The sequence below is a fragment of the Salvelinus namaycush genome, chromosome 18 (genome assembly GCF_016432855.1).
Source record: "Salvelinus namaycush isolate Seneca chromosome 18, SaNama_1.0, whole genome shotgun sequence".
Lineage (NCBI taxonomy): Eukaryota > Metazoa > Chordata > Actinopteri > Salmoniformes > Salmonidae > Salvelinus > Salvelinus namaycush.
The window spans coordinates 17481132-17625310 of record NC_052324.1 but is presented as its reverse complement, the minus strand read 5'-3'; the positions used below and the strand labels follow the sequence as shown (position 1 = coordinate 17625310).

Here is a 144179-nt window from a genome sequence, read left to right as displayed (position 1 = left end):
CTGTGTAGCCTGCTGCTACAGGTAACTGCCAAATTAAAGGAAACACCAACATAAAGTGTCTTAAAGGGGCGCTGTTTTCACTTTGGGAAAAAATCGTGCCCAAATTAAACGGCCTCGTACTCTGTTCTAGATCATACAATATGCATATTATTATTACTATTGGATAGAAAACACTCTGAAGTTTCTAAAACTGTTTGAATTATATCTGTGAGTAAAACAGAACTCATTTGGCAGCAAACTTCCAAACAGGAAGTGAAAATTCTGAAAATGGGGCTCTGTGTCAGGGCCTGTCTATTCAACTGGCTTATATTTATGGATCTGTATGCACTTCATACGCCTTCCACTAGATGTCAACAGGCAGTAGAATGTTGAATGGGGTGTCTAGCTTGATGTGAGACCGAATGAGAGCTTTTGGAGTGACAGGTCCGCTCTTTTGTCAGTATTCAACTACGCACCAGGGAACCTCACATTGTCTTCTGAAAAGCGTTAGGTATACACGACGAAATGCTCCGGCTTTGATTTTATTGGATACATATGAGAAAAACATCATAAAGTAGGATTTTCAACCGAGTTTGACCAGTTTATTCGACGTTTATTGGGAATTTTGGAATTTTTCGTTCCAGGCGCAAAGATTTCTTGGACATGTAGGGCACATGTCCAAGAAATCTTTGCACCTGGAACGAAAAATTGGCTAGCCAAAGTTGCTAATTCAACAGAAGAAATGGACATTCTAAAACAAAACAACGATTTATTCTGGAACTAGGACTCCTTGCACAATATTCTGATGGAAGATCATCAAAAGTAAGAGAATATTTATGATGTTATTTCGTATTTTTGTGGTTGGTGTTGGCTCCAACAAGGCGGAGAATTGGTGAGCGCTGTCTCACAATATTGCATGCTGTATGTTGTACTAAAGTAATTTTTTTAAATCTAACACAGCGGTTGCATTAAGAACCAGTGTATCTTTCATTTGCTTAACAACATGTATTTTTTAGTAAAGTTTATGATGAGTTCTTTGGTTAGATTACGTGACTGTCCAAAATATCTCCTGACAATTTGGTGCATCATGGCTACATATTCACAATGTAAAACCAGGATTTGTACCTCTAAATATGCACATTTTCGAACAATACATAAATGTATTGTATAACATGATGTTATAAGACTGTCATCTGATGAAGTTGTTCAAGGTTAGTGATTAATTTTATCTCTATTTGTGGGTTTTGTGAAAGCTACCTTTGCGGTGAATAAATGGCGTTGTGTGTTTGGCTATTGTGGTGAGCTAATATAAATATATATTGTGTTTTGGCTGTAAAACACTTAAAAAATCGGAAATATTGGCTGGATTCATAAGATGTTTATCTTTCATTTGCTGTACACCATGTATTTTTCATAAATGTTTTATGATGAGTATTTATGTATTTCACGTTGCTCTCTGTAATTATTCTGGCTGTTTTGGTGCTATTTGTGATGGTGGCTGCAATGTAAAACTACGATTTATACCTCAAATATGCACATTTTCGAACAAAACATAAATGTATTGTATAACATGATGTTATAAGACTGTCATCTGATGAAGTTGTTCAAAGGTTAGTGATTAATTTTATCTCTATTTGTGGGTTTTAGTGAAAGCTACCTTTGCGGTGGAAACATGGTGAAAACATGGCTTTGTGTGTTTGGCTATTGTGGTGAGCTAATATAAATATATATTGTCTTCGCTGTAAAACATTTTAAAAATCGGAAATGATGGCTGGATTCACAAGATGTTTATCTTTCATTTGCTGTATTGGACTTGTGATTTCATGAAATTATATTATATGATATCCCTGTCGCGTTAGGCTAGACTATGCTAGTCAGCTTTTTTGATGAGGAGGATCCCGGATCCGGGAGAGAGAAGCGGTAGAGGTTTTAATAGGGTGTTGGTTGGGCCACCACAAATCGCCAGAAAAGCTTAAATGTGCCTTGACATAGATTCTACAAGTGTCTGGAACTTCCTGTGTGGAAGCACCCCAGGCTTTCAATATACTTTGCAGCCCTCATTTACTCAAGTGTTTCCTTTATTTTGTCAGTTACCTGTACAGTAGAATGGACGGAGAGGCATCACTTGAGTCGCAACAAAATGGAATATCACACTGCTGATAAAGTTAGTAATGGCACAATTTCATGTGTACAACATCTAAAGACCTGCATCACGGATGTATTTTGGTGTTTTTGGAGCCTTTGTTCATGTTTTCTGTGGGCCCCTATACTACACAATGAGGAAATGATTTGCTGTTTGGGGTAAGTTTCTTTAAAACATGTGAAATCACCACAAAAGGTGTCCGGACCCTTCTATAACATGCTGTTTATATAAAAAATAGAGGTTTGGTTGTAAAGAAATAAAACATCTCCTTTAATGAGTTAGGCAATGACTTTTAATAGTGTATAGGCCTAGCCCCTATATCAGTGTGCATGTCATAGTCTACGTTTAACAATGCATTTCCATACTGAAGCAATGCAATTAGAACAATATTTTGCAAATGGGGCAGTGTAACGATCGTCTGTGGTCGTAGAAGGATCGGACCAAAGCGCAGCGTGGTAAGTGTTCATGTCTTTAATATAAATCCAAAAACTGAACACAGGAACAAAAACAATAAACGATGACCAAATGAAACAGTACCGTGTGGCAACAAACACTGACACGGAAACAAACACCCACAAACCAAAAGTGAAACCCAGGCTACCTAAGTATGATTCTCAATCAGGGACAACGATTGACAGCTGCCTCTGATTGAGAATCATACCAGGCCGAACACAAAACCCCAACATAGAAAAACACACATAGACTGCCCACCCCATCTCACGCCCTGACCATACTAAATAAAGACAAAACAAAGGAAATAAAGGTCAGAACGTGACAGTACCCCCCCCCCCCCCCCCAAAGGTGCGGACTCCGGCCGCAAAACCTGAACCTATAGGGGAGGGTCTGGGTGGGCGTCTGTCTGCGATGGCGGCTCTGGCGCGGGACGTGGACCCCACTTCACCATAGTTTTTGTCCGCCTCAACCGCCCCCGTGGCCTCTTACGAGCAGCGATCCTTGCCGCCCACCTCCGACTGGGGACCCTAGCCATGGGTCCCGAACGGACGGGAGATTCCGGCAGCACCGGAGTGAAGGACGACTCCGGCAGCGCCGGACAGGCGGGAGACTCCAGCAGCTCCGGAATGAAGGGCGATTCCGGCATCGCCGGCGTGACAGGCAGCTCTGGCAGCCCCTGGCTGACTGACGGCTCTGGCAGCTCCTGGCCGACTGACGGCTCTGGCAGCTCCTGGCCGACTGACGGCTCTGGCGGCTCCTGGCCGACTGAAGGCTCTGGCGGCTCCTGGCCGACTGACGGCTCTGGCGGCTCCTGGCCGACTGACGGCTCTGGCGGCTCCTGACCGGCGGGCGGCTCTGGCGGCTCCTGACCGGCGGGCGGCTCTGGCGGCTCCTGACCGGCGGGCGGCTCTGGCGGCTCCTGACCGGCGGGCGGCTCTGGCGGCTCCTGACTGGCGGGCGGCTCTGGCGGCTCCTGACTGGCGGGCGGCTCTGGCGGCTCCTGACTGGCGGGCGGCTCTGGCGGCTCCTGACTGGCGGGCGGCTCTGGCGGCTCCTGACTGACGGACGGCTCTAGCGGCTCAGGACAGACGGGCGGCTCTGATGGCTCAGGACAGACGGGCGGCTCAGACGGCGCTGGACAGACGGGCGGCTCAGGCGGCGCTGGACAGACGGGCGGCGCTGGACAGACGGGCGGCTCAGGTGGCGCTGGACAGACGGGCAGCTCAGGCGGCGCTGGACAGACGGGCAGCTCAGGCGGCGCTGGACAGACGGGAAGCTCAGGCGGCGCTGGACAGACGGGCAGCTCAGGCGGCGCTGGACAGACGGGCAGCGCTGGACAGACGGGCAGCTCAGGACAGACGGGAGACTCTGGCAGCGCTGGAGAGGAGGAAGGCTCTGGCAGCGCTGGACAGGCGGGAGCACCTGTAGGGAGGAGACGGAGAGACAGCCTGGTGCGGGGGGCTGCCACCGGATGGCTGGTACTTGGAGGTGGCACCGGATAGACCGGACCGTGAAGGCGCACTGGAGCTCTTGAGCACCGAGCCTGCCCAACCTTACCTGGTTGAATGCTCCCCGTAGCCCGGCCAGTGCGGCGAGGTGGAATAGCCCGCACTGGGCTGTGCTGGCGAACCGGGGACACCATGCGTAAGGCTGGTGCCATGTACGCCGGCCCGAGGAGACGCACTGGAGACCAGATGCGTTGAGCCGGCTTCATGGCACCTGGCTCGATGCACACTCTAGCCCGGCCGATACGAGGAGCTGGGATGTATCGCACCGGGCTAAGCACTCGTACTGGGGACACCGTGCGCTCCACCGCATAACACGGTGCCTGACCAGTACAACGCCCTCTCTCTCCACGGTAAGCACGGGGAGTTGGCGCAGGTCTCCTACCTGGACTTGCCACACTCCCCGTGTGCCCCGTGTGCCACCCCCCAAGAAATTTTTGGGGCTGCCTCTCGGGCTTCCAGCCACGCTGCCGAGCTAGCTCCTCATAATGCCTCCTCTCGGCTTTCGCTGCCTCCAGCTCTGCTTTGGGGCGGCAATATTCCCCCGGCTGTTCCCATGGTCCCTTGCCGTCTAATACTTCCTCCCAAGTCCAGTTCTCCAGGTATCGCTGCCTCTCCTGCTGCTGCTGCCTGTTACCATGCTGCTTGGTCCTTTCTTGGTGGGTGTTTCTGTAACGATCGTCTGTGGTGGTAGAAGGATCGGACCAAAGCGCAGCATGGTAAGTGTTCATGTCTTTAATATAAATCCAAAAACTGAACACAGGAACAAAAACAATAAACGATGACCAAACGAAACAGTACCGTGTGGCAACAAACACTGACACGGAAACAAACACCCACAAACCAAAAGTGAAACCCAGGCTACCTAAGTATGATTCTCAATCAGGGACAACGATTGACAGCTGCCTCTCATTGAGAATCAAACCAGGCCGAACACAAAACCCCAGCATAGAAAAACACACATAGACTGCCCACCCCAACTCACGCCCTGACCATACTAAATAAAGACAAAACAAAGGAAATAAAGGTCAGAACGTGACAGGCAGGCTATTTAACAAACTAGGCTATAACGGACTAGCATTTGAATTGGAGTTGATGACGACGCAACACATAAAATACTGTAAATACGCAACTTGAAGCAACCACATATTTAACCATGGAGCACGTTCTGATTGGCCAGCGAGGGGCCAAGCCTTGACACACCCACAACTTGTTTATTAATCAAAACCCAGCCCTTCTGCGCCAGCAACTGCAGCCATAACTGTGGTTGTGAAAATAGTGAAGATATTTCTGACACACCCCCGAACCTATAGCGCTACTGCCGGCGCTTAACTTTACCATCTGTTAGGTTTGTTAAAATAGAGCCGCTGAACCCGCTTGATTATGTTAATTACTATTTTAGCCGAGATGCTTGGATTCAACAAAGAGGTATTCAGGCCAGCTGAAGCACAGTTTTCTCCTCCAGAAAGAGAGGTTAATCCTAAAAGCTGTATTTGTTATAGTCACTTTGTAGAATCAATCAAATCATGAGATTAGATGATGTTAACTATAAACACCATATTAGAAGAGTACTGAATTCGGCATATGACAAAATAAGAAAGGCAGTGAGTTAAGTAGTTATTTAACTGTAGAAATAATTCAACAGAGAAAAACAATGAAGAGACATTGTTCAGTAATTTCACTCTCTGCAACTCATAATTAGATACATATTTGATTTGCAAGACAGTGCTTTTCCACATGCGAGTGTCTCTGTCAGTGAAATGAGTAGGGAAAGGAAGGCAAGGATGGGATGAGGAGGGAAGGAGGACAGAGGTATGTGTGACCAGAGCCCCTCCGCAGAGTCCTCCTCAGTATCAGGTGAAAGAATAACAGCAGTGCTGCTCACTGGATACAGCCGCTCCGCTACTTCAACAACATTACAACATTCTTCAGTGGCATTCAAAAATATTTAGAGAGGGAGGGATGGAGAGAAACCCAAGACAAACACATAGACCTGGGAGGGCTAACTGGGTCTGAAGGAAGAGCTGCCAACAGGAGCTACTGCTTCTGTGGTGCACAGGAATGTGTACAAGCACACCACTATATCCCATCCAAACCTGGACTGGGGTAGACGTACAGTAACATAGTAAATATAAATCCGGGACACTCCAATTAGTATGATATGTTACGTTTCGTATGGTTTGTATTCATTTCTGGATGTCCATCCTCCATTTCATATGATATGTTACAAATTGCATTTAGTACAATATGCTGCGAATTTGAAAAACGTATTATATGTTACGAATTCCAATTTATTATGGCTAACGTTACCTAGGTGGCTAACGTTAGCTAGGCTAGGGGTTAAGGTTAAAGGTTAAAGGGTTAGGGTTAACATGCTAACCTTTGGGTGTGATGTGGTAAGGTTGGACCCAGGTGCAGAGAAGAGACCAGATGAGGAATCAGTGGTTAAGGATAAACATAACACTTTACTGAGAAACGGTAGCTGCAGAATCACAGTACACTTGAAAAAACAACACACACTTAGTCTCTAAAACTCACTCAGGAACCGACCGCACACGGTAAACAATTCAAACTTTGCATACGACAACAGAAAACTCTTTAAACAGGGAAATCCCAATGAGTAAATTGGACACACCTGAGTGTCGTTAATGTCTGCAGGATGGTCTCTGCCGCCCTCTGGTGACAGGTGGAACCATGACATTGGGATGCTAGGCATTCGCGTTATACACCCACCCTTCCACCCCGACTAACCACCCTACGTTCGTAAAATGTACTATGTTACGTCTAGTCTATGAGACCAGGCTGCCCATCTCTCTCTCTCTCTCTCTCTCTCTCTCTCTCTCTCTCTCTCTCTCTCTCTCTCTCTCTCTCTCTCTCTCTCTCTCTCTCTCTCTCTCTCTCTCTCTCTCTCTCTCTCTCTCTCTCTCTCTCTCTCTCTCTCTCTCTCTCTCTCTCTCTCTCTCTCTCTCTCTCTCTCTCTCTCTCTCTCTCTCTCTCTCTCTCTCTCTCTCTCTCTCTCTCTCTCTCTCTCTCTCTCTCTCTCTCTCTCTCTCTCTCTCTCTCTGTAAGCATTGGACATTTGGAGCAGCAACACTAATGATGCTGTGTGTAGCTGTTACTTTCGTGCTCTCTTCCCCCTGACGTCTCACCACCTGTCTCTCTCCACTGCTTTCTCAGCACTACTCAAAGTCAGCTAGGACAACACTGACAGGCACATAGCCACTGTGCTTATCTGACCTCTGATTCTGCTGTTTCACACTGGCAAGTTCATTTAAGATCAATGCTGTCAGATAATGATACCCTGCCTGCCAATGTGATATAAACATGCATTAGGTCTGTACAGACCTGTGTGGTGTGGAGCCCAGCCTAGTAGCAGATTGCTGCCTGCCTATGACTGCAGGCTATTAAAGGTGCAAGTCAGAACACTGTATAAATGTAATCTGGTGTTACATTTACAGCATTATCAAAGTCAGGAGGGTGTGCTTGCTGCCAACCACTTGTATCAGTGGGAAACCTTGTGCCAAAGAAATAAAATCGAAACAGACAAAGGAGTGATTTATGCAAAGGTGAATTGGAAGAGTTTTTAAATTGGTCCTGTGTTACAAAATTGTATTATATATTTTATAGTATGATATTCGATAATGTTCTCTATTCCCCCCAAAAATAACAGTTTCTTATCACAAAGGTGTAATTGTTAGGTTCACAAAAAAAGCCTGTGAATAAAAAAAAACACTGAAAGTTTATGGACTTAACTTTGGTTTGTGTATCCTGGGCAGCGCATGCATTTTGTCAACTAGAGGTTACACATTTCAACTGCAGATCATTAAAGGGGTCTTTTTGATAAATGTAAAATGTAAGTGTTTCTGGCGAGGTGTTGTTCATGGTAATGAGAGTGACTGAGTGGCAGATAAAGCCTCTTTTCATTGAGTGCTCTGGTGCAACAGAGTGGACCTGCGAGGCAATGAAAATACAGCATGGAAAGTATTTCCTGAAATGAAACTCAATATGATTTGCTTCTTAACAGCAGAATGTAGACCCGCTTAGGGATCATCGGTAAAGTTCTGGTTTTGAGTTGTTTCTAGAGTGGTTGGCAAAATAAGAAAATAGTTTACATCCAAATCATTTTGTTGTATTATGGTGACACATTCATCAGAATCTGACAGCCTGATGGTTCAGTTACATGGTTGAGAAGGAGAGTTCTTTAGAATTAACAATAACAGCATTGTGGGAAAAATTATAATAAAAACACCCACAATATTGGTTTAAAGAAATGTACACTGTACAATTCAATGATTTCCATCTGAAGCGTTCAGACTGTGGCAGGGCCACTCTATTGCCGAGCGGCCTTCCTTCAGAGGAGATGAGTGGAGTGCCAGCCAAGGACGACATGGGCGTTACTAAAGATACATGGTGTCGCGGTGGAAGTCATAATCCATAGCTTTCCTGTGATGGCTAGTATCAAAGAGCCCAGCTGGTTTTGGGTTTCCACCCAGGCAGCTGGGCTCAGAGGGCCTGTGGTCCCCTTCAGTTCCCTTTGAAAGAAGATAGTCAAGCTGAGTCCTACATGGGGCCCCTTGGACCCTGCCACTGAAGATGTGCACAGCAGACATACAGTGAGGCTATTCCCTAGGTCATGCTGCTGAAGAGGCATCAACAACAGACATAAAGCCTGCAGAGAGCAGTTGGACGACTCAGGGAAACAGGTGAGCACTTAAATCACCCCTTCCAGGGGAAAGAATTGGGAGTGGACTGTCTGGGACCAGGATGGGAAGCCAGCCATACCAGGTGCCATACTAGTATGGATGGATAGTAGAATGGCATAGAGGGTTAGCTGAATGGTCCAAGGGAGGGAATGTAGCACAGAGATAGGGCAGGGTGTGTGTGGAGCCTGACTTTAATTCTAGGAGAGAGGTACCGGGCTAGTTGACTGAGTCCATTTACTTTCCCCGCAGAGGAAGCTGACAACTTTAGGAAAAGCCTTGACAGTGCGTTGATTGGGTCTTTTCACCAATCTCTCTGATCTACACTTTTTCAATCGGGGAAGGTTTCAGGGTTGAAATGGTTTCCTTTTATTTTTCCTGGCCACACAGACGGTGGAAAATAGGTCTGAAGCCCGTTTTGCTTGGCGAGGTAGCTCCGTTTTATTTGGAGGCCTCTGCTAAAGGATGAGTAGCACTGCTCGCCTGGAGCGGGCCCAAGACCTTTGGAGATCACACAGGCACTAAAATCCATGTGTGAGATGTATAAACAGCATCCAGTGTTTATTTACAGCATAAGCTCCCTCAGCAGGTACCTCATACAGCTCCACTCCAGAAAGAGAGAGGAGCAGGACACTAACATTCCTGTTTCAGGTATAAGGGTACTGTATGTATAGGATACTGTGTTTATGAAGTCTGTCCCACAAAGAGGTGTATGTGTATTACACGTTATCTACCTGTCAATATCAATTCTGACTTCAGTTCTCCAGCTTTGTAAAATTAAGGTAGCCTTGGGGGGCAGCAGGTATCCTAGCGGTTAGACCGTTGGGACAGTAACTGAAAGGTTGCTTGTATGAATCCTCTTGCCGGCAAGGTGGAAATATCTTCCCTTGAGCAAGGCAGTTAACCCCGCAACAACTGCTCCCCTTCCATCCTCCATCTGGGCAGGCTGGAGAAACTGCTCCCCTTCTGTCCTCCATCTGGGCAGGCTGGAGAAACTGCTCCCCTTCTGTCCTCCATCTAGGCAGGCTGGAGAAACTGCTCCCCTTCTGTCCTCCATCTAGGCAGGTTGGAGAAACTGCTCCCCTTCTGTCCTCCATCTGGACAGGCTGGAGAAACTGCTCCCCTTCTGTCCTCCATCTGAGCAGGCTGGAGAAACTGCTCCCCTTCCATCTTCCATCTGGGCAGGCTGGAGAAACTGCTCCCCTTCCATCTTCCATCTGGGCAGGTTGGAGAAACTGCTCCCCTTCTGTCCTCCATCTGGGCAGGCTGGAGAAACTGCTCCCCTTCCATCTTCCATCTGGGCAGGCTGGAGAAACTGCTCCCCTTCCATCTTCCATCTGGGCAGGCTGGAGAAACTGCTCCCCTTCTGTCCTCCATCTGGGCAGGCTGGAGAAACTGCTCCCCTTCCATCTTCCATCTGGGCAGGCTGGAGAAACTGCTCCCCTTCCATCTTCCATCTGGGCAGGCTGGAGAAACTGCTCCCCTTCTGTCCTCCATCTGGGCAGGCTGGAGAAACTGCTCCCCTTCTGTCCTCCATCTGGGCAGGCTGGAGAAATTGCTCCCCTTCTGTCCTCCATCTGGGCAGGCTGGAGAAACTGCTCCCCTTCTGTCCTCCATCTGGGCAGGCTGGAGAAACTGCTCCCCTTCTGTCCTCCATCTGGGCAGGCTGGAGAAACTGCTCCCCTTCCATCTTCCATCTGGGCAGGCTGGAGAAACTGCTCCCCTTCTGTCCTCCATCTGGGCAGGCTGGAGAAACTGCTCCCCTTCCATCTTCCATCTGGGCAGGCTGGAGAAACTGCTCCCCTTCCATCTTCCATCTGGGCAGGTTGGAGAAACTGCTCCCCTTCTGTCCTCCATCTGGGCAGGCTGGAGAAACTGCTCCCCTTCCATCTTCCATCTGGGCAGGCTGGAGAAACTGCTCCCCTTCCATCTTCCATCTGGGCAGGCTGGAGAAACTGCTCCCCTTCTGTCCTCCATCTGGGCAGGCTGGAGAAACTGCTCCCCTTCCATCTTCCATCTGGGCAGGCTGGAGAAACTGCTCCCCTTCTGTCCTCCATCTGGGCAGGCTGGAGAAACTGCTCCCCTTCTGTCCTCCATCTGGGCAGGCTGGAGAAACTGCTCCCCTTCTGTCCTCCATCTGGGCAGGCTGGAGAAACTGCTCCCCTTCTGTCCTCCATCTGGGCAGGCTGGAGAAACTGCTCCCCTTCTGTCCTCCATCTGGGCAGGCTGGAGAAACTGCTCCCCTTCTGCCCTCCATCTGGGCAGGCTGGAGAAACTGCTCCCCTTCCATCTTCCATCTGGGCAGGCTGGAGAAACTGCTCCCCTTCTGTCCTCCATCTGGGCAGGCTGGAGAAACTGCTCCCCTTCTGTCCTCCATCTGGGCAGGCTGGAGAAACTGCTCCCCTTCCATCTTCCATCTGGGCAGGCTGGAGAAACTACTCCCCTTCCATCTTCCATCTGGGCAGGTTGGAGAAACTGCTCCCCTTCTGTCCTCCATCTGGACAGGCTGGAGAAACTGCTCCCCTTCTGTCCTCCATCTGGGCAGGCTGGAGAAACTGCTCCCCTTCCATCTTCCATCTGGGCAGGCTGGAGAAACTACTCCCCTTCCATCTTCCATCTGGGCAGGTTGGAGAAACTGCTCCCCTTCTGTCCTCCATCTGGACAGGCTGGAGAAACTGCTCCCCTTCTGTCCTCCATCTGGGCAGGCTGGAGAAACTGCTCCCCTTCCATCTTCCATCTGGGCAGGCTGGAGAAACTGCTCCCCTTCCGTCTTCCATCTGGGCAGGTTGGAGAAACTGCTCCCCTTCTGTCCTCCATCTGGGCAGGCTGGAGAAACTGCTCCCCTTCCATCTTCCATCTGGGCAGGCTGGAGAAACTGCTCCCCTTCCATCTTCCATCTGGGCAGGCTGGAGAAACTGCTCCCCTTCCATCTTCCATCTGGGCAGGCTGGAGAAACTGCTCCCCTTCTGTCCTCCATCTGGGCAGGCTGGAGAAACTGCTCCCCTTCCATCTTCCATCTGGGCAGGCTGGAGAAACTGCTCCCCTTCTGTCCTCCATCTGGGCAGGCTGGAGAAACTGCTCCCCTTCTGTCCTCCATCTGGGCAGGCTGGAGAAATTGCTCCCCTTCTGTCCTCCATCTGGGCAGGCTGGAGAAACTGCTCCCCTTCTGTCCTCCATCTGGGCAGGCTGGAGAAACTGCTCCCCTTCTGTCCTCCATCTGAGCAGGCTGGAGAAACTGCTCCCCTTCCATCTTCCATCTGGGCAGGCTGGAGAAACTGCTCCCCTTCTGTCCTCCATCTGGGCAGGCTGGAGAAACTGCTCCCCTTCCATCTTCCATCTGGGCAGGCTGGAGAAACTGCTCCCCTTCTGTCCTCCATCTGGGCAGGCTGGAGAAACTGCTCCCCTTCTGTCCTCCATCTGGGCAGGCTGGAGAAACTGCTCCCCTTCTGTCCTCCAACTGGGCAGGCTGGAGAAACTGCTCCCCTTCCATCTTCCATCTGGGCAGGCTGGAGAAACTACTCCCCTTCCATCTTCCATCTGGGCAGGTTGGAGAAACTGCTCCCCTTCTGTCCTCCATCTGGGCAGGTTGGAGAAACTGCTCCCCTTCTGTCCTCCATCTGGACAGGCTGGAGAAACTGCTCCCCTTCTGTCCTCCATCTGGGCAGGCTGGAGAAACTGCTCCCCTTCCATCTTCCATCTGGGCAGGCTGGAGAAACTGCTCCCCTTCCATCTTCCATCTGGGCAGGTTGGAGAAACTGCTCCCCTTCTGTCCTCCATCTGGGCAGGCTGGAGAAACTGCTCCCCTTCCATCTTCCATCTGGGCAGGCTGGAGAAACTGCTCCCCTTCCATCTTCCATCTGGGCAGGCTGGAGAAACTGCTCCCCTTCTGTCCTCCATCTGGGCAGGCTGGAGAAACTGCTCCCCTTCCATCTTCCATCTGGGCAGGCTGGAGAAACTGCTCCCCTTCTGTCCTCCATCTGGGCAGGCTGGAGAAACTGCTCCCCTTCTGTCCTCCATCTGGGCAGGCTGGAGAAACTGCTCCCCTTCTGTCCTCCATCTGGGCAGGCTGGAGAAACTGCTCCCCTTCTGTCCTCCATCTGGGCAGGCTGGAGAAACTGCTCCCCTTCTGTCCTCCATCTGGGCAGGCTGGAGAAACTGCTCCCCTTCCATCTTCCATCTGGGCAGGCTGGAGAAACTGCTCCCCTTCCATCTTCCATCTGGGCAGGTTGGAGAAACTGCTCCCCTTCTGTCCTCCATCTGGGCAGGCTGGAGAAACTGCTCCCCTTCCATCTTCCATCTGGGCAGGCTGGAGAAACTGCTCCCCTTCCATCTTCCATCTGGGCAGGCTGGAGAAACTGCTCCCCTTCCGTCCTCCATCTGGGCAGGCTGGAGAAACTGCTCCTTCAGTCTTTCACTTTTTTTCTCAGTTGAATGCATTCAGTTGTGCAACACCTTTCCCTTCCTTCAGTTAGAGTCTGAATCTGAAATGTAACAATGTTTCTGTTCATTTTATTTCAATGTAGATGTTGCGATCATAGCTACCAGGGAGCTGGTGGGTTTATGTACCCTGAACCTCATCAACACTCCTTCACAGTCATACCTACAAATAAACATTGGAGTGGTGCTGGAGGTGCAGGGTTCAGTTACTGGGCCCCCAGTGAGCTGTTGGACCCTCCTCCCTCTGCACTGGGCAAGTAGAAGGGTTTAATGATGTGTTCTTTAATAAAATCTTCTTGACGCACGGATCCCTTTAGCGGGATCATTTTCACCAACAACCGCTGAATTGCAGAGCGCCAAATACAAAAAAAATTGCTAAAAAAATTTATAATCATGAAATCACAAGTGCAATATAGCAAAACACAGCTTAGCTTGTTGTTAATCCATCTGTCGTGTCAGATTTTGAAAAGATGCTTTACAGCGAAAGCAATCCAAGCATTTGTGTGAGTTTATCGATCACTAGACAAAACATTAAGAACACCTAGCAGCCATGTAGATTGGTCACGAAAGCCAGAAAAGCAATAAAATTAATCGCTTACCTTTGATGATCTTCGGATGTTTGCACTCACGAGACTCCCAGTTACACAATAAATGTTCCTTTTGTTCGATAAAGATTTTTTATATCAAAAAAACTCCATTTGTTTGGCGCGTTATGTTCAGTATTCCACAGCCTTAGGCAGGTCATCAAGGCTTGGCGAATAGTATCCGTAAAGTTCGTAGAAACATGTCAAACGTTTTTAATAATCAACCCTCAGGTTGTTTTTAACATCAATAATCGATAATATTTCAACCGGACTGTAAACAATTCAATACTGGAGAGAAAGAAAATGTCGAGCAATGAAGTGTCGCGCGCATCAACTAATGGAGGGACATCCGTGTATCCACTGACGCGTTTTGATAAATCTCGCTCATTTTTCAAAATAAAAGCTTGAAACTATGTCTAAAGACTGTTCACACCCTGAGGAAGCCACAGGAAAAGGAATCTGGTTGATATCGCTTTAAATGGACGAAAGGCAGGCAATGGAACAGTGATTTTTCAAAATAAGAGTCACTTCCTGGTTGGATTTCCTCAGGTTTTCGCCTGCAAAATCAGTTCTGTTATACTCACAGACAATATTTTGACAGTTTTGGAAACTTTAGAGTGTTTTCTATCCTACTCTGTCAATATTCTATCATCTGGACCTGAGAAATAGGCAGCTTACAATGGGAATGTTATTTTTCCAAATATAAAAATTTTGCCCCCTAGCTTCAAGAGGTTTTAAGGGCTTCCATCATACAGACATACGAATGTTGTGAATATTGAACATCTTCTGATACTGTACCAGTGGTGGTGCATGGATAGAAACGAGGAGCCGAAAAGTGGAAGTCAGCAGAATCCTCTTTATTATTAGTAGACATTGGGAAATACATCTTCTACTGAAAAATAATTATCTTTCTGTTGAAAAACAATCATCTTTGAGCTCTATCTGTGAGCAGTGATTATGATGGTAAAGTAGTGACGGTTGAGGTGGTTGAAATCGGAGCCTGGAGGATTTTCAGTCTGCTCTGAGTCCAGGAAAGGCAAGTCTGCTGGTACCATTCCATTCTGTGAGTGATTGTGTCCATCACAAATAAGACTGTATATACACTTAGTGTCCTGTACAAAACATGACATAGAATAACCAGGTGAATCCAGGTGAAAGATATGATCCCTTATTGATGTCACTTGTTAAATCCACTTCAATCAGTGTAGATGAAGGGGAGGAGACAGGTTAAAGAAGGATTTTTAAGAGACTATTTTTTTGAGACAATTGAGACATGGATTGTGTATGTGTGCCATTCAGAGGGTGAATGGGCAAGACAAAAGATTTAAGCACCTTTGAACGGGGTATGGTAGTAGGTGCCAGGCGCACTGGTTTGTGTCAAGAACAGCAACGCTGCTGGGTTTTTCACGCTCAACAGTTTCCCTTGTGTATCAAGAATGGTCCACCACCCAAAGAACATCCAGCCAGCTTGTGTCACGACTTCCACCGAAGGTGGCTCCTCTCCCTGTTCGGGCGGCGCTCGGCGGTCGTCGTCGCCGGTCTACTAGCTGCCACCGATCTTTTTTTCCTTTTCTTTGGTTATGTCTGTCTTGTGTGTCACCTGTGTTCTATTTGGGTAATTAGGGGGGTATTTAAATCTCGCCATTTCTTCCGGGTTTTGTGCGGGATTGTTTCGTTTGATGTCATTCAGTTTTTGGTTGTGTTTTTAGGTTCTGTTGTACAGCTGGTTTGAGGCTACTGTTGTAGTCCTGTTTTTCCTGTTCTTTGGACCTTGTTTATTAAACGCCCTTTTCGGGAAACTTGCTTTGTCCTGCGCCTGACTCCACACCCATATCTCCTTTTGGAGGGACCTGACAGCTTGGCACAACTGTGGGAAGTGTTGGAGTCAACATGGGCCAGCATCCCTGTGGAACGCTTTCGACACCTTGTAGAGTCCATGCCCCAACGAATTGAGGCTGTTGCAACTCAATATAGGAAGTTCTTAATGTTTTGTACAGTCAGTATAGATACAGTCCTGAGGCAAGGTTCTGTTCAGATTTGAGTGTTCAGAGAAAATATGGAAAGCAGCTTGTCCAGATATTCAGTGAGCAAGTTTCAGGTAGGCCTATTAGATTGTACAATATGAAATATACAACATGGTTACTATGCATCTTTGGTGATTTTAGTGGTGTATGTATGTATATGTTGAAACATTGAGTTCTGAAAAGAGAAAACATCACACAGTCCTAGAGCCAGAAATACTACAGCGCCCATATGTTATGTTAATAGCAAACCTACAGTGTATGATTCTTGGCCTGAAGGAATGAGGCACTGCTATTTCTTTACAGGCGAGATTCAAAGGTTAAACCGCCGCCAGAGTGTAAAGTCTGTGCCAAGTCCCCTTCCTGATCATTCGGTATTGACTCTTCAATAAAATGTCAAAGTTCAGGAGCAAAATCAGGAGTCCCTAAAAGGAAGAATCCAGGTTTGTGCTACTAATAACAAAACATCTCCCCACCATAGGTCCATGTATTCAATAGTAATGCTCTCATGATGACTTCATCCAAATAGATGTTCTCCACAGACTGTACAGTAAACAGGACAGATAATAAAAGAGCTCATGAGGAGCGTCTTGAGGAGATGTCTGTTCTGTGACATATTGTTTCAGACAATATAACATGTGTTTTTGTTACTCCATCTATTTGTTGGTGGAGGGAAAAATGGTTGATTTTTTTTAGATGAACCTCTGTGCTTCAAGTCAAAGTCGGTATGTTGTCATTGTCAGCTGTCCTGGGAACCCAAATGTTTTCATGTCCTGTCACTTCACTGACACTCTGTGTCTTATCACTATGTCTCTTGTACTGTACATGTTAAAAGATTCATTATACAATAATCTCGCGGCACATTTTCCCCAGTGAGGCCGGTTGTGTGGGCACCTAGAGTTACAGCCACTTCTGAGGCTGGTGTTAGTGGTCCATTAAGCACTGGTAATTAAAGTGTGGCTGTGAATGGCATGGGCATCGTTACTCTCCCTGGACTGTAAAAATGAGTCGGCCTGAAAGCACGTCTTTCTCTTATAGTCCACCCTCATTACCAGAATATAAGGAAAGTGGTTTGGCAATGGTGGAGAAAGCAGTCCTAGTAAACCTTTCCATGTCGACTTTAAACAGTATGTAACATGTTCACTATACTGTAGCTTTTCTCTCTTTTCTTCGCTTTCGTTATGTTCTCTTTTCCATCTCAGTAAACTTGTCCCAAACTGATTGGAGGACATAATACACATATCAACAGAGCAGTGGCACATTGTAGACTTCTACTGCAAGTTTTATCTGAAATCACATATATTGAACACTTTCTTCACATCATCAAACCTTCTTTTAGCTAACTCTCATGAGCTAACCCTTACAGTAGGTGTCCCCCTTCAGTCTTACAGTAGGTGTCCCCCTTCAGTCTTACAGTAGGTGTCCCCCCTTCAGTCTTACAGTAGGTGTCCCCCCTTCAGTCTTACAGTAGGTGTCCCCCCTTCAGTCTTACAGTAGGTGTCCCCCCTTCAGTCTTACAGTAGGTGTCCCCCCTTCAGTCTTACAGTAGGTGCCCCCCTTCAGTCTTACAGTAGGTGCCCCCCTTCTGTCTTACAGTAGGTGTCCCCCCTTCAGTCTTACAGTAGGTGTCCCCCCTTCAGTCTTACAGTAGGTGTCTCCCCTTCAGTCTTACAGTAGGTGTCCCCCCTTCAGTCTTACAGTAGGTGTCCCCCTTCAGTCTTACAGTAGGTATCCCCCTTCAGTCTTACAGTAGGTGTCCCCCCTTCAGTCTTACAGTAGGTGTCTCCCCTTTAGTCTTACAGTATGTGTCCCCCTTCAGTCTTACAGTAGGTGTCTCCCCGTTAGTCTTACAGTAGGTGTCCCCCCTTCAGTCTTACAGTAGGTCTATGTCTCTGTGTGTTCCAGCTGCTACTACAGAGATTCTCTCAAAGGACATACATAGACAAATACTTTCCACACCTTAGAGCAGTGAGCATTGAGCAAAGGCAAAGACTAAAGCCTCTGGGAGGTCCCATTTACCATTTTAGAGAGTGGGAATAGCCTCAACATCTGGTTCAAACATGATGAGATGCCTTACCAGAACTGGTGTCCCTTTGGGGTATAGGTGGTGACAGAACATTTTGTGTATGTGTTCTGGGGTATTGAAAGTAGTTTAGAGTTGATGGCAAAGGTTAAATAGTACTCTAATAGTTAAGAACCGGTCAAACAGCGTTATACATCTAACATATTGAGGGTGAAATGCATCATGATGAACTTGAAGTAATTGAAATGAATAATTTATTTCAGTTACTGTAAATGGAGTGGTAGACTTGCTGACTTTGAAGTGATCAAATAAATGACACATTGCATTCAATATTGGAGTGATTACGACTGTCTTTTCACAACAACAAAAAAGAAACTCTTGGAAAATGACATTAGGTTTTCAGAGTTCCAGGGCATTGAGCCTTGCCAACCTCAATACAACAACTGTAAAACTATTACAACCTGAAAAGAGTTGGTAATGGCAGCTGGTCAGAGCGGAGGCAGTAAAACCCAGCCTTATTGAATGCTACAGTATACAGCCACATTCATAATTTGATTAGATTTCAATGGCATTTCGTGGCATCGGACACAGCAGGTCTGAGTATCTCTATTAACCCTGATGTGCCAACTAAGAGCCCATCACCCACATTCTTTATTCTCCAGTTTAACAATTTCATATTTGTTTTTCTGACCTCCCTCTGTGTGCTTGACTGAATATATGCTGTTGTAACAAAAGCTTAATAGTTCAGTCTAATTACTTTCCCACCAGTGTGCCCTAGCTGCGCCTCCCTATGACAGTTTTGGGTCCTTTTCAAACACCCCTCTGTAAAGGCATCACTCTGAACATTTCTGAAGATACAGCTGAATTTAGTGTCACTTGAAAGAGTATATTTCCTTGCCTTCGTAATTAAATAAAAATCACAATCTGCAGGCCTAGTGTGCAGTAAATCACTGCCACGTTTATTGGGCCTGCCAGCTTGTTAAAGGAAATCACAGACAGTGGACGGCTCTGGCATGGGGGAGTGCTTGGGAGATGTGGGAAGGACATTTTTCAGCTGGACTTAATCAGCACCTCATCACTGTTACAGAGACAGGGATTCTCCTAAGGTGAGATATCTGGACCTGCTTTTTATCTAAATAGATGGTCATGAATGATATAATCTGGTTCCTTTATGAATCTTTGGAACACAAAAAGCCCAACTCTTGACCTATGAGGACAATGTTGACAATGCAAGTCTAAACAAAACACAGTAGTGTAAAGGGCACTGAGGACTTATGCAAAATAAAAGTCAATGGCAGGAAAGGAGCTTTCCACGTTGATTAATTTACATGGCCATACACTCAATCATGGCTCTATAATAAAGGTGACATAAAGCATGTTGAAACTGGATTACAACCTGTCTGGTGAATGATTTTGTTCTCTTATGCAAAATAATGTAGACTATTTATGAAATGTTTTTTAAACAGCTGATACCTTAAATCAAGGCAATCTTGGAAGGCACAACAGACCCATCTGGGCATGGGTTTGAGTAAATGAATGTATTACCAGAACATTATCTTTGGATAATCTTTTATTTGGTAGAAGGGACCACACAAACACACAACCATAATATTTCTGGTATGGAGCACAAGAAAAATGTCTTGAAGCAAAGAAAAGGTGCACTGATACAGTATAGACTAAAGCTCCTAGTGCCCCGCTTTTCTGTGAATAGGTATCTGAGTGACACACACAGTGACACACTCACTCCCAGTCATGATTCAGTGCTTTAGAGACACTGGACTGACTGCTTCTAGATGGTAGTTTATAATGGCCAAGCTCCTTGTTTTACTTGGTGAGCCTCTCCCCCCTCATTGAGCTATTTTACTACCTGCTATGATATATAAATAACTCTAACAGCCTTTAAGTAAAACAAATCATGAGGAAGGTATGAGTCTCGGCTGAGGAATAATTGTTCACCTCAGAAGGGTAAAGAATATGCTGGAGGAAGGATATCTTATCCTCACCCCAACTGGTTGGTCTCTCCTCTCGATAGAAGGATCTGGGACATGTGCCAGAAACACTAAAAATAAAGAAATTAGAAGAATTTAATCCCCGTCAAAAACATGCCAAAGCCAGAGAGAGAGAGATTAAAGGCTGCTTTCAAAAGCAAGACAATAATCCCATTTATTCCATGAGACATTTTCCCCATTCATTTGAGACACTTTCTTAGGTTGGTTATGAAAATTGATTTCTTGTTTTTGGTTCATATCGTTTTACGCAGTATATGTGCCACTGTGGAATTCCTCTTGCCAGAGATAATTTAAGGTAGCTTTGTCAGAATGTGAGGAGTGCTGAGGGTGAAATGGTGGGAGTAGATAAAAAGTCCACTATTCTCACAGTTTATATACAAAAGTAGAAGAAACTGAGGACCTGAGCAGAGCTGTTATCCAGAGTAAAGCTTAGTTAAATCGTACTGCTTGAGAGGAAAGCAGGCAAAATAAGTATGCTGCACCAGAGATCTCTTTAGGCTACTGTACTTACAGTTGACTTGAAATAACTTATAAGTTAGTATGTCTGATGTGTCAGGAAATAGTGTTTTGGGAAAATACTACCTTTTCCACTTAAAGTATTTACAATGCCTATTAAACTATGTTCATTATTGGACAGAAGTAAACATTTGCTGGGAAGGTGGAAATATGTTTTATTTTATTTTACTGTCAATGGTTTAGAAGTTGCCGTATCTTCCTAGGTTTAACCTTCTCTGTAAATGTTTGATATGAGCTTTCCTGTTTGGATACCTGTGTGGAATGTGAAAAAATGTTGACTTTTCAAAGCAGAAGAGAAGTGTGCTCAAGTTCCAGATACAGGCCAAAAAAAGTTGCATTCCAATCTTAGTCGAAGTGAAAATCAATCTGCATTATGTCAGTCTGCCCATAATTGTAGGCGTACACAACATGTTTAGGTGGGCTGCTATGCACTACTGCCCTGCACGTCAAAGGCCCATTCTTGAAGCATTGCTTCCCTCTGCTGTCTGTTCTGGTCTGTTGTATGTGATAATAATATAACAATTTAGGTCTATAATTTTTGTTGAGATATTTTATCTTTATTAATACTTAGATATAAATATAGTGTAAATGAATTATGTTGTTTTATTTCCTTTTTACAGTGTGAGGAAGAAAGAGAGCCCTCTCACCAGTTATGTGTGCTCCTCTCTTTGCTAGATGGCTCAAATGTACGTACCAGATTTGTGAACAGGGCTGCCTTCAGTATGTTCTTACGTTCTAGAACAAATGGGTTGTACTACAATCCTGGTTTTACAAATTAAGAATGAGAGTTCTTACTATGCTATAAGCTGTCTCCAGACAGCACCACTGAATAATTTTCAACTTTGCAAGTTATGTCTTGGCCACGGCAGGCAGTGATTGGCCCCTCTGGACCATGACGCATATTGCCCTGCCCTTGAGGATATAATATACACTGCCCTGCCGGACAATGTCACTCTAGCGACCCATTCAGCCCACGTAATGGGAGCCAGCAAGGCCGCATTAGTAAGAACTCTCGTTCTTCATTCGTAAAATCAGAGTTGTATTACAACCCATTCGTTTACCTTCATTTCGAACTTGAGTTCTTACTTTGCTATAGTGTATATAGCCAACCTTGCTGGTCAGCAGGACAGGCACCGCTGCGCAGCCTGCCGGATACAGTCAAGTGTTCTATAGAGAAAACCCGATATAACATACTCAAGACCGGGATAAAACAGGCAAAGCCTGCAGGCTATGTGATACATTTAATAAGAAATAGGTAACACAGGCCATTGTAAAGAATAACCTACTCCTACGGCTATGCACTGGTAGAAGGGATTATAGTGTGGACATGTAGGGCCTAAAGGGAAGTGTACAGTACATGTTTTGTGGGAACAAACATCTAGCTGCAGACTATAGAACCTGACAAAAGTGTGAGGTGTAGCCCAAGAGGCTGCCCGCCCCAAAGTAGGGCCCAAGATGTTTCCACACCTCTAGTAGAATGCGCTTTAAGTCCCTCTGGGGGAGCCTTCCCTGCAGAGGAGTATGCCAAAGAGATACAGTAGCTTCAACTATCCAGCGAGATAGTCGTTCTCTGGACAAAGCCTTGCCCTGTGCTTGTGTACCAAAGCACACAAACAACTGGTCAGAGTGGTGCATGACTGGTGCAAAGAGAAGGCCGCTAGGTCACCTACCCTTTTTGCAGAGGCAAGGGCTAATAGTGAACAAGAGGTTTACAAATGTATTGTGTCTATAGGCTCAAAAGGAGGGTTAATTTCTTTTTGATACTGTCGCAAAGCTAACTAAAAAGCAGCATTCCCCAAGAGAGGATGGCTTTCACTTCAGCAGTAATAAATTCATGAACTTCTTTGAGGAAAAGATCATGATCATTAGAAAGCAAATTACGGACTCCTCTTTAAATCTGCGTATTCCTCCAAAGCTCAGTTGTCCTGAGTCTGCACAACTCTGCTAGGACCTAGGATCAAGAGAGACACTTAAGTGTTTTAGTACTATATCTCTTGACACAATGATGAAAATAATCATGGCCTCTAAACCCTCAAGCTGCATACTGGACCCTATTCCAACTAAACTACTGAAAGAGCTGCTTCCTGTGCTTGAACCTCCTATGTTGAACATAATAAACGGCTCTTTATCCACCGGATGTGTACCAAACTCACTAAAAGTGGCAGTAATAAAGCCTCTCTTGAAAAAGCCAAACCTTGACCCAGAAAATATAAAAAACTATCGGCCTATATCAAATCTTCCATTCCTCTCAAAAAAAAAATGGAAAAAGCTGTTGCGCAGCAACTCACTGCTCTAAGGTGTGGAACTCACTGAAGACAAACAATGTATACGAAATGCTTCAGTCTGGTTTTAGACCCCATCATAGCACTGAGACTGCACTTGTGAAGATGGTAAATTACCTTTTAATGGCGTCAGACCGAGGCTCTGCATCTGTCCTCGTGCTCCTAGACCTTAGTGCTGCTTTTGATACCATCGATCACCACATTCTTTTGGAGAGATTGGAAACCCAAATTGGTCTACACGGACAAGTTCTGGCCTGGTTTAGATCTTATCTGTCGGAAAGATATCAGTTTGTCTCTGTGAATGGTTTGTCCTCTGACAAATCAACTGTAAATTTCGGTGTTCCTCAAGGTTCCGTTTTAGGACCACTATTGTTTTCACTATATATTTTACCTCTTGGGGATGTCATTCGAAAACATAATGTTAACTTTCACTGCTATGCGGATGACACACAGCTGTACATTTCAATGAAACATGGTGAAGCCCCAAAATTGCCCTCACTAGAAGCCTGTGTTTCAGACATAAGGAAGTGGATGGCTGCAAACGTTCTACTTTTAAACTCGGATAAAACAGAGATGCTTGTTCTAGGTCCCAAGAAACAAAGAGATCTTCTGTTGAATCTGACAATTAATCTTGATGGTTGTACAGTCGTCTCAAATAAAACTGTGAAGGACCTCGGCGTTACTCTGGACCCTGATCTCTCTTTTGACGAACATATCAAGACTGTTTCAAGGACAGCTTTTTTCCATCTACGTAACATTGCACAAATCAGAAACTTTCTGTCCAAAAATGATGCAGAAAAATTAATCCATGCTTTTGTTACTTCTAGGTTAGACTACTGCAATGCTCTACTTTCCGGCTACCCGGATAAAGCACTAAATAAACTTCAGTTAGTGCTAAATACGGCTGCTAGAATCCTGACAAGAACCAAAATATTTGATCATATTACTCCAGTGCTGGCCTCCCTACACTGGCTTCCTATTAAGGCAAGGGCTGATTTCAAGGTTTTACTGCTAACCTACAAAGCATTACATGGGCTTGCTCCTACCTATCTTTCCAATTTGGTCCTGCCGTACATACCTACACGTACGCTACGGTCACAAGACGCAGGCCTCCTAATTGTCCCTAGAATTTCTAAGCAAACAGCTGGAGGCAGGGCTTTCTCCTATAGAGCTCCATTTTATCCTCTAATTCCTCCCAAACCCGGATCCGGGAGCACCCCCATCAGTAAAAAAGCTGACTAGCATAGCCTAGCATAGCGTCACAAGTAAATACTAGCATCTAAATATCATTAAATCACAAGTCCAAGACACCAGATGAAAGATACACATCTTGTGAATCCAGCCATCATTTCTGATTTTTAAAATGTTTTACAGGGAAGACACAATATGTAAATCTATTAGCTAACCACGTTAGCAAAAGACACCACTTTTTTTACTCCACCATTTTTTTACTGCATCTGTAGCTATCACAAATTCGACCAAATAAAGATATAAATAGCCACTAACCAAGAAACAACTTCATCAGATGACAGTTTGATAACATATTTATTGTATAGCATATGTTTTGTTAGAAAAATGTGCATATTTCAGGTATAAATCATAGTTTACCATTGCAGCCACCATCACAACTCTCACCAAAGCGACTAGAATAACTACAGAGAGCAACGTGAATTACCTAAATACTCATCATAAAACATTTCTGAAAAATACACAGCGTACAGCAAATGAAAGACAAAGATCTTGTGAATCCAGCCAATATTTCAGATTTTTTAAGTGTTTTACAGCGAAAACACAATATAGCATTATATTAGCTTACCACAATAGCCAGAAACACAACACCATTTACCAGCAGCAAAGGTTAGCGATCGTAACAAGCAAGCAAAATATATATAATTTTTGACTAACCTTCATAAACTTCTTCAGATGACAGTCCTGTAACATCATATTACACAATGCATATAGGGTTTGTTCGAAAATGTGCATATGTAGCGGCACAAATCGTGGTTATACAATGTGAGTAGTGGCCAAACTTCAAGCAATCTGTCCGGCGCCATCTTGGAGAGGCACCTAATCTAATCGATTAACTATTCATAAACTTGACTAAAAAATACAGGTTGGACAGCAAATGAAAGATACATTAGTTCTTAATGCAGCCGCTGTGTTAGATTTTTAAAATTAACGTTACTGCGCATACAGCGTGTGCTAAAGCGAGACCGCACCGAAATTCATGGCGGAATTATTGTTTAACATTTGTCAACATAAATACGAATTAACAGCATAAAGACTTCTTACTATTTGACGAGCTTCCATCAGAATCTTGGGCAAGGTGTCCTTTCTCCAGAACAATCGTCTTTTGGTTGAAAGATGTCCTCTTCTCCTGTAGAAATAGCAGCTAACGCTAGCTATGTGCAGGAGAGGTGTCCAACTCGTGATAGCGCGTGACAAAGAAATTCCAGAAAATCGCAATAAACTGATATAAACTGCTATAAGTCGGTTTAAATTAACTACCTTATGATGTCTTTAACACCTATAACGAATAAAAACATGACCGGATATATCTAAGGCCTATAACCGGAGCGTTCTAGAGCCACAGCCAGATGTCCTCCCTGCGTCAGAGCGAAGTGAAAAAAGGCCGGACACTTTGTTCCGAGGTCTTTTATAACCTCTCAGTTCTGCCTAGCAACCCCATTTCAACTCTCACTATTCGCTGACACCCAGGGGAAGACGTATGCAGTGCATCTCAACCAATAGAAGACAGGCAGATTTATAAACAGATCTCAGAACAGCAAGCAGATTTCTGCATTCTCACATCCTCATAGGAAAAATGCTCTAACTCGAGTTCTGTTTCACTCACAGATATAATTCAAACGGTTTTAGAAACTAGAGAGTGTTTTCTATCCAATAGTAATAATAATATGCATATTGTACGAGCAAGAATTGAGTACGAGGCAGATTAATTTGGGAACGAAATTATTACAAAGTGCAAATAGCACCCCCTATTGAGAAGAAGCTAACCCTATTACAGGGGCTGAGTCACTGGCTTACTGGTGCTCTTCCATGCCGTCCCTAGGAGGGGTGCGTCACTTGAGTGGGTTGAGTCACTGACGTGATCTTCCTGTCTGGGTTGGCGCCCCCCCTTGGGTTGTGCCGTGGCGGAGATCTTTGTGAGCTATACTCGGCCTTGTCTCAGGATGGTAAGTTGGTGGTTGAAGATATCCCTCTAGTGGTGTGGGGGCTGTGCTTTGGCAAAGTGGGTGGGGTTATATCCTGCCTGTTTGGCCCTGTCCGGGGGTATCATCGGATGGGGCCACAGTGTCTCCTGACCCCTCCTGTCTCAGCCTCCAGTATTTATGCTGCAGTAGTTTATGTGTCGGGGGGCTAGGATCAGTCTGTTATATCTGGAGTACTTCTTCTGTCTTATCCGGTTTCCTGTGTGAATTTAAGTATGCTCTCTCTAATTCTCTCTTTCTCTCTATCTTTCTCTCTCTCAGAGGACCTGAGCCCTAGGACCATGCCTCAGGACTACCTGGCATGATGACTCCTTGCTGTCCCCAGTCCACCTGGCCGTGCTGCTGCTCCAGTTTCAACTGTTCTGCCTGCGGCTATGGAACCCTGACCTGTTCACCGGACGTGCTACCTTGTCCCAGACCTGCTGTTTTCAACTCTCTAGAGACAGCAGGAGCGGTAGAGATACTCTTAATGATCGGCTATGAAAAGCCAACTGACATTTACTCCTGAGGTTCTGACTTGCTGCACCCTCGACAACTACTGTGATTATTATTATTTGACCATGCTGGTCATTTATGAATTATGAATTATCAGCGTGGCAAATAGACCTTCAATGTAGAAGGAGAAGGCCTTCATCAAACAGACTCTGAAGGAAGCTAAACATTTGACCAATACTGCAATGCAGTGGTTCTTCACTAGGCGCCTCGCACCAGCGCGCAAACGCTTGCTACCTGTTTGCGTGGAGAGACGTTGTTGAAGGAGCCCTAGCACTCTGTTTAGTCTCTATAACTGCCAGAGGTAAACCGTCACTTAAAAGACGTTCCCGTTCTGGTACCAAGCGACCAGCTTCCATTTGTGCGGGGAGGGATGGAATATATCCCCTCCAGTCTGAGACAGAAGGTCTGTGCTTAACGGGAGTGTCTAAGGCGCTCCGGACACCATTGAACTCAAGTCTGCAAACCAAGTCTGTGAGGGCCAAAACGGGGCCACCAGTATCAGCTCTAGCTTGTGGTCCCTCACTCTGTCCAAGACCTGTTGTAGCAGGGGAATTGGAGGAAATGCATATGGGCGAGCTCATGGACATCGCGAGACAACGTGGGTTGTTGTTCAGAATGGAATACCAAAGAGGGCAGTGTGTTACGCTTCGAGATGCGAACAGATCTACATGGGTTCGTCCGAACTGTCGCAAAATCGCCTCTATCACCTGTGGGTGGATACGCCACTCCGCAGACTGAGGCTTGCCATTCGACAATAGGCTGCAACTAGATTCAACCGGCTTGGAATGTGTGCTACTGACAGTGAGCGCAGGTGTGTGTGTGCCCACAGATGTATCCGTGATGCCACTTGGTGCATGGCCAGTGAGCGGACTCCGCCCTGGCAATTGACATACGCGATCGAGGCTGAGTTGTCTGAACAAATCAGAATTTGATGCTCCTCTATCCTGGAGGGAAAATGTAATAGAGCCAGGTGAATCGCTTCCAGCTCCAAAACATATATATGATGATTTTTGTGTTCTTCCCACTGACTGTTCATTATGCGTCCCTCGTAAACTGCCCCCTATCCCCTCAGGGAGGCGTCAGTCTTTATGACAACCCCCAAGGCTACTTACTGGACCCAGCTCGATCCCAGCTGAGAGCATGCTTGGGTTTTGCCAGAAGGATAGGCTGTGGCGCCATTGCTGCGTAATGGTTAATAGGCCGATAACGGTCTCTGTTGGATGAATGTGTTGGTTTGCTGGAGAGGTCTCATGCGTAATAGGCTGTGTGGTAAGACTGCTGATGCTGCAGCCATCAGCCCCAGTAGAACCAAAGCCCGGCGAGCCCTGTAGTGCGTGTGCTGCAGTCAGAATGCACCTATGTCTGGTGACTGTTAGAAGCGCATGCACAGACAGAGAGTGCAGCTGCAAGCCTAAAAAAGCTTGTCTGTTGTCTAGGAGTGAGACAACTATTTTTCCAGTTTATCAGGAAACCTAGATTGCAGATATGAATTAGCAATATCCTGGTGTGTCTCGGCCAATTCTCACGACTTCGCTATTATAAGACAGTCGTATAGATAACACATTATCCGTATCCCCTGTGATTGTAGGGGGGGCGATAGCTGCATTCACGCAAACGGTGAAGCAGCAAGGGATTAAGCTTATGCCGAATGGGAGGACACAAAACTCGTATTCTTTGTTCTGAATTAAGAACCTGAGAAATTTCCTGTGCCTTTCCACAATAGGTATGTGAAAGAACGTGTCCTTCAGGTCCACAATGGTGAAATAATCTGCCTCTCTGACCACTTTGAATAGACGGCAGTGTGTTAACATGCGAAAAGGTAGATTTTGTAAAGATTTGTTCAACACCCTCAAATCTAAGATCGGTCTCATTTTTGTCTGCATCCCTCACCTTTTCCTAGAAGGGAGATTATTTCCTGTTCTAGAATAGGGGCTGCTTGAGCTGAAACTGTGTGGGCAAGACACCAGTGAACCCCAGCGGACTGCGAGCAAACAGCAATGGTAACCTTTCTGAATTGTATTCAGTCCCCAAGTGGTAGCTGGGCATGCGTGTTTCCGCACACAGTCAGCTGGACAGGTCTGCTCTTTCTATTAGATAGGACAGGGCTGTGGATTGATTGGGAATATCTGACTATAGACAGAGGCTGCTGTACAGTTTGCCGATTTAGATTTGTACTGTTCGGCCAAGTCACAGGCAGAGGCTGCTGCATGACTGGAATTAAACTGTGTGTCTCGGTGATACCTAACTGTCCCAACCTTACAGTATGTTTGGCTTTGGGCTCATGGAATCTTTCTCTAGGGCCATGACGCTTGTAAGAACAAGTGGATAGGGGGCAGTAGAATGTGTGGGAGACACAGGAGTGTGTACACTTAGTGTGTGTTGGAGGGATCTGTGGAAGTGTGTGTCTTGTGTGCACATATACCAGGCGGCTTTTGCTGGCAGTGGGTAATGTGTCGCTAGTCTTCTCTTTCGTGATGCTACCTGGCTGCTACCTTCTCTGACTGTAGGATACAACATGAAGTCCCTCCCAGGAAGGCTCTCAGGCCCTCTGCGGTTTCTTCCCTCTGTAAGCCTGGGCAGCGTGATGCTGCTGAGGGCGGCAAGGATTGCGGTTCCAGCCTCTCGCACTAGCTGCTGGAGTGGCGCGGGACACCTCAGACGTCTGAGTGGGTCTGTCCTGGATCCGGGAAGCACTCGCAGAGTGACGGTGAGATGTCTTGGCGAGGCTGGTTGGAATGAGGTTGTGGGTCAGGGAAAGGAGCCCGGGGCCTGCGGGGCATGACAGCCTTGAAGGCTGCAGACTCCTTCTGTTCTGCTACAACTTGTGTGTGATGGTCTCCACAATAGGCCCGAAGAGCCCAGGGCTAAGATTCACAAAACCTTCTTGAGAAGAAATGTATTCTTAACTGCCATTTTTTCCTTAACTATAGACTTAAGGAGAAAGTTAAGTTGCTATTCCTCAAAAAGGTTATTGGGGGCCTCCCGAGTGGCGCAGCGGTCTAAGGCATTGCATCGCAGTGACCAGGAGACCCAAGAGGCGGCGCAGAATTGGCCCAGCGTCGTCTGGGTTAGGGGAAGGTTTGGCCGGCTGGGATGTCCTTGTCCCATCGCGCTCTAGCGACTCCTTGTGGTGGCCGGGGACATGCACACTGTCTTCAGTTGTCAAGCAGTGCGGTGTTTCCTCCAATCAAAAATTTTATCCAAAATATCTTTGCCACTAAGTCGATGGCGTAGGCCATCCGATATCAAGCAATTTAGATGAAAAATAAGTAAAGATTAATTTACAGATAAGAATGGTGGCTTCGATAAACAGTGGTGCCTGAATAAAGCAAGAGTGACACTCTCTTCTTCTTCTGTGAGGTTTAACGGTGGTTGGCATCCAATTTGCTGCATCACCGCCCCCAACTGAACTATAGTATAGATCCATTACACGTTGTGATACAAAATGAAAAACTATATATATACTACAGTACTAGTCAAAATTTTGGACACACCTGCTCATTCAAGGGTATTTCTTTATTTTTACTATTTTCTACATTGTAGAATAATATTGAAGACATCAAAGCTATGAAATAACACATATGGAAACATGTAGTTACCAAAAAAGTGTTAATAAACAAATCAAAATGTATTTTATATTTGAGATTCTTCAAAGTAGCCACCCTTTGCATTGATGACAGCTTTGCACAGTCTTGGCATTCTCTCAACCAGCTTCACCTGGAATGCTTTTCCAACAGTCTTGAAGGAGTTCCCACATATGCTGAGCACTTGTTGGCTGCTTTTCCTTCACTCTGCGGTCCCACTCATCCCAAACCATCTCAATTGGGTTGAGGTCGGGTGATTGTGGAGGCCAGGTCATCTGATGCAGCACTCCATCACTCCTTCTTGGTCAAATTGCCCTTACAGTACACAGCCTGGAAGTGTGTTGGGTCATTGTCATGTTGATAAACAAATGATATTCCCACTAAGCGCAAACCAGATAGGATGGCGTATCGCTGCAGAATGCTGTCGTAGCCATGCTGGTTAAGTGTGCCTTGAACTCTAAATACGTTTTTATTTATTTAACAGTGGGTTAACTGCCTTGTTCAGGGGCAGAACGACATATTTCTACCTTGTCAGCTCTGGGATTCGATCTAGCAATGTGTCGGTTACTGGCCCAACACTCTAATCACTATGCTACCTTCTGCCCTAGAAAAGCACCCTCACACCATCACACTGCCTCCTCCATGCTTCATGGTTGGAACCACACCATGAAGGCCGACTCTTTTCTCTGTATACATCAATGATGTCGCTCTTGCTGCTGGTGATTCTCTGATCCACCTCTATTCTGTATACTTCTGGCCCTTCTTTGGACACTGTGTTAACCTCCAGACGAGCTTCAATACCATACAACTCTTCTTCCATGGCTTCCAACTGCTCTTAAATGCAAGCAAAACTAAATGCATGCTCTTCAACCGATCGCTGCCCACCCGTTCAGCATCACTACTCTGGACGGTTCTGACTTAGAATATGTGGACAACTACAAATACCTAGGTGTCTGGTTAAACTGTAAACTCTCCTTCCAGACTCACATTAAGCATCTCCAATCCAAAATTAAATCTAGAATCGGCTTCCTATTTCGCAACAAAGCCTCCTTCACTCATGCTGCAAAACATACCCTTGTAAAACTGACTATCCTACCGATCCTTGACTTCGGCAATGTCATTGACAAAATAGCCTCCAACACTCTACTCAGCAAACTGGATGTAGTCTATCACAGTGCCATCTGTTTTGTCACCAAAGCCCCATATACTACCCACCACTGCTACCTGTATGCTCTCGTTGGCTGGCCCTTGCTTCATATCCGTCGCCAAACCCACTGGCTCCAGGTCATCTACAAGTCGTTGCAAGGTAAAGCCCCGCCTTATCTCAGCTCACTGGTCACCATAGCAGCACCCACCCGCAGCACGCGCTCCCGCAGGTCTATTTCACTGGTCACCCCCAAAGCCAATTCCTCCTTCGGCCGCCTTTCCTTCCATTTCTCTGCTGCCAATGACTGGAACGAACTTCAAAAATCACTGAAGCTGGAGACTCATATCTCTCTCACTAACTTTAGGCACCAGCTGTCAGAGCAGCTCACAGATCACTGCACCTGTACACAGCCAATCTGTAAATAGCCCATCCAACTACCTCATCACCATATTGTTATTTATTTTATTTATTTTGCTCCTTTGTACCCCAGTATCACGACTTGCACACTCATCTTCTGCACATCTATCACGCCAGTGTTTAATTTGCCATACTGTAATAATTTCGCCACTATGGCCTATTTATTGCCTTACCCCCCTTATCCTACCTCATTTGCACACACTGTATATAGACTTTCTCTATTGCATTATTGACTGTTTGTTTATTCCATGTGTAACTCTGTGTTGTTTGTGTCGCACTGCTTTGCTTTATCTTGGCCGGGTCACAGTTGTAAAAGAGAACTTGTTCTCAACTAGCCTACCTCGTTAAATAAAGGTGAAATTAAATAAATAAATAAACACATGCGGAGATCATCTGTTCACCTACTCTTCATCTCACAAAGACACGGCGGTTGGAACCAAAAATCTCAAATTTGGACTCATCAGACCAAAGGACAGATTCCCACCTGTCTAATGTCCATTGCTCGTGTTTCTTGGCCCAAGCAAGTCTCTTCTACTTATTTGTGTCCTTTAGTAGTGGTTTCTTTGCAGAAATTCGAACATGAAGGCCTGATTCATGCAGTCTCCTCTGAACAGTTGATGTTGTGATGTGAAGCATTTATTTGGGCTGCAATTTCTGAGGCTGGTAACTCTAATAAACTTATCCTATGCAGCAGAGGTAATTCTGGGTCTTCCTTTCCTGTGGAGGTCCTCATGAGATCCAGTTTCATCATAGCGCTTGATGGTTTTGCGACAGCACTTGAAGAAATGTTCCATATTGACTGACCTTCATGTATGATGGAATGTTGTTTCTCTTTACTTATTTGAGCTGTTCTTGCCATAACATGGACTTGGCCTTTTATCAAATAGGGCTTTCTTATATATACCACCCCTACCTTGTCACAACACAACTGATTGGCTCAAATGCATTAAGAAATTCCGCAAAACAAACTTTTAACAAGGCACATCTGTTAATTGAAATGCATTCCAGGTGACTACCTCACGAAGCTGGTTGAGAGAATGCCAAGAGTGTGAAAAGCTGTCAACAAGGCAAAGGGTGTCTACTTTGAAGAATCTCAAATATAAAATACATTTAGATTTATTTAACACTTTTTTGGTTACTACATGATTCCATATGTGTTATTTCATAGTTTTGATTTCTTCACTATTATACTACAGTGTAGAAAATAGTAAAAATAAAGAAAACCCTTCAATGAGTAGGTGTGTCCAAACTTTTGATTGGTACTGTATATATAATAATAATAATAATATATACATGTATTTAAATTACTCTACCAATTAACCCATTCGCGCAAAACTGAAAGTGCGAACCACCGCATTTAACCATGGCAAGGTGACTGGGAATATGGTTGAATACAAACAGTGTAGTTATTTCCTCCGTAAGGCATTCAAAAAGGCAAAATGTCAGTACAGAGACAAAGTGGAGTCGCAATTCAACACGATGCGTATGGTATATGGCAGGGTCTACAGACAATCGCAGATTACAAAGGGAAAACCAGCCACTTCGCGGACACCGACATTTTGCTCCTGGACAAGCTAAACATCTTCTTCGCCTGCTTTGAGGATAAAACAGTGCCATCAACACGGCCCGCTCCCAAGGACTGTGGACTCTCCTTCTCCGTGGCCGACATGAGTAAGATATTTAAGCGTGTTAACCCTCGCAAGGCTGACGGCCCAGACGGCATACCTAGCCACGTGCTCAGAGCATGCGCAGACCAGCTGACTGGAGTGTTTATCACCACGTAGCACTCACTTCTGTCATCATGAAGTGCTTTGAAAGTCTAGTTAAGGATCATATCACCTCTACCTCACCTGACACCCTAGACCCACTTCAATTTTCTTACCGCCCCAATACATCCACAGACGATGCAATCGCCATCCCACTGCACATTGCCCTATCCTATCTGGACAAGATAATATTTATGTAAGAATGCTGTTCATTGACTATAGCTCAGCCTTCAACATCAGATTACCCTCCAAGCTCATCATTAAGCTCAGGGCCATGGGTCTGAACCCCGCACTGCGCAATTGGGTCCTGGACTTCCTGAGGGCCCGTCTCCAGGTGGTGAAGGTAGGAAACAACACTTCCTTTGCTGATCCTCAACACAGGGGCCCCACAAGGGTGCGTGCTCAGCCCCCTCCTGTACTCCCTGTTCACCCACGACTGCGTGGCTATGCACGCTTCCAACTCAATCATCAAGTTTGCAGACGACACTACAGTAGTAGGCCTGACTACCAACAATGACGAGACAGCCTACAGGGAGGAGGTGAGGGCCCTGGTGGAGTGGTGCCAGGAAAATAACCTCTCCCTCAACGTCAACAAAACGAAGGAGCTGATCGTGGACTTCAGGAAACAGCAGAGGGAGCATGCCTTTATCCACATCGACGGCACCACAGTGGAGAAGGTGTAAAGCTTCAAGTTCCTCGGCATACACATTACTGACAATATGAAATGGTCCACTTACACAGACAGTGTGGTGAAGAAAGCGCAACAGCGCCTCTTCAACCTCAGGAATCTGAAGAAATTTGGCTTGGCCCCTAAGACCCTCACAAACTTTTACAGATGCACAATTGAGACCACCTTATCGGGCTGTATCACTGCCTGGTACGGCAACTGCACCGCCTACAACTGCAGGGCTCTCCAGAGTGTGGTGCGGTCTGCCCAAAGCATAACCGGGGGCACTCTGCCTGCCCTCCAGGACACCTACAGTACCCGATGTCACAGGAAGGCCAAAAAGATCATCAAGGACATCAACAACCTGAGCCACGGACTGTTCACCCTGCTATCATCCAGAAGGCGAGGTCAGTACAGGTGCATCAAAGCTGGGACCGGGAGACTGAAAAAGAGCTTCTATCTCAAGGCCATCAGACCGTTAAAAAGCCATCACTAGCCGGCTACCATCCGGTTACTCAACCCTGCACCTTAGAGGCTGCTGCCCTATATACATAGACATGGAATCCCTGGCTACTTTAATAACGGAACACTAGTCACTTTAATAATGTTTACGTACTGCTTTACTCATCTCATATGTACTCTACAGTATATACTGTATTATATTCTACTGTATATTAGTCAATGCCACTCCGACATTGCTCATCCTAATATTTATATATTTCTTAATTCCATTATTTTACTTTTAGGTTTGTGTGCATTGTTGTGAATTGTTAGATACTACTGCACTGTTGGAGCTAGGAAGACAAGCATTTCACTACACCGCAAAAATTCTGCTAAATATGTGTATGTGACCAATAAAATGTAATTTGATTTAGATTTTTATACTCATTGAAACCCATCACCTTATTCGACTACTTTAACCCTATCTTATCCTACCCTAGGCCAATGGCCTCTACTAAAGTCAAATCTCCAACCCCGAAGTACTTTTCTGTGATTTACGTTCCATTTCTGTGGTACAGTTGATAGCCATTGTAACGCCCGTCGGAAGGATGAGACCAAGGTGCAGCGTGGTATGTGTTCATGCTTCTTTATTAAAACCGAACACCAAACAAAACAACAAAAGAACAACGAACGTCACGTCTTGAAGGCTACACAGAGCTAACAAAAACAACATCCCACAACCTAAGGTGGCAAAACATGCTGCCTAAGTATGATTCCCAATCAGAGACAACGATAGACAGCTGTCCCTGATTGAGAACCATACTTGGCCAAAACATAGAAACACAAATCATAGACATAAAGAACATAGAATGCCCACCCAAATCACACCCTGACCAAACCAAATAGAGACACAAAAAGGCTCTCTAAGGTCAGGGCGTGACAGCCATTGCTATGAACGCTACGAAGACAACCTTAATGAAGCATATATCACTCATTGGCCTATTCGTCTGTGCTGGCACAGATCTACTATTCACAGAGATCCTCTCAGAATACCTCACCCTTGACCCATCCACCTCTACTTTCTTCACTGCCTCAGCATACAACAACCTTCTGCACTACCCTGACTCTAGCCACCTCAACCTGCCTCTCTCGCAGCAGACATTTCTTATCCCGAGCGACCCCTACAATTGACACACACAACTTTATCCGACAAAACTACACAATCCTCTATCCCATGCCCTGCACACTTCCCACATCTTGGAATCTCCCTCCTACACACTTCTGTAACATGACCATTAATGTTGTAACTGAAACAGTGCAGTGGATTCTCCACAAAAGCTCTAGCTGGATAACTGACACATCCTAACATGACCTTGTCGGGTATTTTTTTTTTAAATATACATTTTACCTTTATTTAACTAGGCAAGTCAGTTAAGAACAAATTCTTATTTATAATGACGGCCTACCCCGGCCAAACCCGGACAGCGCTGGGCCAATTGTCCCAATCACGGCCGGATGTAATGCAGCCTGGATTAAAACCAGATACTGCATTGACACCTCTTGCACTGAGATGCAGTGTCTTAGACCGCTGTGCCACTCGGGAGCCCAAGTGGCCATCGTGGTCATATTTAAAGACTCTGACTCAAAACTAAAAATGACTGACAGTGACTCCTCTGTTTCACCAGGCTCACCACCAGGTCTGCGTCGCATCAAACGGCGGGCGTCACAAACACCTGGAAAAACAACTTAAATTGCTTCACCTCCACACTACCCCAGAAATCACTCCTTTCAATTGTGCCCTGTTCCTAAGAGCAAAGCAAGAAATAGATCTTGACTCAAGTTGCCTGACATGGAGCGCCCACACCCTCTGATCAGAAAAAACACAAACAAATATCACAAGTCCACTACAGGTTACCTTCACTGATTCAACTGCACCCAACTCCTTTCCCACCCAACCTGAAATCACAAATGGATCCGCCGAAAAGCAAGAATACACTTTCACCTTCCACCTCATTTATCTCGCCCTCGTTCACTTCCATTTCACCTCCAGAACTCGGTCTAGCGCACAGCTCACTCTGTTTGCACTTGACACCAATCCTCTTTGACACCCCATCTCCACTTTTATCACCATCTTCCTCAAATTCAAATCCAACCTCTGCTTTCCTCATTCTCTTTAACCTCTTCTTCCTCTTTCTTCCCCTCCATTCCTCCTCAGAAATCCTAATTTCTGTGTCCCTGCCCCAATATTCCTCTTCTCCCAACTTTGCCTGTGGCCCGATGGCATCCCGGCATAACTCCATCTCAAAACACTCCCTCCGGCTGTCTTTCTCCCCGAGACATTAGTCCACGATCGGAACTCCCACTCCTGTTCCACCCAACGACACGCTCTTCTTCTTCTATGTGGTTTACTGGCGATTGGCATCCAATAAATGTTGTATTACCGCCACCAACTACACTGGAGAATACAGTAACTCCCTTACACTTTGCTTGGAAAAAGGGTCATAAATCATCAAATATCCTACCATCTAACCCTACACTCATTAAAAACCCACCACCCTACTCCACTATTTATACCTATCTAGTCCTACCTCAGGCCAATGGCCTGGGAGGACGGGACACCACAACTTCTATTTTCTGTGACTTACATTCCATCCCTGCAGTAGAGTTGATAGCCATTGCTACAGTATGAATGCTTAAAAGCCAATCTTACTGAAGCATATCACTTGTTGGCCTATCCCTCTGTACTGGTGCAGATTTACTACTCACATTAATCCTCTCAGGATCCCTCCCCCTTGAACCATCTTCCTCAACTTTCTTCACTGCCTCAGCATACGACACCCTCTGCTCTACTCTAACCCTGACCTCAACCTGCCTTTCTCTCACCTAGCATTTCTGATCCATAGCCCCATGGGCACCCCTACAATTAACACATACAGATTCTTTCCCGAATGCTACACATTCCTTTGTCTCATGCCCTTCCGCATACTTCTCACACCTAGGAATCTCCCTCTTACACACTGCTGCCACATGCCCATGAACTTGACACCTGTAACAACGTAATGTATTCGGCACAAAAGCTTGTATCACTTTGTCAGGCACTTTGTCAGGGAAAATCAAAACTCAAAAGAACCAGTGACACTCTTCAGCAGGGCTGTGCATATTATACCCTCGGGGGCGGGGAAATATGCGTCATGGCCCAGAGGGGCCAATCACTGCCTGCCGTGGCCAAGACGGGACTTGGGTGGTTTCAAATTTGAAAATTATTCAGTGGTGCTGTCTGGAGACAGCTTATAACATAGTAAGAACTCCAGTTGAAAAACGGGTAGGGGAACGCTGTCAGCAGGGACTTATTTTCTACAATCTATGGCATGACAACTGCTCTTTAATGTCACTCATTGCTTCAAGCCACACCTCATCACGCCCACCAAACGAGAGCAAACATACCTTAAATCTGTTCAATAACATAAAACAATGTTTTGGAGAAACGTTTTTACGTTATGGAACATTAAATTGAACGGGACTTGTGCTGTACTGAACGACCCGTTGAAAAACGGGGAGGGGTTGAGGAACACTGTCAGCATGGCCACCGCCCTTTAAATACGTCACTCATCGCTTCAAGCCACACCTCGCCACATCCACCAAATGGGAGCCAACCAATTATGTTTATACACATCATTGGATCAAATGTACTTCAAAGTCTGTTCAAGAACTACAAGAACGCTTTGGTGAAACGTGCCATTCAGTGCAAACCGTTCATAACTAAACATTCAAGAGAACTGAACCCACCTCAGCAGTGTTCTATTTCTATGACAATGAATATTACGCCCTAGATTAGCCTTTCTTAAAGTATGGGTCGATACCTAAAGTGGGTCGCGGACCTGTTAATAGTAGGTTGCAACGTGTCAAAGTAAATGTATAATTATATTTCATTGATTACTGGAATTGATTTGGCAAAGTGCAACTGCGCTCACTGTTCAGTGCGCTCTCTGCTTAGCAGCAGCCTCTGTTCAGTTTGGCAGCTGCTTGAGTGGGAGGGAGATGCCTGTGTGCTTTATTGTTTACAGGATATTTTTTCTGCGGTTTTCTTGAAGATCACTCCATGACCCACATGCTGCAGCTCTGTCGTTCAGCAGCAGATGATGCGCTGTCAGCCACTGACTTGACATTCCCACAAGCCATCACTCACCACTGTCATCAAATGGACTCAAGCTACCCACAAGTTCTGCCTGAGCTCAATAGTCATGAAACGCAAATACAGCAATGAGTTTCTCTCTCTTGGTTTCATACAAACTTTGAGAAATAACGAGGAGCGCCCACAATGTGTTTTGTACAGGGAAGTACTTAGAAAATGAGTCTCTCAAAACAAACAAATTAATAAAATGACCAGTGGTGATTTTAGCATGTAAATCTTGGTGGAGCAACAAAAATACATGTGGAATGCATGCCAGCAAAGCCACAACACAACACTAAACAATACATTAATTGCAGTACAACGTTGACAATAGGTGCCAACAAACTGTTAGGGCCTACATAAAGCTGTCCCAACAGTAGTCCCAACATCTTATCACTGCTACATCTGGCTATCAGCGGAGCCTTGTCTGGTAGAGAAACTCATAGCTGATATGACTGACTTGTTTAACAAATGTGGTTTCTAATGTCAATTGAGATGTACAAACTATTGCATAAGGGGAGGACAGGTGGGTAAGAGGCAATCCGTAATTTCAATTAAGACAATGAGCGAGCTAGGACGGACATAACGTTAGTCAATTGAACTATTTGTTTAGCACTTTGGAAATATACAGCAACAGAATTCAGAACATGGGCCGTTCTTACAGTACTCTCCTTGTACACCAAGTTAGAACAATAGGATAAATAGAGGGGCAAATAAGCAGACAATGAAAGCTCTTACAATATTCAATGATTACATTTCTCTAAAACAGGTTATAGGCTACAGTAGAACAGTCAGAACAGTATGCAAAATGAAGAGGGGTAAATGGACCAAATTTTTAGGGTGAGGCACATGGGCTACTAACATCTTACATACACTTAGTATTACTTTCTTAGCTACAGTATACATATATCCCTGGCATATTACATCATTTATGAAGCAGCATACAATAGATTTTTGGACTCACATTGTTGTGCTCGGCTCACTTGAACAGGAAGGTGGCGCGGCAGTTGTGGTAGCATAATTACAAGATTGTTATGTTTATGTACCAAATGGTTGTTTTATGAAATAGAGTAACATGCTGACCAGACCGGACACGTCGCGTGCGCAAGAGTCGCAAAATAAATTTAGAAATCCATGTTATTCAATTATTGCACCCACACTGCTCACGCGCGCCAACGAGCGTCTGCGACGCCAAGGGCTAAAATAGAACTCATTCCTATTTCTGACGCAGATCGCGCTGCAAGTCCTGCCTCTCCCATCTCCTCATTGGTTTATAGAAGCAGGTACCCACGTGCCATCTCCTCATTGGTTTATAGAAGCAGGTACCCACATGCCATCTCCTCATTGGTTTATAGAAGCAGGTACCCACGTGCCATCTCCTCATTGGTTATACCCACGTGGGTGATAGAAAGACTAACTGTTTTGCCGGTAGTCGTGGTAATACAGTGAAAGTTTAGATGCGATCACCATATAATTTAAACGATGAAAAAGCCTGGAAGGAGGAGAGATGACTAGAAACGATTCGGTTGGCCGTTTTATGTGTGGATTAATTGTCGGAGTAGAGATCCTTGTGAATTTCAGGTAAAATAACAACTCAATGTATATATCCCAGGACAAATTGGCTAGCTACAGCAAGCTAGCTAAATAGGACACATTAACGTTAGCTAGCAAGTGCAAGCTAACTAGCTAAATTACCATACATGTTTAATGCTTTTCGACCTGTCCCCAAATTAATGTCATTGGTTCAGAGTTTGTTTTGATATTTTAACCTGCGTGTCGTGATCGCGTTTGGTGTGGGGGGGCAAAATAAATTTATGCACGATAGCGCACGCGCGCAGCCGGTTTGGGTTCCGTGTAAGGTTCTCAGGACTCTCTCCCTTTCTGAGTTAACTGAGAGGAGTCTTTTGAAGCTTGGGTTGGCAACTGTTAAAGAGATGGTTTCCACTCTAGCTTCTTGCAGTTAGTCTGGGTATATGGTGAAGGAAAATGGGTTTTGCTAGAGATAGCGTGAGCTGACAATGGCTTGGTGATAAAAACCTAAAGTTGGCATTTCATAGACAAGATATGGTATGTGTGACACGAGATAGAGATAGCCTGGAAGAGTTTAGAACAATGCCTCATTGTCTCATCTTCCTGGCATCTGGGAAACTACGCCGGGTTGGGGATAAAACACCATCCTGTGTAGATAACCAAGGTGGCTTATGGGAGTTGGAACCAGTCTGACTAAGCATTTTAAGGTCCTATATAACATCTGTTTTTTCATTATCAGTTAAGCACTCGGCAACACACTTCAGAGTGTGGGGTCGACGGTTTCATTATTGCAATAATTAATCGATATTAAATAAAGATGACTGTTTGAAGAAATGACTAAGTCGCTGTCAGTACTGAATTTCCCCGACACGGTCCTCCGAGTTAACAGTTGTTTTGTGAGCGCGGCACAAATCATGCATCATTGACAGCATGGTCAATGTTGAATGTTAATCATTTTAAACTTGGAAAACAGTCCCTTAATCCCAGATTTGGGACCACACAACCACTGTCACTGATTCCTTCCAAACCACTCACTGAATTTGCCATTTCCAACTTGTTGTGTAATGTTTATGTCCAATGGCCAATGAGCACCGATACGTTTTATGTATAATTTCTCTTCATATGACAAGGATTAAAAAGTATTTGCCTGTAGATTGTCGACTTGATTCATGATGATGACTGCTAGCTAAAATTGTGAAAGTATGATGTTGCTACTGTACATATAACGTGATTTGACATCATTTTATCTGTGGCCAATGACATTGAGCCTTCTTGGATGAGCACTTCTATGGCAGCAGCCGAAGGGCTAGCATTTTCAATGTCTTCTCTTACACTTGGCAGTGATGTAAAGTCCCCATGAGTGACAGAACACTGAGCCAATCACAGCGCAATGCTTTGTATTTTCTGCTGGCTTGCCCCACCACCACAGAAAGCACTGAGCTGGGCTGAAACACCTGTATTTTGGAGCTGCCTTACTCAAGAAAACAAAAAAGAGACCATGTTTGTAAGCGGCTTTATTAACTCACTGATATATATTATTTTGTACATTGTTTGCAAACTGATATGTGACACGTATTAATGCCAAAATAACATGCAAAACAGGCAAGACCCCAAAAATAACAAAAAAAAGGATTTACATTTTTTTTGCTAAAAATGTGGGGCTCAAAACAGGTGGGGCTCTGAAAATCACACGTCCTGACCAAACATCCACAGCATGACGTTAAACAAAGTAGAGTTCTTTCAGAACAGGGCAGAATGCTTCAGGAAACAGTGCTTCGACAGTGGAAAAGTAAGTCAGTGTCACGATCGTCGTAAAGATGAGACCAAGGCGCAGCGTGCATAGAGTTCCACTTACTTTTAATAAAGAGAAACTCACTTAAACAAAAAACAATAAAGAACAACGAACGAAACGTGAAGCTTTACGAATAGTGCAGACAGGCAGCTAAACATAGAACAAGATCCCACAAACACAAAACGGAAATGGCTACCTAAATATGATCCCCAATCAGAGACAACGATAAACAGCTGTCTCTGATTGGGAACCATATCAGGCCAACATAGACATACAATACACCTAGATGACAACACCCCTAGACATACAAAAACCCTAGACATACAAACTAGCGTACCCACCCTAGTCACACCTTGACCTAACCAAAATATAAGAAAAACAGAGATATCTAAGGTCAGAGCGTGACAGTCAGACAGTCAGTCATTTTATAAGCAGATATAATGGAGTACTTTATTTATTTAACTAGGCAAGTCAGTTAAAAACAAATTTTTATTGACAATGACGTCCCTCAAGAAGGTAAAATGACTCCAGCGGGGACGGGGGATATAATAATATAAATAAATATAGGACAAAACACACATCACGAGATGAGAGACTCTGAGGACAGACGCTGGAGACGAGAAGCAAGTACAGAGAATGAACATTTAATGGAACACAGACAGGAACAGAATACGGACAGCGTCTGGACAGGGGAAAACAAAATGACAATAATGCTGATACGGGGATGAAACAGAGGAAACAGACAGATATAGGGAAGGCAATCAAAACGTGAAGAAGTCCAGGTGAGTTCAATGAGCGCAGATGCACGTAATGATGGTGACAGATGTACGTAATGAAGGGCAGCCTGGGGCCCTCGATCACCAGAGAGCGGAAGTGGGAGCAGGAGTGACAGTATCCCCCCTCTAGGGGCGCCACCCGGCGTCCCACCTGGTCGAGCCTGATGGGCCGCCTGAGGTATGGACGCTGGACTAGCCTCCTGAGGGGCAGAAGCCCGACGAGCCGGCTGAGGCACGATGTGGGATGGGAGCCTGATGAGTCGGCTGAGGCAAGGAAACCTCTCGAGCCAGCTAAGGCGTGGAAGCCCGACGCACCAGCTGAGGCACCCCATGTTCCTACGGCAGCGGCACCCGGACCCGACGTCACCAACAAAACAAAAATCAAAAACCTCCCTGATGCTTCGAATATTGGTGTCAACATTCTGTGAGGACAGACGCTGGAGACGAGAAGCAAGTACAGGGAGTGACCATTTAATGAAACACGGACAGGAACAGAATACGGACAGCGTCTGGACAGGGGAAAACAAGATGACAATAATGCTGATACGGGGATGAAACAGAGGAAACAGAAAGATATAGGGAAGGCAATCAAAACGTAAAGGAGTACAGGTGAGTCAAATGAGCACAGCTGTGCGTAATGATGGTGACAGGTGTGCGTAATGAAGGGCAACCTGGCACCCTCGAGCAACAGAGAGGGGAAACGGGAGCAGGCGTGACAGAGACACCACAACACTACATAAAGAGAGACCTAAGTCAACAACATACATGGCAACAACACATAAAAACACAACATGGTAGCAACGCAACATGACAACAACATGGTAGAAACACAACAATGCAGCAGCACAACATGGTAGCAGCGCAAAACATGGTACAAACATTATTGGGCACAGACAACAGCACAAAGGGCAAGAAGGTAGAGACAACAATACATCACGCGAAGCAGCCACAACTGTCAGTAAGAGTGTCCATGATTGAGTTTTTGAATTCATGTTTTTGCAGCTCGTTCCAGTCACTAACTTCAGCGAACTGAAAAGAGGAGTGACCCAAGGATGTGTGTGCTTTGGGGATCTTTAACAGAATGTGACTGGCAGAACGGGTGTTGTATGTGGCGGATAAGGGCTGCAGTAGGTATCTCAGATATGGGGGAGTGAGGCCTAAGAGGGTTTTATAAATAAGCATCAACCAGTGCGACGGGTAGACAGAAATGACCAGTTTACAGAGGTGTATAGAGGGCAGTGATGTGTCCTATAAGGAGCATTGGTGGCAAATCTGATGGCTGAATGGTAAAGTACATCTAGCCACTCGAGAGCACCTTGCCTGCCGATCTATAAATTACATCTCCGTAATCTAGCATGGGTAGGATGGTCATCTGAATCTGGGTTAGTTTGGCAGCTGTGATGAAAGAGGAGCGATTATGATAGAGGATACCAAGTCTAGATTTAACCTTAGCCTGCAGCTTTGATATGTACTGAGAGAAGGACATTGTACCGTCCAGCCATACTCCCAAGTACTTGTATGAGGTGACTAGCTCAAGCTCTAAACCCTCAGAGGTAGTAATCACACCAGTGGGGAGAAGGGCATTCTTCTTACCGAACCACATGACCTTTGTTTTGGAGGTGTTCAGAACAAGGTTAAGGGCAGAGAAAGCTTGTTGGATACTAAGAAAGCTTTGTTGCAGAGCGTCTAACTCAAAATCTGGGACTATATCATCTACATATAAATGGGATCGGGAGAGATGGGATCGGGAGAGACACTTAAGTGTTTTAGTACTATATCTCTTGACACAATGATGAAAATAATCATGGCCTCTAAACCTTCAAGCTGCATACTGGATCCTATTCCAACTAAACTACTGAAAGAGCTGCTTCATGTGCTTGGCCCTCCTATGTTGAACATAATAAACGGCTCTTTATCCACCGGATGTGTACCAAACTCACTAAAAGTGGCAGTAATAAAGCCTCTCTTGAAAAAGCCAAACCTTGACCCAGAAAATATAAAAAACTATCGGCCTATATCGAATCTTCCATTCCTCTCAAAAAAAATTGAAAAAGCTGTTGCGCAGCAACTCACTGCCTTCCTGAAGACAAACAATGTATACGAAATGCTTCAGTCTGGTTTTAGACCCCATCATAGCACTGAGACTGCACTTGTGAAGGTGGTAAATGACCTTTTAATGGCGTCAGACCGAGGCTCTGCATCTGTCCTCGTGCTACTAGACCTTAGTGCTGCCTTTGACACCATCGATCACCACATTCTTTTGGAGAGACTGGAAACCCAAATTGGTCTACACGGACAAGTTCTGGCCTGGTTTAGATCTTATCTGTCGGAAAGATATCATTTTGTCTCTGTGAATGGTTTGTCCTCTGACAAATCAACTGTACATTTCGGTGTTCCTCAAGGTCCCGTTTTAGGACCACTATTGTTTTCACTATATATTTTACCTCTTGGGGATGTTATTCGAAAACATAATGTTAACTTTCACTGCTATGCGGATGACACACAGCTGTACATTTCAATGAAACATGGTGAAGACCCAACAATTGCCCTCGCTAGAAGCCTGTGTTTCAGACATAAGGAAGTGGATGGCTGAAAACTTTCTACTTTTAAACTCGGACAAAACAGAGATGCTTGTTCTAGGTCCCAAGAAACAAAGAGATCTTCTGTTAAATCTGACAATTAATCTTGATGGTTGTAAAGTCGTCTCAAATAAAACTGTGAAGGACCTCGGCGTTACTCTTGACCCTGATCTCTCTTTTGACGAACATATCAAGACTGTTTCAAGGACAGCTTTTTTCCATCTACGTAACATTGCAAAAATCAGAAATTCTCTGTCCAAAAATGATGCAGAAAAATTAATCCATGCATTTGTTACTTCTAGGTTAGACTACTGCAATGCTCTACTTTCCGGCTACCCGGATAAACCACTAAATAAACTTCAGTTAGTGCTAAATACGGCTGCTAGAATCCTGACTAGAACCAAGAAATTTGATCATATTACTCCAGTGCTAGCTTCCCTACACTGGCTTCCTGTTAAGGCAAGGGCTGATTTCAAGGTTTTACTGTTAACCTATAAAGCATTACATGGGCTTGCTCCTACCTATCTTTCCGAGTTGGTCCTGCCGTACATACCTACACGTACGCTACGGTCACAAGACGCAGGCCTCCTAATTGTCCCTAGAATTTCTAAGCAAACAGCTGAAGGCAGGGCTTTCTCCTATAGATCTCCATTTTTATGGAACGGTCTGCCTACCCATGTGAGAGACGCAGACTCGGTCTCAACCTTTAAGTCTTTACTGAAGACTTATCTCTTCAGTAGGTCATATGATTGAGTGTAGTCTGGCCCAGGAGTGTGAAGGTGAACGGAAAGGCTCTGGAGCAACGAACCGCCCTTGCTGTCTCTGCCTGGCCGGTTCCCCTCTCTCCACTGGGATTCTCTGCCTCTAACCCTATTACAGGGGCTGAGTCACTGGCTTACTGGTGCTCTTTCATGCCGTCCCTAGGAGGGGTGCGTCACTTGAGTGGGTTGAGTTACTGACGTGATCTTCCTGTCTGGGTTGGCGCCCCCCCTTGGTTTGTGCTGTGGTGGAGATCTTTGTGGGCTATACTCGGCCTTGTCTCAGGATTGTAAGTTGGTGGTTGAAGATATCCCTCTAGTGGTGCGGGGGCTGTGCTTTGGCAAAGTGGGTGGGGTTATATCCTTCCTGTTTGGCCCTGTCCGGGGGTATCATCGGATGGGGCCACAGTGTCTCCTGACCCCTCCTGTCTCAGCCTCCAGTATTTATGCTGCAGTAGTTTATGTGTCGGGGGGCTAGGGTCAGTTGGATATATCTGGAGTACTTCTCCTGTCTTATCCAGTGTCCTGTGTGAATTTAAGTATGCTCTCTCTAATTCTCTCCTTCTCTCATTCTTTCTCTCTCTCGGAGGACCTGAGCCCTAGGACCATACGTCAGGACTACCGGGCATGATGACTCCTTGCTGTCCCCAGTCCACCTGGCCTTGCTGCTATTCCAGTTTCAACTGTTTTGCCTGCGGTTATGGAACCCCTACCTGTCCCAGACCTGCTGTTTTCAACTCTTAATGATCGGCTATGAAAAGCCAACTGACATTTATTCCTGATTGCTATTTGACCATGCTTGTCACTTATGAACATTTTGAACATCTTGGCCATGTTCTGTTATAATCTCCACCCGGCACAGCCAGAAGAGGACTGGCCACCCCTCATAGCCTGGTTCCTCTCTAGGTTTCTTCCTAGGTTTTGGCCTTTCTAGGGAGTTTTTCCTAGCCACCGTGCTTCTATACACCTGCATTGCTTGTTGTTTGGGGTTTTAGGCTGGGTTTCTGTACAGCACTTCGAGATATTAGCTGATGTACGAAGGGCTATATAAAATAAACTTGATTTGATTTGATATAAATGGACGAGAGAGCTTCCTACTGTATGAGCTATGTTGTTGATGTAAATTGAGAAGAGCGTGGGGCCTAGGATCGAGCCCTGGGGTACTCACTTGGTGACAGGCAGTGGCTGAGACAGCAGATGTTCTGACTTTATACACCACTCTTTGAGACCAGGCCAAAGACCCCTCAGAGATACAGATACTCCTTAGCCGGGCCCACAAGAATGGAATGGTCTACCGTATCAAAAGCTTTGACCAAGTTGTTACGGATACAGGTATCCTGTGTGTGTATCCTGTGTGTATTTTCTTTCCTTCTGCCCTATTCACAGGTGCCGCCAATCAGTCACCAATCTGTCACCAATCAGTCGCTAATCTGAAGACACACCTGCTCCTTTTCCCTTACCCAATCACATCCCCTTTCCCTTGGTTTAAAAGTATCCCAATCAGTTCTCTCTGGAGATCTCTTTTGTTTTTGCAACTACATGTCACTTTGTCTGTTATCCTGTGAGTATTGTTTTGTTATGGTGTTTGACTGTTTGTTTGATGGTGGGACAAGGGGGTACCAAGACAAGTCGCCCATGGGCATACACTACCCGTAGATAAATATTGTCTAAAGAACACTAGTTAGAACTGGGCGGACCACCCACTGTATTTTATTGGTTAGTGAGCGAGGTGTTGTTGAAGCAGGTAGACTAGCTTAGGGGTGTTTTTGAATACTTATTATTTCCTTCCTTGAGTGTTTGACGGTAGACTTAAGTTGTCTGTGGTTTTTGTTCTCACTGTTTCTTTTCACTGTTATAATTTGCATGAGTTATGTTACGGGTCTCGTTTCCATCCCCCCTAGACTGCAGGGCCAAAGGGATTCATAACAAAGTCAATAAAAATAGCAGCACAACATTGCTTAGAATCAAGGGCAATGGTGACATCATTTAGGCCCTTTAAGGTTACAGTGACACAAATAACCTGAGCGGAAACCAGATTTCATACCTGAGAGAATACTATAGGCATCAAGAAAGCCAGTCAGTTGATTATTGACAAGTTTTTTCAACACTTTTGATAAACAGGGCAAAATAGAAATTGGCCTATAACAGTTAGGATCAGCTTGATCTCCCCCTTTAAATAAAGGACGCACCGTGGCTGCCTTCCAAGCAATTGGAACTTTCCCAGAAAGAAGAGACAAGTTAAAAAGGCCCGAGATAGGCTTGGCGATGATAGGGTCTGCAACCTTAAAGAAGAAAGGATCTAAACCATCTGACCCAGATGTTTTTTGGGGGTCAAGTTTAAGGTGCTCCTTTAGCACCTCGGACTCAGAGACCGCCTTCAGGGAGAAACTTTGTAGCGGGGCAGGGGGAAAAGACAGAGGAACATCAGGGATAGTCACATTAGAGGGGGTGGGAGATGAGGAAATGTTGTCAAGGAGGTATGGCAGAGTCAAATAGGAATCCTAACTTAATGAAGTGGTGATTAAAGAGCTCAGCCATGTGCTCCTTGTCAGTAACAATCACATCATCAACAATAAGGGACATCGGCAGCTGTGAGGAGGAGGGTTTATTCTCCAGGTCTTCAATAATTTCCCAGAACTTCTTGAGGTTAGACCGACAGAGAGAACACTGCTCCTTAAAGTAACTAACTTTGGCCTTCCGGATAGCCTGAGTGCACTTATTTCTAATTTAGCTGAACGAGAGCCAGTCAGCCTGAGCATGCATGTGCCGAGCGATTTGACAAATAGAATTATTGAGGTGGAGTCAAACCAGGGGCTGAACCTGTTTTTAATTCTCATTTTCTTTATGGGCGTGTATTTGTTCACGATACCACTGAAAATATCAAAAAAGAAGGTCCAAGCATCTTCGACAGAGGGGGATCAAGCTGGTTCTATACCAATTTGCAGAGGCCAGTTCATGAAGGAAGGCTTGCTCATTAAAGTTTTTCAGCAAGCGTCTATGACAAGTCAGGACAGGTAGTTTCACTGAGCAGCCATTACGAACACAGGCTGTAAAACAGTGATCACTAAGGTCATTACAGAAAATAGCAGACTGATACCTATCAGGATTATTTTTAAGGATAACATCAAGGAGAGTAGCCTTTTCTGGGTGTTTGGAATCATACCTTGTGGGATTGGTAATAATCTGAGCAAGATTTAGGGAGTCCCATTGCTTTAGGACTTGGTCAGGTGGTTTAAGCATGCCCCAGTTTGGGTCACCTAGCAGGACAAATTCAGACTTAGTGTAAGGGGCCAGGAGAGAGCTTAGGGCATTTAGGGTACAGTGCTGATGGTGGCCAATAACATCCAGCAACAGTTAACAAAGAGTTATTTGAAAGTTGAATGCGTAAAACCAGCAAATCAAATTGTTTGGGGACAGACTTGTTGGAGACAACCGAGCACTGAAGGTGTTCCTTGGTAAAGATTGCCACTCCACCGCCTTTGGAAGATCTGTCTTGCCGAAAAAGGCTATAACCATAGAGGTTAACATCAGTGTTCAAAACACTCTTTCTTAACCACGTCTCAGTAATGACCAACACATCTGGATTGGAGCTGTGAACCCACACTTTCAATTTATACATTTTAGGTAATAAGCTTCTAGTGTTAACATGCAGAAAACCCAGGCTTTTACAAGAGCAGAAATCAGTGAAGCTGTAACGCTCGTCATCGGTGGAAGGAAGAGTGGACCAAAGTGCAGCGTGGAAAGTGTTCATGATATTTATTACAAGAAACACTCAAACAAAAATAACAAATCCAAAAACGAAAGCGAACAGTTCCGTCAGGCACAGACACTAAACAGAAAATAACACCCCACAAAACCCAAATGGAAAATCACAACTTATATATGATCCCCAATCAGAGACAACGATAGACAGCTGCCTCTGATTGGGAACCACACTCGGCAAAACAAAACAAAAATTGCAAACATAGATTTTCCCACCCGAGTCACACCCTGACCCAACAAACATAGAGAATAAAAAGGATCTCTAAGGTCAGGGCGTGACAAAAGCAGATATCAGAGCACAAATCAGAATTGGGGCAAGCAACATTAGCTGGGCCAGGGTGTGCATGCACATTTCCAGATGTAACCAGCAGTAATACAATCAGGGCACGGCAGAGGACTGGGAGAGGTCTGCAGTGTTGATTTATAACATTTTAATGTGCATTAAATGGCAACAATATCATATTGTACAGCAATTTCATCAGGTAACATGAATACAAAGCCGGTGAGAGGTGGTTAGAATAGGATGGGAGGCCAAGAGTCCAAAAGAGAGTCAGAGTCTGTCACGTTCCTGACCTATTGTTCCTTTTTCTTTTATTTATTTAGTTGGTCAGGGCGTGAGTTGGGGTGGGTTGTCTTTGTGTGTTTTTGTATTGTCTAGGGTGTTGTATGGTTTAGGGGGTTAAGTAGAGTAGATGGTTTAGTGTTCAGTGTAGGTGTCTAGGAAAGTCTATGGTTGCCTGAATTGGTTCTCAATTAGAGACAGCTGGTTATTGTTGTCTCTGATTGGGAGCCATATTTAAGGCAGCCATAGGCTTTAGCTGTTGTGGGTAATTGTCTATGTGTAGTGTTTGTGTCAGCACTATTTGTCTGTATAGCTTCACGGTCGTTATTTTGTTAGTTTGTGTATAGTTGTTAGTTTCTTGTTTTTTCTCTCTTCTAAAATAAAAGAAGATGTATTTTGCAAACGCTGCGCCTTGGTCCACTTTCTCACAAGAAGACGATCGTGACAGAGTCCCGAGTGTGGGAACAAACAGACTGTCCCACGGTTGGGTAAACGAGCTAGTTCATAGTCAACAAAGCATGCAGGAGTCATGATGCAAATAGCATAAAGCACAAGCGAAAAATATAACAACTTGGGGTTAGCCATTGTAAGTTCAGAGTCAATCGCCTCAACAGTGCACGTGTGCTGGAGGAGAGCGAAAGCTCGGGAGAGAGGGGAGAGTGTGGCGGGTGTACCTATACCAGACAGGGGGAGACAAGGCAGACGGTGAACAGATCGCCAGGTGGAATCCAAGCAACAGTGCACCAGGCAACGGGAGTAGGTGTCACACCGACTTGGGAGAAGCTTTTTTCGGGAGGCAGAATCCTTGTAGAAAACCCCAGCTAACGTAGCTAGCAAGTCTCTGTCCAGACAAAGTTGTCCTGTTGTATTTCGGGGATTCTGATTCTCAGTGCTAATTCAGTCAGATTCCTAGCAGCTTGGTAGCTTAGTGGCCTTATTTATTGAGCCTTATATAACAAAATTACCTAGAGATTATTGGATTTTACTTTTGGGCTTTCGAAAGTAGGTTCAGACAACATTACTCACTCAATTTTGTGTTGGATAGTATTTCCAGGTTCCGCTGTGTTTCTTCTGCAGGTTTTGGCATGTTAGAAGTTTTTTTTCTTGATTGTCCTTGGAAGTAATATTCCGTTCAGGTAATTTTGTCCAAAATCAAGGTTTTAGGTATGGAATTGTGAATTGGAATGAAGGTGTTGATGTTGAGGTTAGTATCTTGCAAAAAAATGTAAGTTTATCTACATTTATCCAACTCTAATTCTATATTTTTGCAGGAGCCCATGCTGACACTCACTCCCCACCTCCCTGCCTTGATCGGGCCTACCATACATCTTACTGTAGAAATTATGTTGAAAACAAGTCTAGATTGGAACTGTGCTGTTAAAATACAAGTCATAATTTTTATTCTGAACTGGAATAAACTGATTGAAGCAATATGTTTTTAGAGGCAAACACACTCACACAGTTCTGGGTTGCTCATCTACAGCAGGACTGAGAAAGTATGTTCTTATCCAGTTTGGCACCACATACAAGACATGGTTCTCAACTCTGGCATACTTAAAAAACAAGTACAAAAACAGACTCAATGCTGAGCATGACCTCTATGTTGCACTGTCAAAAACTGAGCCCAGAATAGACATGCTCGATAAAAACTTCAACCTGTGTGATTTGATTAATACACTTATTCCAGTTCAGAGTGAAAATTATTTATTGTATTTTAACAGCAACAGTTCCAACCTAGACAGATATGTAAGAGTGTTTTTAATGGGGAAAAATAAACATGATTAGCTATTTATATGGGTATTTCATTTCATTGTTATTTGTTTTTGTCTATATTGCATTTGTTTTAGGCATAATGGCAATGAAATGTGCCAATATCTACGTATAGTTGCATATTTTCATAAGCTTATGTCCCAGGACAACACAGAATTTCTCATTTAGGCCCCAGGCTGAAAAAGTCTGGGTTTAACAATTTAATGTTTACTAAAATCACATTTCCTTTGATTTTTGTATGCATCTATTTCTGAGTGTCAACTTATAAATAATAAAACAAACTACCATTTATTGAACATTGTTACTACTTTTAGTAGTATCCCATGATGCATCGCCTTATTTTGTTGTAGCTCAGGGAGATGAGCTAGAGAACTGACAGACATAGTCCTCTCTGTTACTGCAGACAGCAGGAGCGCTTGACCAGCAGCAACGACAATGCCTAACATGGCAGAACGGATTTAGCCACTGTAGCAATTACGGCAACAATTTATATATTAGAGAATATCAGACGATATTGTAATATTGTTGAAGGTAGGTATCACGATATGTTATTACATTTATAAACCGTTTTCCACATTGGTAACAGCAGGACCCCTCATCGATTGCACCTGCCTCTCGCAGAGTCTGGTTTTGTTAACGTTCTCTAGCTAGCAGCAAGCTAGCCAAATGAGCATAGCATTGTCAATGATTTATTGCTAAAATGAACATAACAGCTTCGAAATGTATTCGCATGCAGCATCTTAGGTAGCGCTAGCTTCTGCACTCGTTGCTAACGTTAGCTAACAGTTTGGTTGGCTAGCTAAATGTGACATGCCATGTGTGACTGGATATCAAGAATATAGCTACTAACGTTAGCTAGCTGACTTGATGGTTGGTTGGCTACACAAAATGACAATCGTATTTACTAACTAGTAGGTGTACTAGATATTACCAGTTCAGCTATTTGGATTGGGAGTGCAATAAGACGATGTTGTTTACAAACAGGGCGGCCTTAACCAATTGTTATGGACCGATCATCGTACGTCTGAATTACAGTTAACATCAAATGAAACAATTAGCTATTGTAGCTAACATTGTTGTCAAATAGATTTTGGATTGGAAAGTGGTAGTCAGATGCGTGCCTGTGAAAGTCGGATCGGGTGCTGTCCGCAATGCAGGTGCTGAAACCAATATAAAACTACTATAATTTTGTCCTTGCATGAGGTCAGTTTGACTTGCTTTTCCATTCTAATGAATAAATAGTCCTACAAAGACAGTCTTATTGCTCCAAACCCAACTGGCTACCTTGCTGTTATGGAGACAAGTGGATACATTTTAATTCTGCACATTTTCTAGCAGAGAAATGCGGCCTTAATGTCTCAATTGATTATTCCAAAGCACATGGAAAGTTAGTTATATGGACTGGAACAAAGTATCCATGAGACAAAGACATTTGCTCAACACCCACCCTCCATAGGAAAGCTGTGACTTCATGATATTTTCAGCATACTAATTTGAGACAGCACTTAGCTTGGTTGGGTGAATTGAAAGGGATTTTCTCAGTCTTAAGTGTGTGAGACGTCTACCAACCTTTTATCACAGGGGGTGTGTCTGTAGCGTTAATCTCTGTTTAGCGAAGTATGGTAGCTAGTTTGTCTTGCTTCTGCAGTTCATTGGAGAGAGGCGATAGGGGAGGGGAGTTGGATATTCAATTTTCTCTCCAAAAGCAACATTAATTTACGATAACTGAGTATATCAGATCACTACAAATGGAGAAAGAGGGTGGAGGGTTGTTTGTTGGTGATGTCATTACAATGTGATATCATTAGAAAAGTATCTAGTGTTGTCACTGTGCTATGACATCAGCTGAACTCTCAAGAACCAAGCCTGATGCTAGGAATGGGTTATGCTGTGTGAGAGTGTCTGCCATCCAGGGTTTACAGGAAGGACTCAGGATTACTCATTTATTATAGATTATCTCTTTGAGTGCACCCTTTATGACGCGTCACTCACTCTCTCTCTCTCTGTGATTACTCGGCTGTGTTGGAGGTCAACTGGTGTCCTTTGCTTCTGTACACAATGAGCGAATTTGACATAAAACTCCTATCGCTGAAGAGCAAGCTTTGAGAGCCATCAGAGGTGACACAATTTATTAATGTTAGTAAGCCGATGATGTAAGAGGGGGAAGCTATGAGATGTGTTATTGAAGCTTGCTTGCTAATGTATGCAGTGGAAGGCTCTCTCTGCACTCAGAGGGGAAAATCAATGTGCTCTCTACTCCTGGCCCAGTAGTGTTGTCTGGGAGAGGGTGGAGACAATGTGACGGCTGCTCTGCTCTGACTGAGTGATGGTCTCTTACCTCACCTCTGGGCGCTGTCTCTGGCTGAACACTGGTTGCAAGGACGTCCAAGGAGGGAGGAAGGGACGGGAGACGAGCAGACCCTGCCTGCTGCTGGAGACTGGCTGCATTATGCCACACCCTGTGTCACTGTGACGTTTACTAATCTTCTCAGGATCTCTGAAAGCATTCTGTACTTAGCCTCCTCCTCACGCTTTGTGCACTGAAATGGAGGAGTAAGTTCCTGCCAGAGTTTGTTTGTAGCCTAGTTTTTTTGGATGACCTGTTGATAATGACCTATTCAGCCTATGAAATACCCATTGGCCTATTAACCTATTAATTTCATCAAATCCATACCTTGTGTTCTGAAATGTGTGTTCTCTTATATGGTATTTGGATTGGTATTCATTTGAGGTCTTTTTAATCCAGGGTCTTGTCTCATTAAAGTGTTGATGTTTATTTTAAGCAACATGCTGGTAAAGGGCCCAAGAAACCCAACAAAAATGCAGAAGACTTGTTTCCCCCTGAGGTGTCTTCTTTAGAGACGTAGACTGCTCTCTATCTGATGATAAAATCAATAGTTCGACATCAGTGTGTGCAAGCCAATAGAGTAAGCAAAAAGGTATTAGCCTATGTGACCCTTCTCTCCTTGCAAGAAACATAGAATTAGGCTGCATTGCGAATTTTATCAGGATAAAAAGGGTATTGACTGAGTAGCATTCCAAAAACAATATTGAGTTCAATACTGTGCTATTTTCATGACCAAGAAACTGTATAAATGTACTCGATTCATTAAAATTTCTACATAGTCCCGATTTGGTTTGAGTCATTTTTAAAGTATACTGAACAAATATATAAACGCAACATGTAAAGTGATGGTCTCGTGTTTCATTAAATAAATCCCTGAAATGTTCCATACGCACAAAAAGCTTATTTCTCTCAAATTTTGTGACCAAATTTGTTTACACCCGTGTTAGTGGGCATTTCTCCTTTGCCAAGATAATCCATCCACCTGACAGGTGTGGCATATCAAGAAGCTGATTTAACAGCATGATCATTACACAGGTGCACCATGTGCTGGGTACAATAAAAGGCTACTCTAAATTGTGCAGTTTTGTCACACAACACAATGCTACAGATGTTTTGAGGGAGTGTGCAATTGGCATGCTGACTGCAGGAATGTCCAACATAGCTGTTGCCAGAGAATTGAATGTTAATTTCTCTACCATATGCCGCCTCCAACGTCATTTTCTAGAATTTGGCAGTACGTCCAACCTTCCTCACAACCGCAGACCACGTGTAACCATTCCAGCCAAGGACCTCCACATCCGGCTTCTTCACCTTCGGGATTTTCTGAGGATGGGGGGCATTCTGAGGAGTATTTCTGTCTGAAATAAAGCCCTTTTGTAGGGAAAAACGAATTCTGATTGGCTAGGTCTGGCTCCCAGTAGGTGGGCCTGGCTCCCAAGTGGGTGGGCCTATGCCCTCCCAGGCCCACTCATTGCTGCGCCCCTGCCCAGTCATGTAGAGCCATAGATTAGGGCCTAATGAATTTACTATATTTCAATTGACTGATTTCCTTCTATGAACTGTAACTCAGTAAAATCTTTTAAAATGTTGTATGTTGCGTATATATTTTTATTCACTATATATTGAGTTATCCTCATCCCAAAAGTAAGAAAAATCAAAGGCAAAGTAAAGCTGGAGCACATCCCAAATGGGTGAAAGGGGGAGCATTTAGGCTAAGCACTGAACCCCAGATGGTACGGCTCTTGTTTTGATGTTGTCTCTCTGTCATCTATGTTTGCAGGTCTCTAGAACTGGTGTGTTTCTACTGCATCGTCTGCCATGGCATCCCCCATTGGTACCCTAGAGAATAATCTGCACAGCGCCCAGAAGAACCTGCTCTTCCTCCAGCAGGACCATGCCAAGACACTGAAAGGTCTACATGCAGAGATCCGCAAACTACAACAGCACTGTACAGGTGAACATGCTAAACCTCAAACTAAACTTGAACTAGACCTAAATACATACACTTTACAGGGTTCGTACAGTCATGAAAATCCTGGGAAAGTATTGGAATTTGAAAATTGTGTTTTCCAGGCCTGGAAAAGTTTTGGAAAACGATAAAATCCTAAAATGTTATTATTATTATTATTTTTTATGTATCCATCAAATAAAAATCAACATATCAGCCAGAATCGGAATGACAATATTGCATCTGTGTTTGTGCACACCACTCGCATAGTGCGAGACCCAGTTTGCCGTTGCTTAAGGAGAGAGTGACAGTCGGACATTGCAGCAACAGGTAGGCCTATAAAATATGATAGAGAACAGATTAACTAGGTAGCCAAATCAAAACATATCTTGTACCCTCTAGTTAACTGTTTAGCTATTATTAGCATATATTTTGTTATGTTCCCAAAGACATTCGACCAACACTTGCGAAAAAGGTCATAGAAAGTTGATTTACTTTTTTGAACGATTCAAATTATTAATTTAAACAATTATTTTTGATGAAACAAATAATTCACTTCGCCATTATATTAGTTGGGAATCGGTTCAATGCGGTGAATCAAATCATGCGATACAAATAATAATTTGTGAATCGTAAACATTCATTTTAGGAAAAAAGATCAGATGTAGCTTTATTTTGGATTATGTGGCTTCAAAACTTGTTTTGTCGATACTTCCAGTTGATTTGAGCATCCAATGTAGGGGACATTGGAACTCAATAGATGCTAGTCAGCCTGCAAAGTTAACACTTCTAAGATAAATATGGCTAAACTCGAAAGGGTACATTTCCTGAAAAATTGCGGACTTGCTTCTTCTGAATAAAAAGATGTGTAACCTAACATAGCCATTTGATCTTTGATATATTGAATGAGCTAATTATTTCAAAAGGCATAAAACGTATTCGGGTTGCAATGTTTTACATCAAGTGTGATCAACCATCCTTCAGGAGAGCTAATGGTTGTGCAGGTTTTTATTCAAGTCCCCCTCTAACAAACCACATTTTAGAAATGAGCTGCTCAACCGGACCTTGATAAACTGGCTCTGATGTGTTTGAGCAGGGCTTGATCAAAAGCCTGCACACTCAGTAGCTCTCCAGCCTTAGGGCTGATCACATGTGTTTTATTACTTTGTGGGGGGTTAAGTGCCTTGCTCAATGACAGGAGATGGTACATGGGATCAAAGAGCAGCCTCCCGGTATCGATACCACATTACGCATACTTTTCTATACGTAGATAGAGACGCCGCTAATTGTTGGTCATGGAAAGTCATGAAATTCCATCTGTCAAAAACTGTGTGAACCCAGACTGTTATAGAATATGAAAGCATACTCACGCGCAACCGAAGGAAAACTTTCTCAACACCTGGATTGCAAGCTCACTTGGTAGACTATTACATTCTGAGTCATACATGGTGAATATTCATTTACAGTTCTGCTTGAACAACATGCAGTCACATTAGATCACAGAACAGCAACGCTGCAAAGGTAAACAGGATTAACCATAAGTGAATCATGATACCCTGAGCCACAAACCAGAGCGTACCACACCAGAGTGGCTAGCAAGGGCCGGGTCCATTAAATTCATCGCTCTGTGCTTTGGCCCAGGTTGTCAACTATCCTTAGACAATCTGCTGCCATTGCTAAGCTAGCCTGTGACTCTCACTAATCCTAGCCCATCTGTAGAGGCCTGCCATCTCACCTCTCTCAGGGGGTTTTCTGCACAGAAAAATAAAAAAATAAAAAATCTGTGTTAACTCCAATTACTAAAACCAGATATAAACAATGTAGAAAAGAAAATGGACCAATATATATATTTTTTAAACAACATATTTGACAACTAACAAACACCAAAATAAAATCTAGACCGTCAGGGAGAATCTAAAACTCCAAAATTATGCATTGATTTTGTTATTTGAGTCACTCAGATAGCCATAAGTCTTGGCAAAATGTGTAGAATTTCATGAAATTTGCTTTAAAACAGCAAAATGTTGTCTTTGTGGCCAACAGGATAGCCTCTAAAATTTAGGGTAGGCGACCACGCCATTGGCCACGCCTACTCCCACGCCCTGGCCACGCCCAACATCTAATCCACATTTTGATCCAGAAAAAACCCTGCTCTCCACTAGAGCTGCTAGACAGGCTCTCTGAATAGCACTCTCCTTTATGCCACCACACCACTCCTGTCAGAGCTGAGGATGTCACTTCCTGGTATGACGGTGACATTTGATCCTCTTCTCTTTTCACAGACTTGACATATGAGCTGACAGTGAGAAGTTCAGATCCAACAGGTAAGATGTTTAACAGGCTTCCTTTCATAACGTGACTCCAGGCACACACACTTGGCCTGACTTTTTCAATACTTAATTATTACATAGTAATACCATAGTTATTGAGAGATTACTACTTTTTTACTGGGGTGGGATCCAGTCAGTTCATTTTCTCACAATTTTTCTAGATGTAATTCTGTGGGAACTCTCTCTCTCTGTTTTGACTTGACTCTGCTGTCATTGTGTAAGTAATGCCAGCACTGGCAGTATAGTACACTGTTAGACAGAGACATGGAATGTAGCCATTGATGTTTTACCACTTGTAGTTATTCTCTTTGACACTGATTTCACTTTGATTGGACATTTTTTTAAATTAAATGGATATATTTTCAATGCCTCTGCAAACTATCATACTGGCAGGTATATTGTTCATGATATTATATAGCCTATGTGAACTAAAAATCGCTCTCTGCTTGCCTTCACACTGGCTGTTTGAAAACAGTGGCAGTGCCAATGAACAACCCAGGTACTAAAACCTGCAAAGCTATAAATAAGACTTTCTGCAGCAGAACAGAACAGAGGCCTCTGTATGTCTTAGCCCTGGGAATGGGAGAGAGCAGAAGGCTTGTGCTGTATCCTGGTAACACTCTTCCACCCAGGAAGCGGTGCGCTGCGGCCGGGACCCCCTGCTGTTCAGGGCACTGTCCTCCTTTCACTGTCAGCTCACCGTCAAGCTCATAGCACAGCCCCCTCCCCCACGTTACCATGGACATGTCACAGAGTCAAACAGAAGTCTAGATTATATACACAGGATAACTTACAATCAGCATGCAGTAGAACCACACAGAGGTCCAACTCTGGGATTTGACCACGTAGTAGACAGACTCAAATAGGAATTGAACATGAATCACATTGGATCTGTGCAATAGGTAGAAAATATAGCAATCAATGTGATGATGTTAGATATTCTGTATACGGTCAGTACTACAGAAATACTATTAACAATGGGCAGAAGTCAAGGCCCTCCCACCTTCATCTTTCAGGACACCATTACAGTCTTGATTAAGCAGCTGAAATAGCTTTATATACTTGCCAGAGAACAGTGGGCTGATACTCACACTTTGTAGCATCTCTAGCCATGGACCCAAGCAAAAAAGAATGATAGAAAAGCAAAACAGATCATGGTTCTGAAATCAGGCTTGATCTTTGATGTCTTTTGTGCTTCTGAATTATTGAATGGGAAATCAGTCAGTTCACTGTTACAGAATAACAGTGGGTTGTACGACAGGTAACATATCTCACTTAATGTTACCTTGTGTATCCTGTAAAGGGGCTCTGTGCAGTGCAGACAGCACGGTACTGTGGGGGCTATTGTCAGAGACAGTAGCAGGTTAGTGTGGGACAACACGCAGATTTCAGTGCAGGAAATTAGATGATGTGTCACGGCACTAATGGACAGTCTGTGACCTACTTAGTGCAGCAGGCAGGGCTCAGTGGCTCAAAACAAAGACGACATCCCCTCTCTCGGCTGGTAAAGAAACGCCAATCATCACCCCCCGCCCATTAAGCTGATAGGAAATATACCAGACTGCCCAGTATAGAAAATAGATGTATACTCTAGTATTAGATGTAGATGGTGTGACGTAGAAGTCCGTCACTGGCCGCGGGCAGCATTTGGTTCTTTAACGCACGCACACATTCATCACTCCTCCCTGCTCCGTTATAAGATAAGTTAACAATGTGGGTCGACACACAAATTAACTTCTGTCTTAGTACATACATTTCATACTTGTCAGTGTTCATATTTAAGATATGCAATATTTATTATACTTATCAATGTTGTGGATGAGCGCTTTGTTTGTTCGTTCTGTTCCTCTCTCTCTCCATCTCTGTAGCTTCTGGGTATGCTGGAAAAGGACCCGAGATAAGGGATTGGGCTGACTTTATAGTGCCTGTCCCAAATGGCTCATTAATGTAAATGGGCATATGGGCATATTGAAAGATACTGTCAGTAGTGATGTAATGTTGTAAATGTTGTGGTATTGTTTAAAAAACGTGTTGCAATGTATATCCTTTAGTAGGTTTAGTTAATGGAAAATGTAGGTTTGTATAGTTAATTGCTTAATTAATTAGTGTTAATTGTTCTGAGGGGAGGGGCTAGCCCTACAAAAGGAGCCTCTCTTTCAGTTCATGAGAGGCATTTTTGGATTGAGCTGTGGATGGGGCAGCATTGTTTTAAGCTGTCCCATAAGGTAGACGTTTGATGGCAGTACTGTTGTTTTTTTGTTCCGGAATCACCTTGTAAATAAACACCTTTGCACAGAAGAACTTTTGCGGTTCCGCCATCTTTTTATTTTGATAGAGGTTAGGTTTTCCAGTTTAGCCTTCTGGCCTACTCTACGTGACAGATGGGTTGTGTTGGGTAGACATCATTATGTAGGCTCTACAGTATGATATAGGCCTATCTATCTGATACAGAGAGCTAATAGCTAGGCTATATCTGTACAGTAGCTGCTTGTGAATGTGTGTCTGATCAATGCTAATGGGGTGGGGTGAGGCGAGGTAGGAGCTGTGTTGATGTGGTAAGGGGAGGATGAAGAGCAATGATGAAGGTCAGAGCAGTGCTGTGACCTTGCTATTGACCAGATCTGTAATTTGAGACAGGAGCTCTTCTCTCTCTCTCTCTCTGCCCACCGCAGATGAGTCTCTGTAGACCATCACTCACATCAGCTGACAGACTCAGTCCATGGTCAGTGGATGTACTTACTCTAGAAGCACTAAAGCAGTCATTCGAACTGCTCATGAATGTAATTTTTGTATTACTCTGCCATTTTTAAAGTCATGCCCGCTTCCATCCTTGACATTTCCGAGATACAGGGTATCGGGATGTATTCGGTCCTATTGACTTTTTCCACATTTTGTTACGTTACAGCCTTATTCTAAAATTGATTAAATAGTTTTTTCCCCCTCATCAATCTACAGACAATACCCCATAATGACAAAGTGAAAGCAGGTCTTTAGAATTTTTTGCTAATTTATAAAAAATATAAAACTTAAATATCACATTGACATAAGTATTCAGAACCTTTACTCAGTACTTTGTTGATGCACCTTTGGCAGCGATTGAGTCTTCTTGGGTATGACGCTACAAGTTTGGCACCTGTATTTGGGGAGTTTCTCCCATTCTTCTCTGTAGATCCTCTCAAGCTCTGTCAGGTTGGATGGGGGGCGTTGCTGCACCGCTATTTTCAGGTCTCTTCAGAGATATTAGATTGGGTTCAAGTCCAGGCTCTGGCTGGGCCACTCAAGGACATTCAGAGACTTTTCCCGAAGCCACTCCTGCATTGTCTTAGCTGTGTGCTTAGGGTCGTTGTCCTGTTGGAAGGTGAACATTTGCCCCAATCTGAGGTCCTGATTGCGCTAGAGTAGATTTTCATCAAGGATCTCGCTGTATTTTGCTACGTTCATCTTTCCCTCCATCCTGACTAGTCTCATAGTCCCTGCCGCTGAAAAACATCCCCACAGCATGATGCTGCCACAACCATGCTTCACTGTAGGGATGGTGCCAGGTTTCCTCCAAACATGATAATTGGCATTCAGGCCAAAGAGTTCAATCTTAGTTTCATCAGGCCAGAGAATCTTGTTTCTCATGGTCTGAGAGTCCTTTAGGTGCCTTTTGGAAAACTCTAAGCAGGCTGTCATGTGCCTTTTACTGAGGAGTGGCTTCCGTCTGGCCACTCTACCATAAAGGCCTGATTGGTGGAGTGCTGCAGAGATGGTTGTCCTTCTGGAAGGTTCTCCCGTCTCCACAGAGGAACTCTGGAGCTCTCTCAGAGTGACCATCGGGTTCTTGGTCACCTCCCTTACCAAGGCCCTTCTGCCCCGATTGCTCAGTTTGGCCGGGCGGCCAGTTCTAGGAAGAGTCTTGGCTGTTCAAAACTTCTTCCATTTAAGAATGATGGAGGCCACTGTGTTCTTGGGGACCTTCAATGCTGCAGAAATGTATTCGTACCCTTCCCCAGATCTCTGCCTTGACACAATCCTATCTTGGAGCTCTACAAACAATTCCTTCGACCTCATGCCTTGGTTTTTGCTCTGACATGCATTGTCAACTGTGGGACCTTATATAGACAGGTGTGTGCCTTTCCAAATCATGTCCAATTAGTTGGGACATAACATTTTTGCATCTGAGCTCCTAGTGTGTGGCTCTCTTTTATTTTTTTAAGTGTGCCACTCCGCTAGCCAGCACCTCGCCTAAATAGGTGTGCGTTTCTTTCGCCTCTCAATTAGTTGGGTTTAACACAGGTGGTCTCCAACGTAATAAAAACATCTCAAGGATGAGCAATGGAAACAGGATGCACCGGAGCTCAATTTCGAGTCTCATAGCAGAGTCTGAATACTTATGTAAATAAGGTAATTCTGTTTTTGTTTTTTTTGCCAACATTTCCAAAAACCTGTTTTCGATTTGTCATTATGGAGTATTGTGTGTAGATTGATGAGGATTTTTTATTTATTTAATGCATTTTAGTATAATGCTGTAACGTAACAAAATGTGGTAAAAGTGAAGGGGTCTGAATACTTTCATTCGAATGAACTGTAACACACGGTCGTTGTTAGAATCTTAAAATCACAAACAGAACTGGAGTTATAACTATTTTTAAATGGTATTTCCCCGTTGCCCCTCCTTCTCCCAACAGTAGGGCTTGCTCCCCTCCTTCTCCCGACAGTAGGGCTTGCTCCCCTCCTTCTCCCGACAGTAGGGCCTGCCTAATCACACCGATAATTGTCTCAACTGAACCTAAACTATGCCCAAACTAATTTCATACATAAGAACAGAATAAATAAATTAAGTAAAGTATGATGGGTGATTTGATGAGCGAGGGGAAGCGTACGTTGCAGTCAGACGTCTTGATTCCAAGATGGCGTAGCAGTCAGACGTCTTTGTCCTCGTCTTGTCGTGTCCCGTGTATATATATTTTTTCTTCGCATATATATATATATTAGAGGTCGACCGATTAATCGGAATGGCTGATTAATTAGGGCCGATTTCAAGCTTTCATAACAATCGGAAACCGATTTTTTTTAAATACTTTTTTTACACCTTTATTTAACTAGGCAAGTCAGTTAAGAACACATTCTTACTTTCAATGACGGCCTAGGAACGGTGGGTTAACTGCCTTGTTCAGGGGCAGAACGACAGATTTTTACCTTGTCAGCTCGGGGATTCAATGTTGCAACCTTACGGTTAACTAGTCCAACGCTCTAACCACCTAACCATAAACATCAATGCCTTTCTTAAAATCAATACACAGAAGTATATATTTTTAAACCTGCATATTTAGCTAAAAGAAATCCAGGTTAGCAGGCAATATTAACCAGGTGAAATTGTGTCACTTCTCTTGCGTTCATTGCACGCAGAGTCAGGGTATATGCAATAGTTTGGGCCGCCTGGCTTGTTGCGAAATAATTTGCCAGAATTGTACGTAATTATGACATAACATTGAAGGTTGTGCAATGTAACAGGAATATTTAGACTTATGGATGCCACCCATTAGATAAAATACGGAACGGTTCCGTATTTCACTGAAAGAATAAACGTTTTGTTTTCGAAATGATAGTTTCCGGATTCGACCATATTAATGACCAAAGGCTCGTATTTCTGTGTGTTATTATGTTATAATTAAGTCTATGATTTGATATTTGATATAGCAGTCTGACTGAGCGATGGTAGGCAGCAGCATGCTCGTAAGCATTCATTCAAACAGCACTTTCGTGCGTTTTGCCTGCAGCTCTTCGCAATTCTTCAAGCATTGAGCTGTTTATGACTTCAAGCCTATCAACTCCCGAGATTAGGCTGGTGTAACCGATGTGAAATGGCTAGCTAGTTAGCGTGGTGCGCGCTAATAGCGCTTCAATCGGTGACGTCACTCGCTCTGAGACTTGGAGTAGTTGTTCCCCTTGATCTGCAAGGGCCGCGGCTTTTGTGGAGCGATGGGTAACGATGCTTCGAGGGTGGCTGTTGTCGATGTGTTACTGGTTCGAGCCCAGGTAGGGGCGAGGAGAGGGACGGAAGCTATACTGTTACACTGGTAATACTAAAGTGCCTATAAGAACATCCAATAGTCAAAGGTATATGAAATACAAATGGTATAGAGAGAAATAGTCCTATAATTCCTATAATAACTACAACCTAAAACTTCTTACCTGGGAATATTGAAGACTCATGTTAAAAGGAACCACCAGCTTTCATATGTTCTCATGTTCTGAGCAAGGAACTTAAACGTTAGCTTTTTTACATGGCACATATTGCACTTTTACTTTCTTCTCTTTGTTTTTGCATTATTTAAACCAAATTGAACATGTTTCATTATTTATTTGAGGCTAAATTGATTTTATTGATGTATTATATTAAGTTAAAATAAGTGTTCATTCAGTATTGTTGTAATTGTCATTATTACAAATACATTTAAAAAATCGGCCGATTAATCGGTATCGGCTTTTTTTTGGTCCTCCAATAATCGGAATCGGTATCGGCGTTGAAAAATCATAATCGGTCGACCTCTAATATATATATATTTTTTTTTTTCTTAACCTCAACTTCAACATACTCTCCTGCAATCCGCCTCACCCAATGTGGTGTGGATCTGCTATTTTCTTTACTTTTGAACCGGAACCCCCAACAGAAGCTAGCCAGCTAACTAGCTACTAGCTAGTAGTCAGCTAGCCACTGCTAGTGGTCATCAGCTAACCTTAGCCCGGACAACTCTTGCCAGTCTGCACAGCGCGACTCAAACCAGAGCAAATCGTACTCATTTTTCTCCATATCTCCAGATTCCTACCGCAAGCTCTGAACCTTTTCACCTGGATCATCGCAGCTAGCTAGCTACTATTCAGAGTGGCTACTCCTGGCTAACATCTCTGTCCCAAAGCAAGAACCAATTAGCCTGGAGCTAGCCTTTGCTACGCCCATCTCCCGGGTAGCCAAAGAGGTCCATCAGCCACTCCTTGGGCTACAATACCTATTTTGCCAATTGGCCTGGACCCCTTTACTACCGACACGGAGCCCCGCTAATTCCATCACGACTGGACTACCGACATAATCTGGGGTTTTTTCAACTGGCTCCTCCGTTGCGACGTCCCCTGAATGCCCATCTGCTAGCCTGCTAGCCGAGGCCCGCTAGCTGTCTAGAGCATATCGGACTGTTAGCTGAAGAGGCCCATCGGACAAATTCTTTGGTCACTATACCTATTTTGACCCTTTTACCACAAGGAGCCCTGCTGATCCATCACGACTAGTCTGCTGACGTAACAGCACGAGGGGGCCACAACAGACTTCTTCCGTTGCGACGTCCCTCTAAGGCCCTTCTGCTAGCTTGCTAGCCCCGGCCCGCTAGCTGTCTGAATCGACGTGTCTCCAGCCCGCCGAGCTACTCACTGGACCCCTATGATCACTCGGCTACGCATGCCTCTCCCTAATGTCAATATGCCTTGTCTATTGCTGTTTTGGTTAGTGATTATTTCACTGTAGAGCCTCTACCTCTGCTCAATACGCCTTAGCTAACCCTTTAGTTCCACCTCCCACACATGTGGTGACCTCACCTGGTTTAAATGATGTTTCTAGAGACAATATCTCTCTCATCATCACTCAATGCGTAGGTTTACCTCCACTGTATTCACATCCTACCATACCTTTGTCTGTACATTATGCCTTGAATATATTATACTGTGCCCAGAAACCTGCTCCTTTTACTCTCTGTTCCGAACGTACTAGATGACCAGTTCTTATAACCTTTAGCCGTACCCTTATCCTACTCCTCTTCTGTTCCTTTGGTGATGTAGAGGTTAATCCAGGCACTGCAGTGCCTAGCTCCACTCCCATTCCCAGGCGCTCTCATTTGTTGACTTCTGTAACCGTAAAAGCCTTGGTTTCATGCATGTTAACATTATAAGCCTCCTCCCTAAGTTTGTTTTATTCACTGCTTTAGCACACTCTGCCAACCCGGATGTCCTAGCCATGTCTGAATCCTGGCTTAGGAAGACCACCAAAAATGTCCATCCCTAACTATAACATTTTCCGACAAGATAGAACTGCCAAATGGGGCGGAGTTGCAATCTACTGCAGAGTTCTGTCTTACTATCCAGGTCTGTGCCCAAACAATTTCAGCTTCTACTTTTAAAAATCCACCTTTCCCAGAAACAAGTCTCTCACTGTTGCCGCTTGCTATAGACCACCTTCTGCCCCCAGCTGTGCCCTGGACACCATATGTGAATTGATTACCCCCATCTATCTTCAGAGCTCGTGCTGTTAGGTGACCTAAACTGGGACATGCTTAACACCCCGGCCATCCTACAATCTAAGCTTGATGCCCTCAATCTCAAACAAATGATCAATGAACCTACCAGGTGCAACCCCAAATCCGTAAACACGGGCACCCTCATAGATATCATCCTAACCAACCTGCCCTCCAAATACACCTCTGCTGTCTTCAACCAGGATCTCAGCGATCACTGCCTCATTGCCTGCGTCCATAATGGGTCTGCGGTCAAACGACCACCCCTCATCACTGTCAAAAGCTCCCTAAAACGCTTCAGCGAGCAGGCTTTTCTAGTCAACCTGGCCCGGGTATCCTGGAAGGATATTGACCTCATTCCGTCAGTAGAGGATGCCTGATTATTCTTTTAAAAGTGCTTTCCTCACCAACTTAAATAAGCATGCCCCATTCAAATAAAATTGAACCAGGAACAGATATAGCCCTTGGTTCACTCCAGACCTGACTGCCCTTGACCAGCACAAAAACATCCTGTGGCTTGCTGCATTAGCATCGAATAGCCCCTGCGATATGCAACTTTTCAGGGAAGTTAGGAACCAATATACACAGGCAGTTAGGAAAGCAAAGGCTATCTTTTTAAAACAGAAATGTGCATCCTACAAAAAGTTCTGGGACACTGTAAAGTCCATGGAGAATAAGAGCACATCCTCCCAGCTGCCCACTGCAGGCTAGGAAACACTGTCACCACCAATAAATCCACGATAATTGAGAATTTCAATGATGCTTTACACCTGGCTACCCCTACCCCGGTCAACAGCCCTGCACCCCCCACAGCAATTTGCCCAAGCCTCCCCACATTTCTCCTTCACCCAAATACAAACAGCTGATGTTCTGAAAGAGCTGCAAAATCTTGACCCCTGCAAATCAGCCGGGCTGGACAATCTGGATCCTCTCTTTCTAAAATTATCCACCGAAATTGTTGCAACCCCTATTACTAGCCTGTTCAACCTCTCTTTCGTATCATCTGAGATCCCCAAAAATTGGAAAGCTGCTGCGGTCATCCCCCTCTTCAAAGGGGGACACACTCTAGACCCAAACTGCTACAAACCTTTATCTATACTTTCTAAGGTATTCGAAAGCCCACCGTACCTTCTCCGCTATGCAATCTGGTTCCCGAGCTGGTCATGGGTGCACCTCAGCCACGCTCAAGGTCCTAAACGATATCATAACCGCCATCGATAAGAGAAAATACTGTGCAGCTGTATTCATCGACCTGGCCAAGGCTTTCGACTCTGTCAATCACCGCATTCTTATCGGCAGACTCAACAGCCTTGGTTTCTCAAATGACTGCCTCGCCTGGTTCACCAACTACTTCTCAGATAGAGTTCAGTGTGTCAAATCGGAGGGCCTGTTGTCCAGTTCTCTGGCAGTCTCTATGGGGGTGCCACAGGGTTCAATCCTCAGGCCGACTCTTTTCTCTGTATACATCAATGATGTCGCTCTTGCTGCTGGTGATTCTCTGATCCACCTCTACGCAGACGACACAATTCTGTATACTTCTAGCCCTTCTTTGGACACTGTGTTAACTAAACTCCGGAAGAGCTTCAATGCCATACAACTCTCCTTCCGTGACCTCTAACTGCTATTAACTGCAAGTAAAATGTAATGCATGCTCTTCAACCGATCGCTTCCCGCACCTGCATCACTACTCTGGACGGTTCTGACTTAGAATATGTGGACAACTACAAATACCTAGGTGTCTGGTTAAACTGTAAACTCTCCTTCCAGACTCACACTAAGCATCTCCAATCCAAACTTAAATCTAGAATCGGCTTCCTATTTCGCAACAAAGCATCCTTCACTCATGCTGCCAAACATACCCTCGTAAAACGGACTATCCTACCGATCCTTGACTTCGGCAATGTCATTTACAAAATAGCCTCCAACACTCTACTCAGCAAACTGGATGCAGTCTATCACAGTGCCATCCGTTTTGTCACCAAAGCCCCATATACTACCCACCACTGCTACCTGTATGCTCTCGTTGGCTGGCCCTCGCTTCATATTCGTCGCCAAACCCACTGGCTCCAGGTCATCTATAAGTCTTTGCTAGGTAAAGCCCCGCCTTATCTCAGCTCACTGGTCACCATAGCAGCACCCACCCGTAGCACGCGCTCCAGCAGGTATATTTTACTGGTCACCCCCAAAGCCAATTCCTCCTTTGGCCGCCTTTCCTTCCAGTTCTCTGCTGCCAATGACTGGAACGAACTGCAAAAATCTCTGAAGCTGGAGACTCATATCTCCCTCACTAACTTTAAGCACCAGCTGTCAGAGCAGCTCACAGATCACTGCACCTGTACATAGCCCATCCAACTACCTCATCCTCATACCGTTATTTATTTTGCTCCTTTGCACCCCAGTATCTCTACTTGCACACTCATCTTCTACACATCTATCACTCCAGGGTTTAATTGCTATATTGTAATTATTTCGCCACTATGGCCTATTTATTGCAATACCTCCCTTATCCTACCTCATTTGCACACACTGTATATAGACTTTTTCTATTTTATTATTGACTGTGTGTTTATTTATTCCATGTGTAACTCTGTGTTGTTGTTTGTGTTGCACTGCTTTGCTTTATCTCGGCCAGGTCGCAGTTGTAAATGAGAACTTGTTCTCAACTGGCCTACCTGGTTAAATAAAGGTGAAATAAATAAAACATTTAAAAAATAATGTAATCACCAATTGTGAATGAAGAACAGGGTGGGCCATTCTATTGTATTGATCTATTCTAATTATAATCTCAAAATGGTATGTTTCCTATATCAGTCCACCGAATCCAAGCAGTCTTATCAGTCTACTCTGTCCTACTTAGAGTACACAGTGTGAGTAATTTACAATGGCAAGAAGACCAAGACGAATGGATCCACTTGCAGCGTTAGCGTTGCTACAAAACAAGCCTGGCCGATTATCAGCACAAAATGTCCTCACTGAGAGAGAAGGCCCTACATCGGAAGCAAAAAACAACATCTGCAACGTACACCATGTAAGCACAAGCTGACAATAATTGACAATTATTTACATCTGTTGCGTCTGTCCTGATGTTCACTATTTATCAAGCACACTTTGCGCTTATAATGATGTTTAGGTTACTGATGTTTTCATCATTTCACCGTGTGTCTTGGTGGTTGGGGTATTTTTTATTTTTTTTGTCATTATAGAAAGAAGCTGTTACTGCTTTCTAACACATGCTTTCTATTTCATAGTTGTAACAAAGGCACGTATACTCCCTCTCCAGCGCTCGAGTTCGTCAGGCTGCTTATTATTATGCACACCTGTCACCATCGTTACGCGCATCAGCGCCTAATCAGACTCAATCACCTGCCTGATTACCCTCCCTATAACTGTCACTCCTGTACGCTGCTCGTGTTTCTTGTTTTGTCCATGTTCGAAATTATTCACTCCCTGTACCTCCTTCCCGACTCCCACCGTACACTTTCCAGCACTCCATGAATAACATGTGTTGGACACTTGAATATTGTTGTTGTTTGTTTTTACATATAGCCTACAGTAACATAAATGAATGAAAATGCTATTAGTATATTCTAACGTTACCTAAGACCTTTTATAAACACAACCAAATTATTATTTTTGCGATAGCATATATGAAATGTATTGATTACACTGTTAGAATGTTGCAGTCAGGTTGGCTGCTCATTATCTTGAAGGGGGGTTCCTCGAGTCCCAGCGGTTCTAGTGTTAAAGTACCTATGCGCAAGTTGTGTGTGTGTGTGTGTGTGTGGAGGGTTGGATACACAGTATGTGTAGCCTATATTTGGAATTTGCCGTGTGTGTGTGCGTTAGGCCCAATGCAGCAGTTTTTATCTTAATATAATTTCGGGGTAACAGTTATTTACCTTTACATTAAAATGGTCAAAAAGAACCAGAAATAGCTTCTTAGCAAAGAGCAATTTTTCAAGCAAGAATTTTACAATTTTTTGTGTCTGACATGTACATATGTAGGATGTTAATTTGACCAGTTTCTCACAGCAGGAAAATAATCCTGCAGTAACAGGAAATGTGAATTATTGTCTGGATTATAATTAATTGACATTTATATAGGGCTTGCGACATTTTTAGTTGAGGCAAATCAAGTCTGACATTTTTAAGTGGAAAATACTTTCTTTAGAAGCATTTTTAAACCTTGAATATCAAATCAAATTTATTTATATAGCCCTTCTTACATCAGCTGATATCTCAAAGTGCTGTACAGAAACCCAGCCTAAAACCCCAAACAGCAAGCAAGTTTGCATTTCCTGCTGTGCAGGAAATTTCCTGCAACAACAGGGTGATCAAATTAAGATCCTATATCTGTACACAAGCCTACAGTATGTTGACTGCAGATGGCAGCCCTACCAGACAAATAGCAAAACAGCCTTGTTTGTACTCCTGATGGAATATTTTGAGAGGAATGGACAATGTTTTATTGTGGATCCAAATGAAACAGGCTACTGTATGTGTGACTTTTGTTTGTTGCAACAGGGTGTAGATTTCTGATGGTTGTGCGAATGTGCATGTTTTGTCTTCATATAGAGGTCTAACAGTGTGATTTGTTTGTGTGTGTGCAGACAGCAGTGAGGCACGCTGCAGGGAGCTCCACAGTAAGTGTGAGGAGCTTGAGGCTCAGCTGAAAGTGAAGGAGGAGGAGAACACTGAGCTGCTGAGGGACCTGGAGCAGAAGAATGCCATGATCTCTGTCCTAGAGAACACCATCAAGGAAAGGGAGAAGAAGTACCTGGAGGAGCTGAAGATGAAGAGCCACAAGCTGGCTGTCCTGTCTGGAGAGCTGGAGCAGAGAGCCAGCACCATCGCCTACCTCACCTCTCAGCTCCACGCCACCAAGAAAAAGCTCCTGGCAGGCAGCTCCTCCGAGGCCAGCCCCAACGTCAGCCCTGTGAGCTCCTACAAGCCCACCCCTCCCAAAGCCAAGGACCGTCAGTCTGGCCCTGAGACCCCTCTACGCCGCATGAAGAAGAGCCTGTCTCAGCCGCTGCACTCTGAGTTAACCGAGCTGTACCGGCTGGGTTCTGATGGGAGGAGGATGGTCCTATGGGAGGCGGTGGACGCCATGCCCGACCCCACCCCATTTCTGCAGGCAGCTCGAGACACGCCTGATTTACAGATGGTACGAGACCGGCCTGCCGTCATCCCCCCCATCGCCTGTGATCGCTCGTCCAGCCCCCGCCACAGCCCGGCACGGGACCGTCAGCACCGGGCACACGTGGGCGTGGCACACCGCATCCACCACAGCACCCCTCCACTAGCGCCGTCTCAGCCAGAGGTGGAGATGCTGGCTGTGGACCAGGTCAATGGGGACAAGGTGGTGAGGAAGCGATCTGGGGCGGACAGAACAGTTTAACACACAACAAGAGCGGGAAGGAGCATCACCTACTGTATAATCAGCTGCTTTTTATGCAATTCTGCAACGAGCAAAAGAAAGTAAAATGGAAAACAGACAAAAAAGAAAAATGTATCTTTGTTCATGGTCCTCCTTCAAAAAACGTTTTTAATATGTAGACACGGACTACTGTAAGCATGCCAAATGTTTTGTTTTGAAACCCATGTGACTTACACATCCTGTCCTTTTTGCATTGTCTCTCATCTCACTCCATCTTACATCGTGCACATAAACTTCTGCGCCAAACATCTGCATTATTGCCTGCTTACCTGGTGAATCCAATACACATCGTCATAGTTACTACTACAGTTAAGTTATCCATACTTCCATCTGGTCAGCAATACTGTCCAGACAGATAAACAAGCTATATGAAGTCTGCAGCTACTTACATGTTATAGAAGTTAACTTATTAAACTAATACTCCCTGAATGTTTTTCATGTTGTGATGTTAATACATTAACAGAAACAAATCACACAAATGAATTGGTAATTGTCTAGTTATCACACAAATGAATTGGTAATTGTCTAGTTATCACACAAATGAATTGGTTACATGTCATGGGCATTTCTAAGACATCATCTACACAGAACTGTCTGATCTATGTGTCTGTGATATCTGTAAATATGGGATGGATTTTTTTCTTTGTTTTACTTTTAATATAGAAAAATACATCAAGTATCGAAAAGTGGCATAATCACTTATTGTCATGCTTCTCACATCACACTTACTCGTCCTTGAATACTATGTATATGACAATATAATAAAGCAGTCTTTTTTTGTTACTAATGTGTGTGTTGGGAAGAATCTAACCTCTGTCACAGGCTTTCACCATGTCAGCGAAGCCTGGAAGCAGAACTTTGGAAGAATCTGAAGCAGAAACTGCTTGACGTTTCAGGCTGCCAGTGGACATAGGATGAGAAATAGGTCATTAATAGCAGTGTTTTTTGTAACTATTGAAACACTGGGTGTGGACAAAAGAAGACCAACATGTTCACACTGTCATGCTGTTATTATAATAGCACAAGTAATCTAAAGTAGGTATTTGACCATTCATATAGATTTGGTCTATTATTGGTCATGTGTGGGATACACCTGTCTGTGTCTAAATGAAAACAACTAGTTTCCACAAACACTCATCAGGTTTTCCATAGACATGGGCAGCCCTGCTTACTACTTTAAATCTGTGTCACCCTCTGCCCATGAGATAATTTCATTTTAGCCTAATGGTTAAGAGATTGGTTTTCCAAGAGACAGGTTCAGATCGGGTTCAGATCCCACCTGTGTGTAGTTGACGTGAGTCGGGGTCACGGTCTAATGATGAGGTAGCCCTGCATGCGACTTCAAAATCAGTGTCTCCCTCGGCCCAAAAGGGAGCTACCTATTGGGCTAACTGTTAAGACATTGGTTTCTTCTGTGGAAGATCCGGTTTCAGATCCCGGCCGTGAATGGCATCCAACGGTGGGATCTTCTTTCGTGGGAGAGGAGGTCAAAGGGGGGTGAATGTAGCAGACATTAGTTGCACTCAAAGTCTCGTGATGTAGCCCTGCCTGTGACTTCAAAATCACTGTCGCCCAAAAGGGAACCAAGACGTTGGTTTCTTCGGTGGGAGATTGCGCCCGTGAGTCATAGATTTGCACTCTGTAACCACTCATTCGAATTCCCTCTTTCCAGAAGTCTGCTCTAAAGCCAGCAGAGATCGTCTTTTCACAGACAATCAATGGTGAGCCAAGTAACATGGTGGATAGATGTGTGAAACAGACAAGCACAGCATGGGTGACTTCTAGAGGCAAGATATGTAATAAACATACTGTACTGTACAAATTCAATCCCTAGGTTATTTATGAAGAAGAGGACTGGCCCAACTAGTCTATATACTGCATATTCAATGTATTGTTTTCGGCAGAAAGGGCTCCATGTTGTATCAGAGAAGGTTGGAAGATGTGGAGAAAGACAGTTTATGGGATGGAAGAAATTGTGGGCCGTTTTTGACATGGAAACTCTTCATTTACAATACTTGATGAGTGAAATAAATGCAATTTACTTAGGACCAATCCAATTTAATGACTCGTGGAAGTGTTTACCTCTAGCCTACATTTCCATATCTAGACACAAGATGTCACTATACTAGCAGTACAGACTGGCAAAACCAAACATGTATTTTAAAATACCAAATGAAGCATAGGATAGAGAACAAAGGCCTAGAGATTGAGGATAAGGGCTTGAACCATGTAACCATAGGGTTACAGAGCAAGTACACTACCTCCTGACATTTAGGCCTACAGATCCAGACCTCTTGGCAGAGACAGTAGCACGTTACACTATTCGGGACAGAGAGAGATGGAGAGAGAGCGCACGCAGTTAGAGGTGCAAACATGGGAAACCAGAGATAATCCCACCGCTGCCACCAACGTGGCGAACATATCATCAAGTTCGCTATGATAAAGTCAAATTCCTAACAAAAGTAATGTGTAGAAAAATCCTCTGCCGCGAAAGTGGTGCTTTCTGTTAGGCTTATCTCTATAGCGTACTATTTTATCTTAAAGTTGTGGAGCAACAGTCCAGCGCTGTGAGGCTTTTCTCCCGGACTCGGCTTGGCTCTACCGAATGTAGGCTAAGAAAATTCAATGGAAGCGTTCAGATCAAAGCGTTGAATATGACCTATTTCATGCAAGGATTTATTTATTTATTTGATGAGTAAATAATATAGTTGATTTCGGTCATTTACATGAGCAATATTTTGCTGTTTTTAGAACAGACTGTTCACCGTCGTCTCATTTTCACTTCAGCGATGCAACATCTTCCTGTCATTTTTCCACAACGCAACGCGATTACGCGCGCGGCCAAGGTAATAGTAGAGATTTTCTTGGTCAGCATCACAGGTGCTCGTGGACCGTTGTGCGTAATTTTCGACCACTTTTGCATGTTCAGTATATGAGCGAATTAATTTAATACATCTAAGGGGAAAACCACCAGACCAGTCCTATAGCAATAATGTCTCCGCACCTCAAACGTTCGGGTGATTGTAATTGGGGCATGCGTTGTATTGTTTATCCATAGCAGGCTGTCGGAGTTCGGATAAATTGAGATGCATAGAACGGAAAAATGCAAATAATTGGAAATAACACCCGACACTGCTTGATTGTGAGGCAATTCATCATCTGAAATATATTTTTATTTGTAATTTTAAGGGAGGACATATCACACTACAGCTACTGTCCTGTACTAACGCTACTGTCCTGAAGAATCGAATACCCTTTTTGTAAGTATTCCTGCGTTATACTAAATCACAACCTTTGATTTGATTTGCGCCTGTGTTTATTTTTGCTTGAATTTGCAATAGGCAACATTCGCCTCGATCACAACCCACAGGTCTGTCTGCCGACCAAAATAGGCAATCATTGCAAACTCGACGGGATTAGAACAAAACCTCGATTATTATTACAATGGTTTATCGAGTCCAGACAAAATTGTGCTTGGACGTAGCTATACTTAATATATATATATATTTATGTATAATTAAGATCTCGGTAGCCTAGTATGTGTTGGATGAAGCTATAATTATATTCAGCACATAAACACTTAAAATCTGAATAAGAATGCGAACCCTGTATCGAAAAAAGAGACCTCGATAATATTGTAGAATACCGTTGAGGAATATCGTGCACATGATTGTAAATAATGAATAAATAAGATATTCCAAAATGAAAAGATAAAGACTCAAATCATCCTTACATTGCTGTTGATATGCTAACATATACATTGTGTCACCATACTACCTAGAAATAACTATGCAAAGTATAGGATCCTGGACCTGCATGCTTATTATGGAGTAATAACACTGAAGTATTGATGGTATCTTTTGAATCTATTTAAATCATAATGTTTTTGTTGGCATTTTTCCTTTTAGTTAAGACATGGTGAGATTTCGTTTCTAAGTCAGCTCAGGACAAATCCTACCAATGTGCATTTTCTATCTGTTTTTATGTCACATTCTTTCCTGTCTCCTGTCTGATTTAGAGTGTATATCCCATGTTCATCTGCTTGGGTTTTCTGAGACTGCTCCGGTTGTATACTTCTGCAAAGCTCATCAACATCAACATCATCTGCCACTTCAAACACATCAAGCCATAAGAGGAGGGAGCTTAGCTGCTTTTGGCATTTCAAAAAGAGGCTGGTTAAAGAAACTGCAGTGAAAAAAACACCTTCAGGATGACAGTGAGTTTCTTCTAAGTGAACCAGATGACTCCACTGGACCTGTGCCCTGGAAACACCACCATTTGACCGAGGACTATCAGAGTGATTGCTGACATCAAAGTTGTAATTGTTGTTTTAAAAAAGAAGAACAAATGCTTGGGCATCTCTGGTGGCCTGCTGGGTAGCAGTTGTCTTCTTGTACCGTAGTAGCAGCAGCTGAACCACGGTTGCCATAGTGGAACAATGGCACGCCCAGGCTCTGGGGTGCTGGTGTCGGTCAACGGGCTGGGGTACCCTCCTCAGAACCTGGCCCGGGTGGTGGTGTGGGAGTGGCTGAACGAACATGGGCGCTGGCGGCCCTACAGTGCGGCAACGTGCCACCACATAGAGAACGTACTGAAGGGGGACGTGCGGGGGACTGTGGTCCTTGGACAGGTGGATGCCCAACTGGCCTCTTACATCATCGACCTGCAGTCCATGCACCAGTTTAGACAGGACACAGGTAAGAACCAGTCAAAACACCTGTCGTTCATCATCATTATCATGTGATGCCTGTGGGGTCACAGACACTTATATACAGTAACTGTATTTCCCCATTATGAACTTCAATGGTAGAATAGATGAACAATGTAAAAGGTGCAGTTCATGCCACAGCATGCTGTACATATTATTCAGATGTTCATTCTTAGCCAATAGACCCCTCCATTATGGTGTACATTTTCTTTGCAACCTAGCTCAACAAGTTAATATGGAAACCACCCTTGAAGGATGTGCATCTATTTCTGTATTTGCCGTACAACCATTGGCGATATTAGCATCTTGGTGGTGCAAACTCCTCCCCAAAATGTTTTAGATGCATGCCAGCAAAGTCACTACACAACACTAAACAATACATTAACTGCATTATAACGGGGCCAAGCGGTGCCCACAAACTGTTAGGGCCTACATAAAGCTGACCCAACAGCAGACCTTTCTTTTCAGCACCATGGAGTGAATCCTTACCACTGCTACACCTGGCTATCAGCAGAGCCTTGTCCGGCAGTGAAACAGGTCATTCAGCCTCGTTTACTGCTTTAAAAAAAAACATAGCTGATATAGCTGACCATATCTCCCTGGCATATTACATCATTTATGCAGCAGCATAAAATACATTTTCGGACTCACCTTGTTGTCCTTCGTTGGAAAATTTTGTCATCAAAGAAAAATAATGTGGGGCTCAAAAAAATTACAGGTTGCCACTGCGTACAACAAATGTACTGGGACCTATCTGAACCACAGGTTGAGGTGGGTATTGTTGCTACAACAGAAGATGAAGCACTCCGAGGACCATTAATGCTCATCAGATGAAAAACAAGTTTAATAACCACATTAATCATTACCTCATCTTTCTGCTTTAATGTCATGACCTTGCCAAAGGTCACCGTGAATGAGGCAGCCAAGCATTTCAAGTGATCGACTGCTGTAATCCTCACTCTCTCCAGCGCCATAAAACAGAAAAATGATCTTTTCTGTCAGAAAATAACAATGTGAAAGATAATTAGTTTTCACGTTTGGTTTTGATGTTGTATTTTCATGCTTCATCTTCTTGCCTCTTACCAGTACTCACAGTGCTGCCACTCTGAGGTACAAACCTATCAATCATTCATGATTGGAAAAGCGGCATTGACTCCATCTAGTAAATAGAGATACTCTTAGAAATACAGTATAGAGATATCCTATAGATCAGTGATCATCAACTAGTTTCAGCCGCAGGCCGATTTATTTTCTTGAGTGGATGGTCAAGGGGCCAGAACATAATTACAAATCATTTGTAGACAGCAAATTGACCGCAAGAAACCCAAACAGATATAATATTTGACTAAAACATGATCATTTAAACCTTGCTTTCATTTGTATACGATCACATACACTGAGTGTACAAAACATTATGAACACCTGCACTTTCCATGACATATACTGACCAGGTGAATCCCTTATTGATGTCACTTGTTAAATCCACTTCAATCAGTGTAGATGAAGGGGAGGAGACAGGTTAAATAAGGATTTTTAAGCCTTGAGACAATTGAGACATGGATTGTGTATGTGTGCCATTCAAATGATGAATGTGCAAGAAAAAATGTAAGTGCCTTTGAATGGGGTGTGGTAGAACTGTGTCAAGAACTGCAACGCCGCTGGGTTTTTCATGCACACCAGTTTCCCATGTGTATCAAGAATGGTCCACCACCCAAAGGACATCCAGCCAACTTGGCACAGCTGTGGGAAGCATTGGAGTCAATATGGGCCAGCATCCCTGTGGAACTCTTTCGACACCTTGTAGAGTCAATGCCCCAACGAATAGAGACTGTTCTATATTATTATTATTATTTGGCTCAGAAAACTTGGGGCCAAAGGTCACAATCCCAGCAAGAATCAACAGAAACATACTAGGCTTCTGATCCCCCTATAGGTTGTTTGGTCATTGAACTTACACATGTATCCCACTAAGGTGTTAATTTGCCTGCCTGTGTTGCTTCTGTTTCTTGGACACGTTTGCTTCTCAGATATGAGAGTGTTTTTGCCTAAGGTTATCAAAGCGTTCCTGTCTGAGTTTTAGATGTAAATGCTGCCACAGTGTGTTGCGGGAGTAGATGCATGCGTGTGGGGGAGGTCTCAGAAGCTGTTCCGTCTGAGCTATAGAGAATCCTTTGACACCTCAATTAGCCTCGCAGGCTCATTCACCTGAACAATTAATGTATCATAGTGATTCATTAATTTATGAACCTTCTATGTCCCAATGGCCAGACTTCTTATGAGGATTGGCACAACAAAACAAATGTTACTTTGAAGTGAAATTAATTGTTGGATTCAAAGTCAATGGTCTTCTATTGATAGCCACGGTGAAATCATGTTAGCTGGTGTGAATGTGACGAGGCAGTATCTTAGCATGGCTGCCTGTCACACTTGCCTAAAAGCCTAAGAAAGTGCTGTGGGTGATTTTTGCTGTCCTTGTCGTCGTGTCCTTTGATAGATAGAGCTGCACATGTGTCTCAGACTGGGTGGCTGAGAGAGAGAGAGAGGAGCCAGCCAACCGTTTGTCAGCCATTACCATGGCGCTGGGCCTGTGCCTGACGTTTATCGCTCCTCATTGTGCCGTTCTCCGTGTTACCTTCCCCCTCAGCTGGGATAAAACTGTCACAACAGGTGCTGACGGACAGCATCCTGGACACCCACCCCTGACCCCCCTCCTCCACCTTCTAAAAACTGTGATAGGCTCCTGCAGCTGTGGCTGTCTTCATATAGGGCCCTGGTGAGAGGCTATGTGATATTGATGCACAACCACCATTTAAATGAACGCTGGAATGGGAAACCGTGGCCTCGGCTCTTTGTTTTGGCTTTCAATACATTTGTTCACAGTGGATGTTTGCTGTGTGAAGGACAAGCGCAAAACCACAATCAACTAGCCTGCTGCAGGGCCTCAGATTGTTCCTCTGGTGGAAGACCATGGTTAATATACCAGTGGTGCTGCTGTCTACTGCAGCTGTGGATGGAGCTCGAGGCTGAAAACAGCAGGGACAAGGGTCGGACTACTGCATTCGGGGGCCCCGGGGCACCGACTTAAAATGATGCAGTTTTAGAGCAAATTTCCTGCTATTCTACACATTTTGCCGTGAGGCTGAGAGAAAGTTGACTAGCAACAAGTACTGAGACCTAAAAGACACCCACCATGAGCGCCCACAAAATTTACCCAAGAAGAGGCAAACAAAAGAAAAACTCACACCAAACCAAAAAGTGGAGCAAAATAAAGACAGGGGTGAGCAGATAAAGGATCGTTTTATTGTAAATCATTGCACCCCACGTGCCAACGTCCAACCTCAAAATATAAATGGAAAAACCAAAGCCTGTAACACCTTCCCCCTTAAGACAACAAATATATTCAATATTTTTGTTGGACAAGTTTGCTCACAAGCAACAGAAAATTACTTCCATATCACAACATGATCAACTTAAATGCGCCACTTTCTCCAAAATAAACCAATTAACACTGGCGGTCTTTCATACAAGACAAAACAACCACTTTTTATATATATATATATATATATACTGTATATATAGACTACCGGTCAAAAGTTTTAGAACACCTACTCATTCAAGGGTTTTTATTTATTTCTACTATTTTCTACATTGTAGAATAATAGTGAAGACATCAAAACTAATAAATAACACATGTGGAATCATGTAGTTACCAAAAAAGTGTTAAACAAATCAAAATATATTTGAGATTTGAGATTCTTCTAAGTAGCCACCCTTTGCCTTGATGACAGCTTTGCACACTCTTGGCATTCTCTCAACCAGCTTCATGAGGTAGTCACCTGGAATGCATTTCAATTAACAGGTGTGCCTTGTTAAAAGTACATTTCTGGAATTTATTTCCTTCTTAATGTGTTTGAGCCAATCAGTTGTGTTGTGACAAGGTAGGGGGGTATACAGATGATAGCCCTATTTGGTAAAAGACCAAGTCCATATTATGGCAAGAACAGCTCAAAAAGCAAAGAGAAACGACAGTCCATCATTACTTTAAGACATGAAAGTCAGTCAATACGGAACATTTCAAAAACTTTGAAAGTTTCTTCAAGTGCAGTCGAAAAAACCATGAAGCGCTATGATGCAACTGGCTCTCATGAGGACCGCCACAGGAATGGAAGACCCAGAGTTACCTCTGCTGCAGAGGATAAGTTCATTAGAGTTACCAGCCTCAGAAATTGCAGCCCAAATAAATGCTTCACAGAGTTCAAGTAACAGACACATCTCAACATCAACTGTTCAGAAGAGACTGTGTGAATTAGGCCTTCATGGTTGAATTGCTACAAAGAGACCACTACTAAAGTACAGAAATAATAATAAGAAACTTGTTTGGGCCAAGAAACACGAGCAATGGACATTAAACTGGTGGAAATTGTCCATTGGTCTGGAGTCCAAATTTGAGATTTTTGGTTCCAACCGCCGTGTCTTTGTGAGACACGGTGTGGGTGAATGGATGATCTCTGCATGTGTATTTCCCACCGTAAAGCATGGAGGAGGAGGTGTTATGGTGTGGGGATGCTTTGCTGGTGACCCTGTCTGTGATTTATTTAGAATTCAAGGCACACTTAACCAGCATGGCTACCACAGCATTCTGCAGCGATACGCCATCCCATCTTGTTTGCCCTTAGTGGGACTCTCATTTGTTTTTCAACAGGACAATGACCCAACACACCTCCAGGCTCTGTAAGGGCTATTTTACCAAGAAAGAGAGTGATGGAGTGCTGCATCAGATGACCTGGCCTCCACAATCACCCGACCTGAACCAAATTGAGATGGGTTGGGATGAGTTGGACCGCAGGGTGAAGGAAAAGCAGCCAACAAGTGCTCAGCATATGTGGGAACTCCTTCAAGACTGTTGGAAAAGTATTCCAGGTGAAGCTAGTTGAGACAATGCCAAGAGTATGCAAAGCTGTCATCAAGGCAAAGGGTGGCTACTTTGAAGAATCTCAAATATAAAAATCTTTTGATTTGTTTAACACTTTTTTGGTAACTACATGATTCCATGTCTGTTCTTTCATAGTTTTGATGTCTTGACTATTATTCTACAATGTAGAAAATAGTAGAAATAAAGAAAAACCCTTGAATGAGTAGGTGGTCTAAAACTGTAGTGTATATACAATTTTTTTTCTTTTTTTAACTTATTTTTCTTTATTTATAGCAGCCTACAACTCTGACGTTTTCTATAACGCTCACCCACTTGGAATGAGCTAAACCAAAATAAACTAAACTCCAATACGGTAAAATTGCAGTCAAAACAAAATGTGTGCCAGGGCTACACACGGCCTAAACACACCCTTGAAAGACGATCAGTAACCGAGTTGTCCTTACCATGGACATATCTGTTTTCAAGGGGTAAATCTTGTGATGTGAGACTCCAGCGAAGGAGTTGGCTGTTCGTGGAGCTCGTCTTTTGCAGGAAAAGAGAGAGTTGTGATCGGTATAGACCACCATAGGGGTAGAGGCCGTTACATAATACTCGAAGTACTGAAGAGCCAGTACCAAAGCGAGTGTCTCCTTCTTGATAGTTGAGTAGTGTTTTTGATATGTCTCAAGGAAGAGCAAGTGCCTCGGGGGCCCCGGGGCACGTGCTCTGCGTGTCCGTTTGGTAATCCGGCCCTGAGCAGCGTTGTGTTACGCTTGTGTGTCCATGGTGTCCTAGCAGGAGTGTGAGTGATGGAGTGCTCTGTCAGTTGGATGGTGTGTGTCCTCTCTACACGCTCTCCGGGATCTGGACAGTCTACTGTGGCTTTGGGCAAAACCGGCCCGCCTATGGGTGGGATCCAGACCATAGACCTACACGCACCAAGCCCATACTACCAGAATGAGAGAGCAGCAGCTCTATTTGAACTCCTCTCCCTGTAATCAGTGGAGGATGACGGCAGCAGCACCCACCACAGCCTGCGCAGCAGGGCCCTTCTCTCTATCAGCCTGCCCAGCACATCTGCATGCTATTGTCATTCTAAACACAGGGTTTACACAGTGCTCAGCTCAGCACTGGCTTGTGAAGAGAAGATACCAGTCTATGGTGAAGTGTAAAAAAATGGATTGCGTGTGCACAGGCTTACAGGGCTGCCTAGTTTGTGGAAGGATCTCTGGCTGGTGCTGGGAATGGGTTGGCTCATATCCAAAGTGGATCGATCCATTCCCCTCCCCAGAGGGGTGTTTGAAGCTCTAAACACTGCTCTGGACTGATCCCCTTTCACTCCACCTACTCCCATAGCACAACACAGGGGCTTATCAGCCATCTCTATTGTACCCCAACACTCTCCCTGCCACTGGCCAGTGATAGGGTTCAATGCTGCCTCACCACTGTTTACCTCTCATTCTCCTGATGATGGAAAGCCAACATAATAAACACCTATGCATCACACACAGTCATGTAACACTACATGACTGTTATATATGCAGATCATGACATTAGGCACACACAAACTGTTGTTTGTAATTTCATTCCATGAGATGTAATTTTTACATGAAATTCAACACGCTTGAAACTTCACAGCAGCTTATGACTAATCAAAATGTAGAACTTGTGACTACGTCATGTTATGCTATGACTTTAAAGACATTGTATCATTCTTATATACAGTCGTGGCCAAAAGTTTTGAGACAGACACAAATATTAATTTACACAAAGTTTGCTGCTTCAGTGTCTTTAGATATTTTTGTCAGATGTTATAATGGAATACTGAAGTATAATTACAAGCATTTCATAAGTGTCAAAGGCCTTTATTGACAATTACATGAAGTTGATGCAAAGAGTCAATATTTGCAGTGTTGACCCTTCTTTTTCAAGACTTCTGCAATCTGCCCTGGCATGCTGTCAATTAACTTCTGGGCCACATCCTGACTGATGGCAGCCCATTCTTGCATAATTCTTCAATGCTTGGAGTTTTTCCGAATTTGTGGGTTTTTGTTTGTCCACCCGCCTCTTGAGGATTGACCACAAGTTCTCAATGGGATTAAGGTCTGGGGAGTTTCCTGGCCATGGACCCAAAATATCGATGTTTGGTTCCCCGAGCCACTTAGTTATCACTTTTGCTTTATGGCAAGGTGCTCCATCATGCTGGAAAAGGCATTGTTCGTCACCAAACTGTTCCTGGATGGTTGGGAGAAGTTGCTCTCGGAGGATGTGTTGGTACCATTCTTTATTCATGGCTGTGTTCTTAGGCAACATTGTGAGTGAGCCCACTCCCTTGGCTGAGAAGCAACCCCACACGTGAATGGTCTCAGGATGCTTTACTGTTGGCATGACACAGGACTGATGGTAGCGCTCACCTTGTCTTCTCCGGACAAGCTTTTTTCTGGATGTCCCAAACAATCGGAAAGGGGTTCATCAGAGAAAATGACTTTACCCCAGTCCTCAGCAGTCCAATCCCTGTACCTTTTGCAGAATATCAGTCTGTCCCTGATGTTTTTCCTGGAGAGAAGTGGCTTCTTTGCTGCCCTTCTGGACACCAGGCCATCCTCCAAAAGTCTTCGCCTCACTGTGCGTGCAGATGCACTCACACCTGCCTGCTGCCATTCCTGAGCAAGCTCTGTACTGGTGGTGCCCCGATCCCGCAGCTGAATTAACTTTATGAGACGGTCCTGGCGCTTGCTGGACTTTCTTGGGCACCCTGAAGCCTTCTTCACAACAATTGAACCGCTCTCCTTGAAGTTCTTGATGATCCGATAATTGGTTGATTTAGATGCAATCTTACTGGCAGCAATATCCTTGCCTGTGAAGCCCTTTTTGTGCAAAGCAATGATGACGGCACGTGTTTCCTTGCAGATAACCATGATTGACAGAGGAAGAACAATGATTCCAAGCACCACCCTCCTTTTGAAGCTTCCAGTCTGTTATTCAAACTCAATCAGCATGACAGAATGATCTCCAGCCTTGTCCTCGTCAACACTCACACCTGTGTTAACGAGAGAATCACTGACATGATGTCATCTGGTCCTTTTGTGGCAGGGTTGAAATGCAGTGGAAATGTTTTTGGGGGATTCAGTTCATTTGCATGGCAAAGAGGGACTTTGAAATGAATTGCAATTCATCTGATCATTCTTCATAACATTCTGGAGTATATGCAAATTGCCATCATACAAACTGAGGCAGCAGACTTTGTGAAAATGTATATTTGTGTCATTCTCAAAACTTTTGGACACGACGGTATATATATACAGTTGAAGTCGGAAGTTTACATACACCTTAGCCAAATACATTTAACCTCTAGCGTCCCACCTCGACAACAGCCAGTGAAATTGCAGGGCGCCAAATTCAAAACAACAGAAATCCCATTATTATAATTCCTCAAACATACAAGTATTATCCACCATTTTAAAGATAAACTTCTTGTAAATCCAACCACAGTGTCCGATTTCAAAAAGGCTTTACTGCGAAAGCACACCATGCGATTATGTTCAGTCAGCACCTAGTGACAGAAAACCATACAGCCATTTTTCCAGCCAAAGAGAGGAGTCACAAAAAGCAGAAATAGAGATAAAATGAATCACTAACCTTTGATGATCTTCATCAGATGGCACTCAAAGGACTTCATGTTACACAATACATGTATGTTTTGTTCGATAAAGTTCATATTTATATCCAAAAATCTCAGTTTACATTGGCACGTTATGGTCAGAAATGCATTGTCTCAAACAAACATCCAGTGAAAGTGCAGAGAGCCACATTAAATTACAGAAATACTCATCATAAACATCGATAAACGATACAAGTGTTAAACATACGAATAAAGATAAACTTCTCCTTAATGCAACCGCTGTGTCAGATTTCAAAAAGGCTTTACGGAGAAAGCACACTTTGCGATTATGTTAGGTCAGCACCTAGCCACAGAAACCCATACAGCCATTTTCCAGCCAAGGAGAGTGTTACAAAAGTCAGAAATAGCATTAAAATTAATCACTTACCTTTGATGATCTTCATCTGGTGGCACTCCCAGGTCTCCATGTTAGACAATAAATGTTCATTTTGTTCGATAATGTCCCTCTTTATGGCCAAAAACCTCCTTTTTGTTTGCGCGTTTTGTACAGTAATCCGAATGCTTAAGGCGCATGCACTAAGTTCAGACGAAAAGTTTTTAAAAAGTACAATAAAAGTTAGTAGAAACATGCCAAACGATGTTTAAAATCAATCCTCCGGTTGTTTTTGTCATAAATAATCAATAATATTTCAACCAGACAAAAGCTTCGTCAATAGGAAAGGATAAACAAGAAAGGCGCGTTCCCGATCAGGCGCATGGCTGATGAATGGAAATTTCCACTGGCCACTGATTGAAAGTGCTGTATCTCCCTAATTTTTCAGAGTAAAAGCCTGAAACAATGCCTAAAGACTGGCCACATGTAGAGGAAGCAACAGAGCTCGTGAACTGGGTCCTAAGTCTTTGTATGGTGGACAGGCTTTCAATGGATAAACAGCCTTTCAAAATAATAGTACTTCCTGGTTGGATTTTCCTCGGGTTTTCGCCTGCCATATTAGTTCTGTTATACTCACATACATTATTTTAACAGTTTGGAAACTTTAGAGTGTTTTCAATCCAGATTTACTAATTATATGCATAACTTATCTTCTGGGCCTGAGTAGCAGGCAGTTTAATTTGGGCACGCTTTTCATCCAAAATTCGGAATGCTGCCCCCTACCCTAGTGAAGTTAAACTCAGTTTTTCATAATTCCTGACATTTAATCCTAGTGAAAATTCCCTGTCTTTGGTCAGTTAGGATCACCACTTTATTTTAAGAATGTGAAATGTCAGAATAATAGTAGAGATAATGATTTTTTTCAGCTTTTATTTATTTCATCACATTCCCAGTGGGTCAGAAGTTTACATACACTCAATTAGTATTTGGTAGTATTGCCTTTAAATTGTTTAACTTGGGTCAAACGTTTCGGGTAGCCTTCCACAAGCTTTCCGCAATAAGTTGGGTGAATTTTGGCCCATTCCTCCTGACAGAGCTGGTGTAACTGAGTCAGCTTTGTAGGCCTCCTTGCTCGCACACGCTTTTTCAGTCCTGCCCACAAATTTTCTATAGGATTGAGGTCAGGGCTTTGTGATGGCCACTCCAATACCTTGACTTCGTTGTCCTTAAGCCATTTTGCCACAACTTTGGAAGTATGCTTGGGGTCATTGTCAATTTGGAAGATCCATTTGCGACCAAGCTTTAACTTCCTGACTGATGTCTTGAGATGTTGCTTCAATATATCCACATTATTTTCCATCCACATAATTTTCCTGCCTCATGATGCCATCTATTTTGTGAAGTGCACCAGTCCCTCCTGCAGCAAAGCACCCCCACAACATAATGCTGCCACCCCCGTGCTTCACGGTTGGGATGGTGTTCTTCGGCTTGCAAGTGTCCCCCTTTTTCCTCCAAACATAACGATGGTCATTATGGCCAAACAGTTCTATTTTTGTTTCAGCAGACCAGAGGACATTTCTACAAAAAGTACGATCTTTGTCCCAATGTGCAAACCGTAGTCTGGCTTTTTTTATGGCGGTTTTGAAGCAGTGTTTTCTTCCTTACTGAGCGGCCTTTCAGGTTATGTCGATATAGGACTCGTTTTACTGTGGATATAGATACTTTTGTACCTGTTTCCTCCAGCATCTTCACAAGGTTCTTTGCTGTTGTTCTGGGATTGATTTGCACTTTTCTTACCAAAGTATGTTCATTTCTAGGAGACAGAACGCGTCTCCTTCCTGAGCGGTATGATGGCTGCGTGGTCCCATGGTGTTTATACTTGCGTACTATTGTTTGTACAGATGTACATGGTACCTTCAGGCGTTTCGAAATTGCTCCCAAGGATGAATCAGACTTGTGGAGGTCTACAATTTTTTTCTGAGGTCTTGGCTGATTTCTTTTGATTTTCCCATGATGTCAAGCAAGAGGCACTGAGATTGAAGGTAGGCCTTGAAATACATCCACATGTACACCTCCTTCTGACTTAAATGATGTCAATTAGCCTATCAGAAGCTTCTAAAGCCATGACATAATTTTCTGGAATTTTCCAAGCTGTTTAAAGGCACAGTCAACTTAATGTATGTAAACTTCTGACCCACTGGAATTGTCACACAGTGAGTTATAAGTGAAATAATCTGTCTGTAAACAATTGTTGGAAAAATGACTTGTGTCATGCGCAAAGTAGATGTCCTATCCGACTTATCAAAACTATAGTTTGTTAACAAGAAACTTGTGGAGTGGTTGAAAAACGAGTGTTAATGATTCCAACCTAAGTATATATATATATATATCCCCCTTCAGATATATTGTTTACACAGTATTCTTCACAAACACTGTAGCTCTTAGGTGATGAATTTTTTTTCTACTAATTGAGATTTACATTAGGCTACAGTGTGGGTTGGTGGTCTGACATTCTAGTGTGTATGACTGACTACAGAGATAAACTCTATCAGAGCGGCTTTGTTCCGTTGCTATGGCCAGTGACGTGCATTGTTTCTCCTCCTTATTTGTTTTGGTATTGCAGGCGTGAGAACCTATTCTCCTCTGACCTGCTTTCTCTGTGCTTGCAATCCTCGATGACTAATTCAAAACAGTTTGGTGGCTTGTGGTGGAAAAAGATAGAAAACTAAAGCTATCACTTTCCATTTTCATGTGCAGATGACAACCGGCAGTAGCTGCAGTCTTGGTTCTATTGCTGTTGACGGCATCTTGCTGAGTGTGTGTACTGCAGGTGTGTTGGGGGAGGGCAGTGTGTGGTTTCTTTACTAGCCTGCAGTGTGTGTGGGTGAAGTTCTGAGAAGGATTCCTGCTACGTGCTACAGGTCGGGTATGACTTGGCCCTAAGCCGTCACCATTTGAAATCAAAACATTATTGACCCACATGTGAACAGGAAGGATGAGCAGAGCAGAGTAAAGTAGGGCTAACTTTTGTAGGGCTAACTCCATCACCCTTCTGTCCTGAACTGAAGGAGACCTGGCTGGATCTAAGGAGATATCGGACCATTCAATTAGGAGGACTGTGGTCTATTTCTAATTTCCTGTAAAAGCCTACCTATTATTTTTATTTCCTGTATAGGCCTACCTATTATTTATATTTCCTGTATAGGCCTACCTTTTATTGTCATTTCCTGTATAAGCCTACCTATTCTTGACATTTCCTGTTTAGGCCTACCTATTCTTGTGATTTCCTGTATAGGCCTACCTATTCTTGTCATTTCCTGTATAGGCCTACCTATTCTTGCCTTTTCCTGGATAGGACTGCCTATTCTTGTCATTTCCTGTATAGGACTGCCTATTCTTGTCATTTCCTGTATAGGACTGCCTATTCTTATTCTGCCTATTAGGACTTCATGTTACACAATACATATATGTTTTGTTCGATAAAGTTAATATTTATATCCAAAAACCTCAGTTTACATTGGCGCCATGTTCAGAAATGCCTCCAAAATATTCAGAGAAATTGCAGAGAGCCACGTCAAATAACATAAATACTCATCATAAACTTTGATTAAATATACATGTTTTACATAGAATTAAGGTTCTTTGCTGTTGTTCTGGGATTGATTTGCACTTTTCGCACCAAAGTATGTTCATTTCTAGGAGACAGAACGCGTCTCCTTCCTGAGCGGTATGATGGCTGCGTGGTCCCATGGTGTTTATACTTGCGTACTATTGTTTGTACAGATGTACATGGTACCTTCAGGCGTTTCGAAATTGCTCCCAAGGATGAATCAGACTTGTGGAGGTCTACAATTTTTTTCTGAGGTCTTGGCTGATTTCTTTTGATTTTCCCATGATGTCAAGCAAGAGGCACTGAGATTGAAGGTAGGCCTTGAAATACATCCACATGTACACCTCCTTCTGACTTAAATGATGTCAATTAGCCTATCAGAAGCTTCTAAAGCCATGACATAATTTTCTGGAATTTTCCAAGCTGTTTAAAGGCACAGTCAACTTAATGTATGTAAACTTCTGACCCACTGGAATTGTCACACAGTGAGTTATAAGTGAAATAATCTGTCTGTAAACAATTGTTGGAAAAATGACTTGTGTCATGCGCAAAGTAGATGTCCTATCCGACTTATCAAAACTATAGTTTGTTAACAAGAAACTTGTGGAGTGGTTGAAAAACGAGTGTTAATGATTCCAACCTAAGTGAATGTATATATATATATATATATATATATATATATATATATCCCCCTTCAGATATATTGTTTACACAGTATTCTTCACAAACACTGTAGCTCTTAGGTAATGAATTTTTTTTCTACTAATTGAGATTTACATTAGGCTACAGTGTGGGTTGGTGGTCTGACATTCTAGTGTGTGTGACTGACTACAGAGATAAACTCTATCAGAGCGGCTTTGTTCCGTTGCTATGGCCAGTGACGTGCATTGTTTCTCCTCCTTATTTGTTTTGGTATTGCAGGCGTGAGAACCTGTTCTCCTCTGACCTGCTTTCTCTGTGCTTGCAATCCTCGATGACTAATTCAAAACAGTTTGGTGGCTTGTGGTGGAAAAAGATAGAAAACTAAAGCTATCACTTTCCATTTTCATGTGCAGATGACAACCGGCAGTAGCTGCAGTCTTGGTTCTATTGCTGTTGACGGCATCTTGCTGAGTGTGTCTACTGCAGGTGTGTTGGGGGAGGGCAGTGTGTGGTTTCTTTACTAGCCTGCAGTGTGTGTGGGGGAAGTTCTGAGAAGGATTCCTGCTACGTGCTACAGGTCGGGTATGACTTGGCCCTAAGCCGTCACCATTTGAAATCAAAACATTATTGACCCACATGTGAACAGGAAGGATGAGCAGAGCAGAGTAAAGTAGGGCTAACTTTTGTAGGGCTAACTCCATCACCCTTCTGTCCTGAACTGAAGGAGACCTGGCTGGATCTAAGGAGATATCGGACCATTCAATTAGGAGGACTGTGGACTATTTCTAATTTCCTGTAAAAGCCTACCTATTATTTTTATTTCCTGTATAGGCCTACCTATTATTTATATTTCCTGTATAGGCCTACCTTTTATTGTCATTTCCTGTATAAGCCTACCTATTCTTGACATTTCCTGTTTAGGCCTACCTATTCTTGTGATTTCCTGTATAGGCCTACCTATTCTTGTCATTTCCTGTATAGGCCTACCTATTCTTGCCTTTTCCTGGATAGGACTGCCTATTCTTGTCATTTCCTGTATAGGACTGCCTATTCTTGTCATTTCCTGTATAGGACTGCCTATTCTTGTCATTTCCTGTATAGGACTGCCTATTCTTGTCATTCATACTTATTAATAATGCCGTCTCTGAATTTCTGTATTATTGGAAATAGCACACAATATATGTAAATCATGTACACAATAATACAGTACAGTTTTATTGTGTACCTGAAAGGAAGGAGGAAAGGGAGAGCTTGTTTATGTAAACCGTGGATGCGGTAGGAGGGGTGGTGCGTGTTTGTGTGTGTGTGTGTGTCAGCAATATGGAAGTGAGTGTGTGATGCCCTCCCTGTCAAGGCAGGAATGTTGTTGAGTGACACAATGGGGTTATGTTGAGCTACAACAGATGTTCGAAGCATTGTTAGATAAGACCACGTCAGTGTTACAATTGTTGAGTGAGAGAGAGAAAGAATATTCCTATCATCTAATGAACACTGGTGTCATGGTTTACAGTCATTACATCCAAAGCTGAGAAGAATAGATGACATAAATGAATCAAAAGCTCCCAAGTAAACTCATAAAAGCACTTGTACCCCCGTATTTGAGAGAAGTTTTAGTTATGGGAAACCATTTTTATTTTAGCGTACAAAGCAAAAGCCCATGAGAAAGGTGCAGAGAGGAGCTGAGGACTGAGATCCTGAGAGAAAAGGGACAGAGAGAGAGAGAGGTGGGAGTGTTCCCCAGATGTACAATGAGCGTACAAAACAGTTGGAACACCTGCTCTTTCCATGACATAGACTGACCAAGTGAATCCAGGTGAAAGCTATGATACCTTGTTGATGTCACTTGTTAAATCCACTTCAATCGGTGTAGATGAAGGGGGGGGGAACAGGTTAAAGAAGGATTTTTAAGCCTTGAGACAATAATTGAGACATGGATTGTGTATGTGTGCCATTCAGAGGGTGAATGGGCAAGACAAAAGATTTAAATACCTTTGAACGGGTTATGGTAGTAGGTGCCAGGTGCACCGGTTTGAGGGTGTCAAGAACTGCAATACTGCTGGGTTTTCACGCTCAACAGTTTCCCGTGTGTATCAAGAATGATCCACCACCCAAAGCACATCCAGCCAACTTGACACAACTGTGGAAAGCATTGGAGTCAACATGGGCCAGCATCCCTGTGGAATGCTTTCGACACCTTGTATAGTCAATGCCCTGATGAATTGAGGTTGTTCTGAGGGCAAAAGGGGGTGCAACTCAATAGTAGGAAGGTGTTCGTAATGTTTTGTACACTCAGTGACAGCCATGAAAGAGGGGAGCACAAAGACAAAAACCAGACAGAAACACAGGGCAGGTGTGATTTCTCTTTTACTTTCTCTTTCCATGTTTCTCTCTTTTTTCCAGTTCCACCCTCCCCTGTTCACTCTGGATAGAAGTCAGCTTTCCACCTCATCTGGTCCTTCAGAACGTTAGTTTATTATTTTGCCATTGTCTTTGTTTATATCACATCAATGCAAAAGTACTGCAAGCTCTAATCAAATGTACAGGATCACATTCTAACTTGAGGCGGCTATACAGCATTTCTGTATATGGAACAGAAAGACAGTTTATGAAGACTGATTCTTTCAGAATCAAACAACTGTCCTAGCCTCCTGATCTCCATCACCACGTCATGGTTCCTTTTCTGGAATGGGGACATGTAGCTCTGGGGTACTGTTCCACTCTCTAGCAGCTTGGAGAGGTAGTAGCTTACTACAACACTTGTAGCTCAGTGTCCAGACCAGACCCTCCTGCAGCTCCTTCGTGAAACTGACCCTATGGCCCCCTTTATTCCTGGACCTTGGGGCTGTAGTGTTTGTAGTTCTGAATGTGGTCCTGTGAGGAGGAGACAGTTTGAGATATGGCCACGTCCTACCCAAGTGATTGAGGTAAGTGGACTGGGCGCTGGGCACTGGAAATGGTAGCAGCTGCTCTGGCTTGGCAGCCTGGCACATGCAGAAGCACAGTTAGACACCCAGGGCATCTTTCCCTCCTCTCAACCTCTAATCTGATGAGTCACCACTTTTAACTTCTGAGGTGGATATCTGTCTCTTTCATCGCCCGTAGGGCGGCGCACAATTGGCCCAGGGTCGTCCGGGTTAGGGTTTGTCCGGGGATGGCCGTCATTGTAAATAAGAATTTGTTCTTAACTGGCTAGTTAAATAAAGGTTAAATAAAATGTATGAAATAAATATAGAGCCAAACCTTTTAAAGCTGCTCTCCGCCAGTGCTTCCCTTATCAGGGCCAATCTAGGAGGTCACTCAGATTCAAGCCTCCCCTCTCTCTCGCTCTCTCATGCTCACTCTCACTCACTCACCACTGCTGTGAATATGAATGAGGCCCACCCGCCTCTCTCCCTCTAAACAACTCCATTAAGGTCTCCCTCTCTGCTGCCTGGTTTAATCTATCACCATCTTCTGCGTGTCAGAGGGAAACTGGTGGTTAAGCTGTGAGTGCCAGGGTTGACTCTTGGGGTGCCCTAAAATAGTGATCTGGACTAATGTTTTTATGTTTGAGTTGGACCAATGTGCTAGTGGGGTTAGTCAGGTTTGTTAAACTCCAGAGCACCCATACAGAACCTGGTCTGTAGATGTGGGTGTTTGATGGGAAGGTTTGTATGTGCCCATGTACAGCCTGCATGATAAATGGTTTCAGGTACTTTGAGACTACAACCCACCATGGACTAAAATTAAAGGCAGCAGGTATATCTTTTTTTGTCAAACTACCATGTGTTTGATCTGTGCAGTCACAGAACATGATTGATGAAGTTAACATTTCATTAATTCTGGTAACAGATGCTCGAATGAATCCATTAGAGCCTCACATCTCTATTTCAGCCATACAGCACGCTCATGCTCACCAGAACAAAACGATCATTAGGCACTTGTTATGTTAAAGGTGACAGAGGAATGATAAGTCAGCACTGGTGTCTTTGATCAGTAGGGTATGGGATCTTTAGTGCAGAAAGATCATTGTTTGACTCAGAGCAGAGCTGTATTAAGGGAGCTTTGCACAGCTAGCTTAGAGCACATGGCTCCCCTTGATCACTGACAGTACAGATCTCAGCATGGGCCTTTTATTTTGGTTCCAATCTTCCCTATCTATAGAACGCGCTATTCAGCCACCACACTCTGTGCATTCTGCACTGCAAAGCTGAGAAAGCAGAGCTTAGTTTGAGGCTTTAACGATTGAATAAATGTACAGTGCATTCGGAAAGTATTCAGATCCCTTGACTTTTTCCACATTTTGTTACATTACAGCCTTATTCTATAATTAATTAAATAGTTATTTTCCCTCTCATCAATCTACACAAAATACCCCACAATGACAAAGCAAAAACAGGTTTTTAGAATTTTTTACAAATGTATTAAAAATAAAAACCTGAAATATCACATTTACAATAGTATTCAGACCCCTTACTCAGTACTTTGTTGAAGCACCTTTGGTAGCGATTTCAGCCTTGAGTCTTCTTGGGTATGACGCTACAAGCTTGGCACACCTGTATTTGGGGTGTTTCTCTGATTATTCTCTGCAGATCCTCTCAAGCTCTGTCAGGTTGGATGAGGAGCGTCACTGCACATCTATTTTCAGGTCTCCAGAGATATTAGATCGGGTTCAAGTCGGGGCTCTGGTTGGGCCACTCAATGACATTCAGAGACTTGTCCCGAAGCCACTCCTGCGTTGTCTTGGCTGTGTGCTTAGGGTTGTTGTCCTTTTGGAAGGTGAACCTTCACCCCAGTCTGAGGTCCTGAGTGCTCTGGAGCAGGTTTTCATCAAGGATCTCTCTTTACATTGCTCGATCCTGACTAGTCTCTCAGTCCCTGCCGCTGAAAATATCCCTAACGCATTATACTGCCACAACAAAGCTTCACGGTAGGGATGGTGCCAGGTTTCCTCCAGATGTGACGCTTGGCATTGAGGCCAAAGAGTTCAATCTTGGTTTCATCAGACCAGAGAATCTTGTTTCTCATGGTCTGAGAGTCTTTAGGTGCCTTTTGGCAAACTCCAAACAGGCTGTCATGTGCCTTTTACTGAGGAGTTGCTTCCATCTGGCCACTCCACTGATTGGTGGAGTGCTGCAGGGATGGTTCTCCTTCTAGAAGGTTCTACCATCTCCACAGAGGCACTCTGGAACTCTGTCAGAGTGATCATCGGGTTCTTGGTCAATTCCCTGACCAAGGCCTTTCTCCCCCGTTTGCTCAGTTTGGACGGGCGGCCAGCTCTATGAAGAGTCTTGGTGGTTTCGAACTTCTTCCATTTAAGAATGATGGAGGTCACTGTGTTCTTTGGGACCTTCAATGCTGCAGACCTTTTTTGCTACCCTTCCCCAGATCTGGGCCTTGACACAATCGTGTCTCGGAGCTCTACGGACAATTCCTTTGACTTCATGGCTTGGTTTTTGCTCTGACATGCATTGTCAACTGTAGGACCGTTTATAGACAGGTGTGTGCCTTTCCAAATCATGTCCAATCAATTGAATTTACCACAAGTGGACTCCAATCAATTTGTAGAAACATCTCAAGTATGATCAATGGAAACAGGATGCACCTGAGCTCAATTTGGAGTCTCATTGCAAAGGGTATGAATACTTATGTAAATAAGTGATGTACCCAGTCAGGATGCTCTTGATGGTGCAGCTGTAGAACCTTTTGAGGATCTGAGGATCCATGCCAAATTTTTTTCAGTCTCTTGAGGGGGAATAGGTTTTGTTGTGCTGTCACACCCTGGCCTTAGTTATCTTTGTTTTCATTATTATTTTAGTTAGGTCAGGGTGTGACATGGGGAAGTATGTGTTTTGGTTTGTCTAGGGGTTTGTAGGTTTAATGGGGCAATGTCTTGTCTAGGTTTTTGTATGTCTATGGCTGCCTGGATTGGTTCTCAATTAGAGACAGCTGTGGTTTATTGTCTCTAATTGGGAGCCATATTTAAGGCAGTCATGGGCATCATGTGTTTGTGGGTAATTGTCTATGTGTAGTGTTTGTGTCAGCACTATTTGTCTTTATTAGCTTCACGGTCGTCAGTTTGTTATTTTGTTAGTTTGTGTATAGTGTTCGTTTTCGTGTTTTTTCCCTCTTCTAATAAAAGGAAGATGTATTTTGCACACGCTGCGCCTTGGTCCTCTCTCTCACCATTAGACGATCGTGACATGTGCCCTCTTCATGACTGTCGTGGTGTGCTTGGACCATGTTAGTTTTTTAGTGATGTGGACACCAAGGAGCTTGAAGCTCTCAACCTGCTCCACTACAGCCCCGTCGATGAGAATGGGAGCGTGCTCGGTCCTCCTTTTCCTGTAATCCACAATCATCTCCTTAGTCTTGATCACGTTGAGGGAGAGGTTGTTGTCCTGGCACCACATGGACAGGTCTCTGACCTCCCTATATGCTTTCTCGTCGTTGTTGGTGATCAGGCCTACCTGTTGTGTCATCGGCAAACTTAAAACTTCTTATGGCTGCAATCCCGTTAACGGGATGATATGACAACAGCCAGTGAAAGTGCAGGGCGCCAAATTCAAACAACAGAAATCTCATAATTAAAATTGCTCAAACATACATGTATCTTATACCATTTTAAAGGTAATCTTGTTGTTCATCTCAACAAAGTCTCCGATTTCAAATAGGCTTTTCAGCGAAAGCACCACAAACGATTATGTTAGGTCACCGCAAAATCACAGACACACACAGTCATTTTTCCAGCCAAAGACAGGAGTCACAAAAAGCAGAAATAGAGATAAAATGAATCACTAACCTTTGATGATCTTCATCAGATGACACTCATAGGACTTCATGTTACACAATACATATATGTTTTGTTCGATAAAGTTAATATTTATATCCAAAAACCTCAGTTTACATTGGCGCCATGTTCAGAAATGCCTCCAAAATATTCAGAGAAATTGCAGAGAGCCACGTCAAATAACATAAATACTCATCATAAACTTTGATGAAATATACATGTTTTACATAGAATTAAAGATACACTTGTTCTTAATGCAACCGCTGTGTCAGATTTCAAAAAGCTTTACGACAAAACACAATATTCAATAATCTGAAAACAGCGTTCAGCCAAAAGAAAGCCATACAGTTACCCGCCAAATTGTGCAGTCAACAAAACTCATACAAAGCATTATAAATCTTCACTTACCTTTGCTGATCTTCGTCGGAATGCACTCCCAGGACTCCCACTTCCACAAGAAATGTTCGTTTTGTTCGGTAATGTCCATCATTTATGTCCAAATAGCTATTTTTGTTAGCGTGTTTGGTAAACAAATCCAAAGTCAGGAAGCGCGTTCACTAAAAGCTGACGAAATGTCCAAAAGTTCCGTAACAGTCAGTAGAAACATGTCAAACGATGTATTGAATCAATCTTTAGAATGTTTTTAACATAAATCTTGAATAACGTTCCAACCGGAGAATTACATTGACTTTAGATGAGCGTGCTCCCTCCATGCTCCCTCTCATGTGAACGCGCATGGTCAGAGCATGGTCAGGTCATGGCAGACCTGACTAATTCCCCTCTCATTCAGCCCCCCTTCACAGTAGAGGCATCAGACAAGGTTCTACAGACTGTTGACATCTAGTGGAAGCCGTAGGAAGTGCAAACTCATCCATATCTCGCTGTGAATTCAATAGGATCTTGGTTGAAAATCGACCAGCCTCAGAATTCCCACTTCCTGTTTGGATTTTTTCTCAGGTTTTTGCCGGCCATATGAGTTCTGTTATACTCACAGACATCATTCAAACAGTTTTAGAAACTTCAGAGTGTTTTCTATCCGAATAATAATATGCATATATTAGCAACTGGGACAGAGGAGCAGGCAGTTTACTATGGGCACCTCTGTGCACCTTTCATCCAAGCTACTCAATACTGCCCCTGCAGCCATAAGAAGTTAATGATGGTGTTGCAGTCATGAGTGAGTACAGGGGACTGAGCATGCATCCCTGAGGGGCCCCCGTGTTAAGGATCAGCGTGGTGGATGTGTTGTTACCTACCCTTACCACCTGGGGGCGGTCTGTCAGGAAGTCCAGGATCCAGCTGCAGAGGGAGGTGTTTAGTCCCAGGGTCCTTAGCTTAGTGATGTGCTTTGAGGGCACTATGGTGTTGAACGCTGAACTGTAGTCAATGAAGAGCATTCTCACATACAGTTGAAGTCAGAAGTTTACATACACTTATGTTGGAGTCATTAAAACTCGTTTATCAACCACTCCACAAATTTCTTGTTAACAAACTATAGTTTTGGCAAGTCGGTTAGGATATTTACTTTGTACATGACACAATACATTTTTCCAACAATTGTTTACAGACAGATTATTTCACTTATAATTCACTGTATCACAATTCCAGTTGGTCAGAAGTTTACATACACTAAGTTGACTGCGCCTGTAAACAGCTTGGAAAATTCCAGAAAATTATGTCATGGCTTTAGAAGCTTCTGATAGGCTAATTGACATAATTTGAGTCAATTGGAGGTGTACATGTGGATGTATTTCAAGGCCTACCTTCAAACTCAGTGCCTCTTTGCTTGACATCATAGGAAAATCAAAAGAAATCAGCCAAGACCTCAGATAAAAATGTGTAGACCTTCACAAGTCTGGTTCATCCTTGGGAGCAATTTCCAAATGCCTGAAGGTACCACGTTCATCTGTACAAACAATAATACGCAAGTATAAACACCATGGGACCGCACAGGAAGGAGACACGTTCTGTCTCCTAGAGATGAACGTACCTTGTTACGAAAGGTGCAAATCAATCCCAGAACAACAGCAAAGGACCTTGTGAAGATACTGGAGGAAACAGGTACAAAAGTATCTATATCCACAGTAAAAACGAGTCCTATATCGACATAACCTGAAAGGCTGCTCAGCAAGGAAGAAGCCAGTGCTCCGAAACCGCCATAAAAAAGCCAGACTACGTTTTGCAACTGCACATGGGGACAAAGATCATACTTTTTGTAGAAATGTCCTCCAGTCTGATGAAACAAAAATAGAACTGTTTGGCCATAATGACCATTGTTATGTTTGGAGGAAAAAGGGGGAGGCTTGCAAGCCGAAGATCACCATCCCAACCGTGAAGCACGGGGGTGGCAGCATCATGTTGTGAGGGTGCTTTTCTGCAGGAGTGTCACGTTCCTGACCTATTTCTGTTAGTTTGTTGTATGTGTTAGTTGGTCAGGACGTGAGTTTGGGTGGGCATTCTATGTTTTCTGTTTCTATGTTGGTTTAAGGGTTGCCTGGTATGGCTCTTAATTAGAGGCAGGTGTTTGGCGTTCCTCTAATTGAGAGTCATATTTAGGTAGGTTGTTTCACAGTGTTCGTTGTGGGTGGTTGTCTCCTGTGTCAGTGTTTGTCGCACCATACGGGACTGTTCGGTATGTTTGTTCATCGTCATTTTGTGTAGTCTATTTTTCCCTGTTCGTGCGTTCTTCGCGTTATTTGTAAGTTCGTATTGTTCAGGTCTGTCTATACATTTCGGTTTTGTTATTTTGTAGTTTATTCAAGTCTAGGTCGTTTTCTGTCTTCATTGTTTTGTCGTGTCTTTATTAAATTATGTATTCACAACCCGCTGCGCCTTGGTTCAATCACTACTCCTCCTCTTCGGTTGAAGAACCACCAGTTACAGAACCACCCACCTCTTAACCAGAACCAAGCAGCGGTGTAATCGGAGGAAGGGACAGCACAAGAAGGAGGAATGGACATGGGAGGATGTTTTGGACGGTAAAGGTTGCTACACATGGGAGGAGATCCTGGCTGGAAGGGATCGCCTCCCATGGGAACAGCTGGAGGCACTGAGGAGAGCAGAGGCAATCGGAGAAGGGAACCGGCGTTATGAGGGGACGCGTCTTGCACGGAAGCCCGAAAAGCCCGTGAGTACTACCCAAAAATTTCTTGGGGGGGGGGCTAAGAGGTAGTGGGCCAAGGGCAGGTAGGAGACCTGCGCCCACTTACCAGGCTAACCGTGGAGAGCGGGAGTACGGGCAGACACCGTGTTACGCAGTAGAGCGCACGGTGTCTCCTGTACGTGTGCATAGCCCAGTGCGGGTTATTCCACCTCCCCGCACTGGTAGGGCTAGATGGAGCATTGAGCCAAGCGCCATGAAGCCGGCTCTACATATCTGGCCACCAGTACGTCTCCTTGGGCCGGCTTACATGGCACCAGCCTTACGCATGGTGTCCCCGGTTCGCCTACATAGCCCGGTGCGGGTTATTCCACCTCCCCGCACTGGTCGGGCGACGGGGAGCATTCAGCCAGGTAAGGTTGGGCAGGCTCAGTGCTCAAGGGAGCCAATACGCCTGCACGGTCCGGTATTTCCGGCGCTACCTCCCCGCCCCAGCCCAGTACCACCAGTGCCTACACCACGCACCAGACTTCCAGTGCGTTTCCAGAGCCCTGTTCCTCCTCCACGCACTCTCTCTATGGTGCGTGTCTCCAGTCCGGTGCCTCCAGTTCCGGCACCACGCACTAAGCCACCTGTGCGTCTCCAGAGCCCTGTACACACTGTTCCTTCTCCCCGTACTCGTCCTGATGTGCGTGCACTCAGCCCGGTGCCACCAGTGCCGGTACCACGCACCAGGCATATAGTACGCTTTGAGAGTCCAGTGTGCCCTGTCCCTGCTCCCCGCACTAGGCTTGAAGTGCGTGTCTCCAGTCCGGTGCCTCCAGTTCCGGCACCACGCACCAGGCCTACAGTGCGTCTCAGCCGGCCAGAGTCTGCCGTCTGCCCAACGGCGCCTGAACTGTCCGTCTGCCAAGCACCGCATGAACTGCCCGTCTGCCATGAGCCTACAGAGCCTTCTGCCAGACAGGAGCAGCCAAAGCCTTCCGCCAGACAGGATCAGTCTGAGCCATCCGTCTCCGCAGCGCCATCTGAGCCATCCGTCTCCGCAGCGCCATCTGAGCCATCCGTCTCCTCAGCGCCATCTGAGCCATCCGTCTCCCCAGCGCCATCTGAGCCATCCGTCTCCCCAGCGCCGTCTGAGCCATCCGTCTGTCCCGAGCCATTAGAGCCGCCCGTCTGTCCCGAGCCGTCAGAGCCGTTAGTCAGTCAGGAGCCGCTAGAGCCATTCGTCAGTCAGGATCTGCCAGAGCCGCCAACCAGACAGGATCTGCCAGAGCCGCCAACCAGACAGGATCTGCCAGGGCCGCCAACCAGACAGGATCTGCCAGAGCCGCCAACCAGACAGGATCTGCCAGAGCCGCCAACCAGACAGGATCTGCCAGAGCCGTCAGTGAGCCATGAGCGTCCAGAGCCGTCAGCCAGCCATGAGCGTCCAGAGCCGTCAGCCAGCCATGAGCGTCCAGAGCCGTCAGCCAGCCATGAGCGTCCAGAGCCGTCAGCCAGCCATGAGCGTCCAGAGCCGTCAGCCAGCCATGAGCGTCCAGAGCCGTCAGCCAGCCATGAGCGTCCAGAGCCGTCAGCCAGCCATGAGCGTCCAGAGCCGTCAGCCAGCCATGAGCGTCCAGAGCCGCCAGCCAGCCATGAGCGTCCAGAGCCGTCAGCCAGTCATGAGCTGTCCCTCAGCCCAGAGCGGCTATTTATCCAGAACTGCCCCTCAGTCCAGAGCTGTCTCTCTGTCCGGAGCTGCCTTTCAGTCCGGAGTTGCCCCTCTATCCTGAGCTACCTCTCTATCCTGAGCTACCTCTCTATCCTGAGCTATCCCTCTGTCCTGAGCTATCCCTCTGTCCTGAGCTATCCCTCTATCCCGGTGCTGCCCCTTGTCTCGATGTTACCCAAAAGATTAAGTGGGTGTAATATGAGGGTGGTCATTTGTAGGGGGAGATGTAAGCTGGGATTGACTATGGTGGGGTGGGGACCTCGCCCTGAGCCTGAGCCACCACCGTGGTCAGATGCCCACCCAGACCCTCCCCTAGACTTTGTGCTGGTGCGCCCGGAGTTCGCACCTTAAGGGGGGGGGGTTATGTCACGTTCCTGACCTATTTCTGTTAGTTTGTTGTATGTGTTAGTTGGTCATGATGTGAGTTTGGGTGGGCATTCTATGTTTTCTGTTTCTATGTTGGTTTAAGGGTTGCCTGGTATGGCTCTTAATTAGAGGCAGGTGTTTGGCGTTCCTCTAATTGAGAGTCATATTTAGGTAGGTTGTTTCACAGTGTTCGTTGTGGGTGGTTGTCTCCTGTGTCAGTGTTTGTCGCACCATACGGGACTGTTCGGTATGTTTGTTCATCGTCATTTTGTGTAGTCTATTTTTCCCTGTTCGTGCGTTCTTCGCGTTATTTGTAAGTTCGTATTGTTCAGGTCTGTCTATACATTTCGGTTTTGTTATTTTGTAGTTTATTCAAGTCTAGGTCGTTTTCTGTCTTCATTGTTTTGTCGTGTCTTTATTAAATTATGTATTCACAACCCGCTGCGCCTTGGTTCAATCACTACTCCTCCTCTTCGGTTGAAGAGGAGGAGAACCACCGTTACAAGGAGGGACTGGTGCACTTCACAAAATAGATGGCATCATGAGGGAAGAAAATGATGTGGATATATTGAAGCAACATCTCAAGACATCAGTCAGGAAGTTAAAGCTTGGTCGCGAATGGGTCTTCCAAATTGACAATGACCCCAAGCATACTTCCAAAGTTGTGGCAAAATGGCTTAAGGACAACAAAGTCAAGGTATTGGAGTGGCCATCACAAAGCCCTGACCTCAATCCTATAGAACATTTGTGGGCAGGACTGAAAAAGCGTGTGCGAGCAAGGAGGCCTACAAAGCTGACTCAGTTACACCAGCTCTGTCAGGATGACTGGGCCAAAATTCACCCAACTTATTGTGGGAAGCTTGTGGAAGGCTACCCGAAACGTTTGACCCAAGTTAAACAATTTAAAGGCAATGCTACCAAATACTAATTGAGTGTATGTATACTTCTGACCAACTGGGAATGTGATGAAAGAAATAAAAGCTGAAATAAATAATTCTCTCTACTATTATTTTGACCCTTCACATTCTTAAAATAAAGTGGTGATCCTAACTGACCTAAGACAGGAAATGTTTCCTAGGATTAAATGTCAGGAATTGTGAAAAACTGAGTTTTAATGTATTTGGCTAAGGTGTATGTATACTTCCGACTTCAACTGTAGGTGTTCATTTTGTCCAGGTGTGATAGGGCAGTGTGGAGTGCAATATAGATTGCATCATCTGTGGATTTGTTTGGGCGGTATGCAAATTCGAGTGGATCTAGGGTTTTTGGGATCATGGTGTTGATGTGACCCATGACCAGCCTTTCAAAGGACTTCATGGCTACAGACGTGAGTGCTACGGGTCGGTAGTCATTTAGGCAGGTTACCTTAGTGATCTTCGGCACAGGCACTTTGGTGGTCTGCTTGAAACATGTTGGTATTACAGACTCAAACAGGGAGAGGTTGAAAATGTCAGTGAAGACACTTGCCATTTGGTCAGCGCATGCTCGGATTACACATCCTGGTAATCCATCTGCGCCCTGCGGCCTTGTGAATGTTGACCTGTTTAAAGGTCTTATTCACATTGACTGCGGAGAGCGTGATCACAATGTCGTTCGGAACAGCTGGTGCTCTCATGCATGTTTCAGTGTTACTTGCCTCGAAGCGAGCATCGAAGTAGTTTAGGTCGTCTGGTAGGCTCGTGTCACTGGGCAGCTCTCAGCTGTGCTTCCCTTTGTAGTCTATAATAGTTTGCAAGCCCTGATACACCCGACAGCGTCGGAGCCGGTGTAGTACGATTCGATCTTAGTCCTGTATTGACGCTTTGCCTGTTTGATGGTTCGTCGGAGGGCATAGCATGATTTCTTATATGCTTCCGGGTTAGAGTCCCGCTCCTTGAAAGCGGCAGATCTACCCTTTAGCTCAGTGCAGATGTTGCCTGTAATCCATGGCTTCTGGTTGAGGTATGTTCGTACAGTCACTGTGGGGACGACGTCATCAATGCACTTATTGATGAAGCCAGTGACTGATGTGGTGCACTCCTCAATGCCATCGGAAGAATCCCGGAACATATTCCAGTCTGTGCTAGCAAAACAGTCCTGTAGCTTAGAGTCTGCTTCATCTGACCACTTTTTTATTGACCGAGTCACTTGTGCTTCCTGCTTTAATTTGTGTTTGTCAGCAGGAATCAGGAGGATAGTATTATGGTCAGATTTTCCAAAGGGACGGCGAGGGAGAGCTTTGTACGCGTCTCTGTGTGTGGAGTAAAGGTGGTCTAGAGTTTTTTTCCCTCTGGTTGCACATTTAACATGCTGATAGAAATAGGTAAAACGGATTTAAGTTTCCCTGCATTTAAGTCCCCAACCACTAGGAGCCTCTGGATGAGCGTTTTCCTGTTTGCTTATAGCGGTATACAGCTCATTGAGTGCGGTCTTAGTGCCAGCATCGGTCTGTGGTGGTATGTAGACAACTACGAAAAATACAGATTAAATCTCTAGGTAGATAGTGTGGTCTACAGCTTATCATGAGATACTTTACCTCAGGCGAGCAAAACCTCGAGACTTCCTTAGATATCGTGCACCAGCTGTTGTTTACAAATATACATAGATCGCCACCCCTTGTCTTACCAGAGGCTGCTCTTCTATGCTGCCGATACAGTGTATAACCCGCCAGCTGTATGTTATTCATGGCGTCGTTCAGCCACAACTCGGTGAAACACAAGATATTACAGTTTTTAATGTCCCGTTGGTAGGATATACATGCTTGTAGTTCATCCAATTTATTTTCCAGTGATTGTACGTTGTCCAGTAATAAGGATGGCAAGGTAATATTAGCCACTCGTCAGCGGTTTCTCACAAGGCACCCCGATCTCTTTCCGCGATATTTTTTCTGTCTTTTCTCCTGCGAATGACAGGGATGAGAGCCTGTTCGGGTGTCTGGAGTAAATCCCTCTCGTCCGACTCATTAAAGAGAAATTCTTCGTCCAGTTCAACGTGAGTAATCGCTGCTCTGATTTTCAGCAGCAACATTATATACAAAATAAGCTCCAAAAAATTTGAAAAAACAAACAAAATAGCACAGTTATTTAAGAGCCCATGAAACGGCAGCCATTATCTCCGGCGCCATCTTCTAGAATGGCTACAGAATATACTATAGTAATTAATGTAGTGTTTTTGCAGATTGTAGTATACTGTAGTATTTACTGTAGTGTTTTTGCAGACATTACTGTCGTATTTACTATAGTGTTTTTGTTTTATTATCTTTGATGTAGAAGTGGAGGCTTTATCCTTCAGAAAACCTACTGGAGATACTAAAATATATATTTTTTATAAACGGTAGGTAGGTAGGTAGGACTGGGGTCTGAACAGATGGTTTAGCGCTTCTGCTCTTTTCTATAACCTGTAGGGAACACAATATGGTTTATACTTGGCATGTAGGTTTCTCACTTATGGGTGGCACAAATTGCAACATGGGGGAGGGAAATGGGCAGGGTATATGTAAATTAAATACTGTAGTATTTATTTACTATAGCTAAGTGTTTTTTGCGGACTGTAGTGTTTTTGCTAACATTACAGTAGTATTTACTACAGTCTTTTTGAAAGGGTAATACTGTAGTATTCTACAGTATACTACAACATTCAGCACTACACATAATCGAGGGATACTAATGTGTGTAGTATAATATTCTACAGTATACTGTAGTATTTTTTCATGTGGGTAAAGACAAACAGAATTAATTGTTTGGCACTTTGAAATGAAGGATTGGTGTAGGAGTGTTTGTTGGTGTTATTTCTGTATACTTTCTGTCCGAGCCCCAGAGACTTGAAGGTCTGCCTTGTGCAGTCTGTCTGTCGCCAAGTTTTTGGTGTGTGAATCATTTACTCAAACTCTCAAAGGCTGTCAGTTCCAGGGACTAATGAAAATGAGAGTGGGGATGACTGCGACAAGCCAGGGGAGGTACAATACACGGCTGGCAGACAACTCGGGGTTCACACTCCCCACACACACACTGACTCCTCCCTCCATTCCCTGCCACCCACCCATGGAACTACAATCATTTATTTTGATGTTTTCAGAATGGCCACTCTGCAGAATATCAATGTGAATCTCTCCTCTCTCATTTTCTCTCCTTCTTCTCAGTATTTCTCTCTTTCACCTGTAAGTGCTTCTAAATCGCCATTCTTGGTTCCACTCCAAGTCCTATGACTGGCCAGCAGGAGAAACATCCTGCCGCAGCCTGTGAGGTGAATAATATTGGCCAGGTGTTCATGGCACATGGAGCACTGTGCTGTCGATCCTGAATGCAGCACCGAGCGGCTTCACTTTCCAGATGTCTCATTAATAATGACAGCAAACACACTCTCAGGGGGTTTGTTACCATTGGCTCAAGGTGAATTGTCTTCAGGCACAGAAATAGCCAAGGGACCTGTCTGTCCCTCACACTGGCTATCAGTCTGTGAGACATTAGTCAATGTGAAAGGGAGTGGGAGTCACAGCAGAGAGATGTATTGTCTCTGGTTGAAATGTGTGTGGGTTTTCACTGCAGATGGTTTCCCAGTTAATATGGACGCCTGAACAGACGATAGATCTGAAGCAAAGCAAAGATCACACATTGCAGCTCAATCTGTTAGATGGAACATTACCATGTTCATTTCCATATGATGAATAATACAATTATTTAAATAATTTGATCAAATGCATACACATACTTTAGTTCTACTTCATTGTATTCCCTTGGGGACTTTGTCTTGCATCTCATGTAATATACACTGAGTATACCAAACAGTAGGATCACCTTCCTAATATTGAGTTGCACCCCCCACATTCTACAAAGTGTCGAAAGCGTTCCACAGAGATGCTGGCCCATGTTGACTCCAATGCTCCCCACAGTTGTGTCAAGTTAGCTGGATGTCCTTTGGGTGGTGGACCATTCTTGATACACACGGGAAACTGTTGAGTGTGAAAAACCCAGTAGCATTGAGGTTCTTGACACAAACCGGTGTGCCCGGCACCTACTACCATGCCCCGTTCAAAGGCACTTAAATCTTTTGTCTTGCCTTATTCACCGTCTGAATGGCACACATACACAATCCATGTCTCAACCGTCTCAAGGCTTAAACATCCTTCTTTAACCTGTCTCCTCCCCTTCATCTACACTGATTAAAGTGGATTTAATAAGATATCATACTGTAGCTTTCACCTGGTCAGTCTATGTCATGGAAAGAGCAAGTGGTCTTAATGTTTTTAATGCTCAGTATAAATCAATATAGCTTCTAGAACAAATTATCTGCATAAGAATGACCTAGAAACTTTTTCCCTTCAGAATTATATATATTATATATGGAACAGTTACTTTATTTTAGAAATGATAAGCATCCTCCCCAGCTATTCAGAGTATACTAGCTATATGTAATGATACATTTACGGTACTGTACTGAAAATACAATACTTACACTTCACACCAGTGTTGTCACGTTCTGACCATAGTTCTTATGTGTTTTGCTTGTTTTAGTGTTGGTCAGGACGTGAGCTGGGTGGGCATTCTATGTTGTGTGTCTTGTTTGTCCGTTTCTATGTTTGGCCTAATATGGTTCTCAATCAGAGGCAGATGTTTTGTGTTGTCTCTGATTGGGAATCATATATAGGTGGCTTGTTTTGTGTTGGGGATTGTGGGTGGTTGTTTCCTGTCTCTGTGTTTTCTATGCACCAGATAGGGCTGTATCGGTTTGCCACATTTGTTATTTTGTTTTGTAAGTGTTCACATTTATTCGTCGTAATTAAACATGTTTAGCACTGGCTACGCTGCGTGTTGGTCCGATCCTTGCTACACCTTCTCTTCTCGTGAAGAGGAGGAAGGCTGCCGTTACAGAACCACCCACCAAACTCGGACCAAGCAGCGTAGTAACGGGCAGCGGCCCAGTACACAGGACTCCTGGACATGGGAGGAAATTATGAACGGTAAAGGACCCTGGGCTAAGGTTGGAGAATATCGCCGCTCTCATGAAGAGCTGGAGGCAGCTAAAGCCGAGGAGCGGTGGTATGAGGAGGCAGCATGGAAGCGCGGTAGGAAGCCCGAGAAGAAACCCCAAAAATGTCTTGGGGGGGGGGGGGCTAAAGGGGAGTGTAGCTGGGTCAAGTAGGAGACTTGAGCCAACTCCCCCTGCTTACCGTAAGGAGCCAAGGATGGAACCGGAGCCGGTGAGGGCGGTATTGGAGGTGAGCGAAGTAGAGACTGTGAAGGATCTAATGGGGAAATTGGAGGAGAGAGAAATGAGGGATTTGCTGGTTTGGTGCATGAGGCACAACATCCGCCCGACGGAACATGTCGGGGATTTGATGTCACCGGAGTCAGCTCTCCATACTCGTCCTGAGGTGCGGGCTAGCCGTCTGGTGAAGACTGTGCCAGCCTCACGCACCAGGCCTCCTGTGCGCCTTCCTAGCCCTGCACGTCCTGTGCCAGCTCAGCGCACCAGCTCTCCTGTGGCAGCCCCATGCACCAGCTCTCCGGTGCCGGCGCCACGTACCAGGCCTCCAGTTCCAGCACCCCGCACTCGCCTTGCAGTGCGTGCCCTCAGCCCAGTACCATCGGTGCCAACACCACGCACCAGGCTTCCTGTGCGTCTCCAGAGCCCTGTTCCTCCTCCACGCACTCTCCCTGTGGTGCGTGTCTCCAGCCCGGTACCACCAGTTCCGGCTCCACGCACCAGGCTTCCAGTGTGTCTCCAGAGCCCTGTTCCTCCTCCACGCACTCGCCCTGTGGTGCGTGTCTCCAGCCCATTACCACCAGTGCCTATACCACTCACCAGGCCTATAGTGCGCCTCGAGAGTCCAGTGTGCCCTGTTCCTGCTCCCCGCACTCGCCTAGTGGTGCGTGTCTCCAGTCCGGTACCACCAGTTCCGGCACCACGCACCAGGCCTACTGTGCGCCTCAGCAGGTCTGAGCTGCCTGCCTGCCCAGCGCCGTCTGAGCTTCCTGCCTGCCCAGCGCCGTCTGAGCCATCCGTCTGCCCAGCGCCATCTGAGCCATCCGTCTGCCCAGCGCCTTCTGAGCCGCCCGTCTGTCCCGAGCCGTCAGAGCCGCCCGTCTGTCCCGAGCCATTAGAGCCGGCCGCCAGTCAGGAGCCGCTAGAGCCGTCCGTCAGTCAGGAGCCACCAGAGCCGTCCGTCAGTCAGGAGCCGCCAGAGCCGCCAGCCAGTCAGGAGCCGCCAGAGCCGCCAGCCAGTCAGGAGCCGCCAGAGCCGCCAGCCAGTCAGGAGCCGCCAGAGCCGCCAGCCAGTCAGGAGCCGCCAGAGCCGCCAGCCAGTCAGGAGCCGCCAGAGCCGCCAGTCAGTCAGGAGCCGCCAGAGCCGTCCTCCAGTCATGAGCCGCCCTCCAGTCATGAGCTGCCTTCCAGTCATGAGCTGCCTTCCAGTCATGAGCTGCCCGCCAGTCATGAGCTGCCCGCCAGTCATGAGCTGCCCGCCAGTCATGAGCTGCCCTTCAGCCCGGAGCTGCCCCTCAGTCTGGAGCTGCCCCTCAGTCTGGAGCTGCCATTAGTCCGGAGCTGCCCTTCAGTCCAGAGCTGCCCTTCAGTCCGGAGCTGCCCTTCAGTCCGGAGCTGCCCCTCTGTCCTGAGCTACCTCTCTGTCCTGAGCTACCTCTTTGTCCTGAGCTACCTCTCTGTCCTGAGCTGTCTCCTCAATCTAGTGGGGACCTTGGTGAAGATTCCTAGGCCAAGGTCGGGGGCGAGGGTCGCCACTCAAAGGACGCTAAGGAGGGGGACAAAGACAATGGTGGAGTGGTGGCCTCGTCCTGCGCCGGAGCCGCCACCGCGGACAGATGCCCACCCATACCCTCCCCTTGAGTTTTAGGGGGTGCGTTCGGAGTCCGCACCTCAGGAGGGGGGTACTGTCACGTTCTGACCATAGTTCTTATGTGTTTTGCTTGTTTTAGTGTTGGTCAGGACGTGAGCTGGGTGGGCATTCTATGTTGTGTGTCTTGTTTGTCCGTTTCTATGTTTGGCCTAATATGGTTCTCAATCAGAGGCAGATGTTTTGTGTTGTCTCTGATTGGGAATCATATATAGGTGGCTTGTTTTGTGTTGGGGATTGTGGGTGGTTGTTTCCTGTCTCTGTGTTTTCTCTGCACCAGATAGGGCTGTATCGGTTTGCCACATTTGTTATTTTGTTTTGTAAGTGTTCACATTTATTCGTCGTAATTAAACATGTTGAGCACTGGCTACGCTGTGTGTTGGTCCGATCCTTGCTACACCTTCTCTTCTCGTGAAGAGGAGGAAGGCTGCCGTTACAAGTGTAGGCTAAAGGCTATAACAGACAGAAGACAGTTATCCCATACTCGGGAATCTCCTATAGCACCAGCCATTGATATTTCATAATATTTCAGTTGGTTTTCAGTCCTCACGCTCCACACTGTACCACTAGGCTGACCCACCCGAGAGAGAAAGGCTGACTTTGAAAAAAGTGCTGAGCTGCTTGTTGGGCGGTTTTGGATTTATGAAATGAGTTTCTCCAAAAGCTCTGACCCCATCTCTAGGTAACACTGTTACGCTGCTTTACCCTTTGATGAAGCCCTCTGGACTTCTGGCTAAAGCGGGGTGAAGTCTCTTAGACCTCCTACACCTTCCTAGAGAAGACATGATCCTGATTTAGAGCCTGAATATGACTTTTGGCCTCAACAAGCACATTCTCCCATTCTCAGGAGACCTGGTTGAGCTTGTCCTGTTTCTCTAAACACCCTGCTGGCTCAGAAGAGACAGTTCATTCAGCACAGATACCTTTTTTGTATCAAAATAGTCTAATTTACTCATTAGTCAATCAGATTGGAACAACGTGGAATAATTGTAACATTCACCAGATCGGAACAAGATGGAATCATTTAAACATTCGTCTTTTTTTTAAAGACAACAACATCAATTTGTTTGTAACAGGCTGCAGTGTCAAGACATTTCCAGTTGATGTAGGTTGCAAAGTTCATAGAAGAGCACATTAGAATCTTTCTCTTCAGCCATGTTGTTCCAGCAGTAAATCGGTGCGACTCTGTCTCTATCTGTCTGCAGAGTGAACAGTGTGGCCTGCCTGCTGACCTGCTGCATCACACCACATCTGACTACCTGGACGTGTTAGAGCTGATCAAAGCTGACCAGCACAGACAGGGAATCAAAGTGACACCTTGCTTTTATGTAGAGTCTTCACAGATAAGGCCAGACACTGAGCCTGTCTGGCAGCTGGCTGGGTAGACCAGAGGATTTAAAAAACCCTGTCTCAGCAGCACAGGGGATACTAGCCTGTCTACTCAACCAAGGCATCATCATCCTACAGGAGGCTAAAGGACACCATATCCACACCAGCTACAGTGGCAATAAAAAGTATGTGAACCCTTTGGAAATACCTGGATTTCTGTATATATTGGTCATAAATTTGATCTAATCTTCATTTAGGTCACAACAATAGACAAAGTCTGCTTAAACTAATAACACACAAACAATTATACGTTCATGTCTTTGTGTAAACATTCACAGTGCAGGGTGGGAAAAGTATGTGAACCCTTGGATTTAATAACTGGTTGACCCTCCTTTGGCCGCAATAATCTCAACCAAACGTTTTCTGTAGTTGCGGATCAGACCTGCACAACGGTCAGGAGGAATTTTGGACCATTCCTCTTTACAAAACTGTTTCAGTTCAGCAATATTCTTGGGATGTCTGGTGTGAACTGCTCTCTTGAGGTCATGCCACAGCATCTCAATCGGATTGAGGTCAGGACTCTGACTGGGCCACTCCAGAAGACGTATTTTCTTCTGTTGAAGCCATTCTGTTGTTGATTTACTTCTGTGTTTTGGGTCGTTGTCCTGTTGCATCACCCAACTTCTGTTGAGCTTCAATTGGCGGACAGATGGCCTAACATTCTCCTGCAAAAGGTCTTGATAAACTTGGGAATTAATGTTTCTATTGATGATAGCAAGCTGTCCAGGCCCTGAGGCAGCAAAACAGCCCCAAACCATGATGCTCCCTCCACCATACTTTACAGTTGGGATGAGGTTTTGATTTTGGAGTGCTGTGCCTTTTTTTCTCCACACATGGTGTTGTGTGTTCCTTCCAAACAACTCAACTGTAGTTTCATCTGTCCACAGAATATTTTGCCAGTAGCGCTGTGGAACATCCAGGTGCACTTTTGCAAACTTCAGACGTGCAGCTATGTTTTTTTGGACAGCAGTGGCTTCTTCCGTGGTGTCCTCCTATGAACATCATTCTTGTTTTGTGTTTTACGTATCGTAGACTCGTCAACAGATATGTTATCATGTTCTTTAGCTGACACTTTTGCTGACACTCTAGGATTCTTCTTAACCTCATTGAGCATTCTGCGCTGTGCTCTTGCAGTCATCTTTGCAGGACGGTCACTCCTAGGGAGAGTAGCAACCGTGCTGAACTTTCTCCATTTATCTTACCGTGGACTGATGAACTTCAAGGCTTTTAGAGATACTTCACATCAGGAAATGCGTCTTGTGAATAGCAAACTCAAATTTTGTGAGTGTTTTTTTTATAGAGCAAGGCAGCACTAACCAACATCTCCAATCTCGTCTCATCGACTGGACTCCAGGTTAGCGGACTCCTGATTCCAATGAGCTTTTGGAGAAGTCGTTAGCCTAGGGGTTCTAAATGATAGACAAGAAAAATACAATAATTTGTGTGTTATTAGTTTAAGCAGACTATGTTTGTCTATTGTTGGGACTTCAGATCAAATTTGATGACCAATTTATGCAGAAATCCAGGTAATTCCAAAGGGTTCACATACTTTTCCTTGCCGCTGTATATCTGTTCCTCTTCTATATTTGCCAAGAGTGGATTGTGAGAATGATACTCCATGAGTTGTATTATTTGATATGCAGTACATAGCAATTGAATCACCTCACTGGGGCTTGATTAAATCCAGCTATGAGTGTCTAGGGTCAGAAGGATTGCACTGGGATTGCATCATAACCATTAGTCATAACCATTAGTTTGTGTTTTATTTGCGTTTCTATGTAGCCAGTACAGCTCTTCTTGAGGTCGAGAAGGACCTGTGCAAACATCCCTCAATGGCCCCAAAGACTAGTATGCCTCTCAATTGGCTTTCTGCTGAGTTAGCGAACCATTTTAACTGCCTTACACGCTTGTTAACTGGCTGATGGCTGACATGAAATATCATCCTGTCACATAGATAAATACTGCTTGGAGCAGGCAGGGGTGTGGTGGAGGGGTTGCGTGTGCTTGTCACTCTCTCTTGTAGTGAGTGGAGTGAGAGGCTGTCTGCTCCACAGGTGGTTGGTGGCACCTTAACTGGGGAGGACTGGCTCATAGTAATGGCTGGAATGGAGTAAAGGAATGGTATCAAACACATGGTTTCCACTCCATTCACCTCATTCCAGGCATAATCATAATCCATCCTACCCTCAGCAGCCTCCTGTGGTCTTCTCACATGTAAGGTCACCTGTCAGAGATAGAGAGGAGAGGCCTCTGAGCTCCAGCAATCCACTGTGTCTCCAGATGGCTCAGACAGACACATGCACTCACTTCCCCACCTGCCACCACCCACCACCCGCCTTAACACAGTACAGTACTGCCACCACCCACCTCCCCCTACCATCCACCTTAGTACAGTACCTCCACCACCCACCTCCTCCTACCACCCACTTTAACACGGTACAGTACAGCCACCACCCACCTCCCACCACCACCTTAACACGGTACAGTACAGCCACCACCCACCTCCCACCACCCACCTTAACACGGTACAGTACAGCCACCACCCACCATAACACAGTACAGTATAGCCACCACCCACCTCCTCCTACCACCCACCTTAGCACAGTACAGTACCTCCACCACCCACCTCCTCCTACCACCCACTTTAACACGGTACAGTACAGCTACCACCCACCTTAACACGGTACAGTACAGCTACCACCCACCTCCCACCACAACACGGTACAGTACAGCCACCACCCACCACCCACCTCCTCCTACCACCCACCTTAACACGGTACAGTACAGCTACCACCCACCTTAACAAAGTACAGTACAGCCACCACCCACCTTAACAAAGTACAGTACAGCTACCACCCACCTTAACACGGTACAGTACAGCTACCACCCACCTCCCACCACCCACCTTAACACGGTACAGTACAGCCACCACCCACCTCCTCCTACCACCCGCCTTAACACGGTACAGTACAGCCACCACCCACCTTAACAAAGTACAGTACAGCCACCACCCACCTTAACAAAGTACAGTACAGCTACCACCCACCTCCCACCACCCACCTTAACACGGTACAGTACAGCCACCACCCACCTTAACACGGTACAGTACAGCTACCACCCACCTCCCACCACCCACCTTAACACGGTACAGTACAGCTACCACCCACCTCCCACCACCCACCATAACACGGTACAGTACAGCCACCACCCACATCCTACCACCCGCCTTAACATGGTACAGTACTGCCACCATCCACCTCCTACCACCCGCCTTAACACAGAACAGTATTGCCACCACCCACCTTAACACAGTACAGTACCTCCACCACCCACCTCCTCCTACCACCCGCCTTAACACAGTACAGTACTGCCACCATCCACCTCCTACCACCCGCCTTAACACAGAACAGTATTACCACCACCCGCCTTAACACAGTACAGTACCTCCACCACCCACCTCCTCCTACCACCCGCCTTAACACAGTACAGTACCTCCACCACCCACCTCCTCCTACCACCCGCCTTAACACAGAACAGTATTACCACCACCCGCCTTAACACAGTACAGTACCTCCACCACCCACCTCCTCCTACCACCCGCCTTAACACAGTACAGTACTGCCACCATCCACTTGTTCTGCTAACAAGAAGGCTGCTTGCCGTATCCTCTGTGGCAGGTCTGGACAGTGTCTTATGGAGAGTCTTTGTGACGCCCCAGGCCCGGGGCTTTGTGGGGCTCTGTGTCCCATCCCAGTGACATACTAAAGATGCAGGCTCCTGCTAGACCAGCTGCCTGATGAGGGGCTTTCTCTGTGTGGCTGTGTGAAGTGGAAGTGACAACTTGTGACACACTCAACGGGGTGGCAGAAAAGTAGAAAGAGAGTACACTCGACAGAGCTGAAGCACCTTGACACAGGACAGTCACGACACACACACACACACACAGTCTGGAGGGTTGTTTCAGGGTCTGTTGCATTGCTGCAGTGCAATATCTGGCAGGTACCTCAAGACTAAATCCATTTTTTTGGTCCGTCTTTGTTACCACCATAACTGCAAACTCTGCACAAGTGCATTGTAACTGGCCAGCTCCCCAAGGCAGGGGGGTAGAGATGGGGGGGGGGGGGGCTCTGCTACTCCCCCCCCAGCTTGTCTTGTTTGGCAGCCTGTCTTAGGAGGACTGAGTCATCGGGGGCTACTCTGCTCTGCTGCAGTATTCACATTGTAAGCTTGCCTGGGTAAGAGAAAGTGAGACATCCTCATTTCATTCCACTCTAGCAGAGAAGCTCTATGCATATCACCAACCCTCCCCCGCCAGCCTCTTCCTCTCCTCCCAACCACCTGTACCTTTTCGTCCTTTGTTCATCCATCACGTCGGCTGGAGAGAGGAGGCTGCTGCTGTAGGGATTCTAGGTTGCTTCCCAGCACCACGGGTCCATTATAGCTCTGCATTATTATGTCAAAACTGTACAGTGGCTCAGCAGTATAGAAATTTGCTTTGTTAAAGTGATCTGGATAATTAAGTTTGAGGGAGCTTGGGTGGGATAGTTATGGTAAGGAGTAGTATGTTGTAGCCAGTAACATTCTCAAGCCAGCTACTGATACCACACTGTCATCCTCATTACCTAGCTCTCTGATCTCAGACGAGTTAGTGGCATGCTGGTATAACGCTAGTACAGTATCTCACAGTACCTATGATGTATGTTTTATTACTTTGTGAACATGCTTGCTGATGCTGTATGCATGTCATCCATATGTTTTAGGGGTCCTAATCCTAATGGGTACGTACCTAGAGATTGTATTTTCACCACTTCACCACAGATCTGTTTGACCTAGATGTTTTATCTCACAACGAGGACGCATTTTTATGTCATCGACACCCTCCTAGTTCTGTGTGTTCTCTCATAACTGTATCGGGTTAATTGTTTGTGAAGGCCTTTTTTCAGGAGATGAAAGGGATATTTCCATTCAAGCTGTGCTAGTGGGGTTTAGGGAAAACATCAAACATACCTCAATTACTTTATTGCCTGTATACCGTAGCAGCACATAATGGAATATTTATTGTTCTTTCACTGATATACAATATTCGCATAGAGAATGTGTCCAGGATAATAAATCCATTTAAGTGCAAGCTGATGTACAGCCCAATAAACATTTAGTTAGAAATTAGGTCGATGAACTGTACCAAATGGCAATATATCCCACAGCAGTAAAATAGAAAAGCTTGTATATGTCAAACCCTGATTTAGGAAAGGTATAGCTATAATGAATCTTATGTTATGATATATAAGTGAGCAAAAGAGTGCACCTGACCCAGCACCACAGTGTTCGCCACTGGCCAGTCAGTTTGGCTGCTGTACAGATGTAGGATCTTAATTTGATTACACTGCTGCAGGAGAACTTATCGTGTACAGTATTTAAGGTTTAAAAGACTTCTGACGTTTGTAATTTCCACTTAGACATTTTTGACTTGATTTTCCATTATGAAAATCTAGCAACCCCTACAAAATTGTCCATTAATTATAATCCACATAATAATTCACATTTCCTGTTGCTGCAAGATTATTTTCCTGCTGTAGCAAACCGCCTCAAATTAAGATCCTACATCTGTAATAAAAAAATTATTAGCCTCTTCCTATTAAGTGCTACTCAGCTAGCTAGCATTCGGCAGCCTCACAGTGTAGCTGTTACTGGCCTCTCTCCCTCTGTAGTTACAGGAACTCATGGAGCTATTTTTAATAAGCTCAGGGTGGCCCAGGGGGAATTGGAGAAGCTTGTCAATTATTAGGATACATAATGGGCCTGTATCTAGAGGCATACAGGGCTTATCATCAGCCTGTCTAGTGCAGCACTAGCGAGAGCATGAGTTCTGGGTAATGTGGACAACAAGAGTGTTGTCTAAGATCAGGATGGTAGCCAATGAGTGACAGGGTGGAAAATGTGAAACATTTGTCAGAGAGTTGGTGACTAGCCAGGAGTGGAAAGGGAGGGCTGGCATCAGCGGGAGATGAGAGAGTGGAAGAGAGAGTCAGACAGACCTGTGAGGTGCGAGTCAGACAGACCTGTGAGGAGCGAGTCAGACAGACCTGTGAGGAGCGAGTCAGACAGACCTGTGAGGAGCGAGTCAGACAGACCTGTCTTCAGCTGAAGACCAAAACAATCCTATTAAAGAGAGTGATGGAATGATAGACTCTGTCAGGGAAGGAACAGATCTTCAGGAAGCCACAAGAGTCTTAATAGTTTAATTCACCCTGAACTCACCTTTCCGTGTGTGAGCTAGGGTTAGAGTCCCACAGTGAGGCTTGACACAGTTATACATGACACAGCCACGTCTCCTCACCCAATGGGACCGCTGTTTTGTTGGGCAAGGACATCTGGAGGATGTCATGAGGAGGAGGATGGGACGGGGGAGAGGGGAGGAGAGACTTAGGAGGGAAGGGAGAGACCGGTGCCAAAGGCACATAGGGTCAGACAGGAAGTGACCACTCTCTCTCGCCGTTTCCTGTCAGGAAGAGCATAGAGGGTCGGCTGGGTCGCACGGAGAGCATCAACAACTCTGCCTCAGTCTTTGGGCTGGAGCCATTATATATACAACAGTAAATTACTGCATGAGACCGACAGCCATATAAGGTGCTGCAAGGTTGTTCATGCTGTATGTGAGTGGAGCTTCCTGTTATGGTTCCATGTGATTACTGCACTGTTCTGACCTTCACTCTCTCCTTGAGGCCCTATCTAACCCGAGTCACTACCACAGCATAGAAATGCGCACAGTAGAGCAGATACAGTCCCTCAGCTAGATGGTTAGCTCTTGTCTGTTTGACGTTCCTATGTTTCTTCTTTTGACAGGTTATATCTGTCACGCCCTGATCTGTTTCACCTGTTCCTGTGATTGTCTCCACCCCCTCCAGGTGTCACTTATTTTCCCCAGTGTATTTATCCCTGTGTTTCCTGTCTCTCTGTGCCAGTTTGTCTTGTATGTTTAGTCAAGTCAACCAGCATGTTTTTCCCCTACTCCTTTTTGCTATTCTCCTTTTTCTAGTCCTCCCGGTTTTGACCCTTGCCTGTTTCTGGACTCTGTACCTGCCTGCCTGACCATTCTGCCTGCCTTGACCACGAGCCTGTCTGCCACTCTGATCTGGTTTTGACCTTTTTGCCTGTCCACGACCATTCTCTTGCCTACCTCTTTGGATTATTAAATATTGTAAGACTCCAACCATCTGCCTCCTGTGTCTTTATCTGGGTCTCGCCTTGATAATATCCTGGGGTTTATATGTGAGGTATATGATTTATGGTCTGGAATAGGAGGGGTAATGTATTCACAAATTGGCACCTGGTGAGGGATTATCCCTCATGGGAATGTCATGGCCCTACATCATATCCTGTTGGAGTAATTAGCTGTAATAACCAGGTAACATGATTTCCAATCAAACCTCCATTTGGGCATGTCACCGTTTATAGAATATATTTTAGCAATTTTGTGTATGTTCTCTACATTAGCTTCCATTAGGGCCTATGAAAGCCTAATTGGCTCTTAAAGGAAGATAATGTTTATAGGGCCCTATAAAATCTGGTATACAGAATGCGGACAGAGTCCAGACATTAAAACGGAATTCAACAAAATAAAAAAATGAATTGAACTTAGTAAGGAAATCAACTAAATGTATTGAAAATGAATTAATTTGCCAAAGTTTATCATAAGACATGAACAGAATGCATCAGTGATTCGTATTTCCTGCGACGTTCTGAAGAGGCAACGAGAATCCCCCACCTGTGTATGTGCGGTGCGCACAGCTACCATTTTGTGTAGCAGTTAGCGATGAGGCTAACGAAAAGTCTTCTGGTAGATGGAAAGGCTTTACCGAAAACCTTCTCAGTTAAATGTTAACTAGCTACAATGTAGCCTATGCCTACCTGGCAGAATTATATCATGATTATTTGCGTCAATCCAGTTGGTATTTGTTTCGCAAACTCTACCAACACATGTGCGCTACAAAAACACCCGCTGGAATTAAAGGGTTACTACACCCAACAATGTAAATAAAATAACAAAATATCCCAGACCTCAAAAGTGGTCTCCTGATGTGGTTTAAACATTGTTGTGGACTTAGAACATCCAAATGTGTTGTTTTTCTATTTATTTTTTTAAAGTGTGATTTTTTTTAGGGTGGAAACCTGAAAAAACAGGGGGAAAGGAAACCTTGAAAAACAAAACAGATTTTTATAGGGCCCTATGTTTATATTTCCTTGGTGAAGCTAAATTGATGCCCAGCAGATAAACAGTCTCCACATCATCAAATATTTATAAGGCTAGTGTTAGTTAACTCAGCGTTTAACAAGAGAGTGTGGTGCTGCTGCACATCCATTGATTGGGTCTGAGACGTGAGAACACACACACACACACACACACACACACACACACACACACACACACACACACACACACACACACACACACACACACACACACACACACACACACACACACACACACACACACACACTGCCTAACAGGGAGAAAGAGAGAATGTTTGTCTGTTGCATGTTAATGTATCCCACAGGAGAGAACACTAAGTGATAAAAGCCTACTCTGTAGAAGAGCTGTTCACTCCATCTCATCCTCTATCCCCACCTGAGGCTCTGGGTATACTACTGTAAATCAACATGCTGGATGAGTAATTGGTAGTCAGGAGTGAAACAGTGAATAAGTGATACAGTGAGTGAGCTCATTGAATGGATGAAACAGTGGTAGCTATGAGTGAGTGAGTGTGAATTGGTGAGTTTTATCCTAACATCAGGCATGGGAAGTAATGCATGAGGGAGAGAGTGAAGAGAGTGTGTGTGTGGAGGAAATTGAAAGTAAATCAATAGACCACTGAGGCAAGGAGAATGAGTGAAGGAATGGATGACTGACTGGCTGGGGAGGTGAGTGACAGAGGCAGCTGGCTGTGTGTCTGTGTGCAGAGGTTCTCAGCAGCCTTCCAAATGAAATGAGCTGCCAAGCCAAGTCCTTTAGCACAGTTTGCGGCAGAGATTCAAGGTCAGTGCTGCTGATTCTGCTGATGCGTTTTATTCTCTGGTGCCAGTGATGCTGTGCTGTATGGCTGGGGGGCCACAGCCTTTTACGCCAGCCTTTCCCCCCACCACACACACGTCCTTCCTTCCATTATCACCCTGGTGTTCCACTGCAAGTTAGTGTGCATTTAGCTGTTAAATTAAATGGGGGAAGGGTGGTGGTGGTGGTCCTAGCCGTAGAGCCTGGATACCCTTGCTGGTGTGCTGCGTAGCAGGCAGGAGCGGGATGGGGAGAGGTGTCCTGATTTCCCATGTGACCACAGTAATTGTGTTATATTGGAGGTGGGGGCTGTGAGGCCATCAGCAGGAGGGCAGGGTTACACCTCTGTCTCCCCCTCCCCTTCTTCTTCCTCAACACAGAGACATGTAGAAAATTATGACTGTCATTTTCACATATTAGAATCTGGGTTACTTTTTGATTTTGAAGCATGCTTGGCCAATTTATTCAATGAGTTATACATTTAAATTCATGATTATTTAAACAAAAAGTTGTTTGAGATCTTGGTAAGTGAATCATCTATGATGGATACGTACAGTAGTTCTTTCCTCTGACCTCCTATCCTCTCGCTCTCTCCCTCCAGGCACCATGAGGCCGGTCCACAGGAACTTCTATGAGCCGTCGTCAGCCCCGGGGAAGGGTGTGGTGTGGGAGTGGGAGAACGACAGCGGCTCCTGGACGCCCTACGACATGGAGATCTGTGTGACCATCCAGAACGCCTATGAGAAGCAGCACCCCTGGCTGGACCTGACCTCTCTGGGTTTCTGCTACCTCATTGACTTCAACAGTATGGTCCAGACCAACCGGCAGAGCCAGAGGAAACGCCGCCTGCGCCGACGCATGGACCTGGCCTACCCTCTCATCATGGGCTCCATCCCCAAGTCCCAGTCGTGGCCTGTGGGCGCCAGCTCCGGCCAACCCTGCTCCTGCCAGCAGTGCATTCTAGTCAACAGCACGCGGGCCGCCTCCAACGCCATCCTGGCCTCTCAGCGCCGTAAGCTGTACGGAGGGGCCGCAGGAGCTCCAGGGGCCACAGGCACGCTTAATGTGGTACGGCAGAGTAACACTTTCGCTGGAACCACACTCTGGTCCCCAACCTCCGGTGCCGGGAGCAACAACATACAGCATAACAACATAAGTGCAGGAAGTGGCCAAGCTAAAGCTGAACAGGTGCAGTCGCCCCTGTCTAGTTCCAACTTCCCTTGTTCCCCGGCACTGCCGTCCCTTCCGCTTGCACATGGCCACTCCCACACCCATGCACACTCCCACGGCCACCATGTCATCATCAACGGGCAGAACAACCTGAACCGGCCGGGAACCCAGCGCATTTCCATGGGCACTGCTAGAGGAGCCATCCCACCAGGGTAACCAGGATTCATTTTGATTACATTCCACCAAAACCACATCTCTTTCAGTATGAACATTAGAATAACACACAAGCAGTAGGGACATAACAAAAGCACATTCAGTTAGTCTATAGATTGCTTTTTCAATGAGATGACAATAGATGAAAGCAATTTGAAGGTAAAAAATGTAAATAAGAACACCATCTCGCTCTGTCTGTCTACCTGTCTAATGTGCCATACAGTTTTAGAATACCTCTGCTGACATACTGCATACAGCGTATGTGTCTGGTGCATTGTGTTGTGTTGCATCACATTATGTCTCTTTGTCTCTCTCTCTCTATCTCGTTCTCTCTATCTCGCTCTCTTTCTTTCTCTCTCTCTCACCCTTTTTTTTCTCTCTCTCGATCTCGTTCTCTTTCTCTCTTTCGCCCTATCTCTCTTTGTCTCTCTTTGTCACTCTTTTCTAACTCTATGTTGTGTGTCTGCTGATTTACTGCACTTCTTGTTAACTGGGTGATCAATGGCTCTGCAGTGGGAGCTCCAGGTCCTGGGTGCATTGACAGCTCTACTGCCTCTCCTCTCCTCTCCTCTCCTCTCCTCTCCTCTCCTCTCCTCTCCTCTCCTCTCCTCTCCTCTCCTCTCCTCTCCTCTCCTCTCCTCTCCTCTCCTCTCCTCTCCTCTCCTCTCCTCTCCTCTCCTCTCCTCTCCTCTCTCTGCACTGGGGAGTGTGGGGAACTGTTCTGCTCTACATTTGAATCTTAGCATGGTTGTCCTGGATATCAAGCTTACACTTGCCTCAATAGACTCCAAATAGCTGTTTTCTGCTCAATGCCTCTAATTTTACCCAGTAATTTTTTACCACACAGTAAGCTATGTGTCATTATATTCTATGCTGAACACTGTATGTGTGTTCTGTTGTTTGTGTGTGTGAAGGTGTGTTCTTGTGGAAGTGTATGCCTGTGTGTGTGCGTGTGTAAAGCTGTGCTCCCATGTAGCTGTGGAAACCCATTTGCCATGGAGGCAGAGATACACTGGGGAGAGGTGAATAATGGATCAAGGAAAAATGGGAGCTTGAGCAGAGCGATCCGACCCGAGAGCAATTTAGTGAAGGGAACTAAAGGAAAGTAGTGTCTAGAACTGTAACCAATACCGCTGTTCCTATCCTGTTTTCTTTACTAAAATGAACCCTCTGGTGATCTCATTTCATTCCATTTCCCTTTCACAGCTTATGGGGAGAGACACAGTTAGACAGTATGTATTGAAATGATACTGTCCTTCAGGCAGACTTCACAAGGCCTAGTTCTGTGTAAGGGAATGTGCGATGTTGGCAGTTCATGGCAACACATGACTGAGTGGACAGGTGGAGGCTGGAAACCTGAACATGTGAAACAGGCAATAGTGTATTATTATTATTGTGTGTGTGTGTGTGTGTGTGTGTGTGTGTGTGTGTGTGTGTGTGTGTGTGTGTGTGTGTGTGTGTGTGTGTGTGTGTGTGTGTGTGTGTGTGTGTGTGTGTGTGTGTGTGAGTGTGTGAGACAGCTGAGAACCCCTGTAGTGATTTTTAAGGGTCCTATCAAATCAGAGGGCTGGAGTGGATGGAGTGCTCGTTTCTCACCTCTCTGCGCAGTGGGCGGGAGGGAGCTGTGAGAGGCTGTGGGAGACGACTGAGAGAAAAAATGGAGCGAGACAGAGTGAGAAAGAGAAAGGGTTGAGGTGGAGAACAACATTTCCCAGGCGTGTGGCTCTACACACACAGGATGAGTGTGGTTAACAACTACACACACAGGAGGACACAGGCACATGAACACCCTCACATATTCCCACCAGTGCATTGCAGACAGATAACACAGAAACCCACGCAGAATAGAAACATTTCAAGTTTTTTTTCTCATACACCCACACCCAAATCTCACTTGTTTTATATACCCTATAACTACCTCATAAACTCACTGCGTCTTTCTGTTCTCTGTGCTTATTTTGAAACCCACTCAGGGTTGATGGTGTGAAATAGCTGACAAGAAAACATGCGTCTTATCTGATGTTGCAGTAATTCTCTCCATAGTAAATGTTCAAATAACATGTTCCCTCCTGCAGCACTGTATGAATTTCACACATGCTGGTAGTAGGCAGGTGCTATATTACACATCTATACACATTGTAAGCTGTCACCAGTGACAAAGACTGCAGTTTAAATAATAACCTTGTGAGAACATGTAGGTGTTTATAATTTGTATTTACTTATTTCACCTTTATTTAACCAGGTAGGTCAGTTGAGAACAAGTTCTCATTTACAACTGCGACCTGGCCAAGATAAAGCAAAGCAGTGCGACAAAAACAACAACACAGAGTTACACATAAACAAACGTACAGTCAATAACACAATAGAAAAATCAATTTACAGTGTGTGCAAATGTAGAAGAGTAGGAAGGTAAGGCAATAAATATGCCATGGAGGCGAAATAATTACAATTTAGCATTAACACTGGAGTGATAGATGTGCAGATGATGATATGCAAGTAGAGATACTGGGGTGCAAAAGAGCAAGAGGATAAGTAACAATATGGGGATGAGGTAGTTGGGTGTACTATTTACAGATTGGCTGTGTACAGGTGCAGTGATCGGTAAGCTGCACTAACTCCTGATGCTTTATTAAGTTAGAGAGGGAGATATAAGACTCCAGAGCTTCAGTGATTTTTGAAATTCGTTCCAGTCATTGGCAGCAGAGAACTGGAAGGAATGGCGGCCAAAGGAAGTGTTGGCTTTGGGGGTGACCAGTGAAATATACCTGCTGGAGCGCATGCTACGTATGGGTGCTGCTATGGTGACCAGTGAGCTGAGTTAAGGCGGGGCTTTACCTAGCATAGACTTATTGATGACCTGGAGCCAGTGGGTTTGACGATGAATATGTAGTGAGGGCCAGCCAACGAGAGCATACAGGTCGCAGTGGTGGGTAGTATATGGGGCTTTGGTGACTAAACGGATGGCGCTGTGATAGACTACATCCAGTTTGCTGAGTAGGGTGTTGGAGGATATTTTGTAAATGACATCGCCAAAGTCAAGGATCAGCAGGATAGTCCGTTTTACGAGGGTATATTTGGCAGCATGAGTGAAGGAGACTTTGTTTTGCGAAATAGGAAGCCGATTTTAGATTTAATTGTGGGTTGGAGATGCTTAATTTGAGTCTGGAAGGAGAGTTTACAGTCTAACCAGACACCTAGGTATTGGTAGTTGTCCACATATTCTAAGTCAGAACCTTCCGGAGTAGTGATGCTAGTTGGACAGGAGGGTGCAGGCAGCAATCGGTTGAAGAGCATGCACTTAGTTTTACTAGCATTTAAAAGCAGTTGGAGGCCTCGGAGGGAGGTAGGAGTTAGTTTAATGAGCTAGTTTACGCCTGGATAATTTCAGGCTTAGTCTGAACATGGTTGTTGTAATGTAGTCATGATTATCAGAGGTGGAGTAGAGCTTGCCTGGCTACCCAGACTCCTTGCTCCGGCCAAACGTTACGCCATGCACAGGGATGTTAGTTTCTTCTCTGCAATGAACGCATTCGGGTTGGTCTGATTGGTCCAGAAACCGATGGGTTTGGCCAGAGCCAGAACACAGGCAGGTAAAGCGACAGTTTGAAAAGTCGTCAGTGGCTTGATATTCTGATTGGTTAGGGACGATCCAATCAGTGATGACTTTGTTTTGTACAATGACCCTCGTGCGCCTCGTCACCACAAACAACTTCCATGGAGGCAGTCTCAGACTAAAGTATGTAGCGAACGACAGAGCAGCGGAAGAATTTGTGTTTATATATACATTACCAGTCAAAAGTTTGGACACACCTACACATTCAAGGGTTTTTCTTTAGTTTGACTATTTTCTACATTGTAGAATAATAGTGAAGACATCAAAACTTTGAAATAACAAATTTGGAATCATAGTACCCAAACAAATCAAAATATATTTTATATTTGAGATTCTTCAAAGTAGCCACCCTTTGCCTTGATGACAGCTTTGCACACTTTTGGCATTCTCTCAACCAGCTTCATGAGGTAGTCACCTGGAATGCATTTCAATTAACAGGCGTGCCTTGTTAAAAGTACATTTGTGGAATTTCTTTCCTTCTTAATGAGTTTGAGCCAATCAGTTGTGTTGTGACAAGGTAGGGTTGGTATACAGAAGAGAGCCCTATTTGGTAAAAGACCAAGTCCACATTATAGCAAGAACAGCTCAAATAAGCAAAGAGAAACAACAGTCCATCATTACTTTAAGAAATGAAGGTCAGTCAATCAGGAAAATGTGAAGGACTTTGAAAGTTTCTTCAATTGCAGTCACAAAAACCATCAAGCGCTATGATGAAACTGGCTCTCATGAGGACCGCCACAGGAAAGGAAGACCCATAGTTGCCTCTGCTGCATAAGATACGTTCATTAGAGTTTCCAGCCTCAGAAATTGCAGCCCAAATAAATGCTTAACAGAGTTCAAGTAACAGACACATCTCAACATCAACTGTTCAGAGGAGACTGTGTGAATCAGGCCTTCATGGTCAAATTGCTGCAAAGAAGATCTCTGCATGCGAGATCATCCGTTCATCCGATCTCTGCAAAACTAATTGAGTCATCTATTGCCTGTAAGCTCGATAAATTATTATATATATTTTCAAAGAAGTGTGGATCATTTGGACCATATAGATTAATGAGCCAAATCTGTTTATGGTCCAATCGAACAGTTTGCACACTGGGTTCAAAATGATTGTTAATTAATATCGTCACCCCTTTCAAGTTTCTTTGCCTACGGGAGAAATATATTTCGTCCCCCCAGTCCCTTTCCCATAAAACTTTGTCTAAAGGGGTGATGATACTGTTCAAAAGTTTGGGGTCACTTAGAAATTTCCTTATTTTTGAAAGAAAATCAAATTTTTTGTCCTTTAAAATAACATCAAATTGATCAGAAATACAGTGTAGACATTGTTAATGTTGTAAATGACTATTGTTGCTGGAAACGGCAGATTTTGTATGGAATATCTACATAGGCGTACAGAGGCCCATTATCAGCAACCATCATTCCTGTGTTCCAATGGCACGTTGTGTTAGCTAATCCAAGTTTATCATTTTAAAAGGCTAATTGATCATTAGAAAACCCTTTTGCAATTATGTTAGCACAGCTGAAAACTGTTGTTCTGATTAAAGAAGCAATACAACTGGCCTTCTTCAGACTAGTTGAGTATCTGGAGCATCAGCATATGTGGGTTCAATTACAGCCTCAAAATGGCCTGGAACAAATAACTTTCTTCTGAAACTCGTCAGTCTATTCTTGTTCTGAGAAATGAAGACTATTCCATGCGAGAAATTGACAAGAAACTGAAGATCTCATACAACGCTGTGTACTACTCCCTTCACAGAACAGCGCAAACTGGCTCTAACCAGAATAGAAATAGGAGTGGGAGGCCCCGGTGCACAACTGAAAAAGAGGACAAGTACATTAGAGTGTTTAGTTTGAGAAACAGATGCCTCACAAGTCCTCAACTGGCAGCTTCATTAAATAGTACGCGCAAAACACCAGTCTCAACGTCAACAGTGAAGAGACGACTCCGGGATGCTGGCCTTCTAGGCAGAGTTCCTCTGTCCAGTGGCTGTGTTCTTTAGCCCATCTTAATCTTTTCTTTTTATTGACCAGTCGGAGATATGGCTTTTTCTTTCCAACTCTGCCTAGAAGGCCAGCATCCCGGAGTCGTCTCTTCACTGTTGACGTTGAGACTGGTGTTTTGCGGGTACTATTTAATGAAGCTGCCAGTTGAGGACTGATCGTCTTTTGAGGACTGATCGTATTTTCTTATTATCTGTTAAACCATTACATTTATAACTAGCTGTACTTATTTCACCACCTACCATAATGAGATACAAGTTTTGATTATACTTACCATAATATATGTTTGAAAACTTACCATTAAGAAGTACCATGATAATTGAATGTTTATATAGCTGTACCATGATATTTGCACTGTTAAGCATACTGCAGCGGTGACTAAGTAAACCTCTAATTGTCCTCTAATATTCCACCTGCTAAAACCTCTCCCCCATCCCAAGTTGGGTTGTCATCCCAGTGGCTGGCTGACCACCCCTTTACACATGGATCCTAGGGTCTTCAAGAGATAGGGGCCCATCCTTTAAAAAGAGCACATGGTGCCACCTACATTACAGATTCAGATTTGCAGCGGAATAATTTTGTGCTTGTCTTCAGGCTAGTAAAGAGCATCACCTACTGGTCTGGCTAGGCATGTCACATTTGCTTTTCATATTGGGTTTCCACGGTTTTCATCTGCTATTCACTTTCCAACTGGCCTTTACTTTTGATCTTCTGTACCTGAATCATAAATGTCAGAAGGTGTATCAGTAAAAACAACCTCAGAACTACGAACACATTCATCCAAAGGAGGAAGAAAGTGGAATTTAATAGATGTTTGTGTTCCAACAAGGCCTTTGATTCTCTGCCTATCTGGAGTGTACAGAGCACTCCTCTTATGAATGTTTCCTCTGTGATCATACCACAATGTTAAACTCAAAACTTGCCATATATTTGGACATTGAGTTTCTCAGGGAGTTTTACAGTTATAGTAAAGGACAGAGAGGCAGTTTGCAGGTGATTTCTTTTGTAATTTCAACATCAGAAAGCCACTTCCTCATCTCAACTTCCTCAATTCACTTCCGCATTAGAGAGCACAGAGAAACACAATCTAAGGTTTTGTGCTCTCGGACAGGAAATGATCTGTGTATGTGCTAAAGATGGCTGAAGGGGATACATGGTAAGAGAGATCCTTTCTACTTGCACTACTAGATGTTTGATAATGAGGCTGTGAATAGTACTTTACTATGCAATTGCCCAGCAGTTCTCTCTGCCCTTGGCTGAGTGAGTAGGGTTTGTTTTGGCACTCATGTCTCCTTGTGTTAAGTGATTATTACCAATGTTGTCCTCTGTTCAGACTGGAGAGCAGAGCTAGCTCTCTAAAGAGTGGAAGCCAGTGGACAAGGCAGGGATTACACAGCCGTGTGTGTAGCCTGCCCTTCTCTGCTCTCCACTAGACCCCCTAGCCCTATCTCAGCCCTGTCTCCATTAGGTAGAATTAAAGGAGAAACAACTGAATAAATCACGAAGGACCATCCAGACCAAACCGATGCTATGTAAGAGATGCTCTGTGTCATTATTGCTTATTTGTCTGTTTTGAGAGTGCTTTGTAAAGTGCATTACTGATGTTGTTCTCTTCCCCTGGGCATAACCGGGGGCAGGGTCTGCCTTCCTCTCCCAGTCCTCCACCACATCAATATGCGATTAAGCACTTTTTGAGTTTTCTCCTCTCCTCCTCCCTGTCTTCCTGGTGCATGATAAACAGACGATGAGATATAAGGGCTCCGTCAGCACTTCTGTAACTGGGCCTAATTTGGTCTCTGTATCCGGAGGAAATCACATTGCTCTCAGCCTAATTAATTCCTGCTCAAGTCAGGCTGGAGAGTCAGTCTGGGAGAGAGGGGGGGAGAAGGAATAGAGGAGAAGAGAGGGATGGAGGAGAGGAAGGGTAGACAGGACTGTGATAAGGGAACAGAGGATGAAGAGAGTGATAAGGGTTTATGGAGTGAAAGAGAAAAAGAGGTTACTGGGTCTGTACTCACTCATGGAATTTACTTGAAAGTGAAATACCAGAACACTCCTGTGGTATTGTTTTACTGTACTGTACATTTGTAAGGTACTACCTCCTGATTAAATCTGAACCCCAGTTTTAATAATAGATGGAAGCAAAATGATCAGCTAAATGATCAGTAGATCTTAGGAGTGACTGCGAGGCTTTTATGTGTGCAGCATGGCATCCAGCTGTGGACTCGTGACCATGTCCCTGCCCACACAGGGAGAGGAGCAGAGGGGGGATGTAGGTCAGCAGTGGCCCATCGCATGAATCCCAGCCCTAGCCCCAGCTGCAGGAAGGACCAGGTCACTGGCCCCAGAGACGGTCCCTTCCCTGAAACAGGTCAATGATAAAGAGCAGAGCAGAAGAGGGATATTATAACCCTGCATATGCTTACAGATTACACCCTGAATGTTGTCAGTACTTCAACCAAAACCTAATATTAAAAAAAGGATCTTGAGTGAACAAATAACACAAAAATGTGACACTTATTTCATTTTTCTGCAACACTCAATTCCCCTTTGTGAAAAAGTAATTGCCCCCTTACTTTCAATAATTGGTTGTGCCACCTTTAACTGCAAGCAAACGTTTCATGTGGTTGTTGATCAGTCTCTAACATCACTGTGGAGGAATTTTGGCCCACTCTTCCATGCAGAACTGCCTTAACTCAGCGACATTTGTGTGTTTTCAAGCATGAACTCCTTGTTTCAGGTCCTGTCAAAACATCTCAATCGGGTTTAGGTCTGGACTTTAATTAGGCCATTCCAAAACTTTGCATTTGTTGCTTTTCAGCCATTCTGATGTAGACTTGATTGTGTGTTTTGGATCATTGTCTTGCTGCATGACCCAGCTGTGCTTCAGCTTCAGCTCACAGACGGATGGCTTAACATTCTCCTGTAGAATTCTGTGATACATAACAGAATGAATGATTCCTTCAATGATGGCAAATTGTCCAGGTCCTGAGGCAGCAAAGCATCCCCAGACCATCACATTACCACCACCATATTTAACCATTATTATGATGTTCTTACTGTGGAATTGATTTGCACTTTTCTCACCGAAGTACGTTCATCTCTAGGAGACAAAACGTGTCTCCTTCCTGAGCGGTATGACGGCTGCGTGGTCCTATGGTGTTTATACTTGCATACTATTGTTTGTACAGATGAACGTGGTACCTTCAGGTGTTTGGAAATTGCTCCCAAGGATGAACCAGACTTGTGGAGGTCTACAATTTTTTTTTCTGCGGTCTCGGCTGATTTCTTTTGATTTTCCCATGATGTCAAGCAAAGAGGCACTGAGTTTGAAGGTAGGCCTTGAAATACATCAACAGGTACTCTTCCACAAATGATGTCAATTAGCCTATCAGAAGCTTCTAAAGCCATGACATCATTTTTTGGAATTTTCCAAGCTGTTTAAAGGCACAGTCAACTTAGTGTTGTAAACTTCTGACCCACTGGAATTGTGATACAGTGAATTATAAGTGAAATAATCTGTCTGTAAACAGTTGTTGGGGAAATGACTTGTGTCATGCACAAAGTAGATGTCTTAACCAACTTGCCAAAACTATAGTTTGTTAACAAGAAATTTGTGGAGTGGTTGAAAAGCGAGTTTTAATGACACCAACCTAAGTGTATGTAAACTTCATACTTCAACTGTATGCAAAAACATGCTTTTTTGAATTTTGACTAACGTTAGTAGCTAGTAGCCTAGTCAAGGATGCGTCATTCATTTGTCACACTAAACTTGTTATACTAAACTTGTTACAGAGCAAGCGGAACAATAGTAAACCTTGAATTCTTTGGTTGAAAATATCCCTCTGGTGTCCAAGTTGACCTATTTTAAGATTTTACTTAGCTAGGCAAGTCAGTTAAGAACAAATTCTTATTTACAACGACTTGTAAAGCTCCCCCAGCCAAACCCTCCCATAATACGGACGACACTGGGCCAATTGTGCACTGCCGTATGGGACTCCCGACCATGGCCAGTTGTGATACAGCTCAGGGTTGAACTCGGGTCTGTAGTGCAATGTACGATGTAGCACTGCGATGCAGTGACTTAGACTGCTGCGCCACTCGGGAGGCCACCGGTTGGTGGATATAAAGTCTAAGATCTTTGGTTGGCTGATGAAGAATTTCTTATGGGAATAATCATGGCCAGTTGGTTGTGTTATCATAGGGCTAACTGTGCCAGGTTATCCCATGGGAGCAGATAACAAGAAATATTCTATCACATTTTTCTATTTTATTTGGCTGATGCGGATTTTAAGACGTAGAAAAAGTTTAAACTTTTTTGATGTTTGCAAGTGTGGACCAGGTGTTACTAAGAATAACTCGAGGGTCTTGTTAATTAAAAGCTTAAAGTTGGAGTTACTAGCTTCCCATATTTAGAAATTAAATGTGGCAAGAAATGCTGTTGTGTGTTTTTGTGCAACAAGAGTTTATATGGTTGAATGATCTCATGATGTTAAAACATTATGCTTACAAATGCTGTTACACTTACACTGTCTCAAGGTGCACTAGCGTGTGTGTATGCATGTGTGTGTACATGTGTGTGTGACAGTGCCAAGGGCTCTTTTATATGTTGCTCTCTCCTGGTGAAAATGTATTGTTTAATCACAAACACTCTCCATGAAATTCCTGAATTATACATGTGTTTCAAGAGGCAGACACTCTTGATTTGAGATACTGTAAGTGCATGTTTAAATATAGGGAGGAATTCTCCCCGTGGGCAATGCCTAATTTGTTTTCTTTGAAAATGCCTGATTGTCTGCTTGAGCTGATTTGCCAGTTTGAGGCGCTGTGTACAGCACGCACTGCAGACATGCCAGCACAATACTCTTATTGGCTCTTGGCCTTTCTCCAACACAATACATACGTTTTTTCGGCCTTCCTGAGCATAAATGGACCACACATGCACACAGCTGTCTGACATGCATCATGCTATAGTATAGGCCATTACCCAGCTAGCTGACCTTGTCCTGGCCGCAGCTTCATATCTCTACTCCTCTATGTAGCCTAGCCTGCATATCGCTACACTAGTTCCCCTGAGAATGAGTGGAGATAAGGCAGATCAGACCCAGAGTGTCCAGGACACGTGGGCCTTTGTTAATTCTGTAGAGCTCATTGAAGGGCTCCCCTGGCACAGGAACACAGGGTCTGCTCACATCAAAGCAGCCTTTTGTTAGGGATTTGTGAGGGAGGTGCTGAAGAGATACTGGGCTAAGGGTCCTGGACACTGCCTGTACATGGAGGAGAGAGACAGAGATGGAGAGAGAGAGGCCGGTGGGAGGGGCTGGTTCGTGTGGAGCACATCTAGTCTGAGCTGCTATTGGGGGAAGGGATCTCTTAGATCAATGGTATTAACGTTACATAATACCTTTGGGAAAGTAAGACAGTTTTATTATTCTACTCTAATTCAGTGACGTGCTTCTTGCATGTACTGAAATACTGTGTAAGTTAATACAGGATAATAATTCAATCATCAAAGCTGCTCTTTTTTCATTGCGATCATTGCGTAAGCGCTAAACTGTTTTGGTTGTGTTGACATCAAAATGGCTTCCCTTTCTTCTATTTGGTCCTTTCCATCACCGCAGATCAGTTGTTCTTTTCTCTGCACATAGAGTAGCAGAAGCAGCAGCAAAAGAAGCTCAGCCTGCGGTCTCTAACCCTAAAGCTCTAACCCTAGCTCTGACAGGGGACCTTTCCCTGCAGTCTGGTCTGCCCTGTGTGGGAGGGCACTCCATTACCAGACTGAAGCTGAGGCCGTGGTTTCTTAAAAGGGACTTACCAACACACACTCACACTCATCTCGACCCACATGCTTTGTGCACAGCTCTCTATCACTCCTATTTTAGATGTCTTTGCGAGTAAACAACAGTGGTTGTCCTCTGTCTGTGTGTGTGTGTGTGTGTGTGTGTGTGTGTGTGTGTGTGTGTGTGTGTGTGTGTGTGTGTGTGTGTGTGTGTCTGTGTGTGTGTGTGTGTGTGTGTGTGTGTGTGTGTGTGTGTGTGTGTGTGTGTGTGTGTGTGTGTGTGTGTGTGTGTTCTCTAAGTGTCATTCTGAATCATGCTCTGGGACAGCAGTGACTGTTGATGAGTCAGGCTGTCTTGTCTGTGTTTGTGGTGTAGTTGCTAGCTAGGACACGTGACGTGACCATGGACTCTTTCGCACTATGGCGTCATATTCTACATCTGTGTAAGTGTGGCCATTCTGACTGAGAAAGTACAGTACTTTATAACAGTGAACTGTAGTGTCATTATGTTTAGTTTTCTGAAAACCGGATGATTTCATATTGGACGTTTTTCTCTCTGCAGGGTCCCGGCCCTCCCTGTTAAGAACTTGACTGGCTCTGGACCAGTTCACCCAGCAATTGCAGGTAATGGTTCTATTTTTCTTCTCTTTTGCAATACATTTTATTTTTTATTCCCGTAGGCTGCATCTACACGAGTGCTTTAGTTTTCGCATTCCATTCTTAGTCATAATACTAAACCAACATGGCTCTTTTCTTTCCTGTATGTGTGTGTGTGTGTGTGTGTGTGTGTGTGTGTGTGTGTGTGTGTGTGTGTGTGTGTGTGTGTGTGTGTGTGTGTGTGTGTGTGTGTGTGTGTGTGTGTGTGTGTGTGTGTGTGTGTGTGTGTGTGTGTGCCAGGTATGACAGGTATCCTGATGTGTGCTGCTGGCCTGCCTGTGTGTCTGACCCGGGCCCCTAAACCCATCCTGCACCCGCCGCCCATAAACAAGAGTGACATGAAGCCTGTGCCCGGGGTCAATGGCATCCGCCGCAAGACCAAGAAGAAGCACCTCAGGAAAGGTAAGTACAGGTGTAGGATCTTACTTTGATCACCCTGTTGCAGGAGAACTTTCATGCAATACAGGAAATTGTAGTGTATTTGAGGTTTAAAAAGGCTTCTGAACTTTGTAATTTCCACTTTGAAATTTTAGACTTGATTTTCCATCAAGAAAAATGTACCAACCCCTACAAAAAATGCCCAGTAATTAAAATCCATTCACATTTCCTGTTGCTGGAGGATTATTTTCCTGCTGTAGAAAACTGGCTCAAGTTAAGATCCTACATCTGTATGTATGACAGGGAGGGTTCCCATGGACACTGGAGGGGAGGGGCTGTCATGGAGTGTGAGAGGAATTCTATTGAGACATTAAGATGTTAAGTAAATCTCTCCTCTGGATAATCAGAATATCTTTATTCGCTAAGAACATTTAAACATACCTGGTATTTGACTTAGTGACTAGGTGCTGCCAGCAATAGACAATGTACAAACAGATACAGACACAAAGTCAACATACAGGATATACAGTATAAATAGGGTAAACATACAACTCTGGAGTATAAGATGATTTACAGTGATGACATACAATTTACAGAGGGGATATATCTATATATGGAGAGGTGTACATAGTGCAAATGCAGTATAGTGCAGTTATTATTATTTCACCTCATTGAAGGCAAGGTGCAGTGCTCGGCTCAATGCAAAGTCTTAATCCCTATGAGCCTGAGGGCCAGTTGGTGAGGGCCACAGTACCGGATAAGAAACTGTTCAGGAGGCAGCTGGTTTTGGTCATGATTGACTTGAACCATTTGCCAGAGGGGATTCTTTGAAGGATGGGGTGTCTGAGGTGGGTGGGGTCTGCGATGATCTTTCCTGCCCGCTTCCTTGTCCTGGAGTCGTGCAGGTCCTCGATGGAGGGCAGGTCAATCAATCAAATGTATTTATAAAGCCCTTTTTACATCAGCAGATGTCACAAAGTGCTTATACAGAAACCCAGCCTAAAACCCCCAAACAGCAAGCAATGCAGATGTAGAAGCAGGTAGCTAATGACCCTCTCAGCAGATTGAACAATGCACTCCCGATGACCCTGGCGAAGGGGAAGGGAGGGCTCACGGTCACATTCACCACATTTCATTGGCTTCCCACCACATTGAAATTAACAGAGCTATTTCCACAAGCATAATTAAGATGAAACTATTGTAGTGAGATGGGTTGATGACGATCCAGGGGTGAGATGTGGTCGCTTTAGCTAAAATGGCGCCAGGCCAATGTCAATTTGATGCCGTGGAAACCATAGGCGTCCCCGGGGGACTGCCTGTCCTAATTGGTCAGTGCATGCTGTGGGTTTTTCAGCCCTGCATCACTCTGTTCCACCCAGATGCCTCCGCCATCTCTCCCCTCCGTCCCCGGGCTGCAGACCCAGGCGGGGGCATTGGGACGGGAGGACACCACGGATTGATAGATGGGTTGCAGCCAATTGTGCCTGCATTGATGCAGCATAGCCCCCATGGAGCGAGGCAGAGAGGGAAAGAGATTTAGGGATATCCTGTTCCGGCTGCCGCTGTAAAGGAGGCCAGAGAGGCCTTTGATCTAGCAAATGAAACCATCAAAAAGGCAATGCCGGAAAATACATAATGCAGTCCTTCTCCATATCTCTCCCTCTATTGCTCTCTCTATATCTCTCTATATATCTCTCTCTCTATATCTCTCCCTCTATATCTCTCTCTCTATATATCTCCCTCTATATCTCTCTCTCTATATCTCTCTCTCTATATATCTCTCTCTATATCTCTCCCTCTATATCTCTCTCTATATATATATATATATCTATATCTCTCCCTCTATATCTCTCTCTCTCTATCTCTCTCTTTATATCTCTCCCTCTGTATCTCTCCCTCTGTATCTCCTTCTGTATCTCTCGCTGTATCTCTCCCTCTATATCTCTCTCTCTCTATCTCTCTCTATATCTCTCTCTCTATATCTCTCCCTCTATATCTATCTATCTCTCTCCATCACGTTTTCTCATCTCTCTCGCTTCTCTGTCTCTTTCCTTCTCTTCCTCCCTTCCCCCTTTCTCTCTCTCCCTCTCTCTGTTCCCCAAATGAGCAAACAAAAGTGTTGGGGGAAGAGTGCCCGCCTGTAAGCGTGTTAGAGGTGTAAGCTGTGGGTGAGCTCTGTCAGCCATACTAGCTTGGTTTCACACTGGGATTAGTTTAGTGTGTGGGTGATGGCTCATTGTTCTGTGTCACTTTGAAGGTGACCTCCTCTTCAACATCACACCCAATATTAATCATACTCTCTTATTGGACTGGTCTGTCTCATCATAATCAAGTAGGGCTATGGTACTTAAGAACCAGACCAGTCACTAGGTTTACTTAGTAGTCAAATAGACAGGATTCACTTCTCCTTATGCAGATCTATCTAGTCATGTTTTCCTTTTAACCATATGCTTTCAATGTTGTGTTTTATTGCTAGGGAAAAACCCAGAGGATGTGGTGCGGAGATACACGGAGAAAGTGAAGGTAGCCCCTGATGAGGTAAGGAGAGTCCTAGGTGACACACTTTAATACGGTTTGAAATCAATATACTGTACAGTGTATCATTGCTATGCATCCCAACCCTGCAGTCAGATACAGTAACTGGTGCCCACTCACTTTCCCTTCCCAGGACTGCACCATCTGCATGGAGAGGCTGGTGATGTCATCGGGCTACGAGGGTGTCCTGCAGCACAAGGGCATAAAGCCAGAAATGGTGGGCAAGCTTGGCAAGTGTGGGCACATTTACCATCTGCTGTGCCTGGTGGCCATGTACAACAATGGCAACAAGGTGAGAAAGGGCATTCGCGCCAGCGCTTGTTATGGTATCAATGATACCATATCGTAATATGATATTGTATAATAGCGGGTGAAATTACACATCCCATTTGATGTGGTGTTATACTTTGATATCATTCGATTAGATGAGATTAGATTAGACTAGATTGAGATCAAACTAATTCAGAAGCAGGCCTTACTCTGCCAAACACAGTTCATGCTCATTTTAATGCATAACCATGAAACAAAATGACAATTACTTGTTTTATTAAAAGTCAATTTAGTACAGAAGGTGGTTCTAGGTCCATGAAGTCACTCTAGATTAGATTCCATTTGTTTGATTAGATTAGTTTGAATATTGAACATTTAATGTGACCCTGTCCAGGATGGCAGTCTGCAGTGCCCCACCTGTAAGGCTATCTATGGGGAGAAGACAGGCACACAGCCCCCTGGGAAGATGGACTACCATGTCATCCCCCACTGCCTGCCCGGCTACCTGGAGGCCAAGACCATCCGCATCGTCTATGACATTCCTGCTGGCATACAGGTAAGCACAACTCACGACGTGCCACCCATATATCCGCCACACTCCCACGTCCACTCATCCACTGGTTCTCCTTCCTAGGTCTATTCTCTTCCATCTACGTTGGTATAAGACTGCTGTGTCTGACATGAGGATGCTTCAGAGGGTATTTGACTACGTGCTTAGTGTTGCTGAGGGGGTTGAAGTGTCCCAAAGCCGCGTGACTGCATCCTTGTAAAGAGAGAGAGAACGATTCACCTCCTCTCTTTGCAGTGGGCGGGGGCGGTCGAGAGGAGGGAAGATGGCTGCATATTTCATCCTGACTGCAGAGCGGAGCTTTAGTAGAGTCAATGACCTTTATTTTCAGAAGAGCAGGCTTAGCCTCCCTGGGGAGGGTGGAGGAAGACTATGTCTGTCTGTCCTCTGCCCTCCACACTGCAGCAGCACAACACACCACAGCCCACTCACAGTGCCCCAACACACCACAGCCCACTCACAGTGCCCCATCACACCACAGCCCACTCACAGTGCCCCAACACACCACAGCCCACTCACAGTGCCCCATCACACCACAGCCCACTCACAGTGCCCCAACACACCACAGCCCACTCACAATGCCCCAACACACCACAGCCCACTCACAGTGCCCCAACACACCACAGCCCACTCACAGTGCCCCAACACACCACAGCCCACTCACAGTGCCCCAACACACCACAGCCCACTCACAGTGTCCCACCACACCACAGCCCACTCACAGTGCCCCAACACACCACAGCCCACTCACAGTGCCCCAACACACCACAGCCCACTCACAGTGCCCCAACACACCACAGCCCACTCACAGTGCCCCAACACACCACAGCCCACTCACAGTGTCCCACCACACCACTGACCCTCCTCACTTCCCCCTTGAAACACATCTTCACTGACAGCTGTACTCTGTGGAAGAAAGTCATGAAATAGTAATGATACAGTGCATTATGAAGTAGAGTGGAGTACAATGACTATGGTGTGTCATGTCAACACATATCACCTGCATCACAGAGCATGGCAGTTACTTGTTTGCTATACAACTGGTATAAAGAACATGTTTCTTAATGACAAGTAAAAAGGTTTTGGCAGTGCCCCCCAAAATGAATGATTTGATAGAGTCAAATAAACTAGTATGACCACTAGTATAAAAGTTAATCCCAGGGGCACGTTTGACATTTCCCTCTGACTGAATGTTAAGAGAAAGAGAGGGGTTGTTTTTGTTTTTGTCCTTTGCACCAGGCCACAGAGCATCCCAACCCAGGGAAGAAGTTCAGCGCTAGAGGCTTCCCACGGCACTGCTACCTCCCAGACAATGATCAGGGCAGGAAGGTAAGACTTACAGCACTGTCTGTGTGGAAATGGGAAGGACATGTTTTCCAAAATACATTATGCAGAGATGGTGACTGCACTGTAAGCTGCTGCTGTTCCCTACAAGACTCTCATCCTCTGTCTGTCTGTCCCCAGGTCCTGAAGCTCCTGATCATGGCGTGGGACCGCCGCCTCATCTTCACCATCGACACGTCCAGCACCACGGGCGAGTCAGACACGGTGGTGTGGAATGAGATCCACCACAAGACAGAGTTTGGCTCCAATCTGACAGGGCACGGCTACCCAGACCCCAACTACCTGGACAACGTCGTGACAGAGCTGTCAGCCCAGGGGGTCGTAGAGGACAACCTGAAGGACTGAGGGGGGTAGAGAGGCCACTGAGGACCACCACCCATACAATACTCCTCTCTGACATAGAGTGGGCCTCTGCATGAAGAGGCAACATGCAGCCAAGATAACTCTATTTTACTCCCACACCCAAAACAGACCTAAAGACCCTCAGATTCTGTATGTGGCCATGAGAGCGGAGGAAATATAGCAAATGACATGATAACATCACGATTGTGTTATACTGTTATTTGCATTTACCTTAACATAACTGTAAAACTTTTCTGACTACTGTCTCTTTGTCAATGCCTTGAGCATGTGTATTTTTGGCAAAATTTCAACCTGATAGGGTAAAGGAACGTAAAGACAGGATTTGAATGAAAACTGATCTCAATGTGTATTGGCGGTTGTGGGGTTTATACATTGATGCACATCAACTGTTCATTGATTCCTCTGAGACTGGATTTTGAACCTCCTCTTTTGTACTGAAGAAGATTTAAGACTGTGACATCGTAGCATTGAAAGAGATGTCTGTTTATACTCACCACCAAACCATGTGGCCCAGAATTTGATATTGCATTTTAATGTTGACTGCACACCTGGAATCTTTGCAAAGACAGTTGGCTAGGGCTCTGAAGGCTTTAAATGTCTGTCCCGGTTTGTTCTAGTTTTATCAGATGTGTATTTTTTAATGAGTAGGGAAGTGATTTCTCAAGTTGTAGTTGGTATTTGTGTGGAAATCTTCAGGATAATTTTTATATGCAGAATTGTAAAAGCGTGATTGCTTTCCCAGTCCAATTCACACCAAATCTACACAGTTCAGCTTGTTGTGATATGCTGATGAGGTTGATAGTGAGAGTCTTTTGAAAGTGAGGCCTTTTGCTTAGTTTTAGCCTGGTGATTTTCTGCAACAAAACTGTCTGTAGATCTGAGTGGACAGTGACGGTGATGTGATTCTCAGGAAGGAGAGAGGGCATCTCTGATTGGCTACACAGGGCCGTTTCACAAAGGCTTGGCGCCACTGGCCTTTGAGTTTGTTGAAGGTTCACATGCACCTTCTGACAGAGAGACAGTCAGTTGATCTGAAGATTCAGCTGTCTCACAGTAAATGTATATTCTAACAGGGGTGCCAACCTGAGGAGGTCTTTTTAAGTTAACCTGATATAGATCCATACACAAGCATCTTACCGATCAGTTAGATGATTGTTCAAAAAATTTATGCTTCTGTAAGCTAAGATCTCAGGCAGTCGAGCAAGCCTCGCGCCACTCCAAGGTTAACCTCATTAGTTTTATTGAAACACTGGTGACGTTGACCTCTGTGAATAAGCCTGTCTTAGAAAAGGCCCAGGCATTGGAATGATGTATCACGCTCGCATCACATGTGCTTGCCTACTTGCGTGTGTGTTTGAATGTGTGTTAGTGTGTGTGTGCTGTGGCGTTAATACACTCTCTGGCTTTCTAAGGGCTTTATTTCATCCGTATTGCGGTAGTTCAGCACTACAGCGTGATTGAAATTTAAAGACAATGTTCCCGCGTTAGCAGAGACTGCATTCATGGTAAACTCCATATATGTCGGCTCAATCGGAAATGACTTTCACATTTCCATGGCGCAATCTGGAACGCCTCAGTCCTTGAACAGAGGAGCAGAACATGCTTCGCAGAGAGCGATGTCCTCTTCAAATAATGACTCTCTCCTCTGATCCATCATAGAGTAGAGTAGGCAGAGCGGCCCCCCCACACACACACACACACACACACACACACACACACACACACACACACACACACACACACACACACACACACACACACACACACACACACACACACACACACACACACACACACACACACACACACACAGAGCCTGTGATGTACGAGCCTCTGGTGTCCCTCCTGTTGAGCTGGTTGCATGATAAGCCTCTGCTGCAGACAACACCTACCCCATACTGTCTGATTCCTCTGAAGGCTCTTAGGTCTGATACTGATGTACGGGCCGCTGCTGCGTTTCCCCTTCCCTCAGCAGCTAGAGGAGCTCATTCTACAGTAGGATCACTCAGAAAGTTGTTCTATATAGTACAGTATGTGAAGCGGATGTCGCACTGGGAATTTCCACTCCCTTTGCTCCCTCCTCTCTCCCTTCCCACAGATTATTTGCCCATAAGCTAAAGAGTTCTTGAAGATTTGAGTTATTTTCCAAAAATAACAGTTAACCTTTAAGCTGAATAATTCTCTCCTCCAGTTGGATCTGACCAATTTGAAAGAGTGGGGATGTTGGTATAATCTAGAAGAGATTCATGTTGAGGTTTTATGGTGTCCCACCCACGTCACGGGTTTTGATCCTTTAAATGCTTTTGAATATCTTGGACTGAATCATAGTCTTCCGTAGCACTTTGAGGCAGCAGTTTTCTTTAATTAATCCTTTCATTTTAGGAAGATGTCTTGAAATGTATTGGCTACAAATTCAGCTGTTTTTTATGTTTATGTTTATAAACTTGTCTTGTATTGCTTCAAAAATATACGTATATATATCTATACATTTGCAGATGTGATCTACCTTTAAATGTACATGTATGCTCAATTTGAGTCATATGGTGTAAGTTTAATTTATTTTTATACTCTTCTATATATGAAAATATACACTCACATTTACCCGCCCACATCACTATACACACAGGCACATATTAAAATGAATACAGTGCCTTCGGAAAGTATTCGGACCCCTTGACTTTTTCCACATTTTGTTACATTACAGCCTTCTTCCAAAATTGATGAAAACAAACATTTCCTTCCTTTCTCTTAACACAATACCCCATAATGACAAAGCAAAAACAGTTTTTGCTAATTCATTAAAAATAAAGAAAAAGGAAATATCACATTTACATAAGTATTCAGACCCTTTACTCAGTACTTTGTTGAATCACCTTTGGCAGCGATTATTGCACCAAGTCTTCTTGGGTATGACGCTACAAGCGTGGCACAACTGTATTTGGGGAGTTTCTCACATTCTTCTCTACAGATCCTCTCAACCTCTGTCAGGTTGGATGGGGGGGGGGGGGGGGGTGCGTTGCTGCTAGGCTATTTTCAGGTCCCTCCAGAGATGTTTGATCGGGTTCAAGTCCGGGCTCTGGCTGGGCCACTCAAGGACATTCAGAGATTTGTCCCGAAGCCACTCCTGCGTTGTCTTGGCTGTGTGCTTAGGGTTGTTGTCCTGTTGGAAGGTGGCCACTGTGTTCTTGGGGACCTTCAATGCTGCAGAAATGTTTTGGTACCCTTTCCCAGATCTGTGTCTCGACACAATCCTGTCTTGGAGCTCTACGGACAATTACTTCGACCTCATGGCTTGGTTTTTGCTCTGACATGCACTAACAACTGTGGGACCTTATATAGACAGGTGTGTGCCTTTCTAAATCATGTCCAATCAATTGAATTTACCACAGGTGGGCTCCAATCAAGTTGTAGAAACATCTCAAGGATGATCAATGGAAACAGGATGCACCTGAGCTCAATTTCGAGTCTCATAGCAAAGGTTCTGAATAGTTATGTAAATAAGGTGTTTAAAAAAATATATATATATATATTTTCAAAAATTTCCAAAAACCTGTTTTCACTTTGTCATTATGGGATGCTGAGGATTTTTCTTTCTTTGATCCATTTTAGAATAAGGCTGTAACGTAACAGAATGTGGAAAAAGTCAAGGGGTCTGAATACTTTCCGAAAGCATTGTATGTCAAATCTGGCATATGTGATTTGCCAGTATGTCAGGGACTGTTGAAATATGTCTGCCATGTTATGAGCATCTTATCAGTAGTCTTAGAATTTGCTGCTGTCGTCAATGTAGATTCTGTATTGGAGTCGCTGAGGGATTCAGTAAGTACAGCAGTCCCTCTTTATTATTGGTTGGAGGGAGTTTAGCAGCATGTAGTCGACCCTATCCCCCAGATGGTTCATTGACCATAGAATGAGAATTCTAATTGTGTCATTTACCATGTATAACCTAATAGAACCAAGAGGAGGATACTGTCAGTACCCCAAACTGGTGAGTGAAAAACAAGTAATTTTGCCTGTTAATTTCTTCTTTATCCTTGTGCAAGTTTTGATACCTTTATGCTTTTTGTCACTCTCTTAAATGGGGAAAAACAGGAAAGAAATGCTTCCAGTCTTATCAGGGAATTTCCCATTTAAAGTGAGACTCATTAAGTTGTACAGATAAAACGTTTTTGCTTGGCCAACCCTATTTTCCATGTCATTGTACTTTAACTGATGTACTGTATCAGTTAATATTTCTAGACTTACATTTCCAGTCTCCAAATGCTTAAGTATGTAACTGTAATTTCATGGTCTAGGCCTCCTCAGCTTTTCAGGTGTGTACATAAGGTCAGTATGCTTTCAGTGGAGTCCGTACACCGGGAAATTTTAATGTGAGCATACATTTTATTGTCTGGTTTTGGACAGAGGAATAGAGTTTATGCAATTATATATGCGAGCAATTTGTACCTCATGTCATGTGTAGCAGAAGGTATCAGGAGGTTTTGGGGACAGGAGAATGGATGTTAAACATTTTGTAAGGTGTGTCCATTTGCTATCCAAGGCTATTGCTCAAATGCTCCATATAGGAGAACACATATTTTTGATGTATTTTTTAAAAGATTGAATATCTTCAATTGAGCATTCATACTGTGTAACGTTGTTATATTACTATTAGTAATTAATATACATTCCATACGATTTTCCATAGCATATATTAATTAGGTGTGGGAAATGGAGTAAAGCTGACTTTTAGGACACATTAACAGGGATACTTTCTCATTGGGAGTTTATCTCAC

General features: G+C 44.5%; 2 protein-coding genes across 3 annotated transcripts; both read left to right on the top strand.

Moving 5' to 3' along the window:
- Positions 1-56264: 56264 nt before the first annotated feature.
- Positions 56265-72564, top strand: LOC120062725 (coiled-coil domain-containing protein 92-like). Its single transcript, XM_039012785.1, has 3 exons — positions 56265-56400; positions 58677-58718; positions 71599-72564. Exons 1-3 carry the CDS (start codon positions 56265-56267, stop codon positions 72387-72389), a joined length of 969 nt encoding a protein of 322 aa, XP_038868713.1. The 3' UTR covers positions 72390-72564.
- A 2223-nt stretch (positions 72565-74787) lies between these two features.
- On the top strand, positions 74788-142251 carry LOC120063186 (E3 ubiquitin-protein ligase DTX1-like). Of its 2 annotated transcripts, XM_039013395.1 has the most exons (11): positions 74792-75274; positions 75618-75688; positions 76447-77125; positions 121115-121895; positions 133852-133913; positions 134187-134348; positions 136801-136862; positions 136993-137151; positions 137524-137685; positions 138937-139026; positions 139162-142251. In XM_039013395.1, exons 3-11 carry the CDS (start codon positions 76867-76869, stop codon positions 139384-139386), a joined length of 1962 nt encoding a protein of 653 aa, XP_038869323.1. In that variant the 5' UTR covers positions 74792-75274; positions 75618-75688; positions 76447-76866; the 3' UTR covers positions 139387-142251. The 2 variants fall into 2 exon arrangements, with proteins under 2 accessions (XP_038869324.1, XP_038869323.1); XM_039013396.1 differs by lacking the exons at positions 138937-139026; positions 139162-142251 and adding an exon at positions 137764-138138 and having other exon boundaries at positions 74788-75274.
- Positions 142252-144179: the final 1928 nt, after the last annotated feature.

What these genes read in the sequence shown, in the direction of transcription:
- LOC120063186 (XM_039013395.1), top strand. Translation starts at nt 76,867, where the DNA reads ATGGCACGCCCAGGCTCTGGGGTGCTGGTGTCGGTCAACGGGCTGGGG. An exon ending in TGAAGGTAGCCCCTGATGAG is followed by an intron (nt 136,863 to 136,992) that starts GTAAGGAGAGTC and finishes TTCCCTTCCCAG; the next exon opens with GACTGCACCATCTGCATGGA. An exon ending in TGTACAACAATGGCAACAAG is followed by an intron (nt 137,152 to 137,523) that starts GTGAGAAAGGGC and finishes GACCCTGTCCAG; the next exon opens with GATGGCAGTCTGCAGTGCCC.
- LOC120062725 (XM_039012785.1), top strand. Translation starts at nt 56,265, where the DNA reads ATGGCATCCCCCATTGGTACCCTAGAGAATAATCTGCACAGCGCCCAG. An exon ending in ACTACAACAGCACTGTACAG is followed by an intron (nt 56,401 to 58,676) that starts GTGAACATGCTA and finishes CTCTTTTCACAG; the next exon opens with ACTTGACATATGAGCTGACA. An exon ending in GAGAAGTTCAGATCCAACAG is followed by an intron (nt 58,719 to 71,598) that starts GTAAGATGTTTA and finishes GTGTGTGTGCAG; the next exon opens with ACAGCAGTGAGGCACGCTGC.